The 138,750-nt window shown below is 38.8% G+C and overlaps 1 protein-coding gene across 1 annotated transcript; it reads right to left on the reverse strand.

Moving 5' to 3' along the window:
• Nucleotides 1–19,227: 19,227 nt before the first annotated feature.
• Nucleotides 19,228–107,261, reverse strand: LGR5 (leucine rich repeat containing G protein-coupled receptor 5; the record flags this gene model as incomplete). Its single annotated transcript, XM_084306061.1, has 18 exons — nt 19,228–20,318; nt 22,995–23,078; nt 24,077–24,222; nt 29,273–29,398; nt 31,370–31,441; nt 32,385–32,456; nt 32,667–32,732; nt 35,520–35,591; nt 35,722–35,790; nt 35,895–35,966; nt 36,775–36,846; nt 38,929–38,997; nt 41,498–41,569; nt 44,323–44,538; nt 55,037–55,108; nt 56,771–56,842; nt 70,755–70,826; nt 107,047–107,261. The coding sequence occupies 18 exons, from the start codon at nt 107,259–107,261 to the stop codon at nt 19,228–19,230; spliced, it is 2,730 nt and encodes a 909-aa protein (XP_084162187.1).
• Nucleotides 107,262–138,750: the final 31,489 nt, after the last annotated feature.

Genomic DNA, 138,750 nt, shown 5'->3' on the forward strand with positions numbered 1-138,750 from the left:
AGCTAGCAAGTCATTTTGCAGCAGCATCTGGACTTTGAATTGCTGTCATTGTTCATGTAATTGCACCTAGCTGGTTTATATGTCTGCTTGTAGTGCTGAGTTAATGCTATTCCTACATGAATTGCATTCTGGGCTTTGTTGGTAGATTCTTGGGTCACTTTATCTTACCCTTTTCATACCTCTAGGACATACTGTGAAGACAATAACAAGCTTTTTGTATTTTCTACCCAGATTACAAGCCTTAAGCAAGGAGTGGAGGGAGGGAAAACAAAGCCTTGGCTTAACTCATGATTTTTTTTTTCACAATTTTTTTTTTTCTGGTTGGGTTATATCCAAATGCAAAAATAACAATAATAAAGAATAGCATTTTTGACCCTATTAAAACACACGTTCTACTGTTCATCAATACTGACAATAGCACAGTACCTTTACTTTTTATTATTATTATTTTTAATTTTTTTTTTTATTTTTATTTTTACTTATATTGAGGCTGTAAGAGTTGGTACAGCTGTGCATGAGAATCTGACCTGTATTTTTAACTAGATGCTGATAACTGATATTAAAGACTTCAGAACCAATTTCTCATATCTATCAACCCACCCATTTGTACAGAGCTGGGCTGGAGTCAATTTTCTTCAAAGCAGCTTGTGTGGTGCTGTGTTTTATATTTCTGACCAAATCAATGCTGGTAATACAGTAATACTTGAGTTACGGCTAAACAGTGTTTTATACAGCACCAAGGCCTTCCATTTCTCAGTGAATATACTGTGGGTTTTATAGGAGTTTGGGAGGGAACACAACCAGCCAGGTGACTCAAACTAACCAGAGGTACTCCATGCCATATAATGCCATGCTCAGCAATTAAAAGGGGGTTTAGGAAGGTTACCCATCGTTTGCCTGAGTACTGGCAGTGCATCAGTCTACTCATGGGAGATAGTGGATTTTCTCTGCATCACTTGGTTTGTTTTCTTTCTCTCTTCTTCACTTATTAAACATTTCATTACCTCAACCCACAAATTTTCTTGCTTTTATTATTCCTGTCCTTTTCCCCCATCCCACTGGAAATGGGAGGGAACCTATGAAGGTTAAGTCCCCACACCAATTACTAACCACTGCACCACTTTCACTTTTCATCCCAAGCGAGGTATCTGTACAGAAGCTAGATTCACAGGGATGTGTGTGGTGGTGGGTGGGACAACCTCATAGTTCTTCTCTGGGTAAGTCACAGTAGTTAGTATGCCATATACCTACAGAGGTTGATGAAGTAAGGGCTGAAGTAAGAGCATGAGATAGGTCAAAAACTGGCTCTGAAGTGAGAAGAGAAGGTGGAAGTGTCCACTTACCGTAAGAGCACAACAGAGCACAAAGCCCTTTATGGTTATTGTTCTATGATACCATCCTGTATGTATACAGCGTCCAGCTGTATGCCTGGATCCAATTCCACAATGCCCAAGGTTGATATTATGTTGACAATGAAAATCAGAGTGTATTTCTGTCTAATTGGGAAGCATTCATTACATTCCCTACCTCCTCTCCTCTCCCTCCTCCCTGCCCCCCAGCTTTTGATCGTAAATGTCACCAAAAATCTTGCCCAGCCTTGAAAATTATCTCTAATTATCACCTGGAGCCTGGGATTAAAATCTTCAGAAGGATTAATCATTATTTTCCAGTCCTGAGGATCTGAAGAATAACAAGATGTTGAGAAAAAAAATCCAATGAGAAATAGCAGAGGCCATCCTGGCTGTCATTTCTTCGTCATTTTCTAATTTGAGGAAGAAACTGATGTCCCTGATGTGGCCTTAAGATACTTAAACTCTTCATTTTCACTGCAGTTGCTATAACAGTTGTTGTGTTCAAAATCTGAGGAAGCCGCAGCTCTCTACATAACATTTTCCTTCTGAGATACACACTTAGATGGTGAATAAAATGTGGGAGCCCTTCACTCAGAGAGACCCTGGCCTCTAGTGAGGGGGACAGACAGAAACTAGGTGCCATAAAGGGGCAGCAATCACATAAAGCCTCCTCCTACAAGCAGGTAAACAGTCAGTGAAGCAAGAAAAGCATCACAAAATAAAAATCTCTTCCTTGCAAAAGCTGTTTTCAGTGTGTTCCTGAAAACAACCACCTGGTCTGGGCCTCTGTTCTTTTTTTTTTTTTTTTTTTTTTTCTAGCAATTTTGCACATTTACCGTTTTTGGTTTGTAAAGACCATCTCAAAGTTTTGGAAACCATTGAGAAAGATTATATTACTCAAATTATTTAATAAGGCAGAACTGAATTAATTTTCTAATAGAAGGGCAAAAAAATTAACTATTTCTTGACTTGCCCATCACTGTATCTCTGGGACAAGTTCACGTCCACAAGGCTCCTAAATGAGTACCTGCATCTGCCCCTTGGAGGCTGGTCAGACCCTGACTGGGTGCCATTCTCCATAGCAGGTCAGTTGAGTTCATGTCCCATAATCTGTCATTTAGAATTATAAAGCAAAAACATTTCTGATTTATTGGAATAAATAAGTCTGACCACCCAAATTTATGTCATGGAACAATTCAGCTGAGGGATGAGTGCATCAGTCATCGGATCAGCTTTGTAGGATTCTGAGCAGACTCCTTCCTTGGAAGCACACCTTGATCAACCATGTCTTGGTGGCATTTGGCTACAAGGTAATAAATTGGTGGGTTATGTATCTAGTGAAAAAAACTGTTCATTGAGTATCTCTACCTACGTTAGCTAACATTTAAGATATTCTAGTTATATCTCTATACTGCAATGGAAGTGTAAAAATCTAGTGTAGGAAGCTAGACTAAAGCCAGCAGAAGTCCTTACACATCCTGCCATTTCACTGGGGACCAACCTACCCGTGGTCAGGAATGAGATGAGAGCAGAAGAGGGCTGTTTTCCAGAGTCTGTTGGCATTTCATCACAGGGGATTTCTGTTGCTCTGAAGAGTGCATGAGTGTTAGCTTATCTGTATCTGCAAGGTGGCTTAATGCTTCCAAGAAACCCAAGATCAAAACTGGGCCTAAAATAGAATATAGATGTTAACTGCTGCTTTTCTTTTTTATTGCACACTACAATTTGTTGTTGTCCTACCTGAGTAGCCGATAGTACAGCAAAGTGTGGCTTGTAATTGAAACTTAACCTTGTAAAATTGTTGGCAATGCATTATCTGCATGACTGTTTGCCAACAGGAGCATAAAATCCAATCATAAACTCTACAGTACCGCACCTGGGATCCTGGCAGAAGTGACTGTATCATCATTCAGTAAAATGTTTACAAAGAGTAAACAGGAGTAAGCCTTTCAGTGCAGACAGCAGGGTCTGATCTAGCAGAAAATAGCATAGAAGATGCAATGATACTGTCATGTAAGTGATTTGCATCAAAGAGTCTGAGCTGGGGAAAATGCTGCATTTTTGAAAAGGAAAATTATTTTCAGTTTATTTCTCACAGCACGTGATGACCATAGGTGGTCTGTGAGGAACATTTGCTCTTTGAGATGATATTTGAATTCTGTCACTGCTTTTTATTTCTGTGACGACTGTTGATCTGGCTCCCATTCGTGTCCCTTTTAGTTAGGTTAGTCCTTTTTTCATTACTTCAAGAAAACCCCGTGGCTGAGGAAACATGGCTGGGGAACTTCTAAGTACAGGTCTAGAAAGCAATGATGTTTTTTCTTGTATTGACAAGAGTTAATGCAGCATGAATGGAAAGGCAGAAGAACTGCTCTTACAAACTTGCTTGAAGAAGTTTTAGTTACGATGATGTGATGTGGGAATAGCCCACGTGCTCCTGCTCAGCCCCTGCTCACTGTAATCACATCTGCCTTTCCCATCAAATTCCACCTTTCCCTCTTGAGGCCTCCTTTCCCCTCCAAAATCCTCTGTGAACTTCCTTTCTCTTCTAGATGTACCGTTTCTCTTCTTAATGCACCGTTTACTACCTGAAGAGGTTGGTTAGATTTTGGTTAGATTTTGGTAGGAATTGCATTGCTGGAAAGTCACCACCAGGGCCTGCACAGTTCAGACCTCTGGGAAGTCAGGAGAAGCCAAGCTTTGTCTAATTACCTTTTGTTGGGACAGCAGGAGGAGCGGTGTGCAGTCCTTGCATGGCCCTAGGACCACAAGACTGAAGCATGATTTCAGAAGGGCACTAGCACCAAGCTGTACAGTTACAGGTACAATACTATCATTCTTAAAAACCTTGAGGATGGATCAAAAAAACCTGTCTACATAAAGGACAAACACGGTGGTTTTAATCTCTGTTACTATAAAAGAGAGGATAATGTCCGTGCTTCAAACTAGCCCTTGGTGTTACCACTCAATAGGACAGTCAATGCCATCTGTGAGGATCACCCAGTATGGACTCAGAAAGCTATGGTAAACTTCAGAGTGTATAGATCAGAGCTTTGAGATCATATACCACACTGGACACAGCCATTTGTAGCAGCATTCAGCTTCCCCAGTCCACCAGTGACTGTTTACTGGAGATGGTGTGAGTTTCATTACTGAGAGGATTTTGTTGGTCTGAGTGATGCATCCCTGTCAACCTGAAACCAGAGGTTTTCTTGGTGCATTACAGTGCTCCCTACAGCTCAAATACACAATAAAAGCTTTGTTAACCATATGGGGCACTAACTGGGAGAATATTTTGGAGATAACCCATGGCACATCTTCTGCTAATTTTTAGAAGCTGAATGTGGGAAACTTGCACCCTTGCACCAAGTTTGTTAGGACTGCAAAGAACTTTTGCTCCTTGTTTTGACAGTGCCCCAGCTGAGCAATGTCCAGGGGGACTGGCATGTGGCGCTTGTACACCAACAGGGGAATGGAAAGTCCTGCTTCCATGTGCTTTCTAGTTATAAAGCCCCAGTATAATCTGATGGATTGTCTGGAGAACAGTGTGGAGACATGAAGATATTGCACCATAAATAATGTAAGTTGATATAAAATTGCGAGAGAAGAGATAATAATATGACCAGTGTAATTCATCTGGAAGGTAAAAAGTCAATGCTTTTGCCTGAGATCAGCATGTGAGTGGGTCAATGTCTATAAAGTGCCAATGAACACAAAGCCTGTTTTTTCACCACTTAATTCAGCACAATCCTTCTACAGTGCTATGTTGAGTCGTTTTTGCAGGCCCTGTGCCAGAGCTTTATCAGATCAACCTAGATCAAAGGTTAGGCTTGATTATTATATTTGTATATCTTTCCGCTTTTTTTTTTTTTTTTTTTTTTTTTTTTTTTTTCCTGTCCAATTCTACTAAGCAATCCTGGGGCTTTAAGCTATGAAAAGCTTTTGTTGAAGTGGAGCAATGAAAACATTTGTTTCGGCTTGGCCTGCTCTCACCCAGAGTGCGGATGGGTGGAGAGCACGGAGGTACGGTGCCAGGGCTGGGCTCACTCCTGTACCGCACGCTCTGGTTTCTGAGGTGGTAGAGGTCCACGTGGCTGCTCAGAGAATGGCCCACAGAAACCTTTTGGCCCATGCATCATCTGCTCCAGGTATTTGGTGAATTAATATGGACTAGATGCTGCTCCCACTATGTTTTATGGACAAGACCACTTTGTTTTGAGGAAAAGAAGGACTGGAGGGAATGTATGTGGACCTGGATTATGTGCTGAGGGCAGAGGAGAGCCCTGTTCTGTTTAATACATAGCACAGGCATAGCCACTGCAGCTGGAGGCACAAGTCAGGTCCTGTGCTGGTGCTGTGGATCCAGAGGAGCTCAGAAAACCCAGCACTGAGGCTGTAGCCTCCTGGATTTTGGCTGGATGGAACCGGGGTCCTGGTGGTCCCAAGTGCCCAAACTTCTGAAGACAGGGTCCCAAATCCTCTTCTTGGGGACAGCAAGATGCAGCAGCTGGGCCTCTGGCACCGCCTGAGCACACTCACAGCTGCGGCTCCACAGTGCAGCTCTCATCTGCTGGCCTTCAGGTCCCCTGAGCCAGCGTGAAATATCGTCCTTCTCCGGGCTGTAGCGATTAAAGAACAAGTATGTAAACAGTCTGCAGGGTGAAAGAGGGGGTGCTTGCTTAATAAAGTGATCATTTTTCCATATGGCTCATAGGAACTGTGGTGGTGATGACACTGAAGACCTCAGCTTGAATGAGCAGTCAACTGTGTGCAGCCTGTGAGATATTCCAGGAGGATTTCACTCCTGAAGAGTGCAAGTTTCTTGTGGTGCATCCCTACTGTAATTCCCTCACTTTGCACACTTGCTGGGCTGCAGGTTTTAGTTTGTGCATGTGGGCTGGGAGATTGGTACAAGCACATGCCACAGTGGGCTGCAGTATTCACTGCTTTCTTGGCTTCCCCAGGACACTTTCTTAAGTCCCACCTGCTTTAGGATTTTGGAATCAGGAGCTGTAGGACTTCTGCAGGTTCAAGATATCCCTGCCCAGATTCCCAGACTTCCAGATACCCTGGATTTAAAGCTTAATTTTTCAGATAGCTGAATCAATCAGGCAGGTGATTTTATTTATTTATTAATTCATTCACTCATCTACTAGTTATTTATTTGTTTTTAACAGAACAATGAATGTATGGATCTGAATAACAGTTATTCCCAGTGAACTTCATTTTCTCTATTTCCTGGCCACTCATCTGTACAGACCTCGGAGTCCCCTTTGCATGATTTCCCGGCATCCCCACATTAATTTGTTTTCCAAGATCTGCTTGGTTGGGCTGTTTTCTGTGCCCTTGGCTTTCCTGCCATCACTTTGCTCAGAGTGGCTGGTGAGATGCTTTCCTCCTATAATGCTAGAGCCCTTTGATCAGTTTTATCTGTTGATCTCTTCATTGATAACTTCCTTTCTGCAGGTCAGACTGTTTTACCATGGTTGGCGTCCACCTTGCTGATCAAGGATGCTGTGCTTCGGGTGCAAAACCATTGAAGCCTATGAGAATCCTATCATCAGCCTCGTGCTCATCTCCTCCTCTACCCCAGTGGGAGAGCCTGGGAGCATCTCCTGCACCAGAAGTCCCCAAATCTGCAGTGGGAGTCTCCTCCTCAAACTGTCCTCATGGGGTTTCTGGAAGAAGGATGACTCACTGAACCAGAACCTGAGAAGGGAAATGATTCCTGATGTTTCACAACAGCAGCAAGGTGTGCGTGGGCACACGGTGGCACCAGGTGCCTGGCAAAACAGGACTTTCTCTGGCTGGCCCTGACTGTCGGCGGCCTCAGATCTGCATCTCTGATGGGAAAAGCAAGCGCCTGAGCGTTGTGCAGCAGGACAAAGCAAGAAATCAAGGTTTCTAATAGGATGTCTGGGAATACTCGCTTAACAAGTGTCTTCCTCTGTCTGTCATCTGTCGTGCAAATTCTGCTTCTGGTCATGTTACACTCGCAGGTCCCTCAGGGCAAACCTTTCCTGTAACGCTTTCTCAAGCCTCCCTGGCAAATAAACCCAGGGCACATTCCTGCTACCTTATTAAAACTTCTGTGACATTGTTATCTAAAATCTTGTTCACATTAAAAAAATATTAGGTTTTTAAAAGGTGATGGCTTAATTTTCAGTATGTGTCTCTCTCCAGAATCTTTTAATGGCTGGTTAATATCAGGCTGGCAGCCTAAACTTCTGAGTCATAAATTTGAAACTTCTAAATTTTTTCCTTATGACAGAGGTATTTGGGGTAGAAAATCTGAATGACACGAAAGAGAAATTTGCCAGGGAGCTCTATGGGGGGAAATAGAGCTGAACAATCTTTTTCTAATTATCCTAATAGAGTGCCATTATCAGGAATTCTCTGTGTTCCATTGGGAAAGAAAGTTATGTTAATAGAAAACAAAGATATTTGATCCTTCATAGATCAAAGCACTTTTATGATGCTGCTCTCATTATGAAAGGCTCTTGGTGTAAGAATGGAGCTTTCTGGACAATGGCTCTATTGTTTGTCACTTATTTACCTTTTAAGAAAATCAGACCTAGGGTATCATTTATGAGGTCCCAGATTTGATGAGAAATTCTTCACTCTACCATAAAGTAACAGTTTTTAAGGCTGCACTGTTGTTTACTGCCTACAAATGTGAGGAGTTCCACTGTGCAAAAAAAAAAAAAAATAAATTTTATATATATATATATATATACACACACATATTTGGTGTGGAAATAAAAACTTGCTGAAATGCACTGAAGTGCAGGAGGCCCTGGTGAAGCCTCTGCATTCCACACTAGAAAAGCCTGTGGGCTTTCTTACCCATTTTTTCCTTTCTATTTGTGCTTGTTTATGTTTAGAGTTTAGCCCCGTGAGCTTCCAAGGAGCCTTTTTTCTTCTGTATTTATCCCACTTAGAGCAATGGGATGCTGGTCCATGACCAAAGCTCCTGAGTGCTCTCCTAACATAGATAATAATAAAAGTAGAGAGAGATCAATACTGAGAACAACTCACTTATGGCTCACAAAATGGATTTCTTACAGCTGTAAATCCCTCCAAGCAGTGGACAAGTGTTTAAAGACTTGGAAAGCCCTACATACACCAGCAGTGTTGTGTCAAGCATAAGGTCAAGAGTATGGGGAAAGGAGAGAGAGAATGTTATTCCAGAAAAAAACACAATGATTTATTGTTTTGTTTGTTGGCTACTGTCACATATATACATATATATATATATTTATTTATTTTCCAGGCGTTTCTCATTTTAGGTATCTCTGCGTGAACATCTTTTTCTTTTTTCTTGGACTGATGCTCCAAGATCTGTAGATGCATTTTTGTCTCTGTTTGAGGCCGGAGACCTTTCATCCCCCTTTGCAATTCCCACAAAGAGCACTGTCCAGTCCTCCCTTGCATGTGCAGTCTGCCCACTACTACTTCAGTTGCCCTTTGCTGCTTTTTGAAAGGAGGCCCCTTGTGACTCTGAGATTTTGTAAGTTTTTGCTTCAGCTTCTCAAAAGCTATCTTTTCATGTGCTTCTTCCGAGAGTCAAATGCCACCTTAGAGATGGGCCAGTTTCCATTAAGTGCTTGTGGTACTTTTAAGCCCAGAGCAAGGAGGGTTTGGGACTTTCTGTAGGAAATCTGCTCATTCAGGAGGCTGTGGAGGCTGCACCCTGTCCAGGAGGTGGCATGTCCTGGGGCAGATGTTTTGGTACCGCTCACTGCATGGACAAATCCTCCAATGCTAGATCTGGGGCTGGAGAGTGGGGGCACATTCTCTGAAGAAGCCCACTCCAAAATAATATTTCTCTGACCCACAGCCTCCATTTTCCTAAAGTAACTGCATGGCCCTTCTGTTCCTTGATGACATTATGGAGTTTCCAGTCTGTTCTGACTTTGCCTCCTTGCCAACTATTACACCGAAATGTTATTTTTCACTTGCAGAGCATATTGCCCCTTTGTCTTCATGATAACGAACACATGCCAGCTCTGCTGCAGGTGTTCCTAGATATGATTCCACCCTGTGTACTTTATTGCCTTACGTCAGCTCAGCAAGAATGTCATTGTCCCTCAGATACGAGGAACTCCCTCCCAGTGTCTGAGGGCTTGGTATCTTTAGTTCCCTATGTCCTCCAGAATAGGATACGTCCCTCTGGATGGAGAAGCCCACTTGGTGTGCCAAGGCTGAGTGGGGATGGGTCTCCAGGGGAGCAGGAGCTTCATGTCTGTTCAAAATACAAGGCTGACAAATCTCACAGAGAAAGCTTATGTGTCCAAGTGATGGTAAGCAGCTCAATTACCACACCCTATATCAAAAAAAGAGTCATACAGAACAGGTTGCTCCTTCCTTTTGGGACACGGTGGAATTGAAGCACTGATGCCTAGGAAGGGAGGCTGTGTATTGCATCACTTGGGTCTGCCAAATTTCAAGCGGATAAACCATGTACTTCTGTATTGTACCTGAGATCTACTGCCACGTTCTCACAAGAGAGCGGGATCAGTTTTGGGGGTAGGTTCCATTTCATGCAGAACTCTTTGCTTTCCTCCTCAGCAGAAAGCAACCACCACTGAGGTGTCTGCTGCAGGGGCTGGAGGTGGTGGTGGGCATGTTCTGGGGTGAGCAGGGAGCTCAGAGAAGTGCTCCACCTCCACCAGTGAAACAAAAGGGCCCTTCTGGGATGATTCAGTGCAGGACCCTACATTGGGGACTCCCTCTCTAGAAGGGTTTTTTAGGCCTTACAGACTGTGGAGGGACCCCAAAAGGGACACTGGACACTCCCCCTGTCACCACTGCTCCCTGCTGCAGGAAGGCCGAGCATAGACCTCTAGGCACATGCTGAGGCTGCGGTGTGGCCTGCAATATTTAAGCTTTTGTAATGCATGCCTTCTTGTGGAAATGGCACTGTTTGCACCTATAATGCAAGCAACTTGAAAATACATGCCACACCAGACAATCCCCCCTGATAGTTTGAACATACTCCGCACCTCTTTCCCTCAACGTCAGTGCGCCTAGGCGTAACGCTGCAGAAAAGCCAGGCTCCATTGCTCAGCCCCAGCCCCTTGCTGGCTCCCCACATCATACAGCTGGGCACAGGGCTGTGCCCTGTCCCTTTGGGACCCTCGATGGGTCTCATGTTCCGAACCCTGTTCCTGATCTTTACCCTGTGGTTTGGCCTTCTGGGTGGGTTACCTGCACGCCTCCCTCCTGCCATGCATTACCTTCCCTAGCTCTTTGCATTCCTGAGATACAGACCCTCTCAGTCACCGTCTCATGGATTTAGTCGTTGTTCTCTGAACTCATCCCTTCCCTCAGTGAGCATGACATTGCAGAGGCTATTCCTTATGGGCCATGCAGCGGCAGGCAGAGCTCCTCAGGCAACTGGCCAGCTCCAGCCTCAGACGTTTCTGCACATGTGAACCAGAATTTCTTCAGTCTTCTCCTTCACCTGCTGCTGCTTTCTGAAGGTAATACCACTGTACTTCTACTTTTTTAATGCTAATCAAGAGATTTTTTTGTTCTAAGTGTATTTATTTATTTATTTATTTATTTACAGTACCAGTTACCTTCACACAGTGTCTGTGTGCCCAGAAAGAACAAATGATCTGTGAAGATGTTTCATCCATGCCTGACTCTATTTTGTAATGAACAGAAATCCAACTCCTTAAAGGTGGACCAAGGCATGTATTCCACCTATGAGAGTACCTCAGGGAGGTACTTCAAGAGCAGTTCTTACTCACTCCCATTTCCAGTCTGGTGATCATGATAAAGCCCACACTACCAGCTTAATTGCCTGCTATTACCTATTACACTTAAAGATCTTTAAATTTTTAAAATATGTTCCTCATAGTTGAATTCCTTTCTTTCCTTCTTTTTTTTTTTTTTCCTTCTTTCTTTCTCCTCCCGAGTTCCTCAATGAGATCTGAATCCTTCAGTGGGAGACGACACCTCAACTGAACTGGTGATTTTTTTGCCTGGGAAGCTTCCTTTCATCCACTCTCTCCCCATGCCATTCCTTCTCTCCATACGAAAGCCAATAGGCTTTCAGCTGTGTTGGCTGGTGGCTCATATGGTTTCACATAGGCCAGCATCTTTGTGTGGGGGTGACTGAGCTGCCTGCTCATGGTGTGAGTGGTGGGACTCATGGCCCTTTTGAGAAGGAGCAGAAGGTAAAGCCGGGGTGTAGACCTGTTCAACAGAGTCACCTAAGGAGAAGCCCTTGGTCCCCATGCTCCAGAGAACAGTGATGTACTATTGCATAAAACAATTGTTCATTTGAATGCATAAACAACTCTATTTTTCAAAGAATAGACAACAACAACAAAAGTTCACTAGAAAAGTTTTATTTTCTATAAGCTTATTTAATATTTTGAACTGAAATATAGGAAAGCAACTTCTGATTTTGAAAAATGCTGGAACATAGCTTCTTGAGCTATGTTCTTTTATATGAGTGATGTGTGGAAACTGGTCCTTTTCTGCAAATGATTTTTGTTGGGCCACACCTGTATTTTCAAAACAAAGCAGGGAATTCTTAGCCAGACTCTGATTCCTTTCCTTAACTTACAGCTTAAGCCATTCAAAAATCAAAGCAACTGTTCATGCTTGTGTTATGTGAGTGAAGCTCCTTTTCTCATTTCATACAAATTATCTAGGACCTCATGTGATGGATTGTAGATCTTCAGGTATGAACATAAATGATGACCATTCCAGCAGCTGAAGCATCGCAAATCTCTCTGTCGTCACCAGGCTGGTGATGGATGTGGACTGCTGCTTAATTTGTTTGCAAAATGGAGAAAAATCCAGGAGAAAATCCGGTGTTTTATTGTTTTCTTCAAGTTTCCTATAATTGCAAAGCAGCTGCAGGTGAAACTTGAGGCAAGTATGTAAAACCCAGTTTTAGGAAATGGCTTTGTGTCTCATTCAGTTCTACAAGTAGACCTTGCACCTTGATCACCTATCACGCTGAATTTAACCAGTATCAAGTAAACCACATAATCATCAAATGAGCAGACACGTAGAGCTGTGGCTACCCTAGTGGTAAGCAATGGCCAGTTTCCTTGAGGAGCAGCCACCTCAGAGAAACCTGTGTATGAAGCCTGTATGCAGTTAGGGTTTGTGTAAATCCTAAGGCTGTGGCACTTCCTACAAGAGACAAAACCTGTTTCTAGTAGAACAATCTCCCAAATTACTTTTTTTCTTAAAAAGGCTGGGAGAGCTCCTTCCTCAATGATAAAGTTAGTTTATTAACTGTAAATGCTGACAATAACTGCAGTGAAACCTATAGATAGTCTTGAGAAGCTCTTGTTATACATGGAACAAAATTAATAACTGCAGACACCTGTCAAAACAATGATTACATATCAAGAATGACTCCAGATGAAAAAGGAGATGTTTGAAACTTCCTTCAAGCATTAGTTTTGGAGTCCTGAGACTTTCAAAGCCAGTTGGAGAAGACTCTTGGTATGTGCATGCTCTATACTTAGTGGAAGTCTTGAGATTCACAGATGGAGTTTTTTCCCTTGTTAATGAAGGCATATTTTTTGCTTGACAAGTGGAAAATGTTGCCACCTGTGAAAAGATTAAATAGGGATTTTGAGTGGACTCTTTGTCTGTGGCTGAGTTTTTTAGAAATCCTGGCTGTGGGCCAGCTCTCAAGAGGAATATTCCTAATGTTTGTTTTTTCCTATGGCTGAGATCGGATCCTTAGATAATTTTGTCAATGACACAACAAACTGTTTTATGGAGGGAATATACTCATATTTCCTATGTCTCCAGAGTCACTGAAGCAGAAGTCTGTGATTCTCGTTATGTGAACAAGATGTTCTTAATGTTGATACTGCCTTTTCTTTCCAGCACACTTGTGTTAGGTATAAACACATGGAATTCTTTCTACTTCATTTATTAGCATGGGTAAATTTGCATTCTTCTTTTAAATTCCTAATTTCATATAGATGGGACTCTCTTCTAGCAAAGTCAGATAAGAGTTGAATCAATTTCCTGAGCTTAGTTTAGATAACATACAGTTAACACCCAATTACTTTTAATAATAACATTGTTGGAGAGTGATAAATTTGTCCCTTACAGAATTATCATTGGCACGTTAGTGAAAGAGTCCAGGAGATGAATATTATGGTTGGCAGAGATGCTGGTCCATCCTTTGCTGGTTGAAGGAGCACAGCTCTGCTGGAGGCTGAGTTCTGTGCCCTCTTGCTGCACCTGAGCTTCTGCACAGTTATTACACCTCATGGACCTGGAAAGGATTTTCTAACAATGTTGTAGTTGCTGCTGTGATCCTAGTTCTGTTTTCTTTTGTTGTTTGCTTTCCTGTGTTCATGTTCTTACTCCTTTATCTCCACTCTCTTGACTTCAGTGCTTTCCTGGAGGAAGATCATTAATTTCGCTACACACATTTTAACAATTCAAGCTTTTCCTTAAGTGGCTGAGTAATGAGGTTTTTCAGCAAGACCTTAACTTTCATACAGTGACCTAAACTGATGGTAGAGAAATGTCTGATTATGAGATTATTGTTCCAGTCTTTATTCAACAGTCAGAGGAAATATGCTGTATAGCTGAAATTCCTATTACAGGGAGCAGAGATAAGAGATACTTAGGCTGGCTCTTATATGCAGGCCACTAAGCCAGAATGCAAACATGGAGTAGCAACAGCAAGGACTGTGCAAATGGTTAGTCTCAATTTGAGATTAAACACGACCACCAGGTTGCCCAGGGATGTTCTCCCCCACTGAGGGAAGGAGGTCTGAAGCCACGTGCCCAGCTGAAGCAGCTTCTCCCGCAGTGCCATTCCCTGTGCTTCTCCGCTGGTGTCTGCTAAAGCTTGGCCTTTATGCATTTCTGTTTTTCTTACAGGTGATCCCATCTTCTTCATGGCATTCACTTGTTTCTCTGGCTAGCTTTTTGCCTTGGCCAAACTTGTATCTTCAGCTTCCCTGAGAATTTTCTGAGTTCCCAAATAAAACGTGGTGTTGTATCTAGTGTGCCAGAGCAGTGAGCAGGTGGTGTGCTCGGTCTGCTCTACCTAAATAACCCATCAAGTGAGGATGTGCTGAACCCTCCTTCGGCTGCCATCGGTGGTAATTTCTGTGGCACGAGTGCTTTAAGGCAGAAGTCACCCACCTGTGCTCGTGTGTCCTTGTAGATCGCCAGAACACTGAAGTTGCCCACAGTACCTACCACTTGCTATTTGGCAAATAAATTGATGAAAACTTTTCTTCTGTGTATATGAGCATAAAACCTTGAGAGCTCCTTTTCCCTTCTTCTTTGAGGCTTCTGCTAACCAACCTGTTCTTCCTTTGTAGCTACTCTGTTGCTCTTCTGTCGTCAAGCCATAATATTTCCTTCCTCAAAAAATGCAACATCCTTCTTCTCCCACCCGGCCCCCAGCTCTTGTCCGGAGCAAGTAAGTGCATGTGGAAGCCTCCTCATTGCCTGCTTTCTTACCATTTCAGTCTTCTCTGCTATTGCACTTCCATCTTTTTACATCAAACCTGATCTCATCATCCATCACAAAACTCTAACGCTATTTTTAACATCCCATAAAATTCTGCTATTTGCTTCCTGTCTCTTGAAGCCCTCTCTCTTCTTTGAGTCATGCACTGCCCTGTGCCTTGCCATACATCTTTTTTTCTTCTGCAGATATTTAATGCCCTTCTCATCCCCATTCACTGCTGATCCTGTCCCACCTTAACAAGGCTGTCCCAAAACTCACCCACCGAAAGTACTTTTTTTTCACTGCTTCTTTTTCACTGGCCCTCCAGCTGCAGTGACCCCATCCACTCTGGCTTTCTCATTTGTGCTGAGAACCTGCACACCCCCTGCTAAAACCTATTTGCATCTGGGATCGTTTTAATTTTTTTTTTTTTGATCTTTGTAGCTTGTTACTTCCCATGTGGATTGAATTCCTGCCTAAACGATTGTTTGCTTTCTCAGCATTTGTCCTTCACTGGTGTTTCACCTCTTTCAGGTTCTTCACAGAAGGGACCTAGGCTCACTATCTCTGAAAAGCCAAGCACATATAACTGCTCTGTGCTGTGCTCCCTCCCAGCAAGAAGGCATCCGCCACCTTGCCCTTCCTTGATGCTTAGATGACCTTGACTGTTTAGCTGCTGCCTGTCTTTTATTCAGCTGAGCCACAAGCTCTGGTGCAGCCTGAGCTGTCCAACTCCTGCCAGTCCCATGCTTGTTGCTGCACCTTTCACTTGGCCTCGGCACCTGCCTGCCATGCATTTTGTATGTGATGCTGCCACTGTCTCTCTGCTGTGTATCGTATGAACTTTGCCAGCTGTTTGGTAATCCCCAGACCAGCTCTACCTGCCATTGTAGAGAGAAAATGGAGAGGCAGGTGGGAGAATTTGCTGTCTGACATATACCACCAGCCTTGTGCAGCACACCCTTATCTCTCCTGTGGCCCACTGTGACCTGAAACCTGATGGGTAACTCACAGAATCATTGAGATTGGAAAAGCCCTCCAGGATCACCAAGTCCAACCACCCCCCTACCACCAATGTCATCTACTGAACCATGTCCCCAAGCACCACGTCCAACCTTTCCTTGAACACCCCCAGGGACGGTGACTCCACCATCTCCCTTGGCAGCCCGTCCCAATGCCTGACTGCCCTTTCTGAGTGCTCGTGCACATCCATCATGTCACACGGGTCTGAGGTGAGAGTCTCTCCTGCAGCAGTTGTAAGAGATTGTCACCAAGAAACAGGACTTGCAGGAAGCAGAATCTGTTCATAAGGGTCTACGAGTGACATTTTTTTAAAAGACAGTCTGTGTTGAAACGAAACACTATTCATCTTTTTTTTTGCTCCCCAGGGCACCTAATGAGAACCCACGACCTGTAATTTATACTTCAACAAGAATTTCGGACATCTGGGGAGGTTAGTGTAAGTATTAGAATAACTTGGGAAAGACTAATTGAGGATGCACACCATTTTGTGAGGTGTTAGGCCCTGATTAAATGCTCTTTACTGTGTAGTCACATTTTTATTACAACTTACATATGTTTGGAACACTGATAGAAAAGAAAGCATGTCATCTATTTACAATCACTACACATTTACATTATATTATTTACAGATAATGAATTTAGTAATATATATGAGCAGAAAATATAGCAAATATCAATATGAAACTGTACAGGGCTTAATCTCATGTCCTTTACCGTGGTTGCATTTCACTGTAATAATAAATACAGTTCTATATTTACAAATTTTACTTTAAAAATCTATTAAATGAATTTTAACAATTTCAAGTTTAAAATATTTGATCAAAATATTTCAAACATGCTTACAAAAATAAGACACAAAGCCTTTAGGACTTTCTGCAAGCTAAAAAAGTTCTGATAAAAGAAGCTTTCTTTAACTAGTCTTTAGAATTATAACATTATCTTGCTTCTCAAATCACTTTACAAACTTCTTAAATATAGCGAGCTGAAAGGAATTTCACTGACATTAAGCAGTGCAGCACAGATGGACCCAAGTTAAATTAAAGCTAAGTAAACATGGTAATAGGTATTGTGCAATGGTTGACTGATCCTCTGTTTAATCCAAAGTGGTTTCAGGCATCATTCTCCAGCTGTATGCTGCACTGCTTCAAAACCCACAAGAGATAAAGGATTAAGATAAGTACTCAGCTGACTTTATCGTACATAATTTCGGCATTGGTTCATTTTTTTTCCTGAAAGATGAACATGTCAGCCAAAGTCAACTGATGCCATCTGTAACTGCAAAACTAAAAATACACCAATGTGAGTGGACAAGAAAATCAGGGCATATCCATTGTTGGCAACAGATTCTTCATTGTGAAAATCCATTCTTGGAGTCCCAGGAAGTTACATATGCAGTAACAGATGAACAACCATGATCATCTGTAACTGATTACCTTAATTACTGGGCTAGGCTAACCTTGGTAATGTTTAGAAATTAGTCTCATTCACCCAGAAGCTGAGTGGCCATTAACCAAGAAGTGATTACTGGGCTATTAAACGTTACTCCTCAGGGAGCTATTTTTAACAACAACAACAAAAATCAAAAACTCTGCACTTCCGTGTCTTAAATGATCAGCTCACTTGAGCAAAAGGTTCCAGCTCTAAAAAAGGATGACTGGGATGTCCTCTGATGGCTTGACTAAGGTCAAAGACTGATCTTGGGGGAAGTGAAGGGAGCTCTGTCATCTGAGATATTTTGGCAGTAGAGTTGGCAAAGACTTGAAGTTTCTTCTCATCTAATTGCATGATGTCTAAATGTAAATGCCTTGATTCAGCAAAGTATTAATAGATTTAAATCCAGAGAGTAACTCTGTGTTAATCTAATCTAACCTACTTGTAAACTAATGCCATCAGGCATCCCTGAATACCAATAGCTGCTCCAATACCTTTTTTGGCAATACATCCAATTTGAATTTATACATACTTGATGACTGATAGTTCACCCCAAGCCATGCTAAGTTGCTTAGCTTGCTAGTGACCATCACTGTCAACAATTGGTACCTTTATTTCTATGTTGTGTATCTCTAACACCAACTCCCAGGGGTCCGTACTGGATCCTTCTTCTCTCAACTTAGTCCTCTGCTCTCAAACTTCTTTTCCCAGAAGTTGCTACTTATGAACTGTGATCAGGTCACTTCTTTGATAAGTTGTTTTGTAAATTTATGATATTCAAATCCTTTTCAATTTCCCAGTCTTCTTTACAGCATGTGAATACAAGAACTGTCTGAAATATTCCAGTAGTGCCTGGACCAGTGCTAAGAACACAAATCATACAACCTCTTCTAGCCTTAGCCAAAAGGATGCAGTGGCCTCTGAATCTTCATCTAAGGACCATGAGCTAGAGGCTTTCTAGAAGCACTGTTTCACAGGACAGAGATTGTGCCATGAGCAGGACTACTGTTTTTGTTCCTTTCCTAGACAAATTACCTTAAATCATTGTTTTTATGTGAGTGCCTTTTGTGTCATTTATTTGTATGCAGCACACCAGTCTTCCTGTATTCATGACTTGCTATGTAGTGTTTCCCATTCTCAAATTCTGTGAGTCCCTCACCTACCAATTTTGTCAGCAGTAATTCTGGAAGTAATTCTACTGGCATGCTAGCAATTCATGACCAGGCTCTACAGAACCTCACTACAAAAATATCCATGTGACAATGGCTTGCCATTTATGATTACATTTTAAGTGCTCAGCAGGATTTTAATTAATTTCTTTCACACCATATTATTCTTGTAGTTTTGGCTGACAATTTAAAAAGTCAAGGCATCTGACTTCTAAAAATTCCAAGCCTAAGAGCAGGTAAACTGTTAAATGAATTTTATCAGTTGACCTTGGAGCTTCATCAAAGTCTACTCTGCAGAAACCTTTAGGACTTTTCCACTTAGATACCCTGCTGAATGAGGGCCACACACGGATGCTTATAAAAACAATCTTGACACTGAATATCTATTATTAAGTTTGAATTATAATAAACAGGGAAAACAAAAACAAAAACCCAACCCCTGAAATGAACTCTGCCAGGTGAAGTAAAAGCTTACCAATTTAACATGGTATTTTTGCTCTTGACCAACTGCCTTTTCTGAGTAGTGCTACTTTAAAAGAGAGCAGCCGATACAACTGCACAAACTGCAACAGCTTTCATTTTCTTTCTTCATTCCAGCACTTTGGAGACAGGCCGTGAAGGCTCAAGTATTGGATTTCCAGCCTGCTGCAACTTTTGTCATCATCTGTTTTGTGATGCATGTAAAAATAATTCAGAGGCATTCTCTAGGTTGTAGAAGCACACCCATACTTATTTTTGGGATTAAAAAAAATTGTAAACATAGATATTTTCTGCATTGCCACTGAAACTAACGACATGGAACAAATGCTACTGATGAAAGATTGCAGCTTTCTGTCATTTGATAAGATGATGGCATTAGTGAATTGCTGGTAGGCATGTCGTATGATATGCTAGCACTTGTGAAGGTTACCAGTGCTTGTGTTGAGTCACAAGATTGTTTTTCTATGTCTTCTGAATTCACAGAGATCAGACTAGCATGTTTTGATCTCCTCCATAACAATGTTTGCTTTCGCAAACTTCCCAAGTCCTCCTTGAAGTGTGGATTGAAAAGTATATAAAGGAGTGGGTTTAGACACGCAGGCAGTGGGACAATCACTAGCAGTATTGACTTTATCACTTCTGGGCTGATAAAAGTGAGGTTTAGTAAGGAGGAAAAAGATAAGAAGGCCACAGGGCAATAAAGAATGCAATTAGTAAAAAGTAGCAAGGCTATATGTTTGACCATAGAGCAATCCCAAATGTTGTCTAGTTCTCCCTTTTCTAAACTGCAGTAGAGCTTTGTGTAAGCAACAGTCATTACCAGAAAACAAAGTGAGTTCAGCAACACCAGTGCTACCATGTAGCCCATAGCAGTGGGTTCTCCAAATGGTAATGGCAAACAAAGCGGAGAAACCCCATACTCACTCCCAGTGAGGAGTGGTATTACTGCAATGATAAGTGCCAACATAAAACAAAAGAAAATGGCAATTTTGACACTAGCAATAGAGGATTTTGTTTCAAACTTTGTAGCATGCTTTACGGAGAATGCACGTTCAAGTGCGGCTAAGGTGAGGAGGAAAATGGAAGCTTCTGAAGCAAAAATGGAGAGAAGACCAGTCATTTGGCAACCAATTCCACTTTCCCACTGTGCTCCATACTGAGCAAATCTCCCAAAAGTTGATGCATCCACACTAGCCAGTATGCCACTGGCAAGGCCCATGAAGGCATTTACAATAGCTATGAGACCAATGAGAAGTTTTATGGAGGACATATACAATGGAGATCTGAAAACTGTAGCAGTCACCAGCGCGTTGCAAATGAAGGTCAAACCCACAATGGTCCACACTCCAATTCTAATGAGCCAGCTCCCAAACAGGTGGTCACATGGTTTGAAGGGACCTGAAAAGACAAAAACAAACAAGAGGGCAAGGGAAACCCATGTAAACTAAAAGTTAATTTTGTACTTTGGAAGACCTCAGCTTTCATGCCTCTTGCAAAAGTTCTCAGCACAGCCAAGCAGTGAATTTTATTCTAAAAGAATTTTCTCTTTCTTTGTAGTAGAGATCTCAATAATGTGCTGCTCATATGCATGAGCACGAGTTTTTGTTCCTCAACTCAAGTATTATATACATACAGATATATATATATATTTGGCACATATATATATGCCAAGTCTTGCCTAGTTGTACAAGTGCAGTATGAATACTGTGGGTAATTTCTCAGGAAAGAAAAGGATGACTGTGCTAATGAGTCCTGGTGAAGTGTGATGTAATGGATATGGACAGATGCACTTTGGCTACCTAATAACATGTCATTACACAGTCCAAGTCCCCTTTGCAGTGTCTTTTCAGAAGACTGCTTTGCTCTTCATTTTCTCTGTTTTATCCATAATGATTCCAGGATATGACTCAAATGGCTTTGACCTTTGCAAGCCAAGCCTATTTTTGACATTCTATGTGTGAGGAAGAAAGTGCTTTAATGCATGTAGCATTGAAAAGAATAAGCGAAGGTGGCTTTTTAAACAAATTTATTCCAAATAAATTCATGATGCATTTTGTAATATTTTCTGTCAAGAATTTGGAATGGATCCTTAAAGGCAAGTTGCACAGATAGAGAAATCTCGGTGCCATCATTAAATTTGCCATCATCTCCACCATTCTCAGAGAAGTAATGGCTATCTAATATCCTATCTTCATAGACAAATGCAGGATAGACCATAGTGCTACAAGTTTGAATCCAATATGATCTGAGATAATTCAGTTTAGAGTCCAAGGATAAATCTGAACTTTTAGAGGAGATCAGGATTCTTGAAGAATTTTAATGATAGAAGACTTGACACGTTTTAGTTTGGCTACAAACAGACTTTTTGGGACTAATCTATTTCAGAAAATATCCCTATAGTGGAATATTTAAATCTTTCATTTAAGATTCCAATACATTTTTCTGTTTAAGTTGACTATTAAGCTACACTGTAGGCAAGGAAATAGCATTGCAGAAAGTGAAATTTATTGTTTGATAGACTGTTTGATACAGCAGTTCCAGAATGACACATCCATGAGATATGAAGATAAATGGGGAAGGTAATTTGAAGATAGGCACCAAATAAAATTGGATTGTCAGTTTTGTATTCTCTTGAGGTCAAAGCTGTGAGATAGATTGTAAGAGGAGAAGGCTTATATGGCTCATTGGTTTCATCATCTCAGTAGCCTGCAACAAAGAGTTTGTGACCCAAAGAGTTCCTAATCATAGAAAATTGAGGCTGTATTTGCATTTGTAAGGGCTGCCTTTTTGGAGGTGCTTGCAATGAGCTGTGGCTGAAGTCAGGACAGTATGACTGAAGCCTGCTGTGTTCTCTTAGATTTGAGGTGTATATGCTGTGTGATTGAAGCTGAATACTCTGCTGTCTGAAAAACATTATTTATCTTAATACTAGTCAGCTGTGCTTCCTCAAAGCAAGTCCTCCACAGTGGTCTCTGATTGTCCATGCAGACACAACCCCAGCAGCTGAGATGTATTCCATGCGACAACACTTGTTGCCATCCAGTAGGCAGAAGCACCCATTGTGTCAGTTTGAAAGTTTTTCTAAGATACCATTTGAAAGATCAGCATGGAAACTAGATTTTCTCTTAGGTCTGGTGATGACTTACCTTGAAGATGAGGACATGTCTGTGAACTCGATAGTTCCAAAGGAGGCCATAGGAGAATATGGGATGGTCAAATGTTTCTAAATTATTTCTTTGGCCTCCTACCTCTTCTATTTCTCTTGACATAACATCTTTTCTATTATTATTTGCTGTTATAAACAAGAATCTTGGCTTGGAGTGAGTATTGAAGTACTAGCTGTCACTTGCATTTTTTTGTTCATGTGTTACAATTTAAGAATGGCTAGGGAAACCGCTTGCTGAGTCAGGATGCTAAAACTAGAAGCAACATTCTAAGTTATTTCCTTGCCTTAAAGGGAACTTTCAGTGGAATTGGTTTCCAATTTAATCACTCAAAAAAACACAACACATGTGTTACTCCACAGGGATACGCTATTCTACAAAAAAAATGAGAGTGCTGGGAGTCCCTTGTGATGGATTGTGTGTGTTTTGATATAGTACTGTATGGTATGTCCTACGCATTGAACTGAACTGTGCCTACGCATTGAACTGAACTGTGTGTTGTTGGAGAAGCTCAAGTGTAAAATAACTCAATGAAGTTGAGAAGAATTACTTCAGCTTTGCAAATGAATAAGTGAGCAAAGATTCTGTTCTATTATCCGTTTCTTGGCAGAAGAGAACCTTTGCTCTCCCATTCCTTTGATAAGGAGATCAATTCCTGTGGTAAGGGGCCTGGAGTTAGGATCTGCCAGAGGACTCCAAAACTTCTGGTACATTCATAGATGAATTCAGTACCTGGATATTTTTCTGAACTTCAGTGCAGAATTTTGTATTTTTGTACAATGTATCTGGTCTCATCAAATTATTGCAAAACATAGTGTTCCTGTCTTTGTTTCAGATTCAGAGTTTGTTCTGCATTTCAAATATCTGGTAGTATTATGCTTAGATTCTTATGTATTTGGCAGTTTCATACCTGGAGAAGGTGAGCATTGCACGGAATGATGAGCTTTCAAATCTTCTTCAAAGTCAAGTAGAAAATCTTCAAAGTCACGCTCATCTGTGGGGGAGGAAATACCCAGATTTGATACTGCAATTTTGAGGAAAATTTCTTTTACTACAAACTCCAAAAACATCTTCAGTATTTAAAGCCTGTTCTCATCTCTTTGCCTGCCAAACTGTAAGCAGAAGCAGATGTATGCTTATTTGGTTTTGAATCACTTTACTCAAGATTATTTAAAAATTTGGCACTATTACTTCTCTGAAAATAATCACTTTTAGAAAGGTACATTCTCCATTACCTGATTTGTAGTGTGGTGACTGCCTAGGAAGGGGTTTAAAATACAAATTCCACTGTTGTGTCAGGATACTAAGAATTAACCCAGGTTCTTTTATGTTTCTTGTGTCATCACTCTATGTATTCTTGGCTCTGTTCTTGCTGAGACTAGCCCTGAACTCTGGACACACTGATTTGCAGGAGTGGAAATAGCAAAGAAAGAAGCAGGATGGTATAAAATCTATGTATACACTTACATAACAGGTCAAATAACGGACCTTTTGCTGAAGGGGAAGAAAAATACAGTGATCTTCTCTTCTTGAGAGCAGATGCGCTCTTTAGTACCCAGGAAGTGCCAAGATAAAAACCCAGCAGCTATGCCTAAGTAGCCACACTAGCTCTGTGACTGATCCTGAAGCATGTACACAGCAGGATAGCCAAGAAGGTGTTGCTACTTCCAAGGCTGGCAAGAAACTGAATCTTTGCTGCCCTATTATTTTATGGGGTTACATACCAGCACCACTTCCCTGTCTCTCAAATAAAGGGAAGATTTCACTTCCCATGTTATTATTTGGACAGATAAAAAGAGGGAGTGAGATTTTTGAAAGATAGACCTGACAAAATGAATTTGCTAAGCTTGGGAACACTGACATATTATCAGGCAAGAGAGAGGAAGGCACTGCCTTGGTGACTGCTAAAGAGTATTGGATTCAACATCACAGACTGCTTACTAGAAAAATCACAGCCTTCAGGTAGATTTAAAAGCAAAAGGTGACAATTACCTTGAATTTGTAACAATCCAACATCCTTCCTGTGAAAATCATCAATGCTGCTATTCTCATCTTTGTTCCATTGGCTGGAGATTTTGTAGTGGCTCTCGCAAGCTCCAAAGGCACAGCACTGATAAGCATAAGGCATTTCCATGACCCTGTAGTAGAAGAACAAAGAAGCATGCCATGATACTGGTTTAGAGCACCAGAGTTACTCAATTGTACTGCTCACAGTTTCAATTGTTAGCACAAATGAACTCGATTAAGTAGCCATGATCGAAAGTCAAAACATTTGAGGGTAAAATTCAATCATGATGATATAAATGGAGGATTCACAAATAGAATTCCACATCAGACATGCAGATGATTTCTAGGGTAATTTTAGTAAAGGCACAGTGAAGCTTTCTTACGCATTTTCATGGGAGATATGAATGTAGAACATGACTTGCAGTTTACTGAATGTTACTCTTAAGAGATCTGTTTCTTTTTTATGTCTTTTAATAATTTTACAGTGTAACTCAACAGTTTCTCCACATTACTTTCTTAATGGCTTCTTTTAGAAAAGGGCAAGATCACAATTTTGCCTACCTGCCTAACAGGCAAAACCAAAACTTCACTTCCCAAAGATAATTTTTTCAGTTTGGGGACAATGAGATCTAATTTTGGATTCAAACTTCATCTATCTCTTTTCACATCAAATTTTATCGGAGTAAAATGGCAAAAAGGAGATTGTATTTTGTGCACAGACCAAGGAAGCAGTAGTCTACACTGAAAGGGGAATGAATCACAAACGCAGCATATGTGAAAACAGATGTCACTGAAAAAAGGCTTTACTTTATTAATTCTCAAAGGAGTGAGCACAGTCGTTTCAGGACAATGCATGTTCATTCCCAACTCCTTTAATATCATTGGTATTCCTAACACAAAACTGAGTATGGGTGAGCTAGTTTCAAAGATTTTGAGGTTTTCTATTGCCAGAAAATTGCTGATTTACTGTATGCTTTGAATTCCATTCATTTGTGGATGTCCAACTTCTGAGGTAGTATGTAAGAATTACATACGTTCAACTTCTACAGACTACTTCTGTTCCTTGGATATACTCTGTGTTTTGGAAGTAGAGATATTTAATTTGCAGTTCCCCAACATGATATAGAAAAACCTAAAAAATCATCTCAATTTCAAAAGTTCAATAAACCAACAGCTTCAGAGATAAATAGGTAACTGGGTTATTCTGTCTTAAAAAGAATACAATAGAACTGTATCCTACTTTCAGGTTACTTTCAACAGGTTGGTCGTGTAAATTAACATAATGAATGTTCCAAAGCAACTTTTAATGTCCTGGAAAATCCAGCAGGGAGTCTGTCTGAAGCAGGCCCAATACCAACAGGGCTTGTATACTAGCTTGGCACAAAGTGGAACAAAGTGAACCCTAAGATGTGAAGTGATTTTTAAGTTAGTTCATTTGGGGGCATTTGATTCTATATACTTATATTTCTGTTGGGAATTAGCAACAATAATCTGTACTCTTGTACCCAATACAAGAGGTTATGTAAGCTGCTTTTAAAGTACTCCGATAAAAGTTCAAGGTTACTAAGATCTAGCTATCGTGCAACTTCAGGCCAGCAGATTTAAATATGTAATTTCTAATTCATCTCTGTGCATGTCATCTTTTAAAATATGGAGATTATCCTGATTTGGTAAACATTTCCTAGAAGCCCTTAAATAAACTATTACTAAACCTTTAGCTTACTAGACTAACCTGTACCTAGTCACTTGGGTTGAAGAACAATCCACATACCCAACAGAAATGCCCCTTTTTTGACAAACACAAAGAAAATCCAACAAAAACAAACCACAAAACACCTTATAAATAGAAATGCTGAAAGTTCTGCAAGGTGATGACTGCAACTTGTGGTGTCAGACTGATTTGAAGACATTGATAAAGCTGTGGAAACGAATAGCTAGCGGATATTTTAGGCTCAAGAAACTAAAGCAAATGTGTTCTTGAATAGAACATTTAAGTTGGAAGGAACTACCAGAAATCATCCAGCCCAGCTGCCTGACCACTTCAGGGCTAGCCGTAAATTAAGGCATGTTATTGAGGGAACTGTCCAAATGCCCCAAGAACACTGGCAGGCACAGGGCATCAACCACCTCCTAGGAAGCCTGTTCCAGGTTTTGGCCACCCTCACAAAGAGATTTTTCCTCATGCCCAGCCTGAAGCCCCCCGGCGCGGCCATCCACAGGTGTCCCAGGGAGCAGAGTCCCCAGGCACTTCCCTTGCCACTTGCCCTCCTTGGGAAGCTGCCAAGAGCCAGGAGGTTGCCTCTCAGCCTCTTTGTCTCCAGCCCAGGCAGCCCAAGGACCTCAGCCTGCCCTTACGGGACACACCTGCCAGCCCCACTACCAGCTTTGTCATCCTCATCACTTCAACACCCTTTTTGTATTGTGATTCCCATTTCTTATCCTCTCTGTAGGACTTTCTAGCATCCTTTGCTAAACCTGAACAGTTCCCCTCCACACTCCTACCCCCCCCGGGTTTCCAGGTTATACATATAGATCCCAAATTGGCAAATATTTCTGAATTTGCGTGTAAAGCACACATGCACAGACTGAGTGGGATCCAGAACACACTGGACAGAATATACTTTGCAATGCAGAGAAACTAGCATCAGATCTTCCTGGTGACAGAGGAGTTCCTTTCAGCTAGTTTTAACATTAAAAACCAAAGGCAACTCTCAGCCATAAGGTGCCAGAAACAGTCCTTTCTATGGCTAGTTTTATTTGATGTGGGTGATTAGATTTGGACTTTGTCAAATTAAAGACTTGTAGAAACACCGTCTAAATTTATTTTTATATACTGCTTATCTTACTGATGGTATCTGTACCCTTGATTTTTTTTTTTTGCCTGTAGCGAGGAATGCCTCTATTTCTGTTTTTAGATTAAGCAGCAGGGTATACAAGGTTGTTTTCCACCTCACAAAGGTGAACGGGAATGCACAGTTACAATGGACAGAGCTAGTCACTGAATTCTTTACAGCACTGAATCAAAGCATCAGATAAAGAAGGAAGGAGTGGTTGGCAGACTGACTTTATTTCCTCCTAGCAAGCTGGGCTCGGCTCTGTGAGCATTCTTGTGCCATTGTTGGAGGTGCGGCAGAGGATGCTTAGCTCTTTGATGTGTTTGTGTATTGAACAGCAGTGACCTATTTAGATGAGCAGGCAGCTTTTGTACAGGAATTTGTCTTTAATGTTGTAACCAATGTCTAGTTCCAACAATTACAAAGGGTGAAATTACTTTTTGTTTTAGATCTCTGTTCAAGTTTGGTGCTTCATGTACTGTTTGTGTAGTGTGAAGTCCTGGCTTCATTAAAATGTAGAAGTCCTACAGACTCCAGTTTAAGATTTTACCCCATTCTCTCCTGACTGGATATCATTTGCTCTTACAGATGTTAATCAGCTCTAGATATATCAATCATACTTTTAATAACTTTTTTTAAAAAAACTTAAGCTATTGTCTGACATCCTTTTTAATTACTTGTGCAGAATAACTACACTGTAGTTGCATTTTAGCAATGTACATAATTTGGTGGAAAAATCATACAAAACATAATCTTGATTAAAAAAAAAAATTAAAAATCTAACTTGTACCCGATTCAGTTGAATAGTGGATTATTCTAGGACCACTGCAGGATTTCTTATGCCATCACGCTATGGTATAAATATTACTATAGATTTGCTAGTCTAGAATGATTGATTTTTTTTTTTGTCTTTACACTCTTTTTAAGAAATTCAGGCATTTTAGAAATGTCACTTGCCTCAACAGGTAGGCAGTCAGTGAGAGAAGAAAAGCTGGCAGAAGCTCAGCCTCAGACATGCACAACTTTTTATGATACTTGCTTCTTGACCTCTGAGACTCATCTGAAGACTTATGTAAGGCCTCTAGTGCTTTGAACATTTGTGTTATGAAGTAGTTTCATATGCTGTGATCAAGTCACTGCCCAATCTCCTCTGTGACAAACTACAAACATTGGGTTTATTAAGTCTTTTAAGGCACTGTTTCCTAACCCTTGAACCATTTTTGTAGCTCTTCTCTCTGTTTATATTAACATACCATCACAGAAGTACTCTAGTGTGGATCCTTCCAGTGCTGTATGCAAACATTAAATCATCTCTCTACTTCTACTTATGACTGCCTTATTTATATCTTCAAACACTCCAGTCCTTTTCATCAGTAACATGTCTCCTTGAGTTGTTTGCCTATTATGACTTATGGAACTTCTCCAGTGCAAAAGCCAAATCAAGTGAGGATATGAGGATGGAGTCTCCTTCCTTGGAGACCTTCAAAGGCTGTCTGGATGTGGTCCTGGGCAACTGTCTTCGGGTGGCCCTGCTTGCGCAGGAGGTTGGACAAGATGACCTCCAGAGATCCCGTCCAACCTCAACCATTCTGTGATTCTCTCACTATGTTCACACTGTTTAATTGTTTCAAAAATTACAATATCTTTTACATTAAAATGAGGAAAAAATATATTTTGAAGCTGGCATCCTCCAACTACAACATAAAATCAAGGGGGACTTAGGAGAAACTCTCTAATATCCTGAAGTCAGAGGCAAAATTCTCTACTGTGACTTCCTTATGGTCATCCAGTGACCGGCAGAGCTTCAAATAATCTCTAGAGATTATTTCCTTTGTCTATCATAGAGCATCCATCAACAAATTATTAGCATCAAAGTATTTAAGTAATAACTGTAAAGTATTATCTTAATCAAATATTACAGGAAAGAAATAATGTTCATTTCTACTTGAAACAAAAATGGCAAAGTATTTTGGAACTTCAGGAGTATATTCTTGATATTTACTGAATTCTCACTAAATATAAGGGAGGTTCTGTAAGCACAGTCCAGTAGAAGGAGATATCACTAAGCTGCTAGCAATATTGTTTTAACAGCTTTTGAAACATATCACCAGGAAGCAGATGTGGCTCATATTAAGCAAGTACTGGGGTTAATATTTCAAAACACTTCATAGTTCTTCAGTTAAAAGTGAGCATAATAAAATAACTCTATCATTTTTATCATATTTGCTTTAGTTTTAATACCACAGATCAAAGACTGACAATACGAAGCAACATGCCTTACACACTGACACACCTTCCACTGCACATGAACACAAATGTGGCTTATTAGTTTTAATGATATACTCACTTGAGTTCTGGAAAATTTTCAGATGATATCAAACTTTGTAGGGCATGATTTCCTGTTAATTTTAAATGAGTTAAACCATGTAGCCCCGTCACAGGAAAAGAGGACAAAAGGTTGGATGACACATCCCTGCATAACAGCAAATAAAAATCAGCTTACAGGTTCTCATTTTTTTTCTTCAGTGCTAGAAGAGTCATGTTGGAAAAACAGAGTATACTATTCTAAATTGATAAAAAATGAATACATTATAGAGGCCCCAGTCAGCAAAGCAAAGCTGCAGCAACACCCAGGAGTATACACCTATGTTTCTAGCACAAAGCTAAGGGTATATACCTAGCACTTCACTAAGAATAATCTTTGTTGTCAAATTTTGACTCCAAGAATTAAAATACAAGTTCAGAGACCATCAAATGAGTTTAAAAATAATTAAATAGAGTGTTGAATTCGAGGGAGCCAATACCAGAACGATTTCCCCCCACCCTAAAAAAATCAGTGCGATACGAGAGAGCATGGCTGCTCTGAAATCTACACAAGGAGGAGCTCAGGTGTATGGGGAGGAAGTGTGTTTTAGAGGAGGACAGGTTTGGTCTGGAGAGAGTGAAGGTGATACTTCTATGCTAAGGTTTGTCTGAGGAGCTGAGAAAATGCAGATGAATACAAACACATGACTTGGCAAAGTAAAACAGGTGAATGACAAAGTGACTGTGATAAAGGCGATATGTAATCAAAGAGAGGGAAGTTCAGATGTATTCTGTTCTCTTTTACCCTCCCTCCCTTCCATTTACTGTATAAGCCTTTTCAGTTCTCTTCATACTAATCTAAACTGCAATATGTAAGATGGTTAATGCTCAAGAAGGAGAAAGAAGGGGAGTCTGATGCTGCTGAGATGTTTTTATGCTCATGTGTGGATGGTAAAGTTCCTGTCTCTAGGACAATCTAAATCTAAAGGTCTAGTCTTAAAGTAAGAGGTATGCACTGGTCTTCTACATTTTCTGGTATAGTGCACTTGTGTTTGTGCATGCGTGTGTCCTACTGCTCGCAACACAGTTAAATACCAAAGGTGAAATTCTGGTCCTGCCGAAAAGGCAAAAACTACCACTGACTTCAGTCAGTCCAGGGCTACAGACTAGCATTGCAGGTAACACTCAGTACACTGGTTTACTCTGTGTGTTCAAAGGCTTGTTTCTTTACTTCTGTGTGACTGTTTGGTACTGTTGAACAAATGCAGAATTTATTGCTGGCAGCATGATGTTCCCTCACCCATTCATCTCTAAGAAAGTGCTGAGGAGGAACCCAAAAAGGGATGCCATAGACAATATTCTGCTCATGGAGATTTTGCACCATTCAGAGGGGAGGTTTCTTCCATTAACAAAAATTAATACCTTTTTCCAAATGCATGTTTCCCATGACTGAACTCCAACTACTGGATTATCTGTATGTCTTTGTGAACAACTTTGGAGCAGGATGACTCCAGAGGAATTTTCTTTCATGTCTTCCCCACACATCCACTGCCTCAGGGCAATATACAAGGTATTGTATATTGCATATAAATGACAAGGTATTGCAATGACAGTGGGAAGCAGGAAGAAGTTTTTAAAGACAGAGATGCCTGTGAATAAGGCATACACAATTTGGATTCTGATGTTTTGACCACTAACTTCTCTGGCTGAAGTTACCAAGGAAGAAAAACTATTCCGTCAAAGAAGAAGCAGTGAAATAAAGATGCTTACTGGAAAATGTTTCTAATTTCATTTTGAATCCAGATCCCTATCCTGGTACAGGACTAGTAAGGTATCTGTATCGCTGCTAATAGAGACTGAACTACTAACAAATGTAAAGAAGCAAGGCAGATAGACTGACATGTTTCTTAGAGCCCAAATCACTGTGATTACACTCTGGTACATGACGCTTCACCATAATACCTACAGGAGTTAGTGAACTACAAGAAAACAGACATATAGAAATGGATTCAACAGATCAGAAGATTAGAATACAGAAAGCCTCAAGTTCTGCTGAGTGGGGCACCAAGTTACAAAATTTTTGCATGTTCTTGCAAGAAAAATGTGAAAATTTAAATGTAAAAGACATATAAATACTTACAGTTTGATCAGAGATGGTAAAGAAGAGAAGGCATTGGGGTGAATAATTTTAATTTTGTTCCAAGCTAAATCCCTACAAGAAAAGTGAGTAGAAAATTACATACCCGCTGAGTGAATATGGAAGTTTTCATACACTTGATTAGGGTGCCTAAATATAAAAAAGGTATTAATTACATGCAAATATTTTCAATAAACTTCTACATATCTCAAACTGCAAAAACTTTTTACATTTTTTTCAAATTATGTTAGTCAGTTAATGGTGTTAGTTACTAAGGTGACAACATTCTCTAAAACTTAATGACTTTTACAATCCAACTTTGTTGTTTTCAGCCTGCTTCACTGTTTCCCAAAGCAGCAGAAAGAGGAGTGGGGTATATGGACAACTTCTAAGAGGCCCTTATGACATGACTAGGAACAGCAAATCCATTGTCAATAGGCTTAATTTCTTAATAACAATCTTCACCACCCCTGAGAAATAATAATAAAGAAAAAAAAAACTGCAAGCAACTAATTTATTTTGTTTTTAAATGATGGGTTTAATTCTTCAAAAACTTAAAAAAGTAAAAACTTACAAAAGTAATTTTCCAACAAAATTATTCTACTGTCTCTATGCGAATACCAGAAACACATACAAGTTTGAAATCTATTTCTTATTGTTCTTCTTTATAGAGAACAGTGTTCTCTATAGAGATTTCATGCTCCCTAGAGATGATTCTTATGTGAACCTACCATCAGATGCTAGTTTTGGCTCAGTATCTCTCTCCACCTCTATCAGAAATGTTCACAAGTAACAACAGCTTTTATAGCTGGAAGTTACATCTTTGAATTCATTGCTGCAGATGCTAAGCTTCACAGTGTTTATTCTGCTTTCACAGTTATGACTTAACGGATGAAAGATCAAAGCCAGGAAAAATAGAAACAAGGATGTTTTGGGGCAAACAGTGGACAGACATAGATAGTAAATATGCCTCATGCTTTTGAGAATTCAAGTGAACCACTGCTTGGGCTGTACTCACAGAGAACGAAGAGCAGCCAGCTGCCGAAACGTGTCTGCTTTGATTTCATCAATTTCGTTATGATGCAAGTCACTGAAATAGCAATAAGAATCTCCTTAGTTTACAAGGCACCTGGAGGACACTCCACGGTATTTTAGACTATTTATGATCCACTTTGGTGCATTGTAAGGGTATGTATTTGGGATATGTCAAATTGTTCAGCAGTAACCAAATTAATGATGCTCAAGCAAATTTGTATACAGATGATTCTTGTTAGGCCTTTTAGAATAGTTTGAAGCTTACATTTTTTGAAGTTTTTTACATGCAGTAAAACAGGGTAAATCTTCCAGCAGATTATAAGACAGATCCCTGTAATACACAAGAGAAGAAAAGAAATGATTAATATTTAAAGTAACGTCAAAAGAAAAAGATTTCCTTTCCTTGTGTCTCTTCATGCTCAATTTAAAATAGCTTGTTTTTACAGGAGAATAAAAATGAGTGGACTCAGTTATCATCTCTCATCTGTCAGATTTTTATTTCTAACTGAGGAGGAGATATGAGGGGAAAAGGTAGGATGTATTAACTCCATATCCTACTTCTGCAAATTCCTTGCATTGTCTGACAATTTCCTGCCTGAAGCATGGACTTCTGAGTGTTTTACAATATCAGCAGTCTGCTTCAAGGGAGTACTGGCTTTGCATCACAGACTTCATGTTCATCATGTTTAACTTGACAAATATTTAAACCATTTTAAATGATCTATTAAATACACATATACATATATGCACTAGATATTCACATTTTGTCAGAGAATATCCTATATTTTTCTGGCAATAATCACAATGAACTGTAATCAGCTTTCCGTTCTACACTTTTAATTAAGCAGTATTGCCTCTGATCCTTAGAACTGTTATGTCTTATAACTGAGTGATGTGGTTAAAGATATTGGAACTAACTTTGAAATCAATCACTACATGGGAGAAAAAAACTCTTAAAATGACTTGAGCCAAAACTCAACAAATTACAGAATAACTGAAACATCTGGACTGATTTATAGTATAATCTAACTAATCAAAAACAAGCCCAGGCAATTTGCAGAAATTGGAGGGAAAAAAAAAAAAGGAAAAGAACCAAACACCCCTCCCCTTCCCACTCTCAATAGTTTCGTCGTATATATACATCTTGTTTGGGAAAAACTGAATTGGAATTTTGCTGGTGGAAAGAATATAGAGTAAAAGCTTATACCTATGATTACAAAAAAATGCCATTTTTTTTCACAATTTTTAAATATTATCAACAAAAAGAGTAATCTGTTATCTTTCTTGCTTCAAATCCTTTAAAACTGGATCACATCTACCCATTTACTTTCTGGAAAAAACAATTATTTTCACAATTACTATTCTGATAGGAGCATTTTGTCGATTCTATATTTGACTTGTAAAAGTGGTGCAAGTAATGACAGTGTGTTATTTTAATGAATTCCACTCTGTTTTACTGTGCACAAAGGCTACCACTAATAAATACATATTTTTGTAACAGCAGTGTTACTGCCCCTAATTCTGTGCTCTTCACTGGTACTCTGTGGTCCAGATCAGACATGCCAGAGAGTTCAAGTGAGTGGGAAGCTACCAAGCCAAGGTACAAGATATTTGAGGATTTTTTGTCTCTTTGTTAATAAATAAGACTCTTGGCAGCAGCAGAGGGCCAGGAGTTATGGCTCTGTGTTGAAGTGTGTATCTAACTGTGCTGAGGGGAGTCTACCTTTGCAGATATACCTCTACTGCAGGTGCACCCGGGAAGTCTCTGTGTTTGTTCATCCACGTTTGGAAGCACTGGTGGCTAGGTAGGATAAACAAATTGGCTTTCCAAGCAGTGCTTGTAGGATTTGTGTCTCAGAGCGGGGTGTTTTGCAGTAACTGAGCCAGGAGGCTGCTTAAAAGGTCACTGTCTCCAAGGAACTGGTTGGGTTCAGCACACCCTTATACTTGGTGCAGGCAAAACTCATCTGTAAGCTTAAATGTGAACTTGGGTACACATTGTAAGATGTGGCATATTTGTTCCAGTCTGATGGGAACGGGGAAAAAGCAACTCTGTGTACATGACATGGCTGTCAAACTGGTTCCCTGCCCTTTTAAATATCAGCTTCAATAACATTTGGTGATACCTGAAAATAAAGAATGTGAATTTTTAGTGGAGGCTTCTGCTCTTCCATGAACAATACTGTACAATTTATTAATTGCTACTGTATTTATTTGCCTTCCCTTTAGAGATTATTTATTGTTTTTGAATAATACAGCGCATATTCAAAAGAAAGTCTGTGTGCAGATTTCTTTCTGGCAACAGACTCTGTTTCTGTCTTTTATCATTCTGGAAATGATTATATTGAGTCCATCAACTAAAACTTAATTTTTCTAAAAATGTTCATGACATCCAAGTTGGTATTCAAATAATGTGTTATAATTAGTGTTATTTTAATGTTGGCCAGAGAAGCAATATCAAATGCATTCCTAGTGATGTAATACATAGAGGAAAGTGCTGTTGGCTGAATCTCAAAGAAGCGGACACAATGATTACTTTCGTTAGTGATTAAGCAAACTCCAAGGACATTTTCAAGCTAAAACAATATTGGATATTTAGTATAAGAAGTATGCCCCAACTATGCCAAATAATAGTCTATTAAAATTTCACTCAACTACTTATGTGTGTTTGGAAAAGAAAATAAAAGAGAAGCATAAAAAGTACTCAAAGCTAAACTCCTTACTCAGTTATATTTTCCATTCACTTCACTGAGTTATCTGCCTCAGAAAGAAAAGAAAACATTTTAGGAGACATAGAATGAATGAAAGTAAGGCCATGTAAAATGGCTCTACAGCTTTTAAAAGAAAATCAAGAACCATTTTAAGCTGACCTAAAAATATGAAAATTAATTCTCTTTTCCAACAATGTGTGGGAAATCCTTACTGGTAGATGGACTGTGAACTTTTGGAGGCTGGTATTTTTGAGTAACATGGGGAATTGCTCCCTGCTCTGAATTCTTAGGCAGTTAATGTGATACACAGAAATAGCAGCAACTGGGTAATTTCAAAATCATATTGATTTTGTTTGTTCATTAATCTTTTCCATTACTGTAATGTTATTAATCTTACTGAAACGTACAGAACTTGGAGATTAGGTAACTGGTCACAAGCTGATTTGGGGAGAGAGGTGATCTGTGCTCCTGTGAGGGTCCTGTTGAGAGCATTTATAAAAAACATATTATTTTTTTTAGAAATTGTAAAACAATTTTTTACAACATTCTTTAGAAAAAAATAGTATTCAAAAATATAAAACAAAGAAAAAATATTGCTTTAGCACTTACAAACTCTCCAGACTTGTAGTCCCAGTCAGATCAGGAAACTCTGTTATCTGTGAAGCACCATTTAAAGTCCTAGAATTTAAAACATCATTTCAATATAATTGTGGTGAATGATGTGTGGAACAGCTCTAACATTGCAACATATAAAGACAATTAAAACAAAATTAAACACATACAGAGTTCTGAGTTCTGGTAAGTGTTGAAAAGCAGATTTTCCAACAAGCTGGATAGGGTTATCATAAAAATGTCTGCAAAAAGAGAGCAAAAAAGACATTATAATAAATATTTTAAAGGATTCAAAACACATTACATGATTATATTATATGCAAGTGAGTATACTCTGTATTCCCAGCCACAGACTTGGTGCACCTCCAGGCGTTTCCTTACCCACTAGCCTAAGTCCATCAACCATATTTTGAATACTGAAGTAGTCTGTCTCCTTGAATTTAAAACCAGAAGCCTGCCCCCCAAAAATAATCTCCTCTTTCTCCCAGGTTTGCAAACTTTGAAATCCAAAGATGAAGAACTTCGTTATGACATGAGACAAAGTTAGCAAGTGAAGTCAGAACTTCACACACTTGGACAAGGTTGACCATCCACAGCATTTGAGTTCCACTGCATTTTTGAAGCCATTCTGATTTTGCTCATAAAATAACACTGCTCAAGATGAGTCGCTATTTTTCTTAAATTTGTTTTACAATTTCTTAATCTGAGTTTTGCCAGTTCTCATGTATTCTCATGTAAAACAACATGGGAATTGAGACTGGAATCCATCAGGATCAATTTTTGCTATCTTCTACGTTGCCAGTAAAACTAAGAGACCTGTAAGGAATAGTTCAACTGAAAGGCCAAGGCAGCAGTACTCACTTCCTTTAAATAGGGTATGCAAACTGCTACTGTTTCCATGAGGTTGAAGCTTGAGGATAGAAGCTTGTTCGCTTGCATTATTGTATGTTACACTCACAAAAAGATCTATCAGACAAATAGCCACAAATATGGTGTTTAGTTCCACATGCTCTACCATGAAGAGTCACTGAATAAACTGTTATCACTTACATTGTAATAAGTGACGGATTACCCACAAATGCACGCTCGGGTATTGATTTGATGTTATTGCTATGAAATCCCCTACAAAAGAAAAAATGGTTTACACAGTAAAGAAAAAAATTGTGAAGGCACAATCTGTATTCACAATGCATATTGTTTTTTGTTTGTAATAAGGAAAGTGTTTGTGTGTCAGGGTATATCCTTGTTTTCTGGGGTAAGATAGAACTGAAAAAGCAAAAGCAAAAGAAAAGCTAAGAAATAGCTAGACTTCTGCACTTTTCTAAATGAGAGTGCCGTTCAGATAAAGTAAACAGCAAAATGACATTTTAAAATTAAGATGTTCACAGCAGGAAACAGTGCTTTGTAGCTGTATGTTATGTATGTATGAATGTATCTGTATGTAATGTAAATATACACACATACAATTAACAGTGAAATATTAAAAATAAATAAATAACAATAAAACAGTATATATATATCCCCCTGTGCTTGTTAAACTGCAACTATTTTTTTTTTCTGAGATAATAATGAATTACACAAATTTGTCAAGTAAATGATTTTACACATTATATTGTTAAGTCTCCCACAACCAACTTTCTGTTGAAGTATTTTAGATGTGGACATGAACAAACTATCCAATGTAGTTGTGACTGCTGGATAGAGGACCAAATCTTTGTCTCATCATTAATCACTGGATTTTATTCATATGAGTAATTCTCCATTGTGAAAAACAAAAGAAACAACTAAGGTTTCAAAAGAACAATGATGATTTGTGTGGGAAACTCCCATTAGTTCAGTCGGGTATGAAAAAGGCTTCCCAGATTAAATTTATACATTTAGAAAGCCTCAAATTGTTCACTGATGCAAGCACACTTGGTCATTACTTGGACAGGTCCCACATTACTGGTTTCACTTGTTTAGTCATCATGCTACTGCTGATGAGACGCTGCAAGGTTCTGAATCCCTTGTTCTTCTGCATGCAATAGAAGCTGCATCCATACAGATGCAGAATCCAAGCAATATGGGGATCCCATTTCATCTAGGACCAGCAAAGAGACTGGTTTTGTGGCTGTATTGACTGGGATTCCCTGCATGGCACAAAAGCTTAGCAAACGGCCTGAGTACTTCCCAGGGCACTGTCTGGCCCCTTATCACTACTCTGACTTCAGCCAAGAGCAGATTTTGGTGAATTTCTGCAAAATAGGGTCTACAGAGCTTCTGAGCTGCTTGGAAGAGAGCCCATGCCCTGTGGCACTGCTCACCAGTGATATACCCTGCTCACCAGTGGCTACCTCTGCTACCTCCTCCAGAGCCACACTCCTGACTAGCATGGGAGATACCAAGCTGGAGTCAATGCTACCTGAGGATTCCCTGCTTTGGAAAAAAATCCCAGGTCGCTACTTAAAGTGGCTTTATCATCATCTTGCAATGCAACAGTGCTACAACTGCGTCCAATTGCTATGTTACCTAGTTTTTGTAAATCTCTATGCTGATGGTACCGGTAATGTGGTAAATACTTCACATGGAAAGAATTCTGAACATACACACCGTTGTGTACATTGTGTGTACAACGTGTGGATATTTCATTCATTCTTTTACAATTCAGCTGTTTCTTACAACAAACTTGGCTGGTTTCTTTTCATTGTTGACATTATTTTACGGAAACTATGTCTGTGCATCCAGAAGTGTTTTGTTTACAACGTTACAAAGGAGTAAGGAGTATTTACAGTGAAAAGAAATTGTTTTAATTTAATGGTGCAGGAGGGATGGCAGATAGCATCTAAACCTGATTGGCCAGTAAGAGTGCCATGTTTTTTTTCTTAGACTAGCAGATTGTGTTTTTTTTGGATTGCTTGAAAAAAAACAACTGTTGTGTTTGGAACTTGAAATGAATTAATTGTGTTTATTATTCACCACATTCCAACGATGAAGTTCCTGAAAAAAATCTACTGTACAATGTAGTATAGAAGTTTTCAGAACTTGTATGCTCTAAATTGTATGCTGAGAATTATCTTTTATGCATGTTGGCATGTTTATTGGTTCTTCCTAGAATAATGAGTTTTTAAGGATTACTGATAAAATCACCAGCATTAAAAACGAATCAGTCACACACTAGACAAAACATCCTCCTTCCTAATATAAGTGCTGTACTTCTGTACTTACAATTCTTTTAGGTTTGTTAGTGTCCTGATAGCAGTGGGGAACTCGTCCAGACTGTTGTAATTTAGATCTCTGTGTGAAAACAGATTGTATTATTGGGGTTATGCACTGCATTGAGGATAACATAGACTTGTTAGCATTTGTAACTAAATATCATCTTCCATTCATTGAATAAGTACATACAGGCAAAAGCCAATTAATCCTCAGAAGTGTATGGATGTTTTCTAACAGACTCTATTTAGGGCACATTTTCATTCCTATTTTTCTATCAGCATCCTATTTTCAGTTGTATTCTATCTGTTCAGCAATGAAAAAGCCAAAAGTGGATTCAGATGCTACTAATGGATCTGCTCTTTTGTAAATCACTTATTATAACTTGGAAATTATCAACAGAAAAAATAAAAACCAAACCAAACCAAACCAAAACTTTTGCCTGGAATATTCAAGAAATTTGCACGGTGAGCTGAATTTTATGCAGTTAATTCATCTCTTTATTAAGGTTTCATTTGCCTCTGACTCACTTAGTCCTTCAAGACTTAGATTTAATTCTTGTGTCTTTCTTTCATCTGATGCACTTTTCATGGTCTGTGAGACCAAGAAATTGGAGATACTGGAGATACTGGAGTTTGGAAGGTAAAAAGAAATCTTCCTCTGACTAAAACAAGTGGGAAAACATACAGTTAGTTCAACTTTATCATTAACTATATAGTTAATTTTAAGCCTTGGCAGTGTTCATATGGAGAATGTTTCTAACCACACACATTGTAGGAACAGTAGTTTAGCTGGGGTAGTAACCTCTGCTTTAAGAACTGCTCATGCTGCAATGGCAGTTAGACTTCATTCTGGTAAACTGAATGGGCTGTTAGCATACTTCTGTCCTGAGCATGACATGTGCATCCTTCAGCGTTCAGGAGATACCTGAAACTAAAATCGAGATGTGCCTGTTTAGTGCGATGCTCCCTGAGTACTGCTTTGTGAGGAATGCCATCTGAAAAACTTGACTAAAAGCCTTTTTGAATGGGCAAAACACAAATCATGGTTTACAATAGATTGAAATTGAAATAGTATCAGGCTGAAGTAATGCAGGCAGGAAACTGCTGTCTGAACTCAACAAGGCTTTCCTTCCTGCTTGTAAATCTCTCTCTCCTGCTTATTGACAAAAAGAGATTACAGGCGTGTACGGTTTGGTTTTGCCCTCCAGTGATATGTGATTTCCAGACCTATGCGTTGATGCAAACAAATGATTTTAAAGCTGGCGTCCATCGTTTACACTGAGATCTCTTTAGATTAGCTTGAAATTATCTGGAAACTGGTCTATACAGTACACAATTACTGCACTTGGGGCAAGTGCTGCATTCTCCTATCACAGCAAAGTGGCTGCACCTACACATATTCCCAGGTTCATGATTGTCCTCTGTGTTTTTGCCTCTTTCATGCCAGGTGGCTGGGACTGGCTTTGCAATTACTTATTCCATTGTTCTTTTTTTCTCCATTTTTGACCAAGTGCCATGTGAATCTCATTTGTAAAAACAAAACAAACTATTACATTTTCCTTCTTCCTTTCCTGTCCCCCTTTCCGGTGCTACACTAAGGGACTTCCTTTCAACTCACAGCAGGCTAAAAATCAAAACTGTAAAACTGCAATCCAGTTTTAAGGGATTGATGCAACTGAAACCAGGGATTCAAAAAAAAAAAAAAAAAAAAAAAAAAGCAAAAACTTCTTTTTTTCTTATCTTATGAAAATACAAAAATGAGCAGTACACACTTCTGTGGATGATAAAGAAAATAGTTACCTCTAGACCAGCATTATTCAGTTTTGATACTTTGCTTCTCAAACCAGGCCTTTTTGCTCTGCCTTGGTTGGTTGAAATCTCTAAAATCTCTGGAAAGGATTCAGCTGAGTGCAGAAGGTGGCAGATAGAAAGATATGCACAGGTCTACTGTCCCTGTAGCATTTTTGGGTTCCGTTGTCTGCTCTAGCAGACAACATGTTCACTCATCTATGGCAAAAACTTGAGGCAATTTGAATCTTTACAAGCACTGCTCTTTATCAGAGCTCTTTAAAGACAAAAACGGATACAATTGAAATGTTCCTCTCTTCCCTTGCAAAACATACATAATTTGGCTGTTTGGCACTTTTTCTTTTTCCAGGGATAGAAAAATAAAATCATTTTATAACCCTCCTCTAGGATGAGACAGTTTCTTAATGGTAAACATTTCCATTGAGACAGTTTCCCAATCTAGCTATTAGTTTTATTGATTGAACAAGACAAATAAATAGTACTAAACTAGGCAAACATAATTGTTCATGAATAGGCACTTCTTTTTGAATGCCCAGTACAGTTCTCAAATGTCCTTTCAACAATTTATCAACAATGATTATTAAAAAGGCAAACTAATTTAATAGTAAAAAATAGGATTTGCTGTATAGAGTCATTGTAAACCATCATTTAGATCCTGTAGCGATTAGGCAAGCCAAAAACCACGTTTAGCTTTTAGGCTATTTTTTATTCTTTCAGAATATTAATGAAAACACTGAAAAAAAGAGGAAACAAATAAGAGGTCAACTCACAAAGTCTCTAGGCTGTGGAGCCCATCAAAGCATTTCTTTCCCAGGGAGTAGATTCTATTGTTATGGAGATGTCTGCAGGGGAACATTAAGCACACAGTCAGGAAAGCACACTACACACAGTGGACTTAAGCAAAACATTTTGATGCTTCAATCAAAAGAAACTTATTTTCAGGCATGCACCTATTCTATGCAAGTCATGCTTTTGCAAGAGCACGTAGAGAAGGCACCTTCGCCAACCCTTCCCCCTTTCTCCTGACATCTCCCCACCCATGAGGGCTTCAATTTCATTCCGTACATGGGATTTCTTTTACAACCACCTAGATGGTCTAAGAAGGGTATATCCTGAAGGTCTAGGATGAGGTTTGCATATTAAATACTGTGAAATTGGAGACATATTCTCACCAGTTGTTAACTAACATGTTGCCTTAAGAACTGTGGGGAGTGTTAGCTGTTTTAGCTGTATATATGGAAGACGTATATTCAGGGGGTGTTAGAGAGGATGGCATTAAGCAGGAGCAGGTGAGGAGAAGGATAATCAAGCAGAAATAGTCATTAGCCTTGCAGAATGAAAGAAGACACAAAGCCACAGGACAAGAAGTCATAGCTTCACTGAGATGAGTAAGCTAATCAGTCTTCAAAGTGCTTTAACTTGCCTTCCTTTGAAACTATAAAAACCAACAGCTACGTTCTCATATTTTCAGCAACCGAAAGAAACAGTTGTATGTTACATTTCAATCAAAACCATCCATGTGAGGGCTGGTAATGCTGCCTATTTCTATGGTTTTTAGACTGACATAGAAAAAAAAAATTCTGTGTGAAGCTCATTAATGTGAGTAGGTAGAACTTAGTGATACTTCAGATTGATTTCTGAAGAGGATGCTTTTTTTTTTTCCCAGCAGACCTTTATTTTATTCTGACACTCTGCTCTCATAGTGGAGGGAAACTATGAGAGTAGCACTTAAAAGAAAAGAAGGTCTGTGAATGAGGAACTGCCAAGCACATACCCTTCAATGCTTCATTCTGCTCTGAAAATAATTTTAAAGACCACAGAGCCTACAGAAGTTGAGTCTCCCTGTCCATGAAAAACAAGGTTTCTAATGGCAAAATACAGATGTTTTGTGGGTTTTTCCTTTCCTGTGAAAAACCTAATCATTTTTAAAAAATGACTACACTGAGCTGTAATGCTTTAGTTAGCACGAAGAGTGTCTACGAATTCCAATTATGCTTGGATTGCTAGTGATCGAGCTTCAAACCTACGCAAAATGAACATGCATATTTGCAAAGAGTAGAAAATTTGCCAGACTGAATAGAGTAGGAAACAAATGAAAACAGAACCACACAGGAAGATTTTGACAGGCCAAAAATATCAGCTATCGTAGATCATGAAGGATAATTCAATTATTAATCGATACGAAGACCAGAAGACCAGAAATAAACAGGGCAGATGTAAAATAAGGGAACCTAAGTGAGCTGAAACAATGAGGGAATCAAAAAAGGTCTTTTTCTTCTGGATTTCTTATCTGTCCTCATATCACTGTAATTCTGCTATGGATGTAGAGAATGGCATTGAAGACATTCTCTACCTTAAGCATTACTGAGATGCTTAGCTTGGTTAAATGACTCCTTAAAAAAACTTTAACTTGAATGAGACTGTTACTTGATGTAAATAGAGGGCAAAGACTGTGTGCCCAAGGCAGCTATTATCCCCCTATTATTGGTGCATATATTAGGCACTATGCAGAGATGGTGATTATAAAGCTCAATAAAGAACCCTGAAGAATGTCAGGTTCCATGCTCACACTGGGGTTAGAACATGCTAAAATATGCTAAGTGTCTTACAGACTATGGTTTCAGACAGCCTGTAAATCTTGAATATATTATTCTCTCTTTAATAATATTAAGATTTTCCAAACTATCCTGAAATAACTTCTCCCCCTCAGTCTCCTCCTCAGTTTCTCCAGCCAGTCTAGAATTTTTTCCATTTGGTGCATTCCCAGAAGATAAAAAACTGAAACCATGTTCCAGAGTATTCCTTCCAGATTTTGGTGTGGGTTTTGCATCTGTTTCATTTAGTTGTATTGGTATGCAAACATATCTAAATACAAAACTACATATACTTTCTATGAAGGGAATACATAGTTTCTACTGGACAGCATTGTTTCCAAGTCACCCAGAAAGCTTTCTGTTCATTTCCTTTTTCTAATCTTCTCTCATTCAGTACATGCTGCTTTGGAGTCTTAGAAGGCAAACAGTTCATCTGTTTCTGTTTGTTTTGCTGACCAGATATGGTGATTTAAAAAAAAAATTCCCTTACATAGCTCTTTGCTGGAGACGGAAACTTTTAAGCTAGATCAAAACAAGTGATTTACAAATGTGAGTTTAACTGTAAGAAGATGTAAAAGATATGCTTCTCTAAGACATTTTTTTCTTTCAAATTTTGTTTTATAGTACATATGCAAGCCAGAAAACTTAATTTGTATTCCAAAAAGAACGTTTTCTGTAAGAAACAGTATTGACCTCATGGTAAAGGAGTATCGTCATTAAGACTCATGCAAAAGTAGAATGGAACTGCAGCTTTATGGCCCCAAAATACATCAGTTTAATACTAACACTGAAAGGCAAAACTGAGGTTTAGTTGACCCATGTATATAGCGATTTACCTATTGTTTGCCAACTAGGGAGAGACTAGAGGAATGTTAATTATTAAAGGTTTTCTCAAGCAATGCTTAAATTAAACATTGCATCTTCAAGCAATTTATCACAAGGAGGTCAAAGCTCTGCAAAGAAGCAGAGATTGTGGCTAAAAAGCAATCAATAAAACTTACAGAACTACCAAACTAGAGAGGTTTCCAAAAGCATAGTCTGGTATGTAATGAATTTTATTCAGTGCCAGTGTCATTGCCTGAAGTGCTGGTAAACTTCTAAAAGCTTGGACGGGTATTTCTGTCAAAGAATTATCATCTAGCCACAGGTGTCTAAGGGAGACCAAGCCATTGAAGCAGTTGGGGGGCACATAGTTGATGTGGTTGGCATCCAGGCGTCTAGGAGAAAAAGAAATAAAGAAAATTGATTCTGAGAAAAGAACAGTGGATTTACACATGAAATTATCACCAAGAACACAAGGACAGGTAGGAGTTGCCACATCCATCTTTCATTTCCTGGAGATTCTACATTTCCTTCTTGCTTGCAGCCTTATCTGAGACCTCATGTGGTGTTCCTAAGTCTCCTGGTCAGCTGGCTTGCTGCAGACAGCTCTCCTTTGGAGCCGTCAGTTCACTGAGAGCACAGACTAATCACTTCTGAACAGATCCTCTCTGTGGATCAGGCATGAATTTGTTTCCTTTCCAAATTATTTGCAAGTATGGAACAAAAAAGTATAAGAAACTCAGCAGGGCATTCTCTTTCAGAATCTATAAATCACTGAATCATGGTGCCAAAAGCTGACTTGGGTTTCCATATACTATCCAACATTTAAAAGCCAAAAATAAAAAGAATTTCTGAGTTTCTGCTCATGTTTTACACCTTCTTAAATCCTGTGTATTCCAATGATTTTAATGAGCAACGAAGTTAGCATTTTTTAATGGTGGAGCAAAGTGTTTTTACACAGAGATCAGTGCTGCTAATGCAATTTATTTACTTTAAAAAGTAAAGTACTTAATGCACTTCAGTTGCTGCAGAGCCAACAGAGGGAGCTCAATTGCACATCGTACCTTCTCAGTCTGCAGGTGATATCTTGCTTTCACACTTCTGCAAATAAGGATTAAATCTACTGAACTCTTTGCAGATATGGCACTAGAAATACTATGTCATATATTCACTGGTGTTTACTTTCTGCAACTTCATGAAACATCCAGATGGTGACCTGTACTCCAATACACTTTTTCTGCTTTTAATATTTTGTTTGTAACATAAAAGACGCTCTCTAAAACTTTTCTTGAAGACATCTGTCAGAGAAGTAATTAAGTGAATGATGAAATAAAAACAAATTTAAATATAAGTCTGAAAACACTGCAGAACAAACAGACACACCCAGGGTACAAAGAAGTAATTCTGTACAGCCTAAATTCGGTCTGTTTGAGAGAAATGTAATACTCTTTGTGGCGGACATGGTAATCTCTTTATTTAAAGCTTCTTCCTCATTTGCAGTCATGTAAAATGTCAGGTCCATTCTATCTCCTTCTCCATGCTTCTTCTACCTACTGCATGAGAACAAATAATGAACGCTAAGGCTCCGTGCCAGGCTGGCAAATAACTGAGACAAGGTCAGTTGGAACAAATTTATAAAGTTCAGTGTCAAAGCCCTTGTACAATTAAATTTTCAATATAATAACTGACAATGGCAGGCAGCAGAGACAGAGCTTCCAAAATAACTCAAGGGTTGGTCAACAAATGGGTGAGGCTGGAAATGTTTAGAAATAGTCATGCTGTACCTCCCCCATTCCCCAGGCAATAACCATGCTATGCCTGTGTTTTCAAATAAGGTATAATTTGAATGAGTAGATGAGGTTTCTTTGTGTTTTGGTCAGAAGTAAATTTCTTCCCTGTGTGATGCTGGTATGTAAACTAAGAAGTTACAGTTGCATTAGTTTGACAGTTACACTGATTAAAGAATGGAGGCTTTATTCTACCTAAATGTGTTACTGCATTACAGTCAGCATCTTGTTCAATACCACGGCTGAGTGTGCAGCTCTGGCTTCCCCGCTGACTCCAGAGGAGTTACTCACAGAGCCCTTGGTCACATGTTGAAGCCAAAAGTCAGTTATTTCTATGTGATCCTGTGGCTGAAAAGGCAATATTTCTGTTGTCCTCAGAGAGGTCAGGATTTCTACCTTACTGATATTCAGCAACAAATCAAGGAAAATTTTTTTTTTTTTTTTTTATAACCAAAGTTTTCAAATATAAACCCACCATTAGCTACGTAAGCAAAATCCATGAAATAGTACTGCTGTAACATAAGTGAGATCCTGGGTAGTTGGATTATTCTTTGAATAAACTTTGTAAGAAAATGAGAAGCTACAATGATTTGCGTTGCAAGTCCCATTACTGGACTACGTATCCTACCAGTGCTCATAAGAAGTACTGCCTCAAATGCATTTTGTTATCTAATCTTTTTAAAATTTCCAAGTACCATTTTCCCTCGTGCAGATAATAAAACATTTCAGTAGTGGTTATGTTTCCTGTCATACTGCAGGTAATGCACACTGATGTATAAAGCATTGATCAAAATCGCTGTTTTCAGCCAATTGTTTTACATGTGCTGATCAAAGTTTTGGCACTTTCAGAACTAAACCCATTAACTCACAAACATGACCCTATTTATAATTGAAAATATATAGATAACATGTGGTGAGTTTGAAAGCTGCTATTATATTCCAGAGAGAACCAATTTAAGGAAACAGAAAAGCTTGATCTCTTCTGGTAGGCGGCATGTAAATAAAGCAGCTAGTATGAAATTCACCATGAGCTCACTTAAAATGTCCAAACCTTTCAAAGAAAATGCTTGAGCTATGTGGACTGTATCCCACTGGTGTTTCCTGTGACATACTGTGAATGCTACAACCATATGCATTGTAAATGATGAAAAGATATTATTCATATAGAATTGTAAACATGACTAATTTACTGGTACTCTGAAAAGGGTGAAAGTAGGTCTTTGAATAAGTTTTGATTCAGATATTTTGATCAGTTCAGTATGAATGGACACCTAGTTTTATGCCACTGGTAGGTTTCTAAGGCAATATATATATTTTTCCCTTTCTCTGAGTCTTCTTTCAAGAGTGAGCCCAGCTACCACCTACTGATATATTTGCTAAAGACATTCCTTAATGGCTTGTCAGTGTGTCTTTCTCATTCATTCAAGGTTAAGTCAAATGCTAGGTATGGGATCAGGAAGGAAATTTCTCCCAAGTCATTCTCCCCTCTGAAATAAATATCTATTACATGGACTGCCTCTTCTTGCAGTGATGAGGGACTGAATACAATGAAGGGACTGGGCAAGAGGAAAGCTACAATGACGGACAAAGAAGTCAAGAATACCATGCTTCTTCTGACATTCATTTTAAAATAAGACATGCAAACCCAAGTGATAAGGACCTATACGTCACAGGCAGGAGAGGCAGGGGGGTGAGAGCACATGAGGACCAATTTCAGGCATGGCAGACTAACGAAGGGCATGCTCCTCCCTCTCCTACCACCTTCCTCCCCTCCTGAGAAGGATCCATTACATGGGGAGCAGCACACAGGCCTTGCTGCAAGGTGTGGGGTAATGATGGAGAAGCGCTGGGGACAGGGCCTGTCTAGGACGGGTGTCACAGGCAGGATGGGGTCACCTGCAGCCCCACCATCCTTACAAGCCTGTGGTGACATGGACCCTCTCAAGGGTTTGTTGATAGGAGGTGGGCTAACGCCCTGTGTGAGGAATGGCAAGAGTGACATCAAAACTGGCTCCGAAAAGTGGTTGTAATGAAAATAGAGCTGGCTATTGTGAGCTTGGTTTTTCAAACATGGCCCTTTAAGCAGGATATCCCCTTCAGTCCACAGGGGAAAATGCTAGGACTATTGTGAAAGCTTAATTACAACACATCATCGCAGCAGTTCCCACAGCTCACTTTCAGCTCTGCCCTTGTATGGGCTCGTACAGCACCGATACAAAGAACCCTGAGCAGCAACAGCAAGACTGAAAGAGAGAAGCCACAAGACATAATTTAGGAGTATTTGTTTCTCTCCAGTGCTTGGTGTAAACTCCATGTGCATGCAAAGCAGGAGGAGGTCTCAACTGAGAGTTTTAGTCCTTAGCATTTTTCTCCGTATCCAGATACGCTGTTCAGGTGTTGTGGCAAACCTGCATTCAAGACGGTGTGCCAGGATGCTAGCAATATAATATAAAATATATTTATATTATATAAATATAGCAATATAAAGCACAAAAATCCAGTTCCAGAGCTATTTTCCTATTAAAATTGGCCCTGAAACTCCAAAAGTGGGAAAAAGTGGGGCCAGCAGGAGTTGTTTTGTCATCCTAGGAATCTGGCCGAACACCCAGATCTGAAGTCCATGACCAGACATTTCGTGTGACTGCTCCTGGCCTCCCGAACAGGTGGCTGCATGCAGAGCACTGATAGGATGGTCCCAGGGGTGTACGAATTGCCAAGTGACCCCGCAGGACAGCTCAGCCAAATGTTAGCTGGCACTGGTCGAAAGTGTGGCAAGGACCCTGTTAACAGCACAGCTTGGTAGACAGTCACAGCCAGTGCCTGGGAGCACTCCTAAGCACTGTTTACTTTGCTAGGCTGGCTCTAGCAATAGTATGTTACTGTGTGGTGCCTAGGAGGACCTCCTTGGAAATGTAGTATGAGCCTCACATTGCTAACCTTTTCAGCACCTGCTTCTCCTCCTCCTCCCACAGATGGAGGTGGGGTTCAGCTACACAGGAAGATTTTTCATCAGCAGTTCTCAGCTGGTTGTGCTAAGGACTGGACCCAAATAAAGGGGTAGCATGCACAGTTAGGGTATCCTTGCACCTCTGCCTTCCTCCCAGCTGCTTATCAAGCTAGAAGAGTGTCTATGCTCTGATACTGGGCTAGTGCTCAATGTTTTAGTCCCTCTTCTGTTATCTAGTGTGCCCTAGGGCTCTAGTAGCTCACATGGATAAAACATGCGGCAAATTGAGACTGCAGTGATGAGTTTTGAGACATCTTCATGTATGTGCACAGATGCATTCATGGGTACACACAACCTTGATTTAAACTGTGGGAAATTCCTCCTTAGGGAGTTTTTGGGTAACTGTTGAGGTACTGGGTTTCCTAAGAAGGATAAAGCCTTCTATAGGCTTCATTATCATGGAGTGTGACACGGAAAACCGCAACGTCTTTTCATGAAAACAGTTCTCTTGGGAGAATGTGATTTCATCAGTTGGTTTGTCTTTTAACTAAAAATCAGGATTATTAACACAAACATACCGGAAAAACAAAAAAAAAATTGAATAAAGTTAACACTTCTGAAAAAAAGGCTTTTTAATTTCAAGACTGAACTGGATGCATTTCAGAACTCTGTGCCACCAAAGTCTTCAACTCCTTGCTCAGATTAAGAATTTTCTTTGCAATGTCACATATTTGGAGGAGTAGGGAGAAGGAGCTGAAAAATCAAATTTCTGACTGGTTCCAGCCAGGCAGATTATTTCGAAAATCAGAGATGATTTCTAGATAACATTTTATGTAAAACTGCATCATCACCATATGCTCCAAACATATAAACATATCTGAAAAATAAAATTGATTTATAAATACTGTCAGAAAGTTCAAACAAATTTAATTTATATTATTTTCTTATCCTGTATCTGTAAAGTCAAATTAATTTGCTACACTAAATTCCAGCTTCGTAGATTTTCAATGGAGAAAGGATAGTTTATTTTTTCCTCTACCAATGTTTCCAGCACATTGGAAGAGAGACTGTCTTGCATTCTGCCCTGTTTCCTGCTATTAAAGTATAAGTCCTCTTATATTTTACAGGAATGAAAGCAGGTGATGTGTGTTACTGTAAATAATGCTTGTTTTTAAATAGCCTTGATGACTGGTTTGGTGTGGACAATGACATGGTACTTGATTTATTCTTGATTTTGACCATTCCTGTCTGACAACACAGTAGGAAAAGCTGCTCATTAGTAACGTTGCCGAAACAATAAAATAAAGAGTGAGTTAAGTTTAGAGTTAGGTTTCATCTGTAGTTCAAACTTCAAAGTGTTGTATTACAATAGTCTCAATAAAAGAATAGTAGAAGCTTCACTTCCTTATCAGTGATAGCAGTTAGACTTTTCTCCTTTATTTAGTAACATTTACAAATGAAGATCTCCAACTTACCAGTTGCTAATAAACTAAAATTTGTGTTAACATGCTCAGGGAACAAATGTAAAAAAAATATATATATATTCTTATGTTATTGCCTTCTTTATCAGTCCCTTCTTGTTCAAAAGATACTAATATGACAATTCTAGTACCTAACTGTCACTAGAAAAGATGATTACACCACAGAAAGAAAAAAAAAATCAACACGATTTAAGCAAATACTTAAATTCAGTGAAAAGAGTTGGCTAGACAGTGAGTTGTTAATTAATAACTATATTTGAAAAATAAATCAATATACCTATGTAAAAGGCTTTTGGACTATACAGATATATTTAAAATTATTAAAGGCCTTCTTGATTTAAAAGCAGAATGGAGATATTGGAGCTCTGGGAAACATAAAATCCAGACACCATCTGCTTACAGTCAATTCCAAAGAAAAGTGAGTAACAGGAGAGAGAGCATTTAAGTGGCACTTCAAACCCTGCTGTCAAGATCTAAGTTGTGACACCAGTGATTGTGTGTTGGTCGTTTTCAGTCATGGTATTTGAGATGTTTTCCTCTTTTTGGCTTAACAGAAACGACTGCCATTTGAATTGTTAGGGCCAGTAATCCAGATAATTTGTATTCATGATACAACAAGAAAATTATAGCCTATGTAATAAGCTGAAGATATCCTTCTGCTGAACTTGGAGATAACCACATCTCAAAATTCATATGTTCTGGTTACTTCCTTAAATCCTTATGCCATAAAGGGAGTTGGAGTCCAAAACTATCATCACCCAAGCACCAGTAGCTGAACTCATTTATTAATCAAAGTAGCACATCACAGTTGTTGATTATTGAACTACAAAGACTTCTAAAATTGGAGAAGATTTTAATATTGTTAAATCTAAATTTTCTGCTTCAGACAACCAATATGGTTGTTTGTTTTCAGGTAACAGTATTACAGTTTTCTCACAGATTTTTTGCTGTTGAAATTGAAACACACAACTTTTTTTTTTTTTTGGTGTGTGGTCGTTTCTCATTTCATAGTATATAGTGAATACTGCCTGCTGCCTGCAGGCGACTGATGTATGCTGAAGGTAGTTCAAGCCTTAGGAAATTTATGAGTATTTATCACTTAATCTTGTCATGCTATTCAGCATGCCAACAATATAACAACATGGACAAGAAAGTGGAAAGAGCTGGTGTTCATCCCTGCAATACAGCAGATTTTCTTGCTTTCTGTACCACAGGCCATTTAATATCAATTAATCTGGCTATCAATACCAATACCTGTAATGTCATTTTTTGAGCCTGGAACTAGACAGTAAGGAGGGAATATCATCCAAAAATATCTTTTTGTGCAAAAATTTGTGATGAATTTGTATTTGAACATGGAAAACTTGTGTGTGTATACATATATATCATGTGTGCACACACAATTATGTATATATTTATATAAAAATGATTTTAACATTAGCCTCTTCACATTCATTAAGGTAGAAAGATGATTAGTATGGTTTGCCTCTCTACATGATTGTCCTTCTTGTGTGAAAACTTACAAGGCAGATTTTAAGTCCTGTTACCAGTTTACAGGTTTTTGCAACTACACTAACCTAAAGAAAAGGGTTAATGAGGCTTCCAGAAACCATGCCACCTGTTTAGTTAAACATAATAAACACAAGAAGTTGTTATCTTACAGAAATTGCCTTTGTGTAGGCTTTTAACCTCTTAATTACACCCTTGAAAAGACTGCTGCTATTCTGAAGGTTTCAAGAAATAACTCCTATTGTAAATCAGAAACCAATGCAAGAACCACCTTGTGAACAGAAAATTCCTAGACTGTATGAAAGAAGAAATTGAATCTCTGCACACCTTTATCTGACAGGCACAACCCAGTTTAAGCAAACAAAAGAATAATAGTCTTCTTTTGCTCAAAGAGGTCTCTTTTGCCAGTGATCGTCTTTCAGCTGATAGTGGCTTTTCTGTACAAACCCGTATCGTTCCATCTTGGGTCTGCTACACAGCTGTCTAAAGGTTTCTCCTGACCACTCCTATTCTCCCTCTGATTCAATTCTGTCACAAAACACCACTTCTTTACATAGAATACACAGTGTAACTATGTTTGGTTTACTTCTTCAGCTTCTTCACCTATGGAAAAGAGTATTTGCAAAAAAGAAAGGGTGAGACCGTCATTTTGTTTAGAAACTGTGCTGCAAATTCAACAGTCTCTTTCAGAGCAACAAAGGAACTCTTGTTTGCTTGGCTTATCGTGTTTTGGTCCAGAGTGTGTATAGAATGATGTGATCTCAGCAAGATTTTTTTTGTTTGTTTAGCAGAAAGAAAATCTAATATAGTCACTAGACCAGCATTTTCTCATGACTTTTTAGAAGATCAAAGGAAAGAACTGTAACCTCAAAAGTATATGGCTAAGATATTTCAGACTGTGTCTGGTCAATAAAGAAAAAAGGCACTGACCAAATAACAATTATAAGATAATTAATTCTTAAGGCTGTTTCACCTTGACAAACCTTAGTGAATACTTTGTATATTAAGGAGGTAAATATTGTTCAAGAGGGACATAAGCACCTGGGAGCTAAAACAGAATAATGTGTGCCTGTGTAGTAGTAAGTTACACACAGACGACAAAATTTTGCTAGAAATCAATACATTTCATTAATTCTGTTTTTCAGATTTTGTCTAAATTGGGTGTATGCAAAAGATGTTAACTTGCTGGTAGAACTTCTTTACGCACAAAAAAGGAAGACAGCATGTTTAGCACAGTATGGTTCCCAATCAAAGTATCTCAACTGTAACCAGACTAGATAGCTTGGTATATGTGCTACCCTTGTAATTCTTAGACCAATGATGTGGTAAGCGCTGTACACTGAAGCAACATTTTTTGCAATAGTTACTTAACTTCTCTGATGACCTCTACAGGAAAATAACTTTATTTAAAAGTAATTCTGTGAAAATATATGATGATCAACTAAAGCACACAAAGTCAGCTGACGTTTTTGTATGTCCAAAGAAGAACATGCCTGGCTATCTTAAATCATCCAGATATTTCTTTCTGTACATTCAAAGTCAGTAGATACTTTAGAAAATTTACCCATCCTTTTCTCCATCCTGCGTTGAGACAGCAAGAGTGGCTTTGTAGTTGGAAAATGTGAACTGCAATCGCAGTACAAGGCACTAATTATAATCAATTGACCGAACAACAAAATAGCAGGAGGATTTCAGTAGAGGTAGATGTAAAGTCACGTCTCTGGGGAAAAGGCAATTCTCACTTGACATGACAAACTTCTGAATAGCCATAAACATGCTAGGAATTGGTCTTGAAGTTGTAATAAGTGTGAAAATCATAGCTGAGTGTTCAGTAAGGGTTAAAAATTTAAATAAGACAAATGTTGGGGGGTTAGCCAGAAAGTGAATAAAAAGCATCCATAATTCCCCTCTGTAAGTCCAGTGTGTGTGGACACTTTCAATATTCTGTGGAGGTCTGGTTCCTCCCTGACTTGTCTCAAATCCATTATCAAAGAACTGGAAAGAAGTTCAGTACAGAGTGACAAAGATGACCAGATGCAGGGAATAGCTCCCACTAAGAAACAATTTAACATTAATGACTAATGGAGGTATGATAGAAGTCTATAAAATCTGGGGTACAACAACTGTTTATACCATATTCCTACATCTATCAGCATCTGTTACCATCAAGAGTGATTGTAAGTTCCAAGTACATTAGGGGAGGAAGTTCACCACACTATGCAGAGTTAGCTGATCAGCAGATATTCTGCCATAGAAAATAATGGGTGTTATATTGGCTCAGAAAGCAATTATATAAACTCAGAAAGAAACTCACAAACTCACAAAGAAAATCCTTTAAGACCTATTGAGTTCAAAGAAGCTGTTCAGTGAGTCCCTGAGTCCCAAGCTTTGGCAGATGGGACAGTTTACCAAGGGAGTATCATTATATTCTTCTCCTGACCTTTTAGTTTTCCTTTGGCATCTGCTGTTGAAGGCTGGATACTGGGCTAGGTCAGCTTTTAGCATGATGCGGTACAACTGTCCTTATGTTATGGGGCAGAAGCACATCAAAATAATTTCATTCATACCATGAAGCAGCCAATCCTCACTCCTGGTCTAGGAAATCTGGCAGGAGTTCTGTTAAAACTGAAGCTTGTGGACTGAGTCAGCATGGCACAGTCAAGAACTATAAATATGGAGACCTGCCTGAAGCACAGAATATAATTAAGCATCCTCTAGTACACTTTGTTTCATAAGTTAATAGTATTTTCCATATTGCTTAAAAAGAAAAAAATTACAGCAAACAAAAAACAAACCAACCAAGGGTTTCGTTTAGGATTCTTTCTTTTCACCTGTAAAGAATCTTAACTAGAAACCAGGGGAAAGACCAGTGCTCAAGGGACCATATTCTTGACACAGAAAGTATTGCAGGGCAAGGGATGTCTTCTCAGATGGTGAACCAGTATATAACACTGCAAATAAGCCACCAGTGTCATGAAATTACTGGAATTAAATCAGTCACTTTTGATGTTTAATTGAGAGTACAATTCTCTTGAAAAGGAACTCAAAGAGAGTTAAAAGGAAAAGTTGGTTCAGCATGTTATTGAGTGACATTAACAAGTAATTAATAGGTAATCTCATATACTATTGTTAATGTAGGCTTAGAAGTTGATTTATCAAGTGTACTCACAGAGACTGCAGGCTGTGTAAATTCTGGAGTGCTTCAGTAGGAACCTGGCGTAGTTGGTTATTCTGCAGCATCCTACATTTTGAGTAGCACAAAAAAAAACCAGAATCAACACAGTAAAGGTATTTTTTTTTCTATTGCAAATTTTCTTCTGAGCTTACCTCCTTTGTACCGGTTTTACCTGAAGATTATAAGCAATTTACATAAATGCTCCATTTACCTGGCCTTTTCAAAATTCTGTTTCTCTTCAAACCAAACAAGTACCCGTAGCACAACAGCCTTGTTAACAGCTACACATCAGCTTTAAGTGGGATCTTTAGAGCAGGTGAGGAAGTTAATAGATTAAATCTTACTTGCTTTTGATACGTTTTTATAGGTGTGAGCTCCTAATTGCCTCCAGTGATTCTGGAACTGTCATCCTCATTGGGGGTTGGACCTGATGATCTCTTGAGGTCCCTTCCAACCCCTACAATTCTGTGTTTCTGTGATCCTCATGTATTGATTTTTTTTTTCTTCTGCAATACTTCAGTGTTTTATTTTGATAAAGCTCTGAAGGACTGAGTCTTGAAATTCTGACCCAGGAAGATGCTACTATGGCCAACAGGATTTTTAAATGTATGAGGAATTTATGATCTGTTTTGAATAAATTTTTCTCTGTAAGAATTGCTAAACCTTTCCCAATGAAATTATTTTTCTCAAAAGAAAGGTTGCTTGCAATCTTTTAGCGTGCAAAGACAGAAAAATCATTTTTCATTCCAGTAGAAACTTTTCTTCACTTTGAGCATGGTTCCATTCACACCGCCTAATAGCCTTGTTTCGACCAACTCCTACATATGTAAAAGGACTGTATTTGGGTGACGCTGACGTAGTACATGTCTTCAAAATGAGGCATATTGGGACATTGTATATGAAATCATTTTTTGGCAAGCTTAAAGCTTCTAGGGCCAACAAGAGCTACAGCTGGCCAACTTTAGAGCAGATGGAGTGGGAAGCCCTTCATACTTCTTTCCCACTTACATATCTTTGCAGTAGAGCTCTGTATATTTTTATAGTAGCATCTGGCTTAGCTTGACACTGCCTAGGAGGCTGGCATTCTTGTTAATAAAAAAATTTCTATGAACTTTACTTTAGGCAAAGATCACCTCCATTAGATATATAGTTAAATTTGGTCTGCTAATAATTTTTTATCAACCGTATATATTGTCTTAATACTCCAAGTAACATAGTGTCTAGTTATTTTAAATAATTTATCTTAGAGTAATTAGATTTCAAAGAATAAGATACAAAATAAGAACTGGATTTTCAATTACACTGTGTTCTACAATAATGACTTCCCCCATCCCAGCTCTCAAGAAAAGGAAAAGGCAATTTACCCCCACTTTTTTGTGATCATGAAAAGTCCAAAGGCATTTAGACCTGAACTCAGAACTTTTGAGACAATTAAAGAAACTATTAACTGAACCAATTTTTACCTTTGATATTGTACAGAGACATCTACTTGATGAGCAAGTTGTTTTTAGAATGCCATTAATGTTTTCCAACCTTTGTGTTTAGGATATTTTCTATATGAAAAAACAAAGATTTAATGATGTTCATATGTATCTTCACTTCAGCTGAATTGTTCAAAATGAGCTGATCAAAATATGTAATTTACTTGATCAAAACTTCACTGGTTAATTAGATCCCTGGAGCATTTAGGAAATCAGAAATATATCAAACAACACACAGTTTACTTACAGCACTTTAAGACTGAAAAGGCCAGCAAATGCTCCCTTAGGAATGTATGTCAAGCCATTTCCTGCAAGACGTCTGCAAAGTTTGAAAAAGGAAAAGAAAAAAAGAGTGAATACTTCTACTCTTCATGTGGAATTAATTTGGTTGTTAAAAAGTGCAACACAGCTATGTTTGAACGACTGATGCCAGAGGCAGTAGTTTAAGAGCCTTGTTTTGTCATTAATACACTTTTAAAAGCAAAAAATCAAGAGGAGCCCTTAACTGTACAGTTGATTTACTGACAGCTGGACTGCAGAGACAAAATGCAAGTTCATTATAAATCAAGCTTACATGTATGGTTTAAAATGCATATCTAACTCTTCATAGTATCCTTTTTAATCATTAGACGCTCAGTAACAAAAATACAGGTACACTGACAGCAATAGCATCATTAGACTTAAAGGCATGCACTCTTGGAATTGTGCATGTACAGTATTTGTGCACATTTAATAAAGCTCTGCGTTTAACAGATGTGCACATAGTATTAAAATATATTCATGTAGTAGTGATTACAGTTCATTTTACAGTAACAACACATAAAACTTCTGTACTGGTGCAATCACACTATTCCCTGTGAACAGACATGTAATAGTTTGTCTTAAAGTGTATTTGCTTAAATTTGTAGGGCTTTTTCCCCTATTTCTGTTGCATCCTCCTTCTCAGAATGCTTGCATGTACTTTACAGACCTAGGTAAGTACAACAAATACCTCTGTAAAGAACATTACCCAGCCAAAAAAAAAAAAAAAAAAAAAGCAATGTGTAAGATTTTTGCCTATGGAAGAGATTCTGTATTCTGTATTTGATGTGAAACAATGCCATTGGTATGTTCCCCATCAGTGGAACTCCAGAGCATCTTGCATTTACCCTGCTGACATTCCAGTCCATCAGGAATGTGCTAGGATACCCGTTCCACAGCTGGAAAATTGACTGGCTGAGGTCAGATTCCCAGTCAAGCTCCCCCAAGTGTGTGTCAGTAGAGCCATATTGTCTGCTCTTAGGTGGCCACAGTTGTGGGTTGGTGTGATCTGACCTTTGTATTTGCACACCAGTTTAAGCCAAGTGGAATTGAAATTTCGCATCAGCTAAGATAATGCACATCAAAATTGCAGACGGTTACTGCAGGCCAGCTGGTGTGATGGCTGAGCTGACATTTGGTTTGGCATCTGGCCCTTTAGGAAAGACCACAGGACTAGATCCACAAAATGCCTTAGGTATTGTGCTGCCAGAGAGGAACCTGCAGCATTGAAATTGGCATCAGAGTTGTTAATCCTGTTCATTGAAAAAGCCAGATGCTTACAACCTCCATCCCAAAGATGCAGCACCAACCGGTTCTTAAAATTCATCTTCCTTTGGAGCTTATTTGGCCCAAGATAACTTCAGGTTCCTGGGCACACCTCTTTAGACATCCTTTTCATACATAAAACAAAAATTTGGCCACAGAGAAAGAAATTGTGATTCCAGATGCTAACTCCAAAGACTTTTCAGGCATCTTTGATTTGTGAAAAAGGACCTTCCCTGTACACACACACACTTGTTGGGTGATAGGACCTGTGGCTCTTCCTTTGTGTGCTAGGCTAGGCATGCCAGATCAGTTCCCTGAAAAGAAACGTCGTTTGCAGATCACAGACTAGCAGAGGCTAGGGACCTCTCTAATGCTGATCTCAGTTATGATATGGAGTTTTGGAAAGACTATAGACTATTTAACCCCCTCAAAGCTGTTATTTTGCTGATAGGACTGGATATGAGTCTGGACATGAATCAGAAAGTGAGGAGCTTGTAAAACTACTGAAAAAAAAAGTAGGTACAAGTACTGAGGTTTCCACTTGCAGAAAAACGTGCCTGCTTTGTGTGTCATATGTAAAACTTAATAAAGAGCCAAGAACTAAACTCCTATCTCCAAAGATTCAAGCTGGTGCTTCGTCAGGCCACCATCTTTTCCTAAGAATGGCCATGTTGCAGTGAATTTTGTAGTTGTTGCAATGCAAACTGCCACACACACATGTTCATACTGACACTTGGAACTGGACTGTTCTTTATTAAAAGCTAAGAATATCAGACCCTTTAAGAGCTCCTGGAGAAGGACGCTGGTATGGGAAGCATGCTCCTCCCTGCTCCAAATGCAGGACTGTGGCAATGTGACTGGGACAATGCCCAACCTTAGAGTTTTATTTCAATGTGTAATACTTTTCCCAGCTTAAGAGCATCATTGTGTCTTTCTGTGGTAAGCCTTATAATATTTGGCTTTTTTTTTTTAAATTGACTGTTTTAATTTTTAAATTGGTTTTATGGTACCTGTGATGCATATCTAATATAATCAGAAGGAAATACCTATGCACAGAGACATGCGTATACATGCACATGCCACATGTCTCACTGACATTCAGCATGGTTTCAATGAGACTGTACTGCACTGGGTTGCATTTAAGCTAGTCTCTGATGGCCAGAATTTTTCATTTAACTTTTCATTTAACTTTTTTTCCCGTTTCCTTCTGTGGTCAGGTTTTCTATCAAAAAAACCCTGTCCTTGGGAGAAGATTTGCCAAAGTAAACTGTTGTCATTCTGATTGTAAGGTCCGTTTGGATTATCTGGCCACCCACAATGTACCACCCGAAGAGCACGATTTCTGCACGGCCCCATTTCCAACACCTTTCAGAGGAATATCTGAAGCTGACAGACAGGTATAAGCGAAGGATGCTGAACCATGTTCCTGAGATGTTTTGAACAATTGTTTCCTGCATTGTTAAACTGAGATGTAATTTTTCCTTCCTTTGTGTGTGTGTGTGTGTGTGTGTGTGTGTGCGCACGCCTTTTTTTTTCAGATTCCTAACCCCTTGTTTTGTATTCTGCTTCTTTTCCTTTTGGATCACAACTTCTCGACTACTAAATGTCTTGTACAGACACTTCAGACAGGAGAAACCACACAGTTTTGTATGCAGAGCTGCTGTATTTACTCCTGAGTTTTTCAAACCTCAGGTCATTCTTGTAGTTCTGCTTTGATTTGATTTGATTTTCAGTTTGAAAAGAGCTCTCACTGATTTTGTAGACAGCGATTACTATAATTTATATGATATTTCTCTGCTTATGCAGCAGAGGATCATCTTCATCATGTATAGCCCATCGTATTTCAGTAGAGGACTAAATCAAATGTATTGCAAATGATCAAATACACATATGTTTGTGCTGTTCTCTCATCAGGCAAACTGACAGTGTCAGGAAAGGTAGACTTCTGGCAATATTTATTTTCTACATAATGATGTTGTCTGACCTGCAGTTACCAAAGTAAATTCTTTCTCACAACACCCTTTACATGACTTTCCATGGAATCAAAGTCAGGCAAACCACCTATCCACTCCCAGGATGCTCCATGAGACCACTTCTGAACACTGGCACAACAGCAGTATCTTCCTTTCCCAGTTCTTTGGAATTCCCCAGCATTGTGTGATTTGGAAAAAATAAGCAATAATGATTCATTGGGTTCATTATCTAATTCTTTCAATATTCTTGGATGAAAGTTAGCACACCAGATCTTTAAGACATACTGCAAAGCTCATTCAGTCTGGCTTATTTGTTCCCAATGTTTTTAATGCCTTCCTTGTGGCTTTTTTTTTTTTTCTTGCTATTACTATGTTTATTTTCTCAGTCTTGGCATAGGGGAAAATGAATCCCCTTGTTGACACCACAGGTATCTATCAAGCATCTGTCAGAGTTTACTCTTCTCCATTTCAGGGATTTTATTTTCCATTACCCTAAACTATTTGAGGGAAGCTGCCCAGTACTTTTACTGAACTTTGGATGGACTTTGGGTACTGATTTCAGTCTGGATGGATATTGCTTTCCCTGAACAGATGAGGATGGACATCCTATCTGTCTCTACGGTTCAGTATTTAGTTATGATTTCAGAGAGCAGGAACGAGCTAGCTTGTTCGATGCACTTACATAACCAAATGGCTGGCTTCCATTATTTGAAGAACTTTGAATTTCAATTTAAAAAAGAAAAATAAATCATTGTTATTTCCAGCATTTCTGAGATTTATTACTTTGGAAGTATCACATTAAATAAATTCAGGCTCAAAGGCATCACATCTCTTTAATGAAAAGGTAATCAATAGTACACAGTATTACTGACGTTGGATCACATTTTTAAAGCTGCAATACTTTAGAACTAGATTTTACTTATGCTGCTTCATTTCTCTTGCAAATTAATGGAGGCTGGAAAACTTAAGGGGATGTGCCACTATATGCTTCCCTTGCTACCTGCTTCTTGACACTCTTGAAGACAAGATACCGGGCTACTTTTGGCTTAAGCACAGGGTAAGTGTTTATGCTACTGCATATTTCTTTCTGAAAGATGTGAAATAAATGAGCTGAAAGAAAAGCATGTTGCCTCTATCCTTTCAAATGGCAGCAACTTACAAAATGTGTTTCAATGCTGTTCAGCCCAGCTGGCAATCTCCGCTCAATGTTGGAACGGTTGCAGTGCTACAGGTCAGGTTCGTGTCCTGTTCTCAGATCTAAGAAAAGGCGGATCTGGTGTCTCCTCTGAGTATTCCTCATCTGTTTATCCCTTTTACTTTGTATTCTGACTTCTCCTGCAGTACCACAGTTCTTAGAAATGGTGGTCCCCACATCAGGAGAACATTCCTAAAGACAACACAACTAATGAGGCACCCACAGAAAGTTCTGAAAATGATCTGAACCTTTTTGTTTTCCATCTATTGGTGCCCACGTCTGAAAAGAACAGCTTTGTTTCTCAGAAAGAAGCAAATAAACAGTTGTGACTGAATGCAGTCAAGTATTTCCATTTCAAGTACAAGATTTTTTTTCACCAACTCAAAACTGCTTTGTGTGTGTATGTTTTCTGCATCAAAACAAGTGCTGCCTGGTGCCAAGCCTCTTCTCATTACCTGCTGGGATGTAACGTGAACTTCAAACACTAAGAAGTCTTCTCTCTACAGCTAATGAACTGTGTCACTTAACAAAAAAGCACCTTTTCCCCACCTACTAGAAACTGTTGCAAACCTAACCTAGCTACTCCTCACTGTCTGCAGAAAATAGTGACAGTTGGATATGGATAGTGGCTGCTTTTCTTCTTTTTTTTAAGATCTAGTCCAAAAAATGCTGAACAAACATCTGTAAAGTGTATTTCAAAATCTGGTAGTATCAAAATCATAGGAAAGATATGAAAGGAAGATAATCATCTCCTTTCGAAACAGCATTCATTTATATTAATTAACACCCATGCTGTGTTCTAACAAGACTAGCACAAAGGAATTTTCTTCAACAAGTGACTGATCAAATCCTGCAAGGTGTAGAAATGTAGGAGAAGAGATGTTACTCTGTGTCTTGATATGGCTCAAGATACAGCAGGCATAAGCATTACAGAAAGAGTTAAGTTGCACTGTTAAGACATAAGAATCCAGTGAATTCTCTTTTAATTCTCCTTCTGAACAGACACAGTTAAGTAGGACCCCATTACAATCAAACTTAAAATAAATATATTGGACTCATTATTATGCTGGTAATCTACAGGAGCAATACCAGATTATGTTACTAAACTAGTGCAAATGCATGTCCTTTAATAAAGATTGGATTACATATCACAGACTAAAGACCCTTAATCACTACTGCTGCATTGTATTTAATCACTCTTCATGCTGTTTGCTCATATGTGTTTCAATATTCTATACATAATATAGCTACGAGTGCAACTCATAATCATCTTTCACTGTGCCAAGATATTGAAGGATATCAACAAAAATAATTCCCCTCTATCTGGCATTTATCTCACTTTGACTCTGCATTTTACTTCTGACCATTATTTCGTTGATTTTATTTGAGGAATTTTCGTTGATTTTTATTTGAGAACAAAGACTGCATGTACTAAGACAATGACATTATGAATTTGGTCATATAAAAATACATATATGTAAATGTAAGTTTAAAGACGGGTAGGTTACCATCAATAATACTACAACTCAGTTTTACATTTACCTGTTTACTCTGAAAACATATTCCATTCCTTATTTGCTACACTATATTCTACAGTTAACAGAAAATTGAAAGGAATTATAGAGACAAACCTAGAGAAGAAAAAAAAATGGGTGAAAAAAAGCCTTTGTTCTTATGAATAGAAATTGGAAGTATAGAAAACCTGAGACTGAAAAATTCCTACAGCTGGGTCAGTTCTGCTGCTCTGTGGTACTAATGCTGCTGAATTTGGTGCTAAAATGTTAATATCACACATACAGAATTTCCTTAACATTTATGAAATTGTGAATTGTCTCTTTTATACCTTGGGTACAGAGAAGAAATCCTTTTGTAATTCAAAACTTATTTCTTTAAAACCTGATCCCTCCTCTCCAACTGCCATAATTGTTCTGAGTAACCGATAAAGGTAAGTGTTGAAATCTTAGTCCCATTGATGTCTGTGAAAAAATTTGTGTTGACATAAGTAGAAACAGGACTCATTCCTGCATCATGCCTCAGTATCGTATCTGCCAGTGATTCACCTCTTCTCCTACAAGTCGCAGTAGCACTAATACCAGTATTAGAACTACAGTCTACATTTCCAGTGAAGGAAGCTTCACTTTCTGGAAACACAATCTGGAAGCATAACACGAAAATGCATATTTCAATTTTTATTTCCTTAAAAAACTTATTTTGGATATATAAAAAACATAGCTGTTGTTCAAGGAAGAATTACTCCTCTTGAATCTTTTGCTTTGATTTTCTTTCCTTTCAAACTTAACCAAAGACTTGCATGTGCACAATACGTACACTATACATACATATAGCTTAACTATAAAAATATATATGGAATATATCACATATATTTCTACAATTATAACTTTCGTCAGTTTACATACACATCATTAAATAGGTAACGCTAAATGTTCTTGCTTATCACATTGAAATAGCTCCAATAATGTGGACACATATCCAGAAGTCAACTAAAAAATTGAGATTAGAGTTCAATTTTATATTTATTAATGATTATTCTTGGGCAATAGAAATGAATGAATTGATGGGTGATTAATTACTGCGTTATTAATTAATTAATGTATGATATCAGTGTATATCTTCCAAAATGTTTTTGAAGAATTAGTTTGTTAGATGAGGAATTTAAATTTTACTCTATGTTTTAATTATCTTTTTATATTTCAATCTGTCATGTTAATTAAAACTGTAATCATTACAGTAATATAAAAAGAAATGTGGGTCAAATGATATATTAAAAAATCTGATGCTCAGAGAGATCAAAGAAAAAATGTATAAAGATACTCTCCTTTCTTTAAAAAAGGGGAGGGGAGTGTGCAAGTCATAATTGTGCTGTATATTATGCTTATTGCTACTTACAGTTTAGTAGGAAATTCAAATATAACACAGTTTGCTCTTGCTTTAGGGCCTAATTGCCTTTTAAAATGCATGTGCCAAATTCTCAGAGGGTGTAAACTGGAACAACTCCAACTGACCTCAAGCAGTTGGAATGAAATCAGTGTGTATTTGATCTTGAACTGGCTTTGATAAAAGAGATCTCAGATTTTTGTCAGTTAAGGATGTGGTCTAAAACATACTATTTTTTTCTCCACTTATAAAAGGGAGAGCCTCTTTCTGCACCTGGCATGATCCAACAGTGTGTTCCAGCAACTGCTAAGGATAGCTGATCTCTCCTTTCATGAAGGTGTCCAAAGCCAGCGCTGAGAACAAACCGCTTTGCTCTCAGTGCAGCAGCAGCCAGCTCCCTTCCACAGGGCTCTAACAGTGAGTGGCCTTTTGCTACACAGGCGGCTGGGTACCTGCCCTCTGACTTATAGCATGGTGAGTTGTTAGGAGATACTCCAACATCAGCCAGGAAATCCCATGTCAATTCCCAGGAGCGGATTCCAAAGATACCAGCAATAAAAGAGTGAACTTTACCACCACGTTTGAAGAATGCTGTCACCAAATCACTTGTCCCAGAATAATCTTCAATTTGTTATAACACTTTAAGTGTTACAACAAGATGGAGCAACAAATGGTAGGTCAGATACATTACATTTCCTAGTTTGGGTCTTTCAAGCAATTAAGTAATACCAAAAAACTACCGGAGAAATTACTGCTAGCCCTGTTTGGAAATTAAAAACAAAACAAAACAAAACCTACCAACAACTTAGAGGTAAGAACTGTGCTTATGAACTTATTAGACTGAATATTGACTGAACTCAGTATCTGTAATACTAAGTGAAAAAATGAACAGTATAGGTATCAGCACCAATCACTGCTCTGAAATGAAGCAGCCTACAAACAGGTTGAATCACTGACAAAAAAAAACACTGCATATTTGCTACTGAAGTACATGCACAACATGGAAGACTTAAATTAAAATCCTGCCTCAGGATCTACAGATACATAGCACATTTAATAAAGCATAGTTTCACTTAAGTTAATTAAGTATAATTTCACTATCTGTATTGATCGCGAAACACGAAAAGCTCTTCCTGTGTATTTATTTGATAGTGTCAACTAGTTCCTAATGAATAGTGCTGGATAATAAATTACAAGTTCCAGAAAGAACTTAAAAGTTCCAAGCTGAAAATATACTTAATGTGCATTCAGTAAGAGCAATGCAGCATTATTGACAAGGCTTCTTGGATATCGACATAGAGGATTCATTGCTCTTACTTGCATCTGTATCCTACTATTTTCACTTCTCTTTTATCTTGTTCTCCTCATCCTCACCCCTTCTGCCCCTTTACACCCAGATACACAGCGGTGTCAAGGCTGCTCCCTGCAACTTGCGTTAACATTGCAAGAGTAATTGTTTGTCAGCACACTGTTCTACAAGCAGTGCAAGCTGCTCTCATTTAGTAAGGCATTTTCCGCATTGTTTGTCTTCTTTTTGTTACTCATCTTGTCATTATGGATAACACAGAGAAAGGGCAGTCTGGAGAGGGGACACAGCCACAAAGCAAAGCTCTTTGTTATTCCTCAGCTTGGTGGCATCAAAGGGACCGCGACAGAGGCAGTGGCAGCTCCAGAACCATTGGGGCCCTTTTTGGTGAACGCAAATGCCCAAAGCTGTCATCTTGTGCAGCAGGAATCTTCCCTGCTCAGCTTTGCTCTTGTTAAGCAAATCAAAATAAATGTGTATGTAAAAAACAGGGGAGAATACTGTAGTTGCTTCCGATTGATTAATTGGATAAATACCTTCTCACAGTTTTTACTGGTGTATGGTTAATTTCAAAAAGACTGGTGCACTTCCCTCTGTCAGGGCTTTCAGTGCCTCCCTGTCTGTCTCAATGCAAAACTGTGGAGCCCCAGTCCTGAGTTATCACCAAAGTCTGTCCTACAGCAGTGGAATTTACGATGTGCCCCTGGCTGCTTGCCTGGCTGGTGACAGATACAGCTCACCGATAAACACTGCGTATTGAGCACAGCGGCGTGTTCTGAACAGATCACCTCTACATGTGATATGTGGGTACGAAGGGAAGAAATTAAATACACAACTTATGTGCCAGCTATCGCGTAGCACCTGAATTGTAAAGGGATTGTAAGTCTTTTAGCAGTGACTGTTCTGGAGACATTCACTGATGGAGATGGCACAAGCCAATTTCCACCAGGAACAGCTCCCGTAAAACCTGCTGTGCAAAACCCATTAAACTAATATTTAAGTGACATCGGAAGGATGTGTGTGGACAGTTTAAGGCACTAGCTGATACCATATTTTTACTTCTGATGTGCATGTCCATTGCAGGTATTTTTACTTTTTTGCCTTGGAGGTTTCTAAGTCTAAGCAGATTATTCTTTGGGAAAGACTTTGTTATTTAAGCATCTTGTCCAAAGTATGTTCAAGTAAATTAACATTCCCCCACTTTCTCCAAAACGTTTTGGACTATGGCTGCAGCACTTATATTTACTACCAAGTTCCATAATAGTAAGAAGAGCAGAACGATTTTTCAGTGCTAGCCATAATGAGTCTGTATCAGCATGAAAATAAATATGGTATACGACCCCAGAAGCTAATGGTCTCAGTTTTCAAAGACACAAATGACTAGAGAGCTCAATCCCACCACTCCAAGGCAGTGGGGAAAAGAACACCTAATTCCCACCAGCAGTTTTGAAAACCTTTTTGTAGGAAGAGAGAGCAAACAGACAGAGAAGCAAAAGGAAAACAATAAATAAGAACAGATGTTAATGAACTATGCCTGGTTATTTAGGACATCATTTTCATATATACAGTGGCTGCTTGACCGCAACATGGAGGGATTTCCACAGAAATGATGGTGAGGGTTGCAAAATATCAAAATATGTCTGTTTTGCATTGTATCTATAATTCTGCACTTCAGTATTTTAATAAGATCCATTTTAAAGGCACTTCTGCTTGAGTAACTGATGTAATAATATTGTGGGCAATGTGAAAAACTGTGGACATATATGTAATTCTCTCCAAGGTTTTTTTTTTTTTTTTTTAAAGAAATAATGTGTTTTGGTAAGCTTTACTGTATCTATATGTAGGTTACAATTAATTTAAGATGACTTTCTCACTTGATTTTGTTAAATGGTCTTACTCTGTAGGTAAAATAAATGCAATAAAACAATCCTGGTTTTGTTCCTTTCTTTGTTAAAATATTTAATTTGTTGAAAAACAGCAATGACCTAAAAATTACTTGGAGTTTGGCTCATCTATGGAGTGTTCCTGTGTTTAGAATTGAAATAAAAGCTTTGTATATATGTGTGTATGCACATATATTTATATTATTATATAGGAATACCTGTATTTATACTTATAGGTGAAGATAATTCTAGTTGGAGATATTTGTAGTTAAGTCTATTTCAAATAGTTTTAAATGATTATTGGCTTTCTTCCTCACTCTTCACAGAGATATTAATTTATAAAATAAAACAGTTTCAGGCACTGCTTTGAAGTGTTAGTAATCCCAAAATGATATGTCTACATTCAGAGGGAGTTGTCTGTTAAACTCTTAAGAGCCCTAGCCTAGGTAATTCTTTACACTTTCTAAAAAGTTTTGTTTTGTTTTGTTTTGTTTTGTTTTTTTTTTAATGCAATACTCTAACTTATTGCTCTATTAATACAGTCATACTAAACACGACGTAGAATGACATACATCTAGAAAAACACACAGAATTGAGTCGTGGGCTCAGTCATACTGATAAATATCTGCTGTTATTCTGAATTTATAATGAAGAATTTTACTTAATGGTGTACAAGTCCATGCAAAGCAACTTGCTGATAATCAAGAAGCTGAAGCATATTTTTTTTCTTGGTGGGAGTTCTATCATATGCATTTTAAGAAAAAATGATGGTCCTGAAAGGCCTGAAAGGTCCATCATTTTCATAAACAGAAGATCTTGCTCAAAACTAAACTTTTTAGGGGCTAGAACAGTTCAGTTTTCAAAGTAACACGATGTTTTCCAAGATTTTAGGAGGAAGAGGCACCTCAAAAATACAGCATAGTTTCAATATGTATATGATCAATAAATACCAGGCATGATCATCACACCTGCAAGAATGCTGCTTGCAGAGGTGTCTAACCTTGGCTGGAAGAGTGGATCAGAGTCAGCCTAGACGGTCAGAATTAGCTCAACAGACCTGGCTTATATATCCCTGCTTTGGAGTCAAAAAAATTACTTTGACTCTCTTAATAAAATCTCAGCTCTTTTTGGTTAATGACCTGTAAGTATTGCCAAACCACAGATCCAGGACATAATATCTATGCTAAATCTCAGTGGATCAGTTGCTTGCCTTTATCAAATTTTTGAACTAGGCTTCTAATAAAGGGATTACTAACACATTTTTCAACATTAAAAAGCCCTAGAAAATTTTTTAAGCTCCTGCTATTTTTGTATTTCAAAGAGTGGGTGGCCATTTCTGAGATGCATTTTAACCTCACGGAGACATCACTTTGGTCTAAAGATCTTGTAAAATCTTATTTTACAATGTCTGTATTACAGACCAAGTTAGGTTTTACAGTTGTCCCATTTATGTAGCTGAGTAACATTAACAAGACAGAAATTCCAGGTAAGCTGGGAATAAAAATCATGTAGTAATGCCTGGATGAGCAAAATAATTTTAATACATATGGTCACTGCTCAAAAATGAGTATGAAAGGAGCATGGGAACTACAGCGGTTGTTACTCCCTACTTCAAAACGGAATATCCAATTCCCTTTCTATTGTCTATACTTTTTTTCTGAGTAATACTAGACTGAATTGTATTATGTGGCTCTGAACACCACAGACGCTCTCAGCACATTGGGTTTGAATTTGCCTTAAGAACCGGTAATCAGTTACCTCACATCTTCAAAGGCTTCACCTTTCTATGGTTATTTGGAAAGTGAATACGAACAGGAAGGCTGTCACAAAACAGCATCAGAATGATTAACTCGTGTGAAACAAATGGAGGAGCTGACAGTGGGCATCTATGGCAAAACACAGAAATGAAATATTTTCCTTGTACTATCAGTGGTGAAAAAATGAAAATACAGAATTTGGAAGAGAGGGATAGTGGTTTAATGTTTAAGGTGGAAAATGTAGACCCAGTAGAGTTTTAGAGTTATTGACCAGAAACATGACATAGACTGCTGAACAGTCTCTCAAACAGTGATGTAAGTCTTGCTATTTGGATCATCATCAGGAAATACGCAAAGGACAAGACAGAATTAAAAGAAATAATGCTTTGTAAATGTGAATGCTGCCATTCATAGATATAAGACAGTCAAGAATATAAAAGGTGAAAAAAAGAAAAGAAAACAGAAAAGAAAAACCTGCTTGCAAATAAGGTGTTGTTCAATCTCAGTATCACCAAAATGGTTTTAATTTCTTTTTTTTTCCTCATATATGCCAGTTGGAGAGACCAGGTAGAAAAATTCAAATGACTGTTAGCAAGGACACCAAAAGTCATCAGTGCAATAGCCACCTAAAGGACATTTAAATTGCAGAGGACCATGCACATTCCATAACTTAAAACAGACTCTTTGCAAGAATGGCAGAATCATGACTTTGCATATCTTATGTGGAGTTTATGGTGTGCTAGCAGCTAAACTTGCTAGAGAAAAGAAGGCTTTCACTTTTAAAAGCTTATAAAGCATGTTTCATAATAGGCTAGATGCTTACACAGTTCCTTTAATCAACTTTTAGAGGTACTCATGCAAATGCAGGTGCTAGTTTTTTTTCCCACAAGAGCTGTGGTGCATCATTTAGAGTCTCAACCACTCCTCAGGAACCTAAATTTTCTTTTAAGCTTGGGTCATTGTAACTAGGGTCACTGCTAAATCCAGGTCTCATGAAAGCACAATACTTTTCACTTTTGGTTAGTCACCATCACTTCAAAACAGCATTCCTCTTTTGATGTTGTGCTTGATCAGCTAGTCTTTGCAGCACAGTTTTTCCCCTCGGTGAATGTAGTAGATAGCGTAACTAAGCTTTTTGAAGGATTCTGCGTTTTACAGTCAGCCTTCAGGGATGCTAAATTTAAGAGTAAGGAAACTGTAATTAAAAGTAATTAGGACAAGAAGCATTGATACTACGAAATGTGGACTCAATTGTCCTTGACACAGGCAGAATGAGGCAGCAGGTTTTGGTTTTGATTATTGCTTTACTTGCGATTTTAATAAACATGAGCCAGTATTCAAACTTTTAATATCCTGCTGCTTAGCTATTTCCAAAAAGCAATCCAGTTCTTTTAAGCAGTCCTTTTTTAAAAATTTTAATTTGTTTGGCTCTGTCCTGCCTAGAGAAGTTGTAGCCTCTTGGTAACTCTTTTATAAGTTCATTTCCAGAATCACAAGCAATCGTTTTTTTCAACTAAGTGTTTCCGCATGTGCCAAAAGTGTCAGGCTGACAGCTTTCCTGCGCCGTTTTATCTGGTTCCCACAGTAAGTATGAGAGACAAACACAGGAATGTGTCTAGTGCTGACTATGCCCATCAAGGATACAATGATACTTACAGCTCTTCCAGGAAGCGGAGATTGTGCACGGGGTTTGAGGGCAGCTTAGTAATGTTGTTCATACTGAGATCACTGTAGGGGAAAACAGACAGAGACTTAGTATGGCATGCCACAACTGTGGTATCCAGCTGTTCATTCCACACATTTTTAAGTACTACGTTAACAAAAATTAGTTCCTCTGCCAGGATTGATGAATCATTATCTAGTTAGCACTTTAAACATTCTACTTTCCTATGAAAATAGCTTTGTCAAACCAACACAGGCTATAGCATGTTTCTTGTTTCCAAAGACTTTGGAATGTTTTATCATGCTCTATAAATCAAGCTGGAATACTAAACAGCCCTGTTAGCCTACATAATTTTAATAAACTGCTGTACTGTACTAAAATTTATTTGGAGCAGTAAAGGAAAACTACTATGGTTTTCGTTGTTATTGCATTGTAGCACACTGTTGGTATACTAAAGTAGACAAGCAAAAGTGCACAGATACAAACTACCTGCACAATTCTTTACATTTAATGAATATGGAACAAATTTGCTTTTGCTGCACAACCTACTGGTTCTGTTGGTTTTCCTTGTGTTACTTTAGGTACCTTAGATGTCCCCAAAACCCAACTCACTTGAGCCAAAGAAAGGACGTATTTTCAAATAATAAACATCCCCTTTCTAGAGTGCTCTTTTTTTTGCAGGTTCTCAAATTGCATTAAATAAGTGAAATGAACCATAAAACAAGGGTGTAATGTGATCCTGCTCTGTAGCACACTTCCTGGTGGGGTTCCACGGTAGTTCCTGGCACAGGAAACAACCAGCCATAGCAGCTCTGTCAGAGCTCATTCAGGCTACATCTTAGACTAAATTTCATATAATACCTTTTTATTCCTAAGGTGTTTCTTCATTGTTTTCCATTGTCTTCTCCAAGCCCCATACTATCATTACAATTGACTTGCATTAAGAATAAAAACTGTAAACAGGCTGCATAACAAAATTCTACCTGGAAGATACGACTTACACAACTATGTCAAAATTATTGTAGACGCTGCTAAAAATATTAGAGAACTTCATATTTTATGCAAATGTTATGTGATCATTTAAAACAATCTACTCAAATATATGTATTTGTAGCAGCATGTATAGATTCTAGCGACTTCGGGTAGTAGCTGGATAACTTTATTTTTTCCAGCTGTTGAGAGCTCACAAGGTAAAGTTATCTATACTTTGGTGGGTAGGGGTCCTATTCCTATTCCATCCAGTTCTTATTACTCACAGTCTGTTTCACATTACAGAATAAATGTTTTTAGTCAGCATTGTTAATTTTGATGTTTGATCTTTTGCTGGATTTTAAAATGTGCAATTTAAAAACATACTTCACGTAGAGATTTTGAAATAAAAGAAATGTGTTAATACTTCACGACAATTATCAAATCACTATTGGGTAAGGTCTCTGCATCCACTTCAGAATCAAGGTATAATTTCAGAACTGTGAACTTATTAAATTCATTCTTTACTGTAATACTTTATCACCTAATTCTTTCATACAGCTTAGCAGGTTATTACCCTTTCACTTTGATAAAGGCTCAAAGGATTTATTCTGGCAAAGGAACAAATACATGGATTTGCTTGGCAAGATAAAAACTCACCCAGGTAGTGAATCATATACTACTGAATATGAAGATAAAAATTATATTTTAACATTGTTTTGATTGTGAAAATTTCAACATATATCTTAATGGGTTTTTGCAAACACATTAAATCACATTTTAAGCTTAAAAAGCCGGAGTTGTTTGAAAGTGGGAGTGATACTTCTTCAAATAGACATGTATTTAGAGCACTCTGTAAAAACAGCATTAATCAGTGCTCTGTCTGACCAGGAATAACTGAAGCCTGTTTTTATAGTATATTAATTCCCACTAGTAGTAGACAGGACTTTTCTGATATCCAAGTCTCCCAGCTCCTGACCCATATCCGATGATACCCGTCATAAGCGATCTATAGACCACGCTCCCTCTATTATCTTAAGATGATCAGAAGAAGAGAAGGCCACTTTGATTACATGCTTTGATGCACAATGAGAAAATCAACAATAAATGTTTTTCTTAAATACGTCTTTTGATGTGGAGGTGGATTTACCAGCAGTGAATTCCAGTGTCCTAGTCTCCTTTTCAGATTCCACTTATATGATGAAGTATGTGTTCTTCATCATATGACAGAAGACAACCTTTTCTTGTTCCCAGTCTACACTGCAGTAGTTGCTAGCTCTTTTAAAACCCGTTAGTTAAATAATCCCGCTTTGCTAAATAGGTTCCTTTTTTTTTTTTTTTTTTTTTTTTTTTTTCCTTTTTCCCAAATTATTCTTTTCTTGAAACATAAAATACAATGGTATTCTTGTGGAACAAGACATCTGTATGTTACCTATACATATTGTTTTTATTTTTAACAACTTTCTCATAAACAGAAATTACTTCCAGATTTGTTCAGTAACATCTTTCCAAACTAGTTTTTAACACACTGGTAACTAATATACTGACTACTGCAGTCTATGTTGGCAATGTGTTGTTGTGATTTAAGAATCTAAGGAAGACTGCTGTAGGGAGAAGTAATATCTTTTGATTAGGCTAACAGATACATCTGGAAAAAACGAGAAACTTTCAGACACAAAAATCAAAAATCTTTCCTTTTCCCAGCTGTACCAACTGGCTGATTAGATAACTCTTTCTTCTAAAAACCTTACATATCTTGCAAAGCAGTTCGTCTTCACTTATCGTTCTTAGGTTCAGAATACTATTCTGGGTCAGAATCATCATGGATGCATTTCATCCAATTTTTGTTCACTGAAGGAACTGAGGGACTTAGGAGAGAAGTCTCATGACCCAGAGCTACTTTTGGAGTGATGTACAGAGAAGCAAGACAAACAAAAAGAGTTGATGCAATGCAGTCAGCCACTGAATCTCATGTGAGCAATGCTGCAAAGTTTGGGCTGCTGAGCAGAAATTCTTCATAGTTCTCCAGAGACAAATGAAGGAGACTCTTAGCAAAACTTGCCAGCCTTTTTACCCTATTGCCAAGAAGACATAGCTAGGATGAGATTTATGTCCATTAGCTAGATCAAGCACAGCTTACAGCCAGAAAGAGCAAGCTGGTAAATTGTAGGCTTATATATTATTACTATGAAAAACTGTAACAACTGTGATTGATCCGTCTTATGTCCTGCACCTGCAATGCTGTATTTCCAAAAAGTGCATCAAACAGGTCTTCTGATTTCTCTTTTCAGTACTAGCCTGTCAAAATCTGTCATTTGCTTGCACTAAAAAAGAGAAGGGGATGAAAGGTGGCTTGCACATCAGGATTTGTAGTGTAATGTTGAAAAATTGTTAAAATCAAGGTCTTCAACTATCCCCAGAAGAACTACTTGGTTTTTATATCAGATCCATTCTCCAGTTTTCTTTTTGTGCGTGTGCGTGTGTACTCAGCAAAATCAAAACCGCTGAAACTGCAATTGTTTCTTGTCCAACTCAGTAGAGTCTTACAGGCTACAGTGATGAAAAACTTACAATTATTATAATACTGAAAAATCTTTAATAAGGATGTAACACAACTTTTTCTATATTCCACCGCTAAAACACCCATAAATCCCACTGATGTCAGTAAGACCTGCATCATTAAGAGTACATTCTGGGTCTTAAAATGCCCCTATTGTAAATAGCAATAACATCAGATCATCACGTATAAAAATCAACCTCCCCACAAGCTGAAGAACTGTGCTGGAAAGCTGATAGGCTATTTTGAATAGTCAAACGAACATACCATCTCTTCTCCAAGCAGCATTCCTGCAGCCTGTTTCCAACTGCTGACCATAAAATCAACATACAAGCAAATGATACTTTTATCCTGTCAGAAGATAAAAAAGATCTGCTTCAATGACTGCATTGGCAACATGGCTCGCTATAATGGTATCTTAATTATACTCTGTGCCAATCAATCACCAGGCTGTGACTTGAGAAAGGAATCCTACCTGTGATGAAATCGTAAAGTACTATGGCAGATTATCTTCTGAAGGAAGGAGAATATTGCAAACTGCAACATACATCTATTCTTTTTCTTTTTTCATGGTGACTATACAGAAAAATTCTGAGCATTTGCAAAACAGAGTCTAGAAAGGTAAATACAACAGGTCTTCCTCTCCCACTTCCACTTTTGTTATCTGTGCACATACACACTGAAAACAATATCCAGTTACCATCTTAAAGGTAAGTAGTTCACCATAAGTTCCCGAAAGCCAGTAAAATAAGTTAAGTGAACTAGTTCTTAACATATAATGGACGAGTCTGGAGGCCAAGTTACTAACCTGTTATTAGCTGTTATTACAAAAGATGTTTCAGTGACTATTCATCTTGGAATCTGTTTTTCACGTTGTTCTTATGTCCTTTAAAGGAGAACAAAATCTGTCTTGGCACATATACAAGGCTCCTACAGTTCATCTATTACTAGGTTATACTTCTATTATACTAAATATTACAAACTTTTCTACCATCACAGGGCTAATACAATAATCCAGTATTAATTAACAGTTGGAACCTAACTTTTAGAAAATGATCGTGCCTCACTACTAGAATCGTTAGTTATGCTTTTTCTAGGCCTGCCTTGTCCCAACAAGATGTATTAAGAATTATTTTTAAGGCAGCCTTTGAAAGATAAAGCACTAACATTAAAACACTGGCAACAGACTGAATGCACTACGTTCCTACAAGCTGGGAACAGCTCCTACACTAAGGCCATTTCCTTAATCTATTTACAGCAAAACTGGACATTATCTTACATGTAGTAATACAATATAATGAAAAGGGGTGAGAATTGCTACTGCTGTTCCCTTGCTATTTTTCTAACATAGCACTCTCACTCTCACTGTTGGCAGGACACTTTACTAGCTCCCCTGGTTGATGGAGGAATGTGCTAGCTATTAAGCGCCCGCCATCTACTACCGCAATTGCTTCACTATGGATATTAAAAATAACTTCATCTGCTGCAGTGACTTAAAGGAGATAAATCTACATGTATTTGCCAATGCTGTAGTAGTCGTTCCTATTTCTTACAAATAAATTCCTATAGCGCGTCTTCATTCAAGGGTCTCCATAAATATATAGAAGAGTAACTACCATCATTTCACAGAAAGGAAACTAAGACACCTAATGGTGAAGTGACGTGCTCACAGTCCATTAGCAGGTTATATATACACCACAGAAGAACTCTGATGATGGTTTGTCCCTTTCAAATCAGATCCCACTTTCAGATCCCACTGTCTGCCCCGCAGCATTCACGCTGCTGTGTTCCCAATGGTGGTGCATAAGCTGTCAACAGCCTCACAAAATTGCTACACCCAACTAGGAGCATATTTTCATTCCAGGAGTCCTAGATTATATCATTTTTCAAAATCGATATGCAAATTGGTAGACATGTGCTTCCATGTTTAATATCAGCCATGCAGAGAAGCACAGGACAGAGCAATAAGCATTGGAAGCACTTCCTGACGATTAACTTGCAGCACGTCTTCTCACAGCTAGCTGCAAGCTGCACCTGTGGTTCTTTGAAGGACTCCATGGTAAAACTATGATTAAGATATGAATTTGCACTAAGTGATTCACATTTCAAGCAGTAAATCTTTTTGTTTGGAAAAATTTTCCGGAAAAAAATAAGTGGTAGGTATAAAAGAAGAAGCAGTAAAGAGGGAGAGCTGTAACAGACATCCCATGCAGCAGGCAACCACCCCATCAGTGTATTCGTAGTCGACAACAAATGACAATAATGTGCATATTTTGTATGCACATTAATTATGACCGATGCTAAAGTTAAATATTTAAGATGTCATTATCCCATGAAGTATGACTCATAATTGCAACTTATCAGCAACTGATCTCATTCTATACATTAATACAGAGATGATGCAAAGCTAAAACAAGGTTGCTTGTCACTCAGTTTTTACAAAAAAATTTTGTGACTTCACTTTGAAGTTTGCTCTTTCCATAGACCCAACACTTTTGTATCAAAACACACCCTGGAAAAAGCAAATGAGGTTGTGTGGTCACATAAGAACAGACCCTGTAGCGCAAGTATGTGTATCAGCCCCCCTCCAAGAGCTTTATGCTAGTTTAGGGCTAGTAGCCCTATTGCCCCCCGTGCACTTCCCTTCCCTTCCTTCCACACACCAGTGGTGCAACTTCCAGCAGTGCATTTTGCTTACAGAAGACATAAGATTTGCGATTGTAAATAGCTATCTACTGGAAGGATCTGGTGCCTTGAACTGTAGTGATCCAGCCAGGTCAGGAGGTCTTCATCCACACTTCTCTGCTGTTGCCTATTGACATGGAACCCGTTGGGTGAGCACTCAATAGTGGATCCAGGCAAACCACGCTGCTGGATTCAACACGATCTAGCAAAATGCTGTGGTCAAAATTTGAACTTCCTCATATCTGTCACTGGGTCGCTCGAATGTCTTGGAGAGCAAAATCTGGTTTATTATGGAAGCAGCTCTTTATCACAGCCATTTTAAACAGCACACATTATTCCTGAACATGGTAGGCAATTCTGTCATATAAACAGCCATCAAAGGCTTGCTTAGATCTAGACTGCAGAACATTTGTAAAGCAAACAGTACGTGCATGATTAATCTTTTCAGGAAACAATTTTGCCATTCAGTTTATCCAAGACTCCAGCAGAGGGAGCAGGGCAGAGCAAACAATTAGGGTCAAAAAGAAAGTAAAGATCAAAGATCAGATCAAACACACACAGTGCTGAATTAATCTGACAAGTACCTGACATTTTATTTTAGGTACAAAGATTCCTGTGCTCTGTTTTTCTTGTATATCAAATTCACAATGCTCCCTGGATGGAATTATCCATTTACTTTCAAAGCTGATTCATGGCTGTTCACTTGGCATTGAAGACTCAGCTTGGTAAGTAATAATTACCAGGATAAGTTACAAGAACATTCCAACGTGTCAATCATTTACTGTACTTAACTCACATAATTTACAGCTTAAATATCTAAAGGAATATTTTATAACACAGGAGCTAGCAGGAGCAATTAAAGGAGGCCTGAATGGAATTCCTCTTTCTCCCATGCCCACAGATTGCCTTAGCGTGTTTTTGCTTTATGAGTTATTACTTGTTTCTGCTGCGCTAATTCAAATAGGTTATATGAGAACTGCAGACACCATTTATCTTGTTCAAATACTGAAGACAATAAACAACAAGAAAACACATCAGCTTTTATTGCAATTTATGAAGAAGACTACTAGACTGTTTGTTCTGTTCTTTATCATCACCTGTTTGTTTACCAGGTACTGTTTATCTCACTTTGGATGTAGGACAGTGCAGTTAACTTCAGAAAAGTTATGTGTTAGAAGTGACAAAGTTTAGGAAAAAAACATCTTGATGTCTCCGAGTTTCAGAATACTTCCTGCAACTCCAGGTTTTGCTTATTCTTACAACTATTTGATACAAAAATGACAAATATTTAGGAAAACGTTGTGGTGTCATCCCCCCCCCCCTTTATTTCTTTGCTGAAGTGGCACAGTCATCCATTTTAGAAAATGTAGGCCCAGTCTCTTTTTACTTCTAGGTTTATAATTTCATCACTCAATACAATTAAGTTGTTCTATAAAGTACAGAATAGTTTGCTTACTAGCACACTACACCTGGACTGTGGCAGAAATTAATTCAAAAGCTACCTGAGTATAGACAAAGACCCAAAATAAAGGTCTAAAGCCATCAAGAAAATTTTTCCTAGACTATTATGGGCCACAGAGCCAACTGGACTCACTACCCAAATGGAGGAGATGCATGGCAGAGACTATATAATACACAAATAAGTTTTAATACCCATTTTTGCCAAAATATCCAATATTACTTCCATGAGGCTGCTGAGGGTGGAAATGAATCAGGATCAGCCTGATTTAATTCATAACAAGATACACTGTAAATAACTTCTGCTGGCCATAATTTGCCTCAGCTCAATTCCATAGCACAGATTTGAAGACTTCAAAAGTAAACAGCTTTGACAGCATCTACTGCAAGCCCATTCCGACTGTGATGATGTAAGTCTGTGCATCCGGCAATCTGTGCACCTGCACTTAGAGCAGGAAATACAAAATGCTATGTTGCACAGTGCGGAGAGCCCCTGGGTGTAGATGAGTGAGCTAGGTCCAGAGCTGGGAGCTACGTTACCACGCTAGGTGCTCTCAGAATGGCTAATTATTCCTGCTAGAGCAGGACACTGCTACAACTGTCCTAATTTCACAATGCAGGGTCTCTGCACAGTGTTACTCTGTGTGATGTGAGGTAGCAGCTGTCTTAGATGTAAACTTGGTATTCTTAAGCTGGTGCATCACAATGTGTAGACATACATGAGATTGGGTGAAATTCCGGCTTGGTAAAAGAAATGGCAAAAACTTCAATTGGCAAAACTGAGTCCACCTCTTTGGTTGTAACTTATCTCAGAGGAGTTTTCAGTGAAACTCTGGTTAGCTTCTTCACTGTTCCTGTTCTGCATCGTTCCCATTTCCTACGCACTGGTGGTATATAATTGGGTTTGTTTTAACACAGCACTGTCACTTCTGTTTTTATTCTACTTTAGCTGTACCTTGTCTTGTTTAAGAGTAATCTGAATTTCATCAGAGAAAATGATGCTGTGCTGTATAAAAACAGCTAGAGCTCTACTCTGAATTATTTCACTGTATTTGTGTTGTTGCATAGCTGAAATAATACAGAATCTTATCTTTATTGCACAGACAATGCAATGGATGCCATATTACCAGCACACATGGTTTCAGCCAACTTTGCCACCAAATGAATTGCTCCTGATCCCTCCCACCCCAGCACCATCCATTCCTTTTAAGGATGCTGTTGGACCGAGGCTGGCAACAGATCTGGATTCAAACAATTCCAGCAGGAAAATAAAAACTGGATTTAATCCAAATCACTTTCCTGAGCTGGTTGATTGCGTTGCTGTTTGTGCCACCACAAGCAAAAGTGTTGAGGAGAAATAAATAAGGAAGGTGAAGCTGAACTATTTTTTGTTCCTATTTTTGGTTTTGTTTTCATTTGGCCGTGTTGGCTTAGAGCAGTTCAGGGTGATCTTATACCTAGGATGCAAATATCCTCAGTCTTCTTCAGATATACAAAGTTGTGGATTTTTTTTTACACATGCATTTACCCTTTATGTCTAACAAACCTTGTTTGCTGAAACACAATAGGGCCTCTGCATCTGCCAGCTTCTGGCTGGCTGACAGCCTCTTACAACACCTCCTGTGGAGCTCAGTGGAATGACAGAGCTGTCAGATTTTTCTCTGACAGATTGAATACCAAAACTTCTGCAATAGTAAGTGCCAGCAACTATTTATAGCTTGATTCTTACAAAGATAATGCACTTCAAAACACTACATTTCTCCAGAAAGTCACTTTTTTTTTGCCTGAGGTGTTCAAAATTCCCTCATTGTGGGATACTTTCACATGGGCTACTATAAAATAGTCTGAATTTACAGAGACAACAAATCCTTAATCCTATACTGATATTACGTGTACCTGCTCCACTCACATTTTGTTTGCTTGTAACCTAACAGCTGCCCTTCAGATCGGCAGAGCACTGAGTTACCTGGGCTAGCTCTAAGGAACTCAGGGCAAGGAGCAGGGCTGAGCATGCCCTAACGTACAATGCCAAGGAGAAAAATCCAGTAGAGACTTCACATGCGTCGGACAGGGCTGGCATGGGTTTTTCATGTGGTTATACCAGCACAATCTTCAGGGAAAAGGTCTGTGCTCCTTCTTGTATGGGAGAGTCTTTGGACAATTTCTTTCCCTTTCCAATAAAATGGAATCATAGCTGCAGAATTAACACATGCAGGCAAAATACTTCAGGACTATTTCCACTGAGATCAGCTGGGCTAACACTTAGTATGAGTAGAGCTAGCAGACTCCAATCTAGACTAAATGATCCCAGCTTCCTTCCTTTTATCTGCAGTGTTTACATATTCTGTTGTTTGGCCACCTCATTTGGAGGTCAGTGACCCACCACTTCTTGTCATTGTTACTACGACCAACAGAAAATCTCTTCAGGGCAAGTCATCAATTGGTACTGTTCAGTCACATCTGCTGCTACGTCTTAGTTTCAGGTTTGAAATACCAGTTCTGGGTCTTCTTGGAGATAAATAGAGAATGATATTATAAAACACCAGTACCCAAACCAAAACTTTAACAAATGTAAACTAGCAACAGTTTACTAGCAACAGTTGGCAATAGAGCCAACTCTATTGCACCTGTGTGCACACATGCAATGTGTGTTCCCTTCACTGCACCTGTCTCTTCTGCTCTTTTTTTTACACATGAAATGAACTTTCCAAGATTCTTTTCTTTAGCTATTCCAAATGCCATAAAAATGCTGGAAAGAATCAGTCGTCCTATTATTTACATGTCTTACAACTTTTAACACAGCAAGTCAATGTCAGCACTGGAGCAGAGCCTGGGGGTGAACACCTGGCTCCACTGATGTTGGCTGCAAAACTCCCAGTGACTCCCATGGGAGCAGGACGTCGTCCCAGGCCCGCAGTGTCTAACGCCAGCTTTACCCAATAGGCAGTATTTCAGAGTATTTCGTGGAAATCATGCAACAACAAATCACTTTGCCTGGAGTAGTCAATGTAATACCTACTGCTGGCTTCACCAGGAGGATTTTTACTCATTTTTTTATGGCTCTTATTTTATTGTTTCTAAAATCTGTTGAGTTAAAGACAGAATGCTGTTGGTTTGGGTCACTGAGGAGAGGAAGGTGGCATATTTGCTATAGACAGAATCATAACTATACTTTTTTTTTTTTTTTTTCAAGTGAGGAGGTTCAAAATTATAAGGATATGGTTTATCTCAGTTTATTTGACTTGCATATTCTTCACTGTTAAAGCCTTTATTTCTTTTCTGGTTTGGTTGTAATGGCTGCTTCAGTTGTTTGGGTACATGTGTTTTAATCCCTGGTGTTCTCTTTCCAAAGCAATTTGCTGGTTCTCTTGGTTTTCCCTTCCTCCTCCTTGCAAGCCTTTGCTCAATTTTTGCCTCACATACGGTTCAGCTTTCCAGTCGGCTCCACCAGGAAAGCAGAAGGTCTATTCACAATCATCTGTATTGCTACAGTTCTTTCTGGGTGAAGATGAACCAATACTTTGGAACAATTTGGATCACAGCACTTTCATGTACTTGCAGCAGGTTGAAGAAGATGGCACTGCATGGCTCCACATGCATTAATATTGCTGCAATTAAAAGGCTGCGGGCTCTGGCGGGTTCTGCCAGTTTTTTACTTTTGAAGCTTTACCAAGATCTTCACAATTTTCACCTTGATTCCTACAGATCCAGCACAACATGTGAAAAAAACGAGGACTTCAAGCCATCCTGATCCTAAATTAAAACCACTTTAACAAAAACACGATAGTCTAAGGTCTATTTTTTTCTAACATAATCCCATAATGGACATTTTTAATAAAGGCATGTGGTTTGAAAATGAGCTTTTAAATAACCAGTGAAAAGAAAGGACAGAGAAACAGGTTTTAAAATGTCTGTGGAAAAAAAAAAAAAAAAAAGAAAAAAAGAAAGAAAAGACAGGACATTATTTTAAATAATTAAACTGAACGCTCAGGTGATTTGTCTTGTCACATGTATAATGTATGAGGTTACTTTTCTTTAAAAGCCAGTGCTAAAGAAGGAAATGGTTGCATCATTAGCAAATGCTATAGGGCAGAGAGTCTTTTCTGGGCAATTTTTCAATTCAATAAAATTTTCAAACTTGTATTTCGCCATTTCCAGCTCACATATTAAAAATCTATTAGCAGAAAGCCTATTGAAAAGCTGACCATGAGCACAAGAGACTTTTTCTGGAAACACTTCTATTCAGTTCTCATGGCTGAACAAAAGCAGATTGGCACATTCGGTTATATACAAACGCCCTTGAAAGGGACCTCCCCCCCCTTTCCCATAGCCACGCGTTTCAGGGCTCTATATGCTGAAGGAAGCCAGTGAAAGGTTTGAAGGGGTGGGGAGACCAAGGGCTTCCACCGAGATCCTTCAAAGTCCTCGTCTTCTATAGTGGGAGGATTTCCCTCTAAATCCCTTTCAATAGCATATTGATGGCTTTGAAAGCTTAAATGGCATTTGTCAACCATCAGTAAATCTTGAAAACTGTTTCTGCAAATAGCCCAACTCCGAGTCTCAGCTTTTCCCATTAATCTGTACGTAAGGCCACTGAAGACTTTTTCAGAGCCTAGATAATGCCTGGATTAAAAGGTCCATTCAGAAGGGAAAACTTTAGCATTCACCTTGTGTACATAGCCATTTCACCAGTGGTATTCATGGGTTGTTATTTCAACTCTGCATTTGTCCTGCAAACAAGACATTTTGCCACAAAGACTTGGTAGAGACATTCTTTAGTGAATTACTGAAACCTAGCCCTTCTATTTGTCATGGCTTGTTATTTTTATCAAGTGTAATCAGTTCAAATAGGAACCCCAGACTGACAACTTCACAATTACATTACTATTTTAAGAGTGGACGGTATGTTTCTTCCAATTCAACAATGAAACTGATTAAAGCACAACCTGATTGCTTCATCTAATGAAACAGTCTAAAATTTCCCTTAATCAGATGTCAGGAGACTTTTTGTTTGTTTTATATTAAAAGTTAAGATAAGAACTTCATAATAATCATAGTTCAACATTTTTACCTCATAGTATTTTATAAAAAAATTATACATTTATGAGGTTTAATAATTTATGTTACACAATGCCTCATGTTCATATTTTAGAGTAATACCATATTGATTTAGCTTTCTCCAAACAAACCAAACAGACTTTAAGCCCTCACATCCTCTGCTCCTCTCATACACACACTTTTATTTAAGCTGTTCTTATGTCCTATTAAGGTCTATGTTACCTCCTTTCTGACATTTTGCATTTTTGCATCCAATAAGTAATACCATTTTGAAGGGTACAAAGCATTATCATCATCATTATTATTATTACTTGTTAAAATAATCAGGTCAAAATGTTTATGCATCATAGAAAAGAAGAAAAACAGAATGAGATCAGGCACTGGAGAGTCCAGGCAAAATCTGAAGAGGTGCCAGTGACGCAATCCTAGTCAAAAAGGAAAACAGATCCCTGTCAATTTTTCCCTGATCCAGATAGATCTCAGTGTCTGAACAAATAGACCTTTTCACCATAGTGGACGATTTACTGTGAATGACAAGAACACCCAAACTGGGGATCAGTGAAATTCATTGGACACCCCTCACAAGGATACACACTGATTACCCGTTCCTACAGGAACTGTCGAAAGGGAAAATCTTAGTCAAGTATTTACGTATGTAAAATTACATCAACTATGCATGAAGGCCACACCTTGCATCTGCTGCTTTTGTCTATCTTACAATCAACTCTTGTGGACATGTGCCTCTCCATTTTTTGCTATCAACTGAAAAGACTTTGTACTTTAATCAGAGGAACCATGCCACTGATTAAAAGTAAGCTAGGCCCGATTTTTTATCTCTGGGTCACATCTTGAGATGCGTTAAGGTATCCTTCCTGTCTTCCAAGCAACTCTCCCCACACTAGGGGGTGTGCTTCCTGTAGAGGTCATTTCGTATTTATCCCAGGAGGGACATGTCAGATAGCCTGAAGTATTTTAAGTGGCAAGAGAAAGGTATGTGAAAACATCTAAATGAAGCTCCAGCCTACTGCTACATTAAATAAGAGAAACTCAATTTAATTGGCTAAGCATAGGCTTATAGAGTCACCTGAAGTATCCTTGGTTACCTGAGACATCCACACGAGCCTGGCAGGTATAACATTATGACCTATGACAAGACCCTCTGTTTTGAAAAGACATCTGAAGCCAGGCAGGATACATGAAGTCAACTCAAGTGCAATAGCTACCTATGTTTAGGCAATTGCATTGAGCTCTGAGACTGGGATTCAGCTCCTAACACCCCTAAGTTAGCTGTCTACATGTGAAACAGGCTTCCGAGCTCTTAGCATAGACAGCTAAATCTAGACAGATTGATCTCATCAAGTAGGTGACTTTGGTCAGTGCTCTCCCAGTTGCTAGGTCTCCGCTCACCACTGGGACAGTGAGACACTTTGCTTCATCTAGACATCTGCATTTTAGATCCACGTCAATCTGGAGATGAATACCCGTTCAGTCAGCTTCAGGAACAACTGAATTACAACATAAAATGTGTACATAATATTCAGAGTAGTGGTGGTGTGAAGGAATTAGACGACTCCTTCCCTGCACTGATATAACAAGATTCATGATCTCTGAAGAATGCCATCATGCCTGGTAGTTTACTCAAGCCTTCCTTTTAATTAAAAAAAAAAAAATAGTTTCTTTTATGCAGGAAAGTGAAAAGTTATCTGTATTTTGTCAGTATATTTTAAGACTTGTGATTTGATTGTTGGTCTTTGTTTTATAAAAATATAAATGGGCAGGTGTTACTACAAATACAAAGGATTTTTAAGGGATGATTTAATAAAAATTAGTAAAACCCTACCAAAAGTGAATGGAAGGTAGTCTGTAACAACACTTAAAGACTTTTGAAATCTTTCTTCTGTGTAACTCAGGGTTATATTCCATGAGAGTAGAGCTTAGGGAGCCTAGCTTCATGCAGGTTTCTGTCTTGTAGTTGGATTCCCTTAGGTTCAATGAGATGGAGCAGCTTTATCTCCCATGAAGATTCTTAGGCGTCTCTAGATAAAATATGTCCTTTTGGTATGGCTAGTACTCAGGTAAGGTTAGACATGGTGCGTTGCTGATGCTTTCCAGATGGTTAGGAACACAGACAGAGCTCACACATTTTCCTAAAAAAAATAAATCTGTGTAGATGTTACTTCAAATGAATGTTGAATCTTCTGGGACTGGAAATGAGTGATATCACAGGAGAGTGAAGTATTCCTTGTAAAACTTTTTCTGCACCATTATGAGAGTTAGATTTTCCAGATTACCACAAGAAAGTTATTTTTTTTATAAAAAAAAGTTAGCCTTGTAATGAACAGAACATTATGGAAGAAGGATAGCTTTTAGAATTAGGGTCAGTGTTTTCCTCCTGTAGGAGTCACAAATCCTCTTATCTCCTCACAATTTTGGTTCTGAAAAACCCTAAGGATTTAAGAAACTAATTTCTATGTAGCTCAGAAATGGAAAAAAGCAACCTCGTCCTTCCTCAGGTTTGTGAATAAAGTAGGGATCTGCACCCTAGCTCACCTCCTACAGAAAATGTGATGTAATTGAAAGGTCTCAGACACAATTGCTATCTTTTCTCCTGGGAGTGTCAGGGGAGCAACTTTTGCCCACAGATAACCAAGAATGATGTGTACTGGCAAGAGCTGGAGGGGGAGTGGGGTTGAGGAGGAATTTTCAGAGTATGAGCATCTTATCTGGCCAAAAGTAATTACATGCTTGCCAGCTCTTCCTTCCTGCACTTTTTTTTTGAGTACAATAATATTCAATTGTGCAGTACTTTTCGAAGAATTCCCTAAAGAAAGAGTTAACTACTATTTAGAAGTTGAGGAAATTTTAGAAAGGTAGATGAACTAATTTTGCTGTGGCACTAAGCAACACCATTGTGGCCCTGGGAAGAAAATATACGTCTCCTGAATGTCAGATCAGTGCTTTACCTATGAGGTGGTGCTGCCTCCTTAAGCATAAACAATAAATGCCCCCAGGCTAACTGTAACTCTCAGCAGTACTTCAGTGAATGCTTCTACTTTTCTTTGTAGCTCTTCCATCAATTTTTATTTTTGTGACCATGTTCTCACATCCATGCTAACATAGCTTTTGCAGCTGACATCACATAGGTTGGAATACAAATACTGCAGATGTTCACAATGCCAACATATTTTAGGAGATAAAAAGTCAACTGAATAATGTGTTATCTACTTCAGTTTAAGAGTGATATCATACAGAAACATACTTTTTGTCCCCACAAATACTATTCAATGCATCTTGCTGGCAGGGGAAATTAATTTTCCAAACTCGGTCTTTAAAGGATATTATTTTTTTAATAGGAGCGTCTTTGAGATAGAACATATGCCCCTGTTTCTCTATCCACACCATAAAATGTTTTTCCCATTCATCACAAATAGCTGCCTTTTTTTTTTTTTTTTTTTTTTTTTCCCCCTACGAAAGCTTTTATAGAGCCTACCTCTGTGTTTTAACTGTTCCTGACACAGTGGATCCACAATCCTGATTATGGCTGTGGGCTGCAATACAACCAAGACACAAATGATAAATAGAATCCTTATGCTCATCTGACTTTTTAAATATAACTTTCACAATATGAAGAGGTAGGTGGACAGAATTATTAAGCAGACCGGCTGTAGCTGCCTGCCACTACTCAACTCATAGCAAAATGGGGAAACCTGGGGGAAGACGTAATCCTTAACCTTCATTTAGTACAGCCTAAGGTTACGTGATTCTCCTCTGCATTAATATTGCATAGCACAAAAGTATGTACAAATGTGAGGCCCTACTACTTTTAGGTTTGTCTGCCCCCCTGCAAGGAATGGGTGTTCCAGACCCCAATGCCCTCCCCAAAACAGCTTCTATGCCCTTGTAGGACAAGTTTGTGAAAGTGAGATAGCTGAATGCTGAAAAAAACATTCAGTAATTTCTTCTAAGCCATGTGTGATCGACAATTTAGAGATCTCTTTATGATAACAGGCACATTACTGACAGAACCTTAGACTGTTGACTGGCAGCAAACATCAAAAATTACAGGAACACGTGTTCTTTAAAAACTTAGTTTAAGACTACTTAGACTTGTTAATATGTGTTTCCAGAGCATTCTTCATTTTTAAGACGGGGATTAAAAGTGGGGGATTCTGTGCCTCATGGACTTCAGTAAGATTATCTGAACTGTTTGCCTGGGTAAAGACAGCAGGACCATGTCCTGGCACTTCATACTGTCTGCATGTCCATGGTTTTTGAGTGAAACTTAATCTCTTTCTGGGGATCTTGATTTATACTTACACAGAATGGTTGAAGCCAAGGAGAAGAGGAGTAACAGCTCCCAAAAAACTTAGCTGAGGTACACTATACCACAGTGTGTTAGGCTGTCAGCCACAGCTCAGGCCTGCAGAGCTGCAGAGCTGCTCCATAACAGAATCAGGAGGCAGAGTATCCATTTGGCTTAGGCTATGGCTAGCGCTTTTTTGCTTTCACTGTGTCTACTTAGAAACCCTCATCTTTAAGTCCTAAAGCAGTAGCAGAACCAGATTTTAATTAACCATTGAGTTATTCCACCATGACTGTGGAGAAACATCAGAATACTTTGGGAAATCAAACAGCATCCTCAGTGACCAGCAGATGTACGGTTTATCTGGGATATCCCCTTTCCACAAAAGAGAACAAAATCTAAATATACTAAAACTCATGTTAAACTGATCTTCAGTGTTAGCTGCTAGCTGCATAACATTACAGATTGTGGTGTACAATGACACCCCGGCCCATAAAACCACCTTAATCAGGGCCTCTCTCTTATGGCACCATCCTATTTTCAACTAACAATGCTTTCAGATGAGCCGAAAAGATGTACTTTGCTCCCACCATTACAATTTCTGCTCTTCTTTTCTTTACCCCTTTCAAAAACATGAAAGCATTGGATTGCTAATTACTTTCATCCAGCCTATAGGAAAATTAGTTTATCTTCCTGATCAAAGCAAATTAGGCAGATCATGGCTGATTAGAATGCAACAGTAAAATCTCCATACTTTCTGTTCCACCCCCTTTTCTCTCAGAAATGGGGCCTGTGTCAAATATGTAGGTATTTCCCACGGCCAGTCTGGACTCTGTTTCCAACAGGCTCTGGGGCTGGGACAATGGTTCTTACACAGACACTGAAGTTCTTTAGTTCAGTCATTGTGCAAGGAAAGAACTGGTAACCCCTCCGCTAGCATTTGATGAAACATCTAGATTTACATATTTCCCTAATTGCATTTTTTGAATGTGAGCGAGATTTATCCGACCAGAGTTAAATGCCCCCTTTATTCTGCCACCCAAAACACAAACCTATGCACTGCCGGCAGAATTGCATTTGGTTCTGATCCCAGATTAAAATTTTTGTTTTCACTATAGGGGGACAAAGCGATGCCTACCTTTGCTTCTCAAAGCACAATCTAAAGAGTGGCTTGGCTAGCTGCTGCCAAGGTGGCTGCTATACCGCACAACCAAATACTGCTGCTCCTTCTAAGTAACCCCTTCAAGCAGCATTTTCTATCGCTCTAGTATCTTACTGTTCACTTTTTACCCTTTATAACTCATTTCCCTTCGATTTGGGTTCTGTGGCTTTAATAGATGAAAGCCAAGCTATACTGCTACTTTATTTATAACCAATTACTATAAATTAACAGTAAATCTCACATTTAGCTCCATTTAAACATCACTATGCAGCTGCCCATTTGAAAATAAAATGGTTGCCTTCTTTCACTTCAGTGGGCACAATACAAAACATCCATTGAGCTTTTCCTTTATTGCAGCTGCCAATGCCCAGCCGACTTTTAACAAATCAACCAAGCGGAATAACAATGCAGCTGCAACATTTTATGGTATTTCTGTTAGTCCTCTTTTGAGACTGAAGGTGTTAATTAGGAATCAAAGAATACAACCCTGCCAGCTTTCTTTCACGAACTATGCACTGGCCACTGCAGTTTTCAGAAGAAAAATAAATCTAATAAAGGGACAAAAATGTTGTTTGTCACACCAGTAACGTGTATTTAAGACCCTTTGATCATGAGCTTTTTATGTAGTCTTGTCAGACAGGCTGAAAATATTTTTTCCTCTCTTTTCTCCTTTCCTTAGGCTTTTCTGAATACTGATTCTAGGGTTGTCTGGAAAGGTGAAAAACCCGATAGTAACTGGAATGCTTTACAGGTTAAAATGGCTTTGCTGAGCAAGCCAGCTTTAAATCAAATCAAATCAAGTCAAATCATAATTGTTCACTTTTTTGATTCAAGTGTAAGTTGTTTTGAAATACAAATGATCTGTTCCTGTTATACACTTTACTAGTTCTATCATTTAGTATTCCAAGCATTCAGATATATGTAGGTGTTTAATATTAATGTATCAATTCTTTTGTGAAATCTCATTTTAAATCCTCAAAAATGACAGTTTGCTGGATGTTGCCAAATATTCATTACATACATTTTTTCGCATGAGTACTACACAATTTATATTCAATATTTTATTAACACTTACTAACCATAATCGTGTTAGAGTATCATATATTCAAAGGTAGCAGCATGAAGTCATTACCTTTAATCTTTAGTCAAAGTTAAAACCTTAAAATAGGTTTATGAACTTAGCACAACTGAGAATTAGTCAAGCTTGCTAGCTTACGCAGCAAGAGCTTTCACTGTTAGATGCACAAATCATGCCAAAACCCATTAATCTTGCCAGAGAATGGCAGAAAGAAGCTCTGCTCGTTGATTTAATGATAATGAAATGAACATGCTCTTAAGGCTACCTTAAAGCAGAGTTTTCTAAACTGTAAAACAAATAAAGACAATTTCAAGAAACAATTATTACGGAAGAATATATATAGCAGTTTTCTTTGTCTTAAACACATGTAGGAGAAGCAAGGTTTCAAAATATAGCTCTATGTATCTTATTATGCTTTTAATGTAATTCCCTATCATGTTATATATACAGAATATAATTATGAAAGATATTTTGGGGAGTTATTACTTAGTATTAAGAAACACAGAACTGGCTTGAAAATGTTAAAATACAAAAGTTAATAACAAAAAATAGTTCTGTCAAGGTTTTCATATAGTAAAACTCATGTAAAGTGCAGGCCCAGGACTACTGTACCAGACACAAAATGAGATGCTTCATTATTATAAAGATATACTTTCTTGAATGCCCCAAGTGTACCATTTTGTATATTACTAAATTAAAAAAATAAAAAATAAAAAAATGGAAAATGGCTTACCTTTTTAGAAATATAAGCATGTCTACACCTTGATGCTTTTTTGTTTTTTTTTTTTTTTTGGTAAGTGATAATCCCATAGTAACAGAATGGCTTGGGTTGGAAGGGCCCTTAAACATCATGTAGTTCCACCCCCCAGCCGTGGGCAAGGATGTTACTCACTAGACCGTGTTGGCCAAGGACCCATCCAACCTGGCCATGAACAACTCCAAGGATGGGGCATCCACAGCTTCTCTGGGCAACCAGAGACATGTAAGATGATGGCCTAGTAAAAGTGACTGCCTTATTTTTAGATGTTTTACTTGGTGAACATTGGTTGGGAATGCATACAAAAGGCAGAATTTGGCTTGATTTTCAAAACAAGCAATGGCAGCTGGGAGATGCAAGAGAATATTCTTTTTCTGCATAGAGAATAAGGTAAAAACAGCAAATATATTTGAAATTGGCTGCTGTAGCCACTTACTAAAATGCTTTTTGCCTGTTATTGCATCATAACAGTGCCACAGTGTCAAAAGGAATGAAATTATGCTTGTAAAAAGATGTCAAGTATATAGACACAAGCCATACTGCTCTCCACAGAGTTATAATAATCATTAGAGTCCTGTTGCTAGTAATTTGTTGTAGTTCTATTCTGGATGATGTATTTCATAGCTATTTCAGAGTAAGGTGATATTTTCAACTGTACCATCATATTTGATGAGTTTTCTTTCATTCATAGGCTTGTGTGGTCTCTGGGCCAATGATATATGTATCTTGGGTGAAGTTTGCCATTAAGTGAACAAAACGTTTTACCTCTGGGAACATCTTTATGGAGGGGAAGGGATGTCTTTCCAGTTATTATTTAGAAATTATTTGGTGTTTAAACTTCGTATTTATTTGACTCACAAATTCAAGACCTGCTCTGTGATTGTTTTAATAGAGCTATGGCTGGGTGAAAAGTTCTCTCTCTACTCATGTAAACCAACTCATAGGCTCTGTGTATGTTTAACTCTGTTCTTCAGGTTTTGCTTAATTCTAGACTCATTTGGAATAGACTGCAGAATTTATATTGTGCCTATTACAAGCACCTACAATGATTTTATTTTATTTTATTTTTTTTACAAAAAGTTGTTTATCAACTACACACATTGGAAACTGCAATGGTACAAGAGTACTTGAAGAGTTTTCCACTCCTCTTTGGCAGCTGACCATTCTCCCCTTGGTTGTCCCTGTCCCTTCAGCTCCACTGGTTTGGCCATTTCTGCAGCTACATTCTAAAACTGATCAGTGAAATGAGAGATGTATCTTCCAAAGACCAAAAATGTGTTTCTTTTTAAACCAGATTATTTCACAGATCTGCTTGGAAGCGCAGCCCAACAAAGAGCTAAGTCGGCACAGCCAAAGGAGATGAAGCCTAGAGCAGGAGGGTGGGAACAACTGGCTTGGCATGAAGGAAAGCAACATGAAAATCTTAAACTGTCTTTCTTGCTGAGAAACTCTTAATGTGGAACCACATTTTTTCTGAGTTTTCTATCCAATCTTCCAGAAAATTCTGAGCTTTATCTTCTTCCAATTCTGTGAATTTAGAAGCTCAACCAGCAAAGGAAAGTGGCTCCTCCTCAATGCATTCAGCTACAGAAAGCCAGTGCTTTTCCCAGTGCTCTGCCCTGCAAACTGAAATTAGCAGCTTGAGCTGTGAGTGTTGGGAGTCCTAACACATGCTGGCACCTTGGAAGTACACTTTTGGTGGAACACCTCTCCTTTTAAATTGTTTTTCCTCAGATCTAGCAAGTCCTAAATCTGTTACTCTTCTCAGCTTGAAAATAAGTCTATTTTCATTTCTTATGCTTTTGTATGAGGAGATTCTATCCTGACGGAACCAGAAGAGAAAGTGTAGAGATAAAACATACCAGAAAATAAAGCATATAAATCAGGCTTCTCCTACACTCTCCCATCCTGTTCACTAAACCATCACTGCTATAGCATTTGATGAGTTACCCCTCAAGTACAATCTTTGGGCCAAACCCAATATGTCCACTCCATCCTTATCCTGTTACCCTTTCAGGCACAGCAGTTATTGCAAAGTCCAAAACTGGCTCTCAGTCACACCTCTGCAACTGAGGTGATGTTGGATTACTGTATTTTTTCTTCATTTTGGTGAGAAAAGAATTGGGAAACAAACAAACAAACAAACAGCTAACCACCAGGTATTCATTGAATAACCACTATAGTTGAGAATACTTACTTGAAAGAATTTAAAAAAATATTACTATAAGAGGATAAAAAAGATTGACTGTTTTGTTTAGAGAGAAGATGAAAAGGATTGTCAAACTATACCTATATATACTCTTCAAAATGAGAAACAATCCTCTAATTAACAGGTTCCTGTGATAATAACGCTATCAATATTTAACCATGAAAAACAAACAAACAAACAAACAAACAAAAAACTTAAAAAAACACTGTATTTGTAGCTGTAAAAAACTATTGTCTTGGGACAGCTGAGATTAATATTTTGACAGCATTTATGATGGATCAGTATGCTCTCAAGAATATGAATATTCACAAGTATATTATAATACCATGGGACACAGGGATTCATTCTTACTTAAAAGGTAGCAGTAGTTAAATATCTTCCAAAACAGCTAGGTGTGGCAACTGTTAGAATGAGATACAGATTTAATCATCTTGGTCTGATCCCTTTAAAAATACAGCTTGCCTAATAATTCAGCGCTGATTTTCCCCGTTTAATTGCTTTATAATTTGTAGAATTTAATAATTTGACTCTCTGTTACCAGAGCTTACACAGTTCACTAGGATAACTAGACAATTCAATTTTCACATTTATTTGAAAGTATATACTTTCACATGAGGACGGACCTAGGAACATGACAGAAAACTAATCAGTGATCTGAGGATCAAATTTAGACAGCTGTCTTATTATCCACTGCCTGTACACGTACAGTCACGCTCTTGCCTTTAAGCAATGTAGGTGTATAAGTTTGCAGATCTCCAAGAGACTGTCAGGCACCTTTAAATGATATAGAATATAAAAACTAATGTAAAAATAAATATTTGCCAGAACCTCTTTCCCAGCCCACATACAAGCACACAAATATATTTCTGTATTCTACCAACTGCAACTTGCAAAAGAACTAATCTTCTGATACGCAATTTTCATCTTATCAGCTAATGTCTTAAAAAGTAAGAAATACGCTTCAGACTCAACAGCTAGAAAAATCTTACAAAAATCTCTTCCTAGACCTAGGATAGTAAGCTGAGAAGTTTGAATAAGCTATTAGCTTTCCATTGCATGGCATCTCTTTCTTACTTTAATAGCTTAAAGATGGTAAGGATAGAGGTCTTAAAAGCAGTATAGGTGCTTACAGATGCAGAGAGTGAACACAGGCTTACTAGGAATAGATCAGGCATTGAGCAGATAACAGGGATGTAACAGTCCCCGTATTTGGATTACCTGTGTCACACCAAGTACATCATGATCTCTCTTTCCTTCCAAACACAAAATAGCTAGGTCTGCACCTCTATCTGAAAGTATGTAACTGCCTAACTCCCATGAATATAAGATACCTTGGTATCTAAGGGAAAATTTAATCTATAAAAGTATTTCTACTTCAACAGAATTAAAGATTCAGATACTAAGAAAAATTACACTGATTTCTATATCTTTGTGCGTTTTACACTATATATTGAGGATAAGAATTTATGAGCTTTTGTGCAGAGCTTCTGCATTGCAGCCACAGCAATTAACCTGAAGAAGCAAACATTTGCATCATCCTGCATTTGTTTGTCTCCAGAAAGCAGGCAACAGTATGTATAATGAATCCAATCATTCTACTGGAGACATTTATCTGGAACTAGCAAAGCTTGTAGCTATGTTGTCAGGTCATCTATGTATTGACAGTTTAAAAGTACAGATGCAAGTCTTTTAAGATCAAGGGAAAGGCAATGATTTCTACTACAGAACTAAATCAATGGATGAGGCAGATCCTGATTATTTTTAACAGAACTCAGGAACTGCTTCAGACTTCTCCCAGCTGGGGATCAGTGTGGATGCAGCTCACGTGCCTCTAAGTAACCATCCCTCTCAGGGGCAGGCTGGCAGCAGTATATGGCAAAGCCTCCTCAGAAGCCAATGGAAGTCCCTCATGTTTCTCCTTGACAGCTCCAAAGAGTGGAGTAGCTCCCGGGATAGCTGTGAGCTGACTGCTTTTCTGAAAAACAGCCGTAGGCATTTCCTACTTTCTTTGTAAAATGTGTTGCTGTCCTAAGTAACCTACAGTGGAAAATACTTTAAAATGGCAAAAGAAACCTCTAGCTGTCCTTGCCAAACCTGGTTTTTAGAAGCAGCAAAAATTCTGCTCCAGTATCCCTTATGAAACTGGTCCTAATCAGCATCTTTCAAAGTGAACTGCATCATGTGCTCTGTGAAATACCGCAAGAGCAGCAAGAGGTACAGAACTGGTATTAAAATCAATCTTGCATTCATTTCAGAACATCATGTACTCACTTCAGAATATTACTCAGCCTCATGTATATGCTTACATGCTGACATCTCAGATTTGTTTCCCTACAATGTTAAGTGTTGTTTATTTATTTATTTTACAAAAACTACAGAGCTATTCAATGTTACAATGTTACTTGTTAAAGACATTATTCCATGGCCTAATTGTACTTTTCTTTGTCTAGTTTGAATTTTTATCCATCAATACTGTGTCTTACGTTAATACTCAATGTACTATGTTAATGCAATTTGTGCTCTGCCTGCTTTTGTAACAATTTTTAGTGTATGATCCCATGCCAGCAGAAAACAGCAGTAAAGCCCAACCATCACCTTGCCTATCAGAACATATAATTACAAAATTTTTCTAAATCTGATGGTTAGAGACAATCCTGTCAACAAGATTATGAATATTAAATAAATTAAAATTATTGACAGCAAATGAAACTTCTGATTTTACTTGAGCTGCATTATCTATTCAGATAGGTTATGACGTGGAAGGAAAGACTGAACTTGAATACCTGAATGTTGTTCTTTCTCCACAGTTAGATCCCCATGCACTGAGATCAGTCCCTGTGCACAGTGAAGTTATTTCTTTGTATCTGCCATGGCTTATGACAAACTATTCAAAGCTATTTTAAGTAGAAGAGAAATACATATATAAATGACATCATTAAATACTCAAGAACGATATGCTCTGAAACATCCCTGTAGAATAATCTTAGTATGCAACTTCAAAGCCTCTTCCTTACTGTAACTCCTGCAAAATTCCACCTCACATTTCAGCTCCATCAATAATGCTGCCATGGTGCATAAAGAAAAATGTTGAGATCCCTTTGTTGTGTGTCATCCTCCCCACCTGGCGCAGCCCTGGGCTGCTCCTTTCGGGTCAGCTTACACAGGCCCCCACCACGTGTTCCTCAAGTGCACCCGAGGTCGCGGCAGTAGCAACAGGCCTGCGGTAATTGCACCCAAGTGGACCGGTGCAGGAGCTTGCCTGTCACACTTCGAACACCTCGGTTTGCCTAAGAAGCCAGGAGCTGCTCCACGAGTCAAACAGCAAGCAAACGCACCAGTTGCTTTGTCACACAACCATCTTCGGAGGACCCACACTGGGGAGTGCTGGTCCAAGGCGTCTCCTTGTGATGGACTCGACAGCAGAGAGGGACACTCAGATTAATGTCTGAACTTGGTAATAAATGATAGATTACCAAATGGTTTCATTGCTGGAATCGCTTCTGATAAACCGTACTCTGTTATAGCCAGGGAACAAATAGGAGGCTTATCCCTTGTCTGATTTTGTTTCACACTGTTACGTGTCTTTCATTTCCCTTTAATGTTAGTAATGATATTACCGGCCCAAAGAATAGAGACATCATGATTTGCTGCCAAGGAGTATTTTTTTTAATGTTTTTCTGTTTTTCTCCTGTGGCCACGACATCCAGACATTTACCAGGTTCATACTGTTCCATGATGGCACACAGAGTGCTTATTTTCTTACAGTCTAACCTCGATCAGTATATATTTTTGAGCAACCACCTCACTGCTGCCTTTGGAAAGCTGCAAACACTTTTAATGGAAGCCCTCTGTGCTGAGATAAACAAAACCACTAATGAATATAATTTACCATTAATTACTCTCATTGTGTTCTCAGGCAATTATTCATTTGCCAAATATGAAAAACAAATCTGTTTGTGTACTCAACATACGGTGATACTTGGATAAAGAGTGAATAATTTGCTTTAGATTAGGCTTGCCGTGACCCAACAGAACGCTCTATAATAAAACTAACTGGGCCGTGCCAGGAGCTCGATCCATATGATCCTAAGAAGTTGCAGTTTTAGCTCCAATGGGAAATGAACTGGTTCATAATTAAGTTTTACAAACCCTTATCAGCATAGATTAATCTAAGAGCATATTGAAAGCACACAGCATTTCCCTGTATACTTCCCACCCAGAGATATAACACTGTAAATAACACCATGCAGTGAATCTGGATATTGCAAATTCCTTGTGAAATCTGATGCTCATACAGCAGTGCCCCATGGTCAGGCAGGCAGGAACATAGAGCTACACGCCTGTGAGACGCTATAGCCATGATTGATGATAAATGTAGAAAACAGGCCACATCTGGCTTCAGGTTTACAGGATTCTTCACAGATTGACCGGAGACAGCCATTGAAGGGAGAACAGCTGAGGCATTAATACGAGGACAAATGTGATTTTGATAACTCTATTTGGTGGGATGGTATCTGTCTATGATAGATATAACCAATATATCACAGTGCTATGTAAGCATCTTCAAAAAAAAAATCTGCTGTGTTTTTCACAACAAGAAAAATACTGGAAAATAAAAGAAAACCCCACCTTCCTCCAACTGCTGGAAAGTCTGTGCAGTTGACCACAACTCTGATACAATACAACTCTCCCGGCAGAGTCCACATCCTGACACAAATGACACAGCAATGATCACTTGGCTGCACGATTAAAATATTTTTTATTTTCATAAAAACAATTTTGACTTTTATTTATTTCAGAAAGATCCTGCACAGTAATAACACATTAAAAGTTTTTTCCTTCAAGAGCTGGCAAATTAAAACTGAAATTAATACTTCATTTTAATTACATTAACCAATGCTTTTCTAAAGACTTTGAATTTTTCAGACTGAATTTATTTTAGCAGCACCGGTTCCACAGAATCAAGCTAGTTCTGTTAGTATACGCAGAGCAAAAAACTACCTGAAGTCTTTCCTGGCATAAGTATTGACTTGCACACATGGAGGGACATGCAGAGATTAATCTGGCACTGTGCCTTTTTTCTCCACTCCCTCTAATGATTTATTATAAATATTCCATCCAAATAACCCACGAAATACTGCCACGCTTCCATGATAGTATTCTTCCACAAGTATCTGCTTCTATAAAATGGCTTTTTCTATTCCAGATTAAAGTTTTTCCCCTTATCAGTATTCAGTAAACATTTATTTTACTGTAAAGACATCTGCTTCAAGATTTCAGTAATCTGTTCAGCTACAGGCCATGCTGTCTCTGGCCTTCAGACAGACAGGATGTTCCAAGATGCTTGTCCTGCCCTTTCTTTTCACATCTCCTACCTTAGCCAGAAGGAAGCAATGTCGTGGCACTCAGCAGTTCACACTACTCCACGTATGTACAGGCAACAGGTCAGATGTGTAGTCTCCATATGCTGGGAAACTTAAAGCCTTTCCAGATGCTATTCCCAGGATCATGAGCTTTCACATTGTCCTTTCTCAGTGCTGGCCTAAATAACACCATGTGAGCACCTTATTTTGCTCCCAATTACACTTTCACTGCGCTCCACACTCAATTAAAAAACAAAACAAAGCAAACAAAAAACCCCACAGTATCAGTACTGCAAACTTATGCTCTTCACCCCATCGCAAATATAATTATGTGTTATCTCCATCAAAGCCAGTTAGTCACACACTTTTCTGGTAATACCTATGCCAAGGAAACTGTACCCTACAAAGTCTTACTGCAGAGTCCTGGCACAAATGGAAACTATTATTTGCATTACTGCCACCTCTCCTGAGGGTTTGAAATTGGCTGAGGTGCCTGCTAAGAGCCACATTTCAGTACTCTATGGCGCTGATACAGACTCCCAGGCTACCTGCTCTCCTCACAATGCACTTTGAACTCCTCTGTTAATCCTTCTGAAATTGTGTGTGCTTGTTGCAGGTTAAGCTTCCATACATTGAAGCTTTATGCAGGGGATACCACAGGATTGCAATTCACTTCCAGAGACCCTTGTCAGGCCACAGGGTTGAACCTGCACTTCTTTTGGCCCTCTTCCAAATCGTTGTCTTTGTACGACTTCAGCATGAGTGCAGGCAATGCTTCCACACTGCACCAAGCATATGGATCCTGTACGTTCTTGTCAGCAGGTCAAATATTGCTTTCAGGCGCCTGCGTGGATTTTACCTGTTCCAGTAAGAACCTTACATACCACTGAGTTCAGCCCATGTAGGCAGCAGCCATGATCCAAACTGCAAGGCAGACGTACATCCATATGAAGAGAAAAAAAAAGAAAAAAAAAAACTTCGGGTTTTCACCTTATTTTACCATGCCATACTCATAATTAGCACCTCATTAAATGCTTTTAATCTACAGATCTCTAGCATTTATCAGTCACTACCAAATTGGTTAAACTCAGATGTAGGTGCTTGTCTCTACCGTTCCATAAAGTAAGACTACACAACGGTTGCACCAATTGCTTCAAGTTGTAAATTGCTTCATTACTGTATCCACAAGCAAAACCCAAAGGTTCTGCTTTTTTTTTAAATTATTATTATTATTTTATTATTATTATTATTCAGTCACTACCTGGATCCTGGCTATCCCTATCCGATCACTGTCCCTGTTCTCAGAAGCAGTTCTTGCCCTTCCCTCGTGCTTCCAAACTGGCAACCTCTGTGCAGCAGGGCATTGCAGAAGCTTTGGTTTCGACACCTTTGTGAGGATGAATCTCATTTCTGGACACTGGACAACCTCACCTGCCCCCTACCACATGCATAATCTGTAACCTCATCATGTGCAAGACCACCAGGAGAAAGATTTAATTTCCGAGGCAGCCTCCACGCCAAACTGATCAGGGATAAAAGACCCAAAGGCAAGTTACTCATCAAGGTGGCTTAGAACAGGTAACGCTCGGAGATGGGTGAGGGAGAGCTCTGCCTTATCTTGTTTCCTTTGCCAGTTATGACCTACTTCTCCCCTCAGGGTACACAGAGACTCATTTACAAACTCAGCGAATGCCAAATCAGTGCAGCTACACTTCTCTTAATGCTGACATCATCTCACATCTGTTCTCTCATTCACTTAGACTAGCATTTATATTATCACAGGATCCAGAAGGCATGGTACAACTGGCATCGTAAGATGCCTACTGCTGCAGAAACAAGAGCTAGGGAAATTTTATTTCTGTCCAACACTGGTGCTGTAACTGTTTCATCCTCAAGCAAAGTACACCGAAGGGTTTGGAAAATGAACTAACAGCAAAAAACATGAAGAAAATGGAGCATACTAGTACTAAACAACTAGTGCTAAACATGATCTTTACTTTTCTACCCTCCACATCCCCTTCATGAACAGCATGAACACATTATTGTATGGTTTTTATGGAAAAAGTTATATATATACAAAAGCACATACACAAGAAGTAAGACTAAAGGGTTAAGTCTATACGCAATCATTATACAAATTAAGCTCCTATCCACCAAACACTTCTGTGTTACTTAACCAGCTAATACTTAGGTAACATTAATAAACGTGGTTACTGTCAACACAAAAGAAAGCATTTATTCAAGTGTCTGCAAGAGATTTTCCCGAGGGGGAGCAGCACTTGTCTGTATTGCAACCTACTGATAGATTTTGGGCACGTTGTTAGAAGGTGTCTACCTACCTACCTACCCAGTACCCACACCAGTATGGTATCTCCTGCCAGAAACCCTCCTGCCTTTCTTGAAATACTACGATGCAAAATGTTTCAGCAATTTTTATCAAAAACATGTCCCTAAAATTACTTGCAATTACATAACAATGTTGAAAGATGGTGCTTTCTAGATTAAACTAAACACACATTTTACATAAGACTTCAAAAAAAAAAATTGAAATAAAGGCTTTCAAACAATTTATGGTATACATAATGCATCGGGCTGTGCAAAGAGACTGCATGGCAGAACATCATACTGGAACTATTCCACACAAATGAGTTTGTATTTGGGGAAGGGGACAATTATTTTAAAATTACACAAGGCCTTGCTCCTGCAAACATTTGCACATGTGATTTCAGTGGAACCACTCCTGACACTAAGTTAAGTATCTGGATAAGTATTTGCAGGATGGGAGCCAAATCATACAATTGGGCCCAAACTAAGAGCCCATTTGTTACCAATAAAATCTTAATTTGGGAGGGGCTGATTATTATAATTATCACTATTGGAGAGCACTACACTTCAAAATAACTATTTTTGCAACACTGTCTAGCCAGGAAAATACAGCTTCTCTTTTCCGAGATGGAAGTTAGTGCTGCAGCCACTGCCTCCAAAACCTAAAGCTCACAGCTAAAAGAATGTAATAAACCACGGCCAAATCATAAAACTGGAAGGTGCCTCAGCAAGGGCCTTATCAAGCTGGGGACATCCTATACAGTTCCTGGGGATCTGCAGTGTTATCCTATTTTTTTCCTGCTTGGAGTTCAAGGTGTTGCTTGTACCTAGTTTAATGCTCTCCTGGCCAGAGCACTCGCTTCTCTCTGAGCAGCAGCTGATGGGTTTCTCTCCTCCAAACTGCAAAGGCACTCCAGGATGCTTTTTCTGAGTGGATCCTGCTGCTTTAATACTTGTTTCAATGTCTCTAATTCAAAAATCAGAAATTCAACCTGTTATCCATAGGCTTTTAGGAAAACAAACAAACAAACAAACAAAAAACAAACACAAAAAGCATGTTTCTTGGGTCTAAAGCCGGGGGTACCATCAGTTACTATCATATATAGTATAAGACATTCATCGTCTTAGTTCTGCAAAGTTTTCACTTAAACTTCCATTCCATGAGAAAGAAGAGGGTAGCACTCCTTCAGCAAACAACAGTAACATCATCTCAGGCCTCCCCCGAATACATTTCTTTCTTTTATAGCTCTCCAGGTATTAACCTTCTCACATCTGATCAGTAAAACTGCACAGACGTTGCTCAGGTCTTCCCAGCAAACGGCGCAGGGCGTGCAGCACAGGGATTTGCCACATGAATTGCTAAGTCTCTGAGGAGCAAGCATGCTTTGATCACGTCTCGTTTTTTTTTAAAGACGTTAGGGTATTTTCTTCTAGCTCCAGTCTAAAGCTGTTTTCGTATGTCAAAAACACCACATCGTGTTCTGCCCTCAGCCAGCTTACTCAGAGCCAAAGGAACCACACCTTATTTACCATGATTTTACTGGGAAAAGAATCAGATCTGCTGGACAGTTCAAGGAAGCAAGCAAGGGAAAATACTGTAAATTGTATTAATCGAGACCATTCAAGTGACTGATCGAGAATTACAAAAGCAGCCCATGAAGATGAAATATTATCTTTGGCCAACAGACACAGAATAAAAGCAAGCAATCGGGACGGCAAAACTGGTAGCAATTTTCAATGTTTAAAAGACAAATGACGTTGGAGAGAAGACTGGGTTAACAAGGGAGCACTTGAGGAAAGCCTAATCTCCGCTGGCATGCTGGCTGGGAAGGTCAGCCCAGTGCACGCGTTCCCAGCTGGAGTCGGGCTCCCTCTGCCCGGCCAATTGTCCTCTGCACTTCAGATACCAAACCAAATGGAAGGTGCCTTCACCCTGCCAGCTCCTTGTATTCTTCCAGCTCAAAGACAGCTCCCTTTCCCCTGGCAATTTATGCAGCGTTTCCACACAGCAAATGTTACCCAGGAGAGAGGTAGCACGAGTCCTTTTTCCCCCTCCTGAGCAGCACAGGGCTCTTTAGAAGGCAGCGTAAAGTTATTTTTGGCACTCTAGTCTCAAGTGGGAAGAGTGACATTCTCTTCTAAAAGGCAATTTGAATCCATTTTTTTCACAAATAAACTAACTTTGAGTTGATGTATTATGTTTTGAAATTTAAAGCAAACCCCTTGAAAGCTGGCGAACATGAACTTTCAATAGTCTGTTACTTCTTTAGTTTTTATGCACCTCTAACTTATCTATGCATACCATTTACCTCTATATACCTATTATTGCCATGAGCAGAGAGGAAATACCCCGTGGTCTTCTCAAAGAGGGGATGTAACACTGATTTCTAAACCCAGAATCTGGATTCATCTTCATCCACAACTGGGACGAGACTCAGGTTATTAACTGAAACCACATGGCAAACATTTAATTTATTTCAACTAGAAAAGAAAAAAAAAAAAAAGGTTTATAAGGTTTGTAGCTATGTAAAGAAGTGCTTTTTAAGAAAAGGCAAACATTTTACTAGCTACCTAACACCTAAACATTGTCAAGGGATCTGGAAGTTGTAAGAGACTTCGTAAAGCTTCCTTCTGCATAAGAAGATGCTTCGCTAAAAGATCTCTTCGAGACACTGCAGTCATTCTCACAGTGTTTTTGATGAAGAGGCAGACAAAACTTGAGCCGGCACTGTGAAATGAGAATGACTAAAATAGTGCAGATTTACCCCCAAAGAGTTAGTCTTCAAGTTTTTGGGTACTTCTGGCACAGAAACAACTAATGTCTCATTTCAGAAGTGCAGATAATTTACGGGAACGTGCTTTTTTACCTTCGAGAACTAAGTTTTTTTTTTCCAAAAGTCTTTGTCATTTTTTTCTGCTAAGTACCCTTAAACACTTTCAGACACCCTCAAGCATTTACAGGAACAATTATTATCAAAAAAGTATTATGGAAATGAAAGAAGCAGAAGGCCAAAATTTATTTGAGGACTATGTTATAAAACTTCTAATATGCAGTGAATTTCCTCTTCATAGACTTCATTGTAATACTATCAATGTTACCATAGTTTTGAAAAGGATGTTTTTAACAAGCTATTCCTACAAAGAATTGCAAATTATATGAATCATATTTTTCAAAATGTTACTACGCCTATTTACAATGTACTCAAACCTTTTAAAATGTAACTAACACTTATCCCAGAATAGTTCATTAAGTAAACCATAATGGAAAAGGCAACGTACCGTAGCAATAATTATACACGTATGCACACATATCTATGTCAATCCAAGACGGTAACATTATAAAATATTCCTCTTAAGGTTTTCATGTTAGTCTCCTCATTTAAAAGTTTTGATCACAAAGAGCATTGCATCTGAGCTGTTAGATGGCACTTGCATTTGTGATACATTTTCATTTCTGTGCAATCCAGGCACATAACAAAGATCCTCAAAATCTTTAAGAGCTATCATCTGTATTGTCACCACATGACATATGAAAAGATTTTTTTATGCTTGTCATACTAGATATTCTTAAGCAGGAGTTGGCAGATTTTACACTATTTTTAATGAGCATATATTTAGAAGAAGTAGGTTGAGCCTGTGGTGAAAGAATGGAGCTGGGATAAGGCATTCTGGCTTTAATTACTGGCTTTGCCATAAACATTACCCATAACTTTGAGCAAGCCCTTCTTTGCCTCAGTTTTCCACATGACAATAACTGGTAACAATACTTCACTATCTCACAGGCTTAGTTTGAGAATTAATGAGGATCCCATGTACCAAAGACTTGTAGATCCTGCCTTCTTCCTTTCACTGTGTACTGAGAGGAAAGTGACAAGTTCTTAATTTGAAACAGAGACTCGGTGCTGCCCTTCAACAGCACACGGAATTCACATTAATGCCACCAGGAATTGCATTACATACATTGAGTACACTACTTAGCCTAAAAGTAAATGAAGAAGAAACAGAAAGAAACTACTGGATTCTCCTTGTCTGTTTTTAAAAACTCTAACAGTTCATGGCAGTAGATTCCTAATCATTAAAAAAAAAAAAGTTTTTTTTGGTGGGGGAGCAAGAATTGCAACTTTAAATGACAGTGCAACAGCATGTAACAGGTCCAGCTGTAGACTACATTTAGCTCTGCTGCAAGAGCACCTTCATACGAAACACATGGAATATAGCCACTATGATATATCATGATCTGTGCACATTTGTCCCAACATCAAACAAACTTTAATGGTCTCGGCATTTCAAAATTTCACACAATTTCCAGTGGACACCAAGTTATCATTTATCTTTTTGTTTTCTATGCAGGTGCCTCAGATAAGATAAGAATGACAGAAATTCAGAAAAAAGAAAAAAAAAAACAAAAACTATATTTGAAAACAAACTAAACACAAGGTAATACCACAGACAGTTTTTGGCCAGATGTATATACTGTACAAGAAGAGAATCTACTAGAGAAGATGTTCTTTGCTGGAAAGCGAGTCCATGTGTTTAAAACGGTTTTCATCTCCCACTTTGTTCTAAAACATAAATAGTCACAGCGCAAAAAGACATTTCTGTTTTGCTGGGAAAAGAAAACAAACTCAAAACCAGAAAAAAAAAGAAAAAGAGTTGGTTGGCCACTACCAACCTCAAGGAGGGAAACATCTCTGTAACAAGCAGGCATGTTTTAAGATTTGCCATTGCTTAGCCATCTACAGAAAATGAGACTTGACAGCTCTTTATGGAAGGCGGGCAAGAGCTACAGCTCTGCATAATTAGGCAATAATTAATCAATCCAAGAATAACAGCCTGGTAAATTTGGATGCACCAGTCTTTAACCCACTGGACTATTACACTGCATATATGCAGTCTTGGTCATTTAAAAGTCTGCCTGTCCTGCCGTGGAGTTTTTACACTTCAGGGTGCTCGTTATGGAACAGCACAGAATTCTTGACTGGAGTAAGTCATTCCCCTGCTGAAGGACAAGAGGATTTAAAAATAAAAGCGTGGACCAGATTGAAGTCTGCTTAGAAGCAGGTTGCTGGAGGAATATAGCTTTTGAAGAGCAGAAGTCCACACCAGTGGTATTTTGACTTCATTGTGCATATTTATGTTCTCTTTTTCTTCATAAAACAGTCAAGCAGTAGACCCTCAAAAGTTTTTCCAGTTTTAGCATTCCTCCAAGCAATAATGAAATTTGGGCATCTACTTGACACGGGATGTGTACAGGTTAAGTATGCCTTTATATGTTCAGTACCTATCTGTCTGGTTACAACTTTCCAAAGCACCAGAAAGTGTTGTGTCTTGTGCATACCCCAAATCCTCACCTGATACGTTAGAAATCAGTGGTGAATTCTGTACGTATCTTAAAGACTGTATTTTTATTGTGTGTAGCCAAAGCTCTGCTCTTCTATAAGTGGTCTTTAAATTACACGGAGTTTAAACATTATTAATGGCTTTGACTTTGAAATGCTCAGCAAAAACTAAGCTAAAATTGGTTTTATTAAGATAAATTTCGAAATGGTATTTATGTGTACAATATTCAGAAAAGCCTTTCAGCTGCACGTCCTCCCTCTAAACCACCGCTATTTCCTCTGAGCTAAGCTCTCCCCTAACATATGCTTACTACTTATATTTTATTGGCGGCGTTTTATTTCTACCTTGCCGACGTTGTCACGTTTGCCCTTCTCCTAGGAAGGCCATTTCTAGTTTCCTTCCATCTGCCCCCTCAGATGTGCCGTGGTTTACGTCCCCTGAAGAATCAGGAGGTGTGAGAGGGAATTATCCCCCCAGTCCCGCAGGCGCACGGTCCTGTGCAGCCATCCTGACAGTAACCATAGGAGCGAGGATGTCAACAGCAAGCCAAACCCGACGGACAGATGGACAGATGATGGACAGACGGACGGATGGACAGATGGACACCTCCCGACCCGCAGCCTGCGGGACGGGGAGGAGAAGCCTTCCACCAGCGAACCGCGGGACACGCACGGAGACCACCGCAATACTCGGCACCGGCACTTCCAGCGCACACAGCCGAGAGAGCCTGAGGGCTGACCCTTCTCAAAAAGAAGGATATGTGCGTGTATTTCGGTATTAACCGGAATACACTGGTGGCGATGCCCTCACGGCGGGCGCTCGGCGGCTGAGCCCGGGCTGCGGCTCCGGCTCGGGCTCGGGCTGCGGCTCCGGGTTATGGGGCCCGGCCACCTGCCCGAGGGCAGCCGCGTTAACGAGGACACCGGCAGCAGCCCTGGAAGCCAAGGTGCAGACAACGTCCCCGCGGACCTGATCGCCCCCCAGCAGCCCCCGTCCCCGTGCCGGTCCCGCCGCCACTTACAGGTAGGAGGTGAAGGCGCTGAGGTCCGCGGGCACGGCCGTGAGCCCCATGTCGGAGCAGTCTGCCCGGAGCAGCATGCCCTCCTGCTCGCAGCGGCACGGCGCCGGGCAGCCCCGCGGCCGCTGCCCGCTGCCCCTCGCCCCCCGCTGCGGGCACGAGGCGAGGAAGAGGAGGAGGAGGGCGAGGAGGAGGAAGATGGCGCTGGACGCCGCCATGGGGAGCGCCGGCAGCCGCGGGGCGCTCGGCTCGGGGGAGCTGCTGCGGCCGCCGCCGCCGCGCCGCTGTCTGTGGTAGCATCGCGGCTCACGCGCTGCTTTAAAGCCCTGCAGCCGGCACCGCGCTCCCGCTGACGCCGCCCCAGCCTTGCCCGCCGAGCAGACACGGGCCCTGCCCGCCTCGCCGTGCGAGCGGGGGCGGCCGCGGGCCCGGCGGGCGGGCGGGGAGGCGGGAGGCGGGGGGGAGACCCCCCCCGCCTCCCGCCTCCCCGCCCGCCCGCCGGGCCCGCGGCCGCCGCCGCCGAGCCTCGGGGCTCGCCTCAGGGCGGTCGACGTTTCTGGAAGGCGGTGGGCACCTCGCTGGGTGCCCCCCACCCGCTGCCCCGGCCGCTCGTTGCACCCCCTCCCCGGTTAAAATGTTGGGGAAGGGGCTGAGGTGGCCCCAGTGCTCGCTTGGGGTGGAAGGGAGGTGTAGTCCCACCCGTTACACCAGCTTCGCACAAGACAGCTTGGTCACCCATGAGTTGTGGAGAGGTTGGGATCCACCAGATTCCCACTCCCGCTCACTTAAATCACAGGCTTGCAATCATTTCTCTAAGGAGATCTGCTTCCAGTCCTTTTCCCAAGAAGATCTGTCAAGGGAAGCTGCCTTTTGAGGCTCCTACCAAAAGCTCTTGGGCTGTCCTGCACACACCTTCTTGCCAGACCTTCCCTTGGCCTTACCTTCACGACCTCCTCTATAACTTCACCACCTCTTCTGTGCAGAAAGAGGCCTTCCATAACCTCTTCTATAACTGGAGATAACAAAGCCACTGGTGACCACCAAATTTTAAACCTTTTCTTCCTCCACATCATTTTTTAAAAAACATTTTTCTCTCCAAATTGGGCTACAAGCTCCAGATTTGAGACTACCTACCAGATTAATAACCAAGTGCCAGCCCAATCCTTGTTGAAAAAGGTGACTAAATGGTTGGTCAGGCTACTTGGTATGCACTGGAGAGCGTTAGTTGAAGGTTTTCAGCTATACTGTCTCTGAATTTACAATTAAGTCTGAAATGAGAGCTTAATGACAAGGACAGCAAAATACACGTTTTTATATACTATCCAGTTTATAATCACTCTTCCCACCACTGGACCATCATTTGGTGTAATCTGAGCAGCAGAAGGACCTTGCACTGGAGCTTAAGTGCTTTAGTTAAGTTAATAAAGAAGGAATCTGCTGTCTTGCTAGTTAGGCCACAATGTTTTGTAGATTTAGGCCTACGGGGCTGCTGGGAAGCTTTTCCCCAAGCACCACCGTATCCTAAACTAATAAGAACAGCGGTTGAAAGCACAGATTTACAGGAAGAAATGGCCAAGGAGAAAAGTTCTGCAGGAATCCATTTTCATTATGTATTAAGATCTCTGTCCAGGAGACCCATTCCCCCCAGTTCTCAGACTTCCTTATCCCTGTCTAATATCACTGCAAAGCAGCAATAGTTTTGTTTCTGAATCACATGGTCTTTAAGAGATTTCATGTTGTGCAGAATAGATACATGCTAATGGCTTGATACATTGTGAGTATTTTACTTTCCTCTGGTGTGAAACAGTTCTTTTAGGCATCTGTACTGCATGACATTAGAGTCATTAATGTGCTCTGCCAAGAGACATCTGAATACTTTTAGTTAACAAATAAGCAAATCTTTTTCATAACTGTAGGGAAATAGTATATCTATAACCTGAGGCTATTACACGAATATTTTGCTCTAGAAAGCAAAGAGTATGCTGCTTGTTCATTTTCCATAGAGGATTTAATCACCTTGCACAAGACAGCTGAAGATGGACAGGTGGATTAATTAACAGTGGGGTTTAACTGTAAATATCTTCCTTTGAGTAGTTATTTTTCATGCATACATTTGTCTTGCTAGTAACTTTCTTTGAAATATTAAATGTGCTACTATTTATTTATTCATTTATTTATTTTAAAAAGAACATCATGAAGATTAACAGAAGGATGTGATACGAATAGCTATGGATAGTTCTTACCTCCATACATTTAAATTAGGCTTTACAGTTTTTTTCTTTTCATGTTTCTTATAGGTCTCTGGTTCTCCATAAAGAGAAAAGGAGAATCATCGGTCCGTTTGGTTATGTTTTAGGGAATTGCTGTTACTGTTCCAAAACACCTTTGGGACCATTGGATTTCCTGCAGGTTTTGACACTCAGAATAATGTCCTGGTCACTTGGAGTGACATCTGTAGTGCAGCCATCAGTCTTTGGCTTTTACCAAGGTAGTAAAAAAATCCCCGAGGGGTTTCAGCAAAGCTGAAGAGTCTCTTCCTATCTTCCTTTCACTAAAGAGACTGCCCTCTGATTGTGGTAACATGATGACCCTCCAGCTTCAGGTTTATCGATACGAAATATGTTTCTGGAGTGCCATGTACTCATAAACAAAACAGTGTGTTACGGATTGTTAGCATAACAAAGAGCATACATATTCATAGGTCGAGAATACACAGCAGATATATATTTAACATGTATCTTTTGGGCAGATCAGTAATTGCAGCATGACAGGCTTTAGATTTTATGTGAAAGCTGGCTTTAAAATACAGGACTGTAAAATGAAACTTTCACTCCCGTTTCTGTTTTGTAAGCTTAGACTGGATGAACCGATTAAAAAAAAAAAAAAAAGTGTGGCTAAAGCGTTTAACAACGGAAATTTATGCTTAATCCCAAAATCATTGGATGTCCCAGCCAAAATGGAGCTTAAAGCAGAAGTGTTAAGAGATTCTGCACTAACAAAGGTAGCAGCTAGTGCTTTAATACATGTATCAGGGCAAGTCTAACAGAACACTAAAAAAACACAGCAGGGAAGGACAAGGTAGTTTACAGCTGAATATATCACGTTTCTCCCTTTCCTGTCTATGGATGATGAGTAAGTACCTAGAAGGCATTGCAGCCATGTGGTTAGGCTGTGGAAAAAATAAAGCTATTGTGCAGGGTGGAATTTCTTCTTCTGCCCATTGGGGGAACAAATTCTTCATTGGATGTGTTGGAAGTCCTTACACTGAAGGGGTTCATTAGGCAAGTGTGAAGCTCCATTAGCCCTTAGGCTGTGCTATTGGAGAGCAGTGCTGCTCTGCCCAGTGATCTTTGCAGAAAGATCCTTTACCTTTTACAGGGCACCTGACTTGTCCTTTTATTCTGGTCAGCCCTGAAGAATTATGTATGCCTTTTAACATCTATCACTATGAAGGGTTTTTATTTGTACGGCAGAAGGCTTTGCACTGCATCCAATTTCCTATTTACCTGTCAGCATACATTCACATTTGCATCATATACTTAGCTTGTTTCAGTGAGGATCTTAGGCTAGCACATGTATTTACATCACTTTATTAAGCCATACAGTATTCCTCAGACCAGGGCAGACAGCACCATTTCTGTTTTACATCGTAATAAATGATGGTACCTGAAATGGACAATGGTTAGGACAGAGTCACTCCTAGAATCATAAAGAAATATTGAAGTTTAAGTACCATGGAACAATTTACCACATGGCCAGAACCTGTCAATTGCGATAGTATTATGCATTATGTGTCATTAACTTTTTTTTTTTTTTTTTTTTTTTTTTTCAGGTTTTCATGCTATTTTGGGCATACTCTGTTATTGATCTTGAGAAATCGTCTTTTTTGTTGTTGTTGTTGTTGTTGTTGATTCTTTTGCTTGGCACACTGCCACCTAGCTGCACTCTTTCCTTAACAGTTCTGTAGTTACACTAGAAGCAAGACCAAGCATTTGACAGGTGAGGTTTACTTGGATTCACCTGAAATATTCTTCAGTAATGAAATTGCTGATGGGAAGAAGTGACAAAACTAGAAGAACAATATTACTATTGTTACAATTCATACAGTGACAGTTGACTCAGTGTAATTTTGAAGCAAGTTGTGATGTGCTGATGTTAACGTTATTTTTACTCTGAAAGATTTTGATAATAAAGAATGCAACAAGCTTATCCAGGCACATTGCAATAGGTAGGCATTTGGGAAAAGAAATAAGGCAAAAATGTAAATAAAGAGGATGCAAATTTACTGAAATTTTGTTTGGAGGGAATGAAAGCTGACCGTTACAGTAATTCTCTGTATAGGAAATAAAATCCATGTGTTAGAGCGAAGATGTGGAAATAAGCTATATAAAGAAAACCTATTACTTTGAGTTGAGGTGGATGTGACATCATTTAGGGAATTACAGCCAGTCTGCAAAAGCACTAAGTGGATATTTCACCAATATAGGAACTATGTGCTTTAAATAATACTAGAAATGATGCTCTTTAACTAATGTTAACTGCTTGGTTACCTTATCTTTATGTCTGTATCTCACATAAAGCCAAAAGAAGAAAGAGGAGAACATGTAAGCTATGTGCAAAGGTCCATGAAGAATTGTGAGGCAGTAGAGGAACTGTAATACCTTTTATTTGTACAATTAAGATATGAAAACAGACAGCATCTCTCTTTTTGTCTTATCAGTCTTTTTTTCCCAAACTGTATCTAACTGTCGATACAAATCTTGTCTTTCTCTAGCCCTAGAGAGTCATGCACAGCTATGATACAGTTTATTAAGAACCATGAGGCATAGCAGTATGGCAGCAAGGCAGGTCAAATTGCCTTTATCCTTCTTCTAGCCAGGTATTTATATGATGTTCTTAACTGTGCTTTCTGATAGTAAGTCATTGCAACAGGTCTCTGAATGAGATGATCTGTCATGTTTTTACATGTGTTTGTCAGTTTTAACGTGCACAGAAAAAGTAATAGGTTTGAACCCAAATGGCAAGTGGGCTCAAATCTTGCTCCGAAAAAAAATGAAAAAAGCTTTTGACTTTTGGAAGGATGTGTTGTGGTGGAGGAATCACTTTGTTTCCCAAATTGCACGATTTCTGGACTGTACTCTCTCATCCTGCTCAAGTAATCAATAGCCAGTTGTTCAGTGTAAGAGCAGGTGTCAGAGCCAAACGTTAAAATAATTTGCATTATAGCACAGTAGTGAGTCCAGAAAGTGCTGCATTCTGTGGTGCTTGGCAGTGGGACTTTGAGGAAGCTCCACAAAATATCGCTCACTTAATGCAACAAAAGTTCAGCATTTCCATGGAAAGTCAATACCTCCACATCTGCGAGGAAGTTAACTTCAGTTCATAAAGGGTTGCACTGTTTTTTTCCTTAACACTTTTAAAACATAAAACCTTTGAATATGTGAGTGTGTGGAGATGTATGATGTATTTCTGTGTCCTGTACGTGCTGTGGTGATCTGCATTCTTTTCTGGGTAAAAGACAAGACTTGATACATACCATGTGCATACACAGAGTCATTTCTTAATTTAGCAGCTCATATAGAAATTCTGTCCAACTCTTTTCATCCTTCCTTCTCTCGCTGTGTCTGTGTGGCAAACACCCTCGGGTTCCTGTGGTTTTTGAAGTGTATTTGCATGATACGGTATAATGAGCGATTATATTGTTTTGTAGTTGTTTGAAGGAGGTCACAATAATGGATTTTGTTCTTCTTTTCCTTTCTTTCTTTTTTTTTTTCTCTCTCTTTTTTTTTTTTTTTTTTTTTTTTTGTGGTATTTTTAATAGTTTTAGACATTTTGGGATCAGCTGCCATACAAAAGGAAGAGATGTATCTAAGAAACACCTAATTGTGACAAATTATCGGGAGACTTTAGATGTGGTCTAATACCTTGTTTTCCTGTAAATCCCACTCTAGAAGAAGGAGTTCTGAATTTTTATTTTTGTCTCTGTGTGTTTGGCTTCTGAGCACGGGAAAAGCATATTTCTTTGCAAAGAGGGAGATCAAGAATTTTTTTGGTAGTGTGTCAGACCAAAATATTTCATATGTGTCTTATCAATGTGATAACACTGCTTTTCCTATTCTTGACCTGCTTTTTGGAACAATCAAACAGGAAATACCCTGTAGGACTTGATTTTTTAAGAAATTTTTGAAAACTGTTTGCAAATTGTCCAGTGAAAAAGTAAACAACAAAACTTTTTAGTACATAGTTAATCAGAGTAGATGTTGAGGTATCCATATCTCTGTGGCTCATATGCTTCATCCTCACTTTGATAAGTTTATCACCATTATGACAAACCCACAGGATGCGTTACTCACCTCTTGACTCTTCCAAGCTGATGAGTCCCATCCGCAGTAATGCAAAATGACACAAGGGAGGGAAGGAGTAAAATGCAGGCCCAATACCTTAACACATGCACGAAACCTCCACTAGAGCCTGCCATTGTTGTAGGGACTGAGGAGTGTTTACACGGACGTGCAAGAAGTGCTATTTCTTCTGCTTAGCTGGCAGTCGTGCAGTGCCCCTGCTGTAGGTGGAGGAAGGAGTCTGGCCCAGAAATGGGATGGTGCAGCCAGCAGGAAAGAAAAATGGGACTGTGTGCCTGCAGCTGCTGAGGAATTGAAGACAGAAGGAGCCTTATGTTGGAAGAGCCCTTGTGTTTGAAAGAAGAGCACTGGGATGTTCAGCACTAATAGGAAGTTTGAAGCAGGGGCATCACAGGGAGGTCTTTATAGAGAGAAGGAGAGAAGGTAGCCCACAAAGAACTTGCAAGGGAAAGAGGCAAGAAGTCTTGGAAGCTGCACTAAACTCCACCAGTTAAAGCTATGAAGTACACAACTGTAAAGTTTCTCGTCCCTTTCACCCACAAACAGTGCCCCTGATAGTGTTAATAATCTTTTAATTGCTATGTATTTGCATTAAGTGTGGAAAAAAAAAAGAACATTTGAAAGATGGAGATATGTTTCTGGACTGAATATTGGAATCAGGGCTTTATATAACATTAACACGTTTGTAACATGCATTGGGTTGCTCTTCTTCTGTTCCTTGGCAAAGCTGGTTAGCTGACTTTAGGGTAGGCACAGCTATTTTGGGCTGTGCTTCGCTTTGAGGCAATCGACTTACTTGAAAGAGTTTTCTATTTATAAAACCTGCCTTAATGGAGTGTCAGCATAGACCTGCAATATGTAAAGTCTTTAGAAAAGCAGGGAACGGGATGTTATATCATTGAGCTTCCTCCATCATTGATGAAGCCAAAGGGGTTCCTGAGAGGCACTTGCTGGCCCCAGCTCCAAGCTGAGAGAAATCTGTTGACATCCATTGATCACACAGGGAAAATTGGAGGCTCTTACACGGCTAACAAAGATCCCCTTGCTGAAAAATACTCAGAGTGCTGTCATTAGCACTGAAATGCCTGAACACATGGTTGCTGCAGCACTTTCATTTAAAAGCATCTGAAAGAAGTTCAAATTTATAGTCTATGGACCTGGTTCAGATCGCAGTTAAACCCTTGGAAATCCAGAGTAAAGTTCATTTCGCTGCAGTAGCTGAAAGGGCAAGATTGTCAGCAATACAGCATTAGTATGGTTTCAAGGAAGCCAGTGTGTTTATTTCTGTTAATAACCAAGGCCTCTAAGGGCTTGGCTACTTTTCTTTAGTAATTAATGGAGATAGTAAGAGATGAGGAGAGAGTGTTCATACCACCCAAATTTAATCTCCCAGGCATCTCTCTGAAGCTGATTAAGAGTAATAGACTCCTCCAGAAGGTGGTTCAAAGCACCTATATTAATTATTTTATGTATCTGTGGATAGTTAAATCAAGATTGCTGAGTAAAAGTAACTTTGCATTGATTATGATTAGAGTTAATGTTACAGCAGAGCAGAGCCCTGAGTAGTTATATGTAGGAAAGAGGAAACTTTGATAAACAACAGCTAATACAAAAAGCCCTGGCTTAGCATTCCCATTATGAATTTTTTTTTGGTCTGCATTTGGCTCAATATATGGGCCCCTGAGACAGGTGAAGTAGAGGGTTGAAAGTAAATCAGTACTAATGATTTTGGCCTAATGCAGCTTGGAGCCTGTCAGAAGTAGCAGTGGTATAGAAAGCAGCATTTGGTCAAGTTTAATTTTTCTTTGAAATATTTCTGTGAACTATGGTAAAAACAGATGGAATCAAAAATATACTAAGTGGAAAAAAATGACAAAAGAGAACAGACTGCATTGTACTGAAAAATAATTACTTGAAGTTTGACCACTTGGAATGGGTTTCAAAAGCAACAAGTCAAAAACATTTCATTTCTACTTTTTCATTTCAATTATAGGTTTTCCTTTTCAGGGAACACATCTTCATCTGTAGAACAAATATATGCTTAATGCACTTTATATTGAGAACAATAATGATTGATGCTGAATTTTTGAAAATGTTATTATGGAAAGAAGTCACGAGCATCATGTCTGTTGGCTGATGATTTTAGGGAGTATTTCTTTGAACATGGGAACTTAATATGGTATGAATGATTTGGGAAGAGAAGACGGCTTCATGAGAGATGCTGTGCTGCTCATGGGTGGCCATAATGAATTCAGCTGTTCTCTTTTGCTTCAGATTTTATGTCCTCTCAACAGCTTGCAGCTTGACCCATTTAGTTGTAACAGAGAGTAAAATCTACCTCTTCCATACAGTGCCAGAGTTGTCAGATTATGCATTGTGTTATGTGTGTATACATTAGCATTGTATTCAATGTTTGTTAGGGCAGGAGCATGCTATTCACTGATTAACTGAAGTCAGATCAGATACTACTCTTTAGCAATGCTCATTTTTACCCAGAAATCTTCAGAAGAGGGTGTTTCTGTTTATTTATGTAACTGCTAATTTTTGAGGCACTGGTTGCTTCTTGCTGTTCTAACCTTGGACCACTTAATTACTAACTGAGAACAACTTCAAAACAAATGTAAAAATTAGACTAAGGAAGCTATTTTGAAATCCTAAATTCATATTTGCTTTGTTGGTTAAAAAAGATTATTTATGGTATATTTTACTTCAGAGCTTTAGTGTTTTGATTTTTTCCCCAGTTTTACAGGTGTCCAGCAGTATAACTGCAAAATTTTTTCCACTGTATTTTTTCCAAGCAGCAAAAATTCTTGCTTTATGTTTCTTATACATCTGAAAGAAACCATCAAATACAACATTAAGTTAATCTTAGCATTAAATTATTTTGAGGTGTAGAAGTTTGGAGTAATCTGATAAGAATAATTTATTTCAACTCATTATTATTTCTGTGAGTTGACAGATGCAAGAAAATGTATTATCAGGTACATAGATGTTTCTCAAATGCAGCTTATTAATTACTGTCATTCATCCAAATAATAGAGGCTTTTGTGGTAGTTCCCTTTCCTTTAGTATGCAAGGCTATTCTTTCCATTTCTATCTCAGCACCTTGACACAGTAAGAACTAGCAAGTTTAGAATTATCTTCAGGTGAATTGCAACTTTTGGGGGAAATTTCTGTAAAAAATATACTTATAATACATGAAAAACATGGTATCTTTTATTAATACTTTCACAGAAAGAATAATTAACATCAGTTATGACAAAGCTATTATGAAAAAACATTGAAGAAAACATTAAAACTACAAACTACCGTCTAGAAAAGTTACGGGTAAGTATTATTAAATGAATTTCTTGTATGTTACAAAACTTCTTTGGGACTGTTTATATGGACAAAGTAAGTATATATCTGTTTGCGATGCTGAAGTTAAAAGAAGTTAGTGAAGTGAAGAAGATAAAGCAGTACAGGAAGATATTATTATGACTTTTGAAAAAGTAGTGACAGACGAAAAGGCATATGAGGCCAAGGGTTAATTAAAAGATTCCAACCATATCTATAAGTTGATCTGTGAAGAAGTTGAATGGATTCCCATACATTTGTGTATTCGCAGCGAATAATTTCGTACTGCTTATTACTGGAAGGTGGGGATTTTATTTATTGTTTTGCCAAAAGCACGCACACACAAGGGAGAGAGATTTCTGCTTGAATTAGAAAACAACTTGGCTACCGCCTCTTACCAACACTTGCATTTTTGTACTGAAGCTGTGTGCTTAATACTGCCTCTGACACTGCTCTCCATCCTTCTTACCGATTTCAGTAAGCCCAGACCAAGCTAAAAGCGTGGGCTCCCTCTGCTGGCTACGATGGTGCTCCGAGCCCTTCTCGGGATGCTCAGCAGGATCTGGACAAAACGATTGGGAAAAAATGAGCTGCAGCTTATTTTAAACAATTCAGGTAGGAGGTAAAAATGTAATCTAGCCCGTTAAATGCAGCTGCTGCATAAAACTTTCATTTGAAATGCCCAGATATTCTGAAATAGTAATAGTTTTATGGTAAAACAGCAACAGAGAGACCTCAAAAGATGTTTTTACTTTCTGTGATTTCACATACTAAAAGAGATTGGTGTATGTAAAGAAGCGAGGATGTAGTCTAACTGATACTAACTAGTGTAAAACTCAACAGTAAACTAATATCCCCTCTTAATTTTTTTTTTTTTTTTTTAGCTATTCCCAGACTTGCGTGTGTGTGTGCATAACTTATTTCAAGAGCCTTTGATTTCTTTTCAGATCCTCAACTGGATAAGGCCCTGAGCAACCTGATCTGAAGCAGGTCCTGCCCTGAGCTGGATGTCGAACCAGATTTCTTCTGTAAGCCCTCCCCACTCCCAACATACATTGTTCTGTATTTCTATCCTAGATGTGAGAGGAAGGTTAGAGTTACAACAAAGAGTTTGTATAATATAGCCTTTAACCCAATGTTCATCTTGAAAAGTCTTTCAAAGTGGAAAGTAGCATTCTACCTGCACAAAGAGAGGGGCTTGGATGCACTTTCTGCACAGTAACCCTTTGCTTACCAGCAGGTCTTTGCAAGAGCAGAGGTGTAATACAGGTGCAGAGGACCAGGCTGCAGATTAGTGAGCTGCTCTGTCATTAAGGAAAGTGCCTGCATGTCTCCTGCACCAACTAGCAGCTATTAATAAAGCTGTGGAAAACCACTTGCAGTTCATTTAAGAAGGAATCCTAGACCCTGTGATTGAAGGTTCAGCCGATAGTCTCTGGCATTCCTGTACAATGAGGAAAGGCTGCACAGACTGTACGACAGTAAGGGAATGTTTTTAACACCCTGCATTGTGACCAACACTTACCACAGAGATGCTTGCCACAACCATTCTCTGCATGGGAGAGACGGTGGATGAATGTAAACTCTCCATCCTTCCCAAAGTATTGAACAGCAGTAGGCAGGTTACATGAAAGTTTACAGTGCCTGAGGGAAGGAAGGAAACATACAATATTCACAAGAGAGAGAGGCTTCTTTAGAAGATGGTTCAGAACAAAAGCCATAATCTGGGTGTTCTTGATTTTTCCCTCCAGTACAGTTAGTTTATCTCCTATCAACAATAGCGGCAGCCTAACAAGTCTGTTCTTTGAAGGCTAAACTTAACTTTTGTGAATACTTCTTTCCCTTCCCTCACTTGGTGTCCAATGTGATTTTCTTGGTTCTTCAGGCCATGGGTGGAAATGGATTTTGGTTCTTATCTGATGAGCTTGGATTATATATGAAAAAGTGGTGAGATCAACTTACCACAACAGGTTCCCCATCATTGTGCCATGAATGTGTCAGATGAAAAGTTTGTTTGGACCCGTGTTCCGATTTCAGTTAGAGGTAACTCTCAAATGAAGGACTGTGTTTTTTCTGCTAATTTTCAGGAAAGCTGCCTTCACAAATACAGTATCAGAATTATTTTGAGATATGTTTCAAGGTTAGAAAAGGCAATCCTGAAAGAATATTCTGAAATCTTTAAGATATAGGGTGACCAATTCAGTCCCATGTTAGCAGTGATGAACCCAGCTACAACATATGTAATAGGAGGAGGAAAGGGTACAAAACACCCTGGTAGCTTTGTAATGATAGTTCTCATGGGGACACTGTATCCTTAGTCCTCTGTGCTAAAAGTATTCTTCATTCTCTAGACAGTTTTTCAGGAAATAGAAGAAAAAAAAGTATCAGAAGGTACAGTAATAACATGGAAAAGCCTTGTGATTCTTTACAAGTTGTAAAGTTCTAGGGTATTTTTAGGACTCACTGTGTTTATGTAATTATTTCAGATATTATCTGTTTATATAGCATTTATTAGATAGCTGTGCACAATCTACTTGCATTCAGCCCATTAATGGTGTCAGTAGACACCACTTACCAATCTAAATTGTATGCAGGCAAATTAACAGAGTAAACAACCTGCTTTGCAAACACCCTCGCATTAGGAATTTATCTCTCCTTTATACCTCACTTTGAAACACATATTTGGATTTCAGGGATGAGCTTTCAAGACTTGTTTTTTCTGTGACAAAAAAACAAAACCTATTAATTGAGCTAGATGAGGTTATAAAATGGTAGATGGGTCAGCTCACATTGAGCCCAGTGTAGTTTCAGGGACAGATTCCCTTCCACAGTTATCCATAGTTATCCATAGTTATCCATAGTTGTAAGGGCCAGTCTTTCAGTTCATGCTCTTGTTTTGCTGATTTTAATTGAAGTTAGTGGAAATTTTGACTCACAAGAGATATATCATGCTATGGAGCGGGGCTGTTTACATGCCTGTGCGTACATATATTGATATACCAGAGCTTTCTTGGACAGATTTGACACGTTTTTCATGCAAATGCAAAGCTGAGCTAGCTCAAGTCACGTCTTCAAGAAGATGAAGAATCAAAGCCACTGCTAAATAGAAATTGCTTTCTGAAACCAAAGAAGGGACGTGGCTTTAGGTGTTAGATTTTTACATGCTTTTTATTTTCTAACACATTTTTAATATACTGGAAAACAGATTATGCAGTTTATATAAATGCCTGGATTTTCAAGAAGTCATGTAAAAATATGAATATGATTACCCTACTATCAGTGCTATCTGAGTTTTAGTGTATTTGATCCCAACACAAAATGCAAAAAAAATAAATTCTTCCATATGCTGCCTAAAAATCCTTGGAGAAGCATGCACTGTTCATTAAAATACAGTGTATATTCTATTATTTTTTTAACCTTATTTTATATTCAATGTATCTGCTGTTATACAAGCATAAATTCTTTTTTCTTTTTAATATTTTCTTCCACACATTAGGTTTGTCTGCTGTAATAATGACATGGGAGAATGTTTGCTGAAATGTGCTGTATCCAGGCCTGTAGCTTGGGCCTTTGCAGTCATCAGGTAGGTGTTCCAATTTATGAATAATAGGTTTTCTGGAAGCAAGCGCGTGAACCACCACCACTGGCTTGCCTCAGCAACTTCAAAGGGAAACTTTTTTTATTTTCATAAGAGACAGAAAGATCACGTTTGGAGGTTGAAAGGGTGCACTGCACCTTTTAGCCAAGACAAGGAGCATCAGCCAGGGTCTGAGAGATATTTTTGCCAAATTTTTTAAATAGGAATACAAAGAAAATGATCTTTAAATTGTAAGTAGTATGGATAAAGTTACTTATAGGCAAAGTGGCTTTATTATTGCTTCCAGATGTGAATTTTGAAACACAGAAAGGGTATTTAGCATTTGGGTCCATTAAAAAGAATGTAATTCAGGACTCATTCAGCCTTATAGACTCTCTCTTGGATGAGAAAGAGAAGACAGGAATGAGAACCCAGCTCAGTTGAAGGCATTCGCTGTGGATGGAGCCATTACATGGAGCTTGGGCAGGATGTGTTACTTGAAAAGCAGCATCTGGACACATGCACACACCAGCACAAATAATTGACAGTTTATTTCCATGGCCAAAAAGAAATTGGAAAAATATTCTCTCCATCTGACTGTTTCTTTTATTCTTGCAACACCATAAGTAACATACAGATAGCCATTTTCAAAGTAGGTGAATTGGGATACGGCTTCCCATTTCCCCTGAAACTCAGAGGCTATACCTCACCTTGTAGGCATCTCTGAGAGTAATTACTGTCAAAAAAGTGAAGGCACACACTAAAAATGGAACATTTTTGCTTCTCTTGTCTTCTCTCATTGTGTGCTGAACTTCGCCAGCTCACGGTGCTGACTCTGTAGAGATGAGGGTAGTCTGATAATGGCAGTGTCCATGTAATTCAGAGGACCACAGGACTCATGGCCTATAGAGGCATGGGCTCCTTCAGGGCTCATGAAGGCTCTCAAGCACAGGCTAAGGAACCCTGATGCATAAAATCAAACAAAGGGAAGCCGGTGCAAGCCCAAAGCCAAAGTGATGCACCACTAGGCAGGCCCTAGTCAGCAGCCTGCAGCCTGTCCTTTAATAGTCGTGTGTGGGCAGCAGGCAGACGGGAGCTAGACACGTGATACTTACATCTCTTCCAAAGGTGGCAGAGCTCCTGCCAGTATGTTTTAGCTGCTTTCCTCTTTCTGGAGAGCCAAAAAATATAGTGAGAGTGATTTGGCTTATTGACAGTCTTGCACAATAGTGTTGTTAGTGGAGCTCCAGCTGCAGAGCTTCTTTTACCAGTGATGCTGATGAGTATAAACTTGAGAAAACCTATCTCAAGTTGTGCATTTCAGGCCTAGTTTGGAGGGCTGACATTTACAAAAGGGAAGCCCAAGTGTATTTTAACTTTTAAGTCACGGAAAAATAAAAATACTGAAAGGACCATGATTTTACAAAGATGTATTTTAGTACACAACTGCATAGTGAGATAGGTTTTATTCTGTGAATTCCCTGAGGACACTGACTGCTTATATCTTTCCCACCAAGGAATATATAGGACCCAATTCTTCTGTGACTGTATACTCAAAATTAATGTAGGTTTCCAGGGGGTGCTACATGTGGAACTGATGAACTCAAATTGTAGGACCCTTGTAAAATGTCTCTGCTAAAGTGTTCCAGCTTTTAAAGTTTGTCCCTTGTTTCTTGCACATAAATTTCTATGAAAGCAGATTTTGTCTGCAAATGGATGCAGCCAAATGTGTAGGCGATGCATATACATTACTTAACCAAAATAAAATTTTCATGAGTAGAATTTATTCTGGCTTTTCTTTATCTAGACAGTATGAGTGTTTTAAAAATACATAACCAAAAAACACAAACTGCACTTCACACCAGAACCTCAGGAAATGCAATAATACATCACAGGAGAAGAGAATAAAAATCACCAATTAATAATGCATAGTATGTCAGTAACTATAGCTGGTATCTGCTACTAGAACAAGCAACTTTACAAAAAGCATAATAAAAAGATTCTATCAGTACTAGCTTTGCTGAAATCATTCTTCCTTGGATGACCTTCAGTGTGGGATTTTCACAAAGCAAGCCAGAGGTCATGTCGGTGACATTGGTAGTAGGGTGATGGTTAGACCAGATGGTCTTGGAGGTCTTTCCCAACCTAAATCATTCTATGGTTCTATTCTATGATTCTATGAGATATCTGACTCTATGGTTTTGCTGTTTGTTTTATGCAACTGTCTACAGAAATCTTTCATTTCTTAATAAAAATGTGGTTTAACTGTTAACATAAATACCAATGAAGTTGGTGGAAAGGTTCACATTGAATTCAGATAGTCTTCACTGGGCTCTCAGTCACCCACATATCCATATGTTTTCTCAGAATAAAGCTACATTTGAAGATGCAATTGTGGCACTTGCTGGTGCAAAAGTTAGGCTCATAAAATATATGGATATCAGGCTTCACCTTATGAAGTTTGGGCCTACAGTGCAAAGGGATAGGGAAACTCAAAGACACTTAATGTTTTCCTGATTTAAAGATGACCATGCATAACTCATTTGTGGCTTTACTTCAGTCGACACCCTGCGCTTTTGTTCATAAAGTCATCCAAGAGTCACAACTAGAAAGGGCATATTCTAAGGGGGCCGCAATTCTTTTGACGCCTCTTTAAAATTAAATAATAAATATAAATCACAACTGAGAGAATCTGGTAAACCTGTTGCATAAATGCCACACTCTACTAAGTACCTTCAGATGGAAATAGGCATTTCTGGAATTGAATCTTTCTAAACTAAGCTATTTTGTATTACCAACACAGCTCCCTTCTTCCCCTCCAGAACATCTAAAAAAAGTTGACTGCTGAAGCTGCATTGAGATGAAGTACCTAATTCACAAAGATGTCAGAAAAGCTATTTTCCAGCATCACCCACTTCAGGTACTGCCTAAAATTCCCTTGGCATGGCCCTTGATGCCCTTGAAGTTGCCACCAGGCCCATGCAGAAGTGCCCGCAGGCTGGGTGAGAAGGCCTTCTTCTTGCTGGACTTCTGCTGGGCTATGGGAGTGAGGTGCTTCTCCTTGAAATGCCTCTCCCACCCAAAGCCAACCTCCTATTTGCACTCAGTGACCGGATCCTGACCACCTGATTGCTAAAGCAATGTTATCATTACTTTACTTTTTGCCTAACAACATCCAGCCAGAAAATGAGAAGGAGAAACTCCAGGCTCTCTGCAGACACTGCCTTTCCCTTCCCCTGGGAGCATGGCAGCTCCTACTGCAGTGCATGCTGAGAAGAGAGTCCTTGCATTAAACCCAGACGTCACTGCTGCTGGGAACACAAAGGTTTTCTGTGAAAAGGAAAGCAGAAAGTTTGACTTTGCCACTTACGACATAAGGGAGACCAAGGCTCCTGGATCAGGACAACACACCCCTCTACGTATTAATGCAAGCTACCTTTGTCTCATGGAGGCAGAAAAATATCAAATTGTATAAGAGTTGTGCATCCATTGCTCAGGAAAGTGCAGCTACCCTGTAATCAGAAATGTTTGGTAAGGGAAATAATACTTATGCACCATATACTTTAAAATGTCCAGTTAATACAAATGCTGTTTAGATTTAAGAGAATGAGTAGGTTTCAAGGATGCCTTTATATAGACAAGGCTTCCTTTTTTGACATGAGTTGCTCTTTTTGATAATTTTTAAATACATCATTTCATTAATAAATGTGTATTATTTCAGCTATACTGCCTTACATTTTAAGATTAAAGCTTTGAAAGTAAAACTGATCAAACAGAAAATTAATTATAAAATCATCTAAATAACTTTTTCCAATACTTTTGAAATGCTTTTTTTTTTTTTTTTTTTTTTTTTTTTTTTTTCTAATGGGAAATTCAGTGAAGCTGGCTCATCTCCTTCTCCAAACAATTTCAGTTTAAATCATTGTGTATCTTGTGGCAAAGGTAGATTTCTTAAAATTTTCCATTCAGCTTCATTTCTGGTCCTGGAGGAGTAGGGACTCATTATTTCTCATTATTTCCTTCGAAGTGATGATGGATAGGTAGTCTGCTTTTTCACTTTTAAGGTATTATCTGATTGTTGAAAATATAAACATAATACATTATATTATGTCTTAGTTATCCAACAGAAGAATGAAACAAAAATATCATTATGTTTTTCCCAGCACTGAGACTGTGCAATCACGTTGTTATTATTACATAGCATTTACACGGGTGATATCACACAACTATGTTATTATATCTATTGATATTAGTTTCCAAAGAGGTTGATTTTGGGGTTTCTTTTTAAATGTCAGAGGTCTGTGAACACCGTCAGTCTTCAAACAGAAAATTTAAAGGAATTCACTAGGTTAAAAAAAAGGCTTGTAATGAGATGAAACATGTTCAGTTTTAGGTTTGCAGAGAATGCTTCAAGCATTTTATATTTTTACAAACATTGTTAAAATCCCATCTGGTGTTTGTGAAGTATTTTACTATCTCCTGCTGGGCCAGGCAGACATTGGTTTTCATGTCTGTATGTTTCCAAAACATTAGAAAAAAAAAGAAAGAATGGATCTGGATCAAGTACAGCAAAATGATAGAATGCCATATTTCCATTCTTTTGCATTCAGGAACGGAGACAAATGTCCTGGTTTCCTGCAAAGATCCATGAGTTCACATAGTGAAAAACGCAAAGGAGTAAATTTCTCTAAGTAGTTCAACATTCACCATCTTGCCCATGATATATTTTTATAAGCAATAAGTACATAATTTCTGTTTCAATTATATACTTCATTTTCAAGGGAATTCATTTGGAAAATATAAAAGCCAAATGAAAATGTGTTCCATTTTGATAGACACATTTTCCAATTATACAGTTGACTTTACTTATTAATTGAGTGCGGAAAAAATGAAAACCAAAGCAGAAATGCAAAGTCCTCCTAATTATATATTCCTATCCATCATGCATACCTATGACCCAGTTTCTCTGAAGTCAATGGGAACAGTCTAATTTCTGGTCTTACAATGCATTTACAACAAGGATAATTTTTAATTACTTTAATTCAGTTACTGCAACGATAGGAGAGGAGAAAGGATAGAGAGTTCGTGGGGGGGAGGAGGAGGAGGGGAAGGCTTAGTGGGTCTGCATTAGCTATTGTTTGTAGAAGGGAGATACATATCTAAAGCAAGAGTAGTGATAGCATACCTGCTGCATACAACTGCATTCTAATGGCTTAAAAATATATGCATTTCCAATCAAACACATGTTGCACTGAAGATCCTAAAAAGCCTTTCCTGTATTCACTGATAATTCATAGAAAAAAGTAGATGCATTGCCAAAACAAATAAAAAAAATCTTAGCAGACCAGAAGCATAAAAATATAATGATTGCTTTTTAAGATGCAGTGGTCATACCATTTTGATTACCAGATGGAATTTTCCTTAGACACTTTTGTGCCTTTTACCTGACAAATGGCTGGCATTCTATCAGAAAAGCCTTCCCTTTGCATGATTTTGACTGTGTACTGTGTTATTTTCTTAAAGGATGGACTTCTGATGGGAGTATAATTCAGCTACATTTTCTTCTCTTTTTCCATTTGCCATTGTTCATCCCTCTCCACAAGGTTTGCACACACAAGGTCCATCTTCCTGCCCCACACATTTCATATAACCTTCATGTCTGAGTAACCCAAAGAGTTGTGTGTGTGTACAGATAGTAGGTGCATCTGACTTTTATACAGCCTTGGCTGTTGTGAAGCACGTTGTCCCTTTCCTTCCAAGCCCTTGGTTCTCTCTCCCTGCTAGTACCATGCGCATTCGTAGAGCTAAAGAACAAAGTTGAGAATGTGAGGTCAACAGATCATCTGATGTATATATGATGACTATGGGAATTAGATTGCTCTCTGCTTTTCACTTTCTCTGATTGATGTAGAAAAACACCTCCTTTGCTATTTAAAATGGTAGTTGCAAATATTGATCTTCATAAACATTGTTATAGCAATCTTAAATGTCATGATAATCAGCATTCCAGATAAGTGACATTTATTTCTGTTTGAGGCACTTTGCTGAGTTGGTATACACAGTCTGGTAACAGCTTTATGCCTAGCTGCAAAGGGGAACTGTTAAACGCTTGGGAAATGGGGCAGAGGAGTGGAAAAGCTCAGCTGAGCTGGTTGCTTTCTCCTCCATCAGGCAGATGTGCTGTGCAGGTATTTGTTCCTTGAAGATCTCAATAGCTGATAAACTGGTACTGGAGAAGGACACGGAGAAGGGTATACTTCAAAGAAACTGAGAGGGAATAGGAATTTCTGAAATCTGTAGCAGTGAGGAGACAACTATCTCTTCCAGACCCTTTAACCTTTTTGGGGGGATATGGTGGTCAGTAGCGGGCTGGTGACCAGCTGTGGAGGTGTGTGTGTGGGTAGGGCAGGAGTGATGGGAGAAAGGAGGCCAACTGCAGCTCTCCGACAGGTGGGAATGATTACGGAAAGAATGACGACCTGTGCTGTACAAGTTATTGATGGTAGTTCCCAGAGGAGTTGAGTTAATAAAGCTGCAGCCAAAATAAACCACATCCCTTGCATCTTGTCTTTCTTCCTGCATGTCCGGAACAACGCAATGAGAGTCTGTTGCCTCCCCTTCTCCCCATGCCTTCCCCAACATGCTGAGGTTTTCTTCTCCTCTCTTCTACACAGCTGTGTCACGGAAGGATTGAACTTTTGTTTTCTGGTGGTAGTACAAAAATATGAATGTCGAGTAGATTCGGATTCTGCTTTTAAAAATGAGGCATACACTCAAGGTGAGAATAGAATTGGAAAATAAATGAGCAGAAATAGTACCTGCTTTGTGTAACAGGACATTGCCTTTACTATCTGCTGCTAGGTCTGTGTTAAACTGCATTTCTCTAGGCTGCAAAGAAATGAATGTGTTTGCATGAGAGGATCCTTGAGGGGAGCTTATGGGCAGCACTCTGGTGACGGTCTTCTGAAATGATTATTCTTTTAGATAGTATAGACTTGTAGAAAAGGGGTTGTTCTGAACAGAAATGGTTGTAGAGTGGAAATCATCTAAGGGTTGAAGTTGCAGAATTCAAATTCCAGACTTCTCAGTGGTTCTTGTTGATCTAGAGCTGTTTTATTTTATGATGTCTTTCTGGTAAAAGGATGTTTGTATATTGCCCATTTTATAGACAGAGTCACCTTCTAGGTATTTTCCACAACAAACAACACTTGGCAACCCTGATCCTCCATCGCATTCTTCCATTTGCTCTTACAGCTCAAGTCTTAATTTTCATGATTTTTCATCATCGATGCTAAATGGCGTTCTTCGGTGTGACTTGTTTTCCCAGCCCTGTCAGTATGGAAGAACATTTGAACCAGTGGAAACTGAATGACTGGCTTCAGCACCATGTTTATTATTTAATAGCTTTGGCTTGCTATTTCCTTGAAAATTGGTTTGTCTGCCTCCAAGTCTATCACAGGAGCTGTGTTTGCCAGAATACTGTTTTGTGTTGACATTAAACCCTGATGCTGTTGCCCTGGATATGATGCTTTGCACAACTACTTGCACAGTCCATCGAGGAACTGGCCTGTTACCAAAGTATTTAAGTTCTTCCTGAGTATTTAAAGGTAGAAATATCTATAACAAAATAAGCTTTTCTTTTTTCCTTTTTCTTTGTTCAGGTTATAGGAAAAATATCTTGTTTAGATTAGAGCTTGCCTGAATGGACAATTGTGTACCTAAATGTGACTGAGTATGGGAGAGCTCTGTATTTGTATTGAAAATTCAGAGCAAAAGGTTTATTTCTGAAAGTGGTGACATTTCTGTTTGTTCTCCTGTGAGTCCTACAACCAAGGTCACTTAAAAGAATCTTCTTTTAAACCCAGGAGACAAGGAATTGAAAATTTAGATAGACATGGGCTGCATGGCTGTTTACTAGCGACAGGCATTTTGTGTGCAGTAGTTTGTTGCTATTTTTTATCTGCTGTTATTGTAAAATCATTACATCTTCCTGTAACAGTACTTCACAGTCTTTTAAAAGCTGAGCTCACTTTCAAAATGAAATCGATCAAGCCCATTGCCTTTCCATTAGCTTTTAAGGTTAAACACCTTAGCATATATATTCTACTTTATCCTTATTACATTCTGCTTTTACTACTTTCTTTCAGAAGCACTGGGGTAAGGATTCCTACTAATGTACTTTTCCTTTTTCTACATGTATCAGTAGTGAAAAAGTGAGCAGCACTGACATTAGAAGCCCTCGTAACCCATGGCTTTGGTGCATGCCTCAGAGTTATGATTGCAGGCATACATACCCTTCTAAACAAATTGCTCAATTTTTTTGCAAGCACCTTTCACAAGTGTAATACTTTCATTTTTTAATAATGGAAGCTCAGCCTCTGTAAGAGAGTTACCCACTAAACTTAGTCCATATCCACCTTTTCATATATCACAAGGAATGTTTTACATATTGAGAAATGTTATTCTACAATTAACAGCTCAACAGTAGGTGAGTGGAAAACTCTTTTCACACATATGGACTAGACCTTTTATAAAGATAAAATATTTTGTAGGCTGCAGAAATTTTGTAGTCATGGTGATGATCTTAGATTAAGTTAAAATGAAGGTATTTGCTTCTGTTGACTGAATTCCAATGTTAATTTAGACCTAATCATACTTAGATCTAATCATCTTGATCTCTGTTTCCCAATAAAAGGTGGAAAATTTCCTTAAAATCCCTTTTGTTACCCTGGATTTTATTTGGTTTACAAGCATGAGAATCTAGCCATATAATTTTTTCAGATGTTCACTCATGTGAAAGTCTTTAGTGAGTGATAAACTGTGGGCATTTCATATTCTGCAAGTTATGATTGTAATACTTTATAAAGCTTTAGATACCAAATGTTTTGAATTCATTGAGATACCCCTTTTCCTGATGGCTGCCAATGCTCACTATGTAGAAAATTTAGCTAGTGGATTCAATAAATAAGCAAGTAGGCAAGATGTGGATCCTTGCCACTCTGCCCCAACCTCCAAATTTTCTCAGGAAAGAATAAAAAAGTGTTGTGGGGATGCATGTTGATGAAGGGTCTGGTGCTGTCTGCACATGGCAAGATCTACCCCAGCATTAATAACCATGGTAAACACCAACATTCATTTCATCAATTCTTTTTAAGCAACTGGGTCAATGAAATTTCTGACAATGTGAATGGTTAACATTTAAATTGCTTTCACAAAAGTGGTTAACACATTGTACCACTAATTATGTGATTACAGGGGAGCTATTTATCAATTTACTTTTACAGGAACTATTTATTTTGGACTTAACCTTTGAGTTTTGCTATAGTTTGAAACAGAACCTCTCACAGAAGGAAGCTGTTAGTGGTGGCTATTTTATAGGGTTTAGGGCCCAACAAAAATACCTCAGAATCATCCAAGGCCAGACAAGAGGTTTTATGAAAGTCTCCCAATTCCAAACATGAAATATGAGTTATGTTTCAGTTAGAAAGCCACCAGATTTTTCATTCCTAAATATTCATCTTTCTAAAAACTTGTGTTTCGACTTGTGCAAGCATAGACAACTGGTGACACATAGAAGACAGGCGACTTTTGCCATATCTACCTTACTTCATTTGGCATTTTGCCGAGCTACCTTAGTTCCCTCTTCATATGGCAACCCTAAACTTTGTTTTTTAGAAACTATAAGGAAGAAAGACAGTCAACTTTGCTCATGCTCTCTGGCATGTATTGGTTTTTAGTGAAAAGATTTTGCTAGGGAGAGGGGCAAACCTGGATACTGGCAAGTGGACTCAGAAGTGAACCCTGCAGTCTTCATATCTTGAAGATCACATCAGGGGCATCGCTATAGCACACTGAAGCTTCACGTTCAGGCTGTGCACTTCCAGAGTAGTGATCAGGTAGACCTGGGGGTTGCTCCACATTAAGGATGTGGAGCTCTTGGAATAGGTCCAGAGGAGGGCCACTAAGATGATCGGGGGCTGGAGCACCTCTCCTATGCGGAAAGGTTGAGGGAACTGGGGTTGTTTAGCTTGGAGAAGAGAAGGCTCTGGGGAGACCTCATTGCTGCCTTCCAGTACTTGAAGGGAGTGTATAAACAGGAGAGGGAATGCCTGTTTACATGTATTGATAATGATAGGACAAAGGGGGATGGTTTTAAACTAAGACAAGGGAGATTTACTTTAGCAATTAGGAGAAAGTTTTTCATTCAGAGGGTGGTAAGGCACTGGAACAGGTTGCCCAGAGAGGTTGTGGATGCCCTGGAGGCATTCAAAGTGAGGATGGATGCAGATCTGCGCAGCCTGCTCTACTGATTGGCAACCTTGTCCAGAGCAGGAGAGTTGAAACTAGATGATCTTTAAGGTCCTTTTCAACTCAGGCCATTCTATGTGACATGGGAAGGGCACTTTTTCAGATTCAGGAATCCCATATAACCAAGGCTAGCAATGCCTTTAAATTATACCCTGCCTATACTACTGAAGTTGTGACACCATCCAGAAAAAACATTCAAAATTCATTGGTCCAGAAAGGCCAAGAAGAAACATACCTCCTTTTTGAGACACCTACCTCAAGTGATTTTTGTCCCTACTCCAGCCTCAGAAAAATACACTAGAACCCATGATATGCTACCTGGTTGACAAGTGGTCTGTATTTCTATCATTCAGTAGTGTATTCTCTTTGCTGTAAATTTCTGTATCTCAATCAATCCTTCCTGCATGATAGCCTCCATACTAGACAACAGCTCTAGAAGTAGAATTTGAGTTCTATCAAAATAGGTTGTTAAATTGTTGAATTTGTATTTCTCGCTTCCTTCGTAAATGTTGTATAATCTTCTATAAAAAGGGGCACTCCCACCTTTGGCATTAAAAAAAAAAAGAAACCTGATGGCTCCCACTTGCTGTCTTTAGAACATTCAGTCCCATGAATGTGTGATAAGTGCCTCTTGGAAGGTCTGTTGCATTCAGTTACTTAGAGATTATAAACTAGTAGAACATGTTTTTTTTGTTTTGTTTTGTTTTGTTTTCTTGATCCTGACCATATCCAGGTTGTCAGTAGCAGAGAATGCACTGAATCAAAGAGATACATATGTTGGTGAATTAAGCACCTTCGAGATTAGGCAAGAGCTGATGAGTCTTATTTGGATCTCAATTCTGGTCTCAGAGCCTCTGTTCCACCTGAGCCCTCCTTTAAATGCCCACATCCTTCCTGGACGCAGCACAGAGGCCTTGGAGAACACTAGTGCAAGTGTGCTTTTGCATGGAGCCCCTGAGGGAATGGTGATTCTCTTTAGTCTTCAGACTCAGTTGTAAGGCATATGTTGTCTATTCTCTTTTGAATAAACAAAGCATAGGTTCATGATGGCCAGTGGAAATCTCAAATGTAGTGTTTTCATTCTTTGCCACTCTTAGGGCTCAGAAACTCCCAACAAAGTGTTCTGGGGTTTTGGGTTTCTTTAGTATGATTTTGCTGAGGTCTCATTACTGCTTTTTAAAGTGAAGTAGAAGTTGGTAGATTGTAACATATCTTTTTCTGTGCATGTTAATTAGATTTTGCAAAGCTAATTAATCTAATCTCAAACACCACAAGATGCTTTTTAGCACATACTAATCTGAGGTTTGGGGAAACGGGAATGCAATGGAAAGAAAGGGCAGTTGTTATAAAAATACACAGGGACTTTCTTCTGATGGATGTTGACCTAGAAGCTGTGTACACATATTTCTTTTGTTACAAGAAATGTTCTAAAAGGTGACTACAATAGTTCTATATTTTCTTGGGTGAAACTTCAACTAAAAATTATTACTATTGAAAATTATATACATATACATTAAAATGGAAACAAAAGTGTTGTGTCCAGTAATTTACAAATACTCTTCTTGCTTTTAAAACATCTTATAAATCTCTCCCTTCTTTCAAAACAGAGAACCTACAGTTAGTATGTCAAGTGCATTAAAGCATGAAACGGCTATTGTTGACTTTTTTGTTTGCACTCAGATGCTAAACCATTTAGAAAACATGAAAGTAGCCAATTTTGAGTTTAAGAGATTTCATTTCAGATACATTTGATAAAACTCTTGGCCAAAGAAGATTAAAAAAAAAAACAAAACAAAACAAAACACAAAACAAAACAAACAAAAACTAGATGTTGCCTGTTGGTAAGTTTTTGATGAATAATTTCAGCATGTAAAACAGAACTGAAAAGGCAATAGCTATCTGAGACATAGAAGAGACTGCGGGTAGATAGATTGCTTTTTTTTAATAACTTATGCTGAGAGAGGAGCATGTTGATGTTTATACCATTCACCATCCATTCATTTCTATCCCTAAATTAAAATTCACTTAAGTGTGGAGGTCAGTCTCTCAAAAGGATTCCTCAGATAGAAATCCATATAACCTTGTTCCAGAGAAGTCAGTTCGGATGCAGCTTTTCCACAGCTTGCAGACGGGTGACCTAGAGAGAAGGAAACCTGGTGATGGGCAATTCTTTTGCTGGAAGGCCTGCTCAATGTGCAGTATGGATGGTAGAGCAGCTGCTGTTGAGAGTTGTGCTGTGCCTCATGGTCTGGCCAGCTGTGTTGACAGCAGCTGAGGGAATTGGATTCCCAGGCCCACAGCAGCATCATGTGGAGTGCCTCTTTTCTTCATTTTGAAGGGAGAATGGGAAGAGTTAATTTTAGCCTAACATGCAAAACTTTTTGTGCAGTGCATGAAGCATGAACTCAGTGGGAGGTCCATGAAACAGAGCCTGATTCTGTCCCATTAGCATTCTGGTCATATTTTAGGACAACATCAACAGCCTTAGAGATCTTAGAATTGTTGTTTTGCTCACATCTAAATCTGCCCCACAGCTGAGTTCTGTGTAGAGAAGGGGTGATGTCCCATGCCAAGTCTGGGGTATGTTAATTTCCCAGCTGTGAATTTTCTATTTAATCATTCTTTCTTCCCCCTCCCCACTCTGATAGTTTTGAAAAACCACAGAGGAAAAATGGTAATAAATTCAGTTCAAGGTTTACTTCTACCAAGCCATTCCCTAGCCTGTGTTCATCACTATTATTTTATTTTTTATTTTTAAATAAATACTATTACTACTAACTTGTAGACTTGTGATTTTCATGTCTGCTTATGAACAAAGTCACAGGAAGCTTCAATGCTTCCTCATCTTGCTTCCTCTGTGGGGAGAGCAGAAGAGCAGCGCCTCATCACCGCAAACTGAACCTGGCTGTGGTGTCACCACGGGAGCCCAGCTGCCTGCCCATATGAGTTAAGTGTCTGTCAGAGCTGGTTTCCATAAGCAGGTAAGGGCACGCTTTGAAGAAACACTTGTAATGGAAGGAAGCCACTTGGCCTCAATGCAGGTGACCCCTACTGTGGGTTCTTTTAAAATGAATTATTCTTCAGTTCAGTAGTGATGATCATTTTCAATTTTTTCTTGTTGGTTTATCAATACTGAAGGAAAGGTATCACATTGACTAAATGGATTGACTGACTTAAGAAACTGAGATTGTTTTTTGTTATTGTGATTAGGACATATAAAACATTACTGTATGACAGTAACAGCTTATTTTGTTTCTTTCTTTCTTCAGCCAGCTTGAACGAAGTTTTCAAGTTCCTTAGATAGTTATTTTTTTCTTTCATGCAAAACTACTGATGCAACCTGGATCGCACTAAGCAAAAAAAAAAATAAAAAAAATATTCAGAGCTGCTTTGGTTTTATGCCCTCTAGAACCACAATTATGTCTTTAAACTAGAAACTGATTTTGAAACAAACAACAGGTTTTAATAATTGTCAGTGTTCCTGTCAGGTTGCTGTTCTGTGCAGGGAGCGTTGTTACTAATTTGCACCTCTTGGTTCACGACAAAAGTGCCTTAAATGTGGATCAGAAATGGATCTGGCTGCAACGGCTGGCTTTGCACTTTCTCAAAGTTTGGGAGTATTTAGATCTTGGAACTTGGTTTTGGTCAGACTTGTTCCTTGATATCCTCGGATGAAAGGCAGCCTGTAAATGTGAAGGGCAAATTCTTCTGCCTCGGTTACACCATTGTTACCGAATTAATGCCAATGTGGTTGCATGCTGTAACAGGGTGGAAAATTTGGCCCAGGGTGTTTATTAACACTATTATAAAGAAAAGAAACCTATTGAAGAGGAGAAACACAGAACTGTAAATGGTCAGGCAGCAGGCCGCTTGCTAACTTTACTTGCCAAACTGATGATTTACTTCAAAATTAATGTTTTATACAACAAAGCCAAATAAATTCACTGTATAAAAAGTTTTATTACTACAGCCCTGCCTCCCTTGCCCTTTGCCTTTTCCAACAGATCGCAGGGCACATATAAAGTGCTGAATGAACTGAAGTTGTTTATCTATCTGTGTTCAGTATCCCTCCAGGCTTATTTACTACATAAAGAGCAAAGAAAAACAGCTAAATATTTTAAGAGGATAGAGCAGTTTTTTTCGTGAAATAGCTAGGGGCTTTAATGTATACTTACAGGTCTGCGCTACACATTTCTAATAGCAAACAATGCAAGTGAAAAATAAAAGGGTTTAATGCATTAGTTATGGACTGGCAATGGACAGATATGTGGTGCTTATTCTCTTGCTGGCATGGCATGGAAACAGCACTGGGTCCCTACTAAAACAAAAAAGTGGAAAGTCAAACAACAGTCATGTCAAATTAAACCTCTTTTTGTTTAATTTTTCAAAGTGATTCATTTAGCAGGTTGGCAGAGAGTCAAACTGATAGCTAACAATAGTTCATTTATTTAATGTTGCTTTCAGTACCGTGTAGTCACTCGACTGTATCAGAACTTATCTTCCGTAATTCTCTTTGAGCTGTGAAGATAGAGCAGGAAACTGGAGTAGGTCAGGTATACACGAAGGCACAGCTGTCATGGTGGGGCAGTTTGTGCTTCACCAACCATGGAACTGAGAAGGGATTTTCAAGAACAGTTAAGGCTTATTTTTCATCTGAAAAATTAATAAATCTGGTATCACAACATTCCATGTTTACTGAGTCTCAACAATAAAAAATGAAAGAGTTCAGTTTATAGAGAAAAAAAAAGAAAAAAAGAAAAGTTGTGTAAACTGCCAGTGCTGCAAATACCTTGTGAAAGCAAGTATGAAAATGAAAATCCTAACTACATTTTCTCAACACAGTTTGTGGAGGGTAAGCTATACTCTTGGTGATTTGCATGTAATTCTGTTTTCTTCAGTAGGGTTGAAAAAAAGTCTGATTAGAATTAGCAAACAACACTGCAGTTTGCACACACAGGAGTAAATCTACTCGTAACCACTTTTTAGTAATGGTTCTGTTGGGCTTATAGGAATAAAGTTAAGCAAAGGTTATTGTGTCAAGAAAGCCAGTAGATACAAGCCTAATAATCAGAGAGGAAGCAGATCAGTTGAGTAAGAAGATAATATTCACAGTAAGTGTGAGTGTTGATAGGAAGGTGTTTTTTTTTTTTCTGTTCTGTTTAATAGGATTTTTGTTCACTGTTGCAAGGTGTTTGATCAAGGAGCTCTGGCATAGGTTGGCCACCAAATGAAAACAAGCGTAGTGTATGACTGTTCTTTGGTTTTCTAAAGTTGTATATCATGCAGAATAACTGTAGGCAAAAACACCACAGTGAGGGGGAAAACATGAGCAGCCCACTCATGGAAGACATCTATTTAAATTCTATTTATGTTTTTTTTTTATTTTTTGTTGTAAGGGGCCAGATAATTTTAATAGAATCATAGAATATTGTTTTGTGGAAGGGACCTTAAATACCAAAAGCAACGTGGCCAGCAGGTCAAGGGAGGTGATTTTCCTCCTCTAATCTGCTCTTGTAGACCCCACCTGGAGCACTGCTTTCCATTCTGGGCCACCCAGGAAGGACATGTATGTGTTAGAATGAGTTCAGACAAGGGCCATGAGGACAATTAGAGGGCTGGAGTACCTCCTTTATGAAGGCAGGCTTAGGGAGTTGGGGTTGTTCAGCTTTGAGAAGAGAAGGCTCCAGGGAGACCTTACAGCAGCCTTCCAATACCTAAAGAGGCCTGCAGGAAAGCTGGGGAAGAATGTTTTTTCAGGGAGTGCAGTGATAGGACAAATGACAGGGAGTAATGGCTTTAAGCCAAAAGAGGGTAGGTTTAGATTAGATATAAGGAGGGAATTCTTCCCTCAGAGAGTGGTGAGGCCCTGGCACAGGCTGCCTAGAGAAGCTGTGGATACCCCATCCCTGGAGGTGCTCAAGGCCAGGCTGGATGGGGCCTTGGCCAACCTGGTCTGGTGGGAGGTGCCCCTGCCTGTGGCAGGGGGTTGGAACTGGGTGGGCTTTAAAGTCCTTTCCCACCCAAACCATTCTGTGATTCTGTGATTATTTTTTTCCCCTTTAAAAATGTATGTTATATTTCCCCTTTTCTAGTCAGTGGGAACTTCACTGGACTGCTATGATTTCTCAAATATGATGGATAGAGGGTTAGCAACTTCATCCACCAGCTCCCTCATGACCTTCCGATGCATCTCTTCAGTTCCCATGACTTTCTTATCTTCAGGTTCCTTAGATGGTCTTCAACCTGATCTTTTCCTACAGCGGGAAGTTCATTCTCCCAGTCCCTGCCTTTGCTTTCTGTAACTTGGACGGTGTGGCTAAAGCACTTGTTAGTGAAGACTGAGGCAAAAAAGTTATTGAGTACCTCAGCCTTCTCCATATCCCAGGTGACCAGGTCTTTTGTTTCTTTCAGGACAGGGCCCACATTTTCCCTAGTCTTCCTTTTACCACTGATGTACTTATAGAAGCCTTTCCTACTGGCCTTAACATCTCTGGCCAGATTAAATTCTGTCAGAGGTTTAGCTTTCCTAATCTGATCCCTGGCTGCTTGGACAGTTTCTCTGTATTCATCTGGTTCCCTGTCCTTGCTTCCACCCTCTGTAGCCTTCCTTTCTGTGTATGAGTTCGGCCAGGAGCCCCTTGTTCATCCATGCAGGCCTCTTGGCATTTTTGCCTGACTTCCTTTTTGTTGGGAAGCATTAATCCTGAGCCTGGGGAGGTGATCCTTGAAAGGTTCACTTTTTACATTTCTCATTTGAACTTTTTCATATATTCATGCTCAAAAAATGCAATATGTGATAAATGAAAACATTTTTTACACATAGGAGCCAAAGATTATCTATTAAAGAAACCTTTCTATTATTCAACTGTGGTGAGGACTATATATGCTTGCAAGGGATATGTTTTCTCAAATGCCCAGTAGCTCATTTCCCTCTGTACCTGTACCTATGTTCCATCTATGCTAAAAGATCTTGTACTTCTAGTTTTATTGAAGTCTTTTACTGAAGGAGGCTATTTTAGAATAATTTTTAAATACTAATTTTCTTAAAGAAACTGTTATCTGTGATTGAATTTGTATTTATGAAAATATAATCATTCTGATAGACTTAAAACATAGCTTTTTATAAAATGTGTATAGCTGTCACTAACTGGAAAGATTCTATAAAAAATGACCAGGGAAAGAGTTGGCCCATCATCCCTGATTCTCTGGAGCAATCTTTACATGATGCTTGTTCTAGATCCTCTCTGAATTTAATTGAAATATCATTTTGAATATTTATTGCATTACTGAATTTTAATGTGTTTGGGAAAGATTTTGTTTTCTAGCTTCCTGGTGAATCAAATCAGTGGGATTTTTTTGTAAATATGGGTCTCTATCCAGGCAAATCAACAGTGGATTCTGATAAAAAGAGCACTTCAGTCTACAGTGAAAAGAAACAAGCTATCAAGAAAAAAATCATGTTAGAGAAGCAATACAATAGCCATGAGAAATGTTCTACTTATATGGCATGTATTTTCTGGTGCTTTTAGAGACACATGAAATATAATGGAGAAAAACAGATTCTAAATGCGTAATACTCACCAAAGTATGGTAAATACGATATGATTACCTTGGTGAGAGTGCCAGAAAGGTTGCTGGTATTGAGAACATACCCATTATGAAGAGGATCAAAAACTACTTTGCTATAATAGTGGTCCACACAACTAAGTACTTTAAGATATAAAATTATTTATGAAAGGTAAAATCAATACTGAGTCAGTTAGGGTTAACATAGAGACAACGTAAAAAAAACATAAACCAGGCATAATCTTATTGTTATTTATTAACTGTGTTATTTATATTGCAACACTAGTGATGTAGACGTTATATAGATAGATATATAAATACCATTTTCTCCTAGAATTTAAATCTAAATGTGTATGTACAGAAAAAGTAAAACCACAGGAAGGGAGGTGCCACGATTTTCATGCCAATGCAAAAATGTCCTACCATGTGTGGTACTGGGGTGTTGGCATTGGGCTTAAAGGACATTTTGTGCTGTTGAAACGTATACTTTGAAAATATAACCCAGAGGGTAAAATCCAGTCATGGAACTGAGTCTTGCCTTTGACATCAAAAGGGCCA

Source organism: Netta rufina, assembly GCF_964035555.1.
Source record: "Netta rufina genome assembly, chromosome: 1".
In the NCBI taxonomy this organism is placed as follows: domain Eukaryota; kingdom Metazoa; phylum Chordata; class Aves; order Anseriformes; family Anatidae; genus Netta; species Netta rufina.